This window comes from Athene noctua, chromosome 1, assembly GCF_965140245.1.
Source record: "Athene noctua chromosome 1, bAthNoc1.hap1.1, whole genome shotgun sequence".
NCBI classification, from domain to species: domain Eukaryota; kingdom Metazoa; phylum Chordata; class Aves; order Strigiformes; family Strigidae; genus Athene; species Athene noctua.
The window spans coordinates 226,569,956-226,714,134 of record NC_134037.1 but is presented as its reverse complement, the minus strand read 5'-3'; positions in this window follow the sequence as shown (position 1 = coordinate 226,714,134).

The window sequence follows — 144,179 nt, the reverse complement described above, 5'->3', positions numbered from 1 at the left end:
TGGGCAAACGGTTCTAGTGTCTCACGACTCTCATAGTGAAGAATTTTTCCCTATTATCTAATCTAAATCTACCCTCCTTTAAATCTAAATCAACCCTCTTCTACCACCTACCTTTTCTTTATATTATTTTTTTATTGTTGTATGTTTAATCAGCATTGTTCAGCTAAACACAGGGACAAGGAAAATGAACTTATGTGTAATATCAAAATATACCGCTTGTCTGGACTGGGATGTTAAACAGTTTCAGATTCTTTTACTATTTGCTTTGTAACAGCAATCATCAAAGCTTATCAGGGCATTACATGGGCAATAGGTTTTATTGCTTTGAGATCTTATTTATCACATTATATACATGCACCTCTGTTACATTATTGAATAGATTATATATAATAATTTTTTAAGATATACTTGCTTTATTTCATTAATTTTAAATCAATTGTACTGTTCTATATAAATAACTTTTGCTTTTACTGAGTGGTCAACATTTGCTAGGATTGCATTTCTTTTGTCTCTTTGCATATTATGCCTTTGTCTCTTTTCATCAGTTACAATAGTTCTGAGTTCCAGTTCCTCTTTGTCAGGCTTCTCAAGCCTAAAATCATTTGTCTGTTTTCCACAGTATTTTTGTCATGATTGTTTTGGGGATATCCAAGTGAAATTAATACAAAACAAAAAACCCCATGCTTTTCAAAACTATGAGTGACAAATGTATATTACTGCGCAGCATTCATGGACTCCAGCAGAAATAAAGTCTTGTAAATGAGACGGCTGTTAATAGCCAATAGTATCTGAGAAAATGCAGGGTAATCTTAATGGTCAAATTACTTTTCCAGAATAAACCCATGCAGTTGTAAACGTCATAAATTAGCTCTTTAACAATTGTTCGAAATATCTTAAAATCACATCTCCATCACTCTTTTAGCAACGATCATAAACTGCCAATCCTGTAATAAAAGATTTGTGCTTCCTACACCCAAAATAAAACTTTCAAAATTCTAGAATTCAACCCACTTTCGTGGGCTGAGCCAAGCAAGCAGCTAAAGCACCGCAATCACTTGCTACCTTCTCCAAGCAGACCAATCCCCAGCCGGTCTCTGAGAAACAGCCACCTTGGAAGACAAACATTGTCCTCACACACACCTTTCTTCATTTCCCCTCAATTTTAATTCCTGAGCACAGCATTGTATGGTACAGAATATCCCTTTTACCCTGTTTGGCTCAGGTGTGCTTGTGTTCCCTCTCAACTTCTTGCTCACCCTTAGCCTGTTTGCTTAGGGGACAGTCAAACCTTGATGCTGTGCAAGCCTTGTTCAACAGTAGCTGATACATCAGTGCATTATCAACAGTTTTAGCCACAAATCCAAACACAGAATGACATTTGCTGCTATGAAATGTTAACTCTGTCCCAATCAGGCCCAGTATATCCACATTTCTCAAACATCTCTAAATTTTGGAATATATTTTTGCAGTCAAAAGATGGTTACTTAATACACATCTTGCCACTTACTACACTGTTAATTCACACTAGCTAGTATTCTGCCTTTTGTTGTTTATTTCTGAAATAAACTCAAAAAAACAAATTGCAGGTTCAGTGAGTTGCACTACATTTGTGAAGAGTTTTTGGAAGCAAGAATTCATAGAAAATTAAACAAAGTGTGGGATTCTTGGTTTAGTTTTTCATAAAATTTAGGCTAAAGAAACAAACAACTGGTCAATAACTTCTTGTTGTTATGAAAAATATTCAAACTCGTTTGAATGTTTGGGACTTACTTGAATTCATTTGGATGAAGAATTGAGAAACTCAGTTCTCAATTCACTTAAGGACATCTTATATTTATTGTTGTGAAGGCAGGAAAAATTTAGCAAACAAAAGCCAGGGCTTTTTTCTGCCCTGTGTACTGCATGGACTCTGCATGGACTCTGCATAATCAGTGGGATTATGCAGTGGCTACACTATGAACTACAGCAATTCTGCTCAGTCTGGCTTTGGAAACGTAGGAGGTCACATTGGCTAGAATCAGTTTTGTTTTTCAGTTGTTTTTGGGGCAGTTCAAGTGGTTCTCAACGTGCCTCTGGTGATTGTCACTGAAAGAGAGACAGCTGCTCAGATAGGGGTTATAGGATGTGATTCTGCCAGCTATATCATTAAAGCATTACCCTAGAGTAAAATCACTGAACTCTGCTGTAGACTTTGTGGATACCACAAGTTTCCATCATCTCAAAAGACAATTTAATGCATTGGGACTAGTGCTTATTATAATCCCAGTGAGAAAGGCACTCAGACTTTGTAAGGTATTGTTTAAAATACAATATATTGGAGCTATCTGGAAAAATAAAAAGAGAATAGACTTCAGATGTTGGGAACCCCAGGTTCATCAGATGGACCTCCTAGTGTTATAATCATACAAAGCCAATTTTTATAAAAATATATATAGTTTTATTTGGGTTCAATCGATTTAGGGTGGGAAGCAATAGGCAGAGCAGCGCTGGGTGTGCGGAGAGCCGCAACTCTGCAATACGCACCCCAAGTTCAAAAACCAGCGGTTTTTATACTTCTGTGCCACCGTCTTTAATCAATCCTCTCTCGTCAGATGATTGTCCTTCTTTCTCCATTGGGTCCTTTGAGTTGCTTGGGTCTTTATCCTCCTCCTATTGGGTCTTTTGAAAGTCTCGAAGCCTTGGTCTCTTGGTGCGCTTTTCTCCTATTGGATCTTTTAAAAGCCTCATGATGTCATCTTTTGGCGGGCTTTTCTTCAAACAGCAGTTACTTATCAGCTCTAGGTGATGAGGTTTCCGAGAAGTGGTTACCTATTAGCTGAGAAGAGATCGCATACCAGCTCTAGGTGGGGTTTCTGAGAAGCAATTACATTGTTTCAAGCACATAGCACACTTTATATTTTATCCATATATATTCAAACATTCATCATAATTATAATATAGGTTATAGTCATCACAAATCATTTCAGATCCACACAGGGTACCATATTCTATTTTTACAATATTTTAGACAGCAGGATATTATGGTTTAACATTTACAAATCATTCAAGCATAACGTACCTGCCTTGCTTAACTTAGCAAATTAGTTACAATGGTTTATTACACTAGTAATGCAGGACATGCTATTCAGATCCAATCCATGGAAAATTTGCTGACATTTTGGGTTTTAGAAGTCTTATAGGATTTTCTCAATAGAAAACAATTCTGTCCATTGATTTTTACTGTTGAACAAAAGGATGTTCACATGTGAACTTGATGCTTCAGTTTAAAGGTAAAGAAAAGGCCATTGTAGGTGGCATAATTGCCAGTGCCCATAGGGAACTGCCTCAGAGTCCTCTGTTACGATTAGCTGCTTAAGTTTCCCTTGTGTCCAAAGAATGTGTGCAGCAAACACAGGCCTGAAAACCGAGCTACAGATTAGCCTTGGCTAACAGCCGAATGTCCACCCAGCTGCTTGATTCCCTTCTCCTCTGCTTGTCTGCTGTTTTTCCCTTTCTAAAATACATTTTCCCTGCGCGATGACCCCCGGTGTGAGGGGCCGAGCCGTGCCCTGCGGTGGGTGGGTTGGAGCCGGCTGGAACCGGCTGTGTCCGGCTCGGGGCAGCCCCGGCCTCTCCCTCCGCACAGAGGCCGCCCTGCAGCCCCGCTGCCAGCGCCTTGCTGTGAACACCCCATACTCTTACTCCACAATGTACAATGATCTTCCGTTAGCATCACTACAAATGATTAGAAAAGAAATAATAAAAAATCCACTATTGGGGCAACAATATAACTTCAGGTTCAAGAACGCTTTAGTTGCAACTGACAGGAAGCATATACGGGGGGAGAGATGCAATATCATTTGGACATCAGGTAGCAGCTCCCTCCAGAGGCAGAACACTGATCTGCTCCCGTATCTTTATTGCCAGGCTCTTTTCACCATTGTATTTCCATCGTGCGAAAAAATAGAAGATGAAATGAGGAAGCGTTTGTTGCTTCTGGTTGCCCAGTTTACCTTCTGACATAAGATATGGGTGAATGATTGAACCACACACACATGCACACGTGCACAGAAGAGAGCTTTTTCACAGATAAAAGGAAAGCCACAAAATGCTTCAGTTTGTCACCCGCTATTGCTATTTGAAGACTGCAACTTGACCTTGCAATTTATATGCAGCCGTAGAGGTAGACTAACTATTAGGCTGAACTGAAAAATTTATGAAACTTCTGGTCTATTCACCATTTCATGAAGTCAGCAAAATTCTTAAAGTTTTATGATGTTTTTAGACATGGATTCAGGATTTTACCTCAAGGCTTTCATTGCAACAACAGCTAATCTGATTGAGAGGAGACGGAGATGCAACCCTGCTTTTACTAATTATTTGTATTGAAAGAGGCAGTACATTTGTATTATTTAGATACCATGTTTACTTTAGACACTTCTTAAACAAAACAAGTCTATTGTAGTTCTCGGAATATCTTCAGGTATATACTGAGGTCAGTGAGATTATAGTTCGATGATTAGTTTAAACCAATTTAAAAGTCAAAGCAGTTAGAAAGGGGGCACTTTTGCTGCCAGCCTTCCCCAAAATTACATATCCCATTGTCTTCCTGATGCTAAGAATTATTTTCACACATCTAGGCACACAATCCTTGTGAAGAAAACATATCCTTTTAAAGTTACATTAATGTTTTATTAGTTAACATTTTACTTAGGATTAATAGCATATGATTAAGATTCTATGAAACATAGGAGAGAGAATGATCTCTGTCATTCAAGATTGCAATGCAAATGATATTTTTTACTTACACTTGGTTTTTTTGTTTGTTTTGTGTTTTTTTGTTTGTTTGGGTTTGTTTGTTTGTTTGTTTGTTTGTTTTTAGGAGTTGCAAGAATACCATTATCAACAACATTTAACAGAAGAACAAATCTGGCAATTCACATAACAATAGTGATGGCAGCAATAAATGTCCTCTCATGGATATGAAACACCTCACCTCTGTGGAGTTAAAGCATCAAAAATAAATATTTAAAATTAATCACTGTGGTTTGCCTTTGAAATTATTCCATCCATATCTCCTGTAAAATGACAAAAGTGGAATTGAAGCAATCTAGCTCTATCCATCTTGTTTCCTACTGTTTTTGATAGAAGGAAATAAGCACATACAAAGGGTAATTCTTTCCACATGTCATGCATATTTATTTTCTGATGGGATTCCTCCCTTGAAGGTGCTGATTTTTTTTCAAAAAAAGTTGCCTATACAACTAACACATGTGAAGGGTAGGATTCAATTGCCTAAAGATAAGGAAAAGATCCTATATGGAATGCCCTAAGAGTATCCCACCACACCTCCTGCTGCTACTCCAGAAAAGTCTAGGTCTCCTGTAGACTCTGCATAATCTGTGTGAAGTCCGTTAACCTTTTGTGGGTAACTATGTTTAGGCAACTGAATCTTGATTTAGCTGCCCATATTAAGATGACCAGATTTATTTTTTAGACTCCTAAATCTGTATTGACTACAAGAGACACTGAATGTCCAGTAGCTATAACAGGATCTAATGCATCTGGTTTCATAGTAGATACTTAAAGGTGGACAAACTTAGATAGGTAATTCTGTAGCGGTCTTACCTAAAGTTCTTAAACTTAAATGAAATGAATAGTTTGGTTTTCAAACCAAAAAACCAACAACCAACCAAATTAAAAAAAAACACCACAAAAACAAAAACAAATAAACAAACAGTATAACCCAAAAGAAAAACTAAATCAGAACAAACGAAAAACCCTTCACAAAAAAGGTGAAAAACCCTCAAAAGCCAGGTACTTAAGGTATTTCAAAAGGGAAAAAAAGGGAAAAAAAAGACAAGTCCTGGCTGATTTCTTTGATGTTTGATGAGTTTTTACTAAATGCTGGCATTTATATACACCTTGAACAATATAAAAATGAGAATAATAGTAACACTTTGAACAGCTACAAAGTACAACACAAAAAAATGATACTATTCCATCTTCATTAATTTTTCATAGATCAGAGGAATGAACATAAGAAAAAAAAAGTGATATATGCCTCATATTATCTTTTCCCTGTTCCTGTGAAACACCGCATTTGGGGTCAAAACTGTAATTCTCAAAAGGAGTTTAGGTAACTTGGTTGTCTGTTGGGATCTCTTCAGTTTAGAGAACAATTTTTCTTTGAATCTGCAGTATGTCTACAAGGTTGAGCTCCATCTGAAGCATACGGATGTACCTATGTCTTCAAGAGGGAGGGTAATACAGATAGGTAGAGGGAAGTTCATTTAGGTATGATTGATCAGTTTGGTTTTCCTTCATGCCTTGTACAATGGAAGGTTCTGCTATGTAAGAATCAGAGTACTCAAAACATGCATAACTCTCTGCATGATGCCATGCTACCTTACTAAATGGGAAAAAAAAAAAAAAAAAACAAACCAAACAAAATCCTGTTTCTTTTGAGAACATGTGTGAACAGAGATAGAACGCTTTTGGTTTCTTTTTTTTTTTTTTTTCCCTAGTGAATATGTTTATGATGCATAGAAAACAAAACAGTCACTTAAATTACTTCTTTCACTTGCTGCCTTTTACATCTGATGTGAATCCAACTTTTGATTTACAGCAGGAAAAAGAGCAGAAGAATCAGATCTCAGTCATTTACAGTTCTAGTTATACGACCTTGCTATCTTGGAGCATAGCTGTAAATATCAGAGAAAGCAGCATGTTATTAAACATTTATAAAACACAGTAACAGGTTTTTGTTTTGTGCCACTGTAACATAAACCTCTTAGGGCCATACTCTGTAAGCTCTTTACTGCCATACTGCTTGATGATAGAGAATTTAAACATAAACTCTCAATTATCCTACATGGTCATGAACAATAAAATATTGTTCAGAGACTTGGATGATTAAAGGATTAAAGCTGATTAAATGCAGTTTTGAACAATCACAGACATGATTTTCTGACGTTAGTATTTGCTGCAGGGTACCAGTCCCATAAATAAAATGTTACCAGCAATCTTTATGTCTCTTGAACTCAAGTCATGACCTTACCTGCATGTCCTCTAACATGTCTCTTAAATGCCAGTTTGACTTTCCTAACTGTTTTACAGTTGTATTTAACAAATTAATTGGTTACTTTTTTGCACCGTACCATTTCGATTGCCAAAAATCAGCCATGGAATGTATTTTATTTCCATATGTTTCAATTAGTTTTTTCAGAATAACAAAATCCCACAATATGTAAGTGATCCAGATTGAAAACAGAAGCATAAAATTAAGCTTCTGCAACAACACAGACATAATTGGGTACAGACTGTGACTTGAAGTAGTAGAGAAGCACTGTCTCTCCTCCCACTATATAAGGGTTAGTGGGCTATAGAAATGGCTCCTTGTGACTTATTCCATTTTCGTAACTTGCATGAGGGAACAGGTAAATCTTTCAACTCTGTTGATTGGGATCGTTTGTGCTATCTGAGATGCCTCAAGTTATTCTTTAAAGAATTTCATTGTCTGTCCAAGGTGAGAAAAGTCTTTACAAACAACCTGTGTTACATTGGTCTGTTGTATCTCTGTGGGCTTTGATACAGTAAGTGACTAGGTGACTGAATTGTGTTGTCAGACTTCTGTGAGTGTAGTGACCATACCTCCTACACTTCTTCTCCTACTTCAGAGAGAAGTGTTCTATTCAACATGGTTTTTTTCTCCCTGCTGTCTTCACATATACAGGAGGGAAGAGAAGATTGGACAGAACTTAAATAACCCAGTCTATTAGACTGTGCTGAGAAAAGCCTTCATTCATGTCTTCCCAGACTCCTCGAGGGCTCCCCCAACCCTGCCCATGACCCAGGACCCCATTCCAGCCCCTCGTGACTATCAGCCACTGCCCCAGCGATGCCACGGCAGGGCTGGTCTCCAGCTCCCCACAGCCCTGCCCTGCCTGGACATGGGCCGTGCTGAGGCAGGCCCACCCGTGGACCATGTTCCAGCACAGGCTGGGCCTGTCCCCATCCCCATGGAGGTCCCTGATGCCCAGGGCTGGGTCTGCCCCTGGTGCCCCTGGTTGCCTTGCTCTTGACAACTCCTTGGAAATCCATACTGCTGTTTCCTGAAGTAAGAATGAATTTAGGAGAAAGGTTTGGCAAGCCTCCTATGGCTTCCTGTAGCATTCCTGGAGCTCTGCAGAAGACCCTCTAAGAGGGAAGCAAAAAAGAAAAAAAGATAATTTGCCTCCACTGCATGAGAATTAGGGTTCAGATCTGAAGAAAAGTGGATTTGCAAGAACAACTCAGAAATTTTTCCTAGATGCAGGCCTCATTCCAAATCCATGCAACATTTATAAATTTACTACCCTTAAAAGAAGCTGTATTATTCTGCTTTTATTCCTTTCTATTTCCTTTCTTATTTATGTTAGCCCAAACTGGTTTTATACTTTATTTTTATCAGTTATGATAAATAAGAAGCTCTATATGCTTGTTGTCAGACACTTGTTTCTCAGCTGCTTCAGTGGATCTCATGCTGTGGATGGGTAGACACCAATATGGTAAAAGATCCCTGAATTCTATAAAAAACTGTGCCTTGTGAAGAGGCTTTTTGTGATGATGCAGAGTTTTCAGGTAGCATCCATTTTATCCACTAATTCAAGTGGATGAACTATGAATTATCCAAGAATAGCAATTAACCTGAATCTTTACCTATCTGTGAAATAAATCACTTAGTGAATGTTGAAGATTTCTTAGACAAAGCCAATATTAATCAAATACAGTGGTGTCATCTAATCCAGACATATTTTTTTAAGATGACTTCTTTCTTTTCTGATCTCTAAGAGACAAAGAAAAATAACCCTGACACTAATCCTGGCCAAATAAGAGGACCAAAAATAGCTTTATTTACTGGTTGTGTCAGACCAAATTTAAAGTGTGCAGAATTGATTTATAATTTTCTGCTTGCAGTAAATACTGTTTATGATTGAAAATAATAACATTTTATTGCATATTATTATATATAAATAGATTTTGTATATTAACTCCAGATAATAAATGCGAGAAATAAAATATGGTGTTGCTTTATAATGCAGAAGAAAAAGCCAGAACAGTGAAAAATAGGAAGGAACTCAAGTTCTCCTGACCTCAAATCCCCAGATCAATAGCATCAAGTGTTATGGAAGCTCTCAAAATTAACAAACAACAACCTAAAATAAAAAAATTATTTATTATCAACACAGTTAACCAGCCCTCTGAAATCATTCAACAGCAGGTTTGAATGCCCATGAGAGGAGAACAAAACACCACTTCCTAGGGTTTAATGACAACCTAAAATGCTCTGTCACTCACCTAACAAGTGAGGACTCTCAACCTCAAGAAACTTCTCAGGGCAGCATCCTGACCAAAGTAACCTCAAGGTTTTTGCTTGAGTGGTGTCCTGACCCAAGGAGAGAGTCCTTGACCGCAGGGGGAACTAGCTAGATCCAGGGGGAACTAGCTAAAAAATAGCTGCCCCAAGGGACTCATTTATACCCAGCTGAATCTGATCTGTGGTCAGTAGTGGTTCCCATTAGCCAAAGACTCCAACTACTGTGAATCCCTGACAACAAGGGCATGGAAAAAAGGAAATCAATAGCTGCTACACTTCAGCAGCCAAGGAGTCCTGTTTTCATCAGGTGGGTGCACATGCCACAGCAAGAGCAATAATTATTCTGATGGAAATGCATGGTGGAGTTTTTTGGTCAAAATTAAAGATAAAGAAAAATGCCTGCTATTGAGATGAACATTTTAACAATTGATATCTTATTTAAAAAAAAAAAAAAAAAGAAGAAGAAAAATAAATGGGACTATGAGATAAATGAGCCAATATTGAACATATTCTCCACTGTTCATCATGGACAACATTTAAGTGAATTCTTTATGCAAGACTGAAGAGGGTGATTTTGGCAGTGGTGTTACTTTTGTATGGAGACAAAAATCATATGTATCCTATGTACTTGTTGCAGTGGAGTTTCATTTGAAAGACACAGGATCCAAGAAATAATTTTTTTTGGTGCAAACCATGTTGTTGCAGGTAACAATATTCTAAAAAAACCCCTCAAATAAGTAAGAATTATTGAGTTTATTTTTGTATACTGCCAGTATAGGGAGATAAATGATGTTTCACCATCAATCAAAGCTGTAACTTATTTCCTGTTTCCATTTCTTTTCATTAATCTAAAGCAAAAGTATATGAAGATCCCTCTTTAATGCAACTTGAGGTATACACATCAGGTAGTGGAAAGATGGAGTCAAGTGACTCAGTTCACTTGTTGACACGTAGGACTTCTGTGTCAGTTAAGATGCTATTGATTATCTTGGACATCACATGGGGCTGGCGTATATGTCCCAAACTGTGAAGTGACATATTGAGTCGGCATCTAAGATAACCCCAAGTGCCTGTATGTGGGCAACTGAAACAAGCCCAAAGAGTAGGATTCGTTTCCATATTCCAGACACCTGAAATCAATTTCATCTAAATGGATGCTTCTTTATGTGAATTAGGTGACCTATGGGTTTGCAGTAGTAAGAAATTTGAGATTCAGTTACTCCACACATAGTTATCAGTTGTTGGTTGAAATACTCCACCTCACTTGACTTCCAGCTGGTATTCCTGAGAACTTAGCTCTCCAGCAAGATCAGGCTCATGTCTGTAATTCCTTGGTGTATATGCATCTGAAATGGTACTAGATTTCTACACTGGCTCTGGCCTGAAACACCATTCAGCTCATGTGATATATCTAATGAAAAAGAAATCTGAGAGTCTGTGACTGAACAAAATTTTCCCATTTTATCTTAGTGAATGTATTTTACAATAAGGGAGTTCCTGTTCATTTTACAGTTATCCCTCATCTATATCAACAGCAACCTCTTATCTTTGACTCAATAGTAAATTTCACTTATAAAATCTATTTTTCACATTAAAGAAATGAATAATCTTACAGGATAAGAATAATCCTAAAACCTACCCTTGAAAAATTCCACTAGTAACCTCCCTGTAGAATTATGTTTTCCCTTTCTGCACTGTTCACTGCCTCTCTCCAAAAGTCAGTTATTGTATATCCTTGTGCTCAGGCTGGCTAATAGATTTTCACATAGCATCATATGAAATACTTTAGTCATTAAGTACAGCTAGATTAAGCCAATTCATATTCCTTTTGCCTAGGAAATCAATAGTCCTTCTGAAAACTGATATCAAATTAGTCTATTGCAGTCTAAATGTCACACTTAATTTTTATTCCTATTTTTGCTTGTATCTTTATTTAATCTTTCTTTTAAAGCTTTTGTTGAATATTTTCAAACCACTGACATCACATTACCAACTCTGTAATGACTCTGATCACTCTTCCACCCTGCTAAATTAAGATACTATGTTTGCTCTTCATATGGTTGACTCCACTGTGATTGCTCCATTAACATCAACATTTACTGTGAACAAGGTAAGCAGTCAGCCACTATTTATACAGCAGCAAAGTAAAACTTAATTTCTCCTTCTACTACAAGCAATGACTGGTATACATATAGTTGTAATCTTTTAAGGTTATTACTGGAATAAACCTAGCAACTAACTTCAGATTATGTCCATTAAAATAAGTAGGAACTATGGAGTCCTCTTATAAATTTTAACTTGAAATAAGGTTTTACATAAGGATTCAATGACAGTGAGCGTTATATAAATGCTTTTTTGCACATTCTGCCCTAACAGTTCCCTTTACATATATTAGTTCAAAATACAAGTAGACATAATATATTGCTTTTGATAATTTTAGTTGGGTGTGGTTTTTTTTTTTGTTTTTTGGTTTTTGTGGTTTTTTTTAACAGAAATAGGGCAACACTGTATAATATGTTCTCAAAACCAAGTTCTTTGTACACAGTAATCAATTTCATTCTGTATCTGTGTCTAATCTTCACAGCTGTTGTGTTGAAGCTATTCCAAGTAACTAAAGTTAGGAGAGGTAGATAATTATCTTCATAGATTTGTAGAGGTTAAGGGCAAAAGGGATTATTAGATCACTTTGTCAAGCCTGGAATATACTGTGGGCCATTAAATTTCATCCAGTGTTGATAACTCTTGAAAATGAGCTGTGTTGATCAGTATTTATTATTATTATCAATATTGATCATATTTGTTATAACACTACCCAAAAGCTGAAGAAGAAAAGAACTACTCTGAGATGAACATTGCATAAACATAGATTATTTGACGAATATTTGTCTTCAGCCATTCTGAGTCTACTAGGACGCATATGATTTATGGATCTATGACTAGACAGATCTATGATAGAAATAGATAAACAGGCCAGCATGGACATGTCTATGAAATTTTACACTGAAGAGAGGAGAAAAGAGGAAAGGCAACAGAAAGCTTTTACATCCCTATACTGAGAAAATATCCAAGAGTGTGGATGGGATGAGAAAAAGAAAGACTATTCCAAGGGTCTATCTGGCTACTTGTTTGTCCTCTAAACTCCCACTTCAGCAATAAGAAAACTAAGTTAGGTCAGCAAAAAATATTATGTAAGAGGGCTATTTGGAGAAAACTAAGTGAGAGAAATGGGTTTTGCATTTAAATCTGAAAGCTGTGAAATCTGAGCTTGTTTCACAAGCTTGTATCACTTGTAAAAGAGAGATCCCTGATCTCTGCAAAAGTTCTATCTCCTGTGCTTGCAAGTCTTTCCTTCTTGATAGAAAACTTTATAGTTTCTTGCTATTGTAACAACTGTCAAGGGAGGTCATGATTTCTGGAAAGAAAAGCTTGGTCTTTTTCTATGGAAGGCACAGAATATTAAGATAAACTATAAATTGTATCCTGTATTCAGTAGGAAGGCAGTGCACATAACAGTGCAAGGGGTGATGTGTTCAGAGACCTATGTGTTACTGAGACGATGGGTTGATGCATTTCGAAACTTCTTTTTTAGTGCCTGCTTGGGTTCGTTCCCAGACATAATGAGTTGCAATAATAGAGTCTAGAGGTCAAGAATGTATGGCTTACTGTGGCAAACTTTATTCCTGATATTCCAAAGTTGTTCCATGTTTAAACCAGTATAAATAAGAACAGAATGTGGCCATATTTGATCTTTATTATTATTTTAATAAGTCAAATAGTTTGAGAACTCATAAAATAAGAACCCAAATTTTGATTCTAGCTCTTGGTATAGCATTTTTGTTAAATCTGTTTATAGAAAAAACTTCAAATCTAGTTATATTTAACTCAGCACTTGTAGCTGTAAATGCCATTGAGTTAGAGTGTGAAGACCTTTTAGAGATTTAAAAAAAAAAAAAAAAATCAGTGCTTTTATTACAGTTGGTAATACGCAAAAGGGAATAATAACATAGAGAAATGAATAAATTGTGCACATCAGTGTCTGCCACCTATTAGAAATCTGCAGCACTGACTTGTGCAATGTTGTTATCTCCACAGCAAATACCCATTTGTGTATAGTTATCTATTTGGGTAAAAAAACTGTCTTCAGTTTTCTTGTCCCCATTTATTTTTCCACTCTGAAATCTGACACCTGTGATATGGCTTGTTGTTACTACTATTGCTTTGAAAATTTATGCTACATGCTTATTTTAAAGGACTTATACTGCAACTGGAAACTGATAGGATTTAACTAATAAACAAAGAGAAAAATGTTAGGATACAAAAGAATAGAATATTTCAGTTGGCAGGGACCTACAGCAATCGTCTAAGTCCAACTGCCTGACCAATTCAGGGCTGATCAAAAGTTAAGGCATATTATTAAGGGCATTATCCAAATGCCTCTTAAACACTGACAGGATTGTGGCATCGACCACCTCTTTAGGAAGCCTGTTCCAGTGTTTGACCACCCTCTTGGTAAAGAAATGCTTCTTGATGTCCAGTCTAAACCTCTACTGATGCAGCTTTGAACCTTTCCCACGTGTCCTATAACTGGATACCAAGGTGAAGAGATCAGTGATCAACAGCCGGTTTTGATCAACATCTGGTTTTCCATTTCTCTTGGACAAATTCTATCGTGACTTAAAGTAGTGTGATGGGAAGCAACTTCTTCTGCAAATCCAATTTCATTTAGTTATAACTAGACCCACAGATACCTTCATCTACATTTTCAATGAACTCAAACAGATTTTGATGTTCTGATTAGTGAAATTAGCACTCTCTTTTATATTTCTCAATAAGAAAGTTCACAGAATTGGTGGAAACTGCAGACAAGTTGAGCTTCTAAGTTCAACAGACAAATATGGATGAGTATACAACAGAAAGAATGTATTTTCTCAATGGTATTATGTCTATCATTATCTAGTGTACTATTTAAGATAGCATAATTAATGATTATTGAATAAAATATTTCAGTTATTCAAGTACCCTGAAGGAATCCCTGTTTAGACCCAGATTAGACTAACAGTGTTTTGGAGTCCAACTATGTAGTCCAGGGGCTAAAAAAGAATGCTCCACTGAAATGTCAAAATGAATTACTAGTTCAATCACAAATGTCTTCAGGAAAACTTTCAACATTTTTTGGCCAAAAGTCCAGGAGGACGGTTAGCCTCCCAATTTTTGTTCAAATTTAAAGGAAACTAGAGCTCAACTAATGCTGTAACGTGGGATTTATGTCTGTAGTTTTGGATTGGATAGCAAATGTTTCCATTGCTTTGAAGGTATTTGGACTCAGTTTTATCTTTGCTCATAATAGTAAATGTTAAATAGTACTCTTAGTTTAAAATTACTGCAAAAGCACTACAGTCACTCTATATATTCTTAAACTTATAGTAGAAGAAAATGTACTACATATTAGTCATCACACAATTTAATTGACCTCTACGAAGAGGTATGATTGTTTTAGGGGATACAATGCTTGGGATTCAGTGCTGGTACTACAATGGCATGGGAAGGCATTAAAAAACCAAGTTAGCATTCAAAATACCAAACAGCCATGCTAGAACACTGTGTATTTTAGATTTAGTATGGCAGATTTCCTCTGACATGTTTAGAATTGAGTTTTACAATGAGAATTTAATGGGTATATGGCCTGCTAGTGACATATTCAATAATGAGGGGCACTGCAAGACACTTTATGAACCATTGCTAATGCTCCCTAACCTTCCTTTGATTACTTGTATTTGTACTGCTTCAGGAAGTAAGGAAAACAGAACTCCCACATGGGATTTACCTGTGGCTGTCACAATCATGAAGAGTTACCTACTAAATTGCTTCCAGAAAACTGGCAGAGGGAGCACTTGGGCTGTCTCAAGCTGGCGAAAACTCTATTAGTGAACAATTTTCACATATAATGGCTGCAGGCAAGTCCAACACAGAAATTTACCAGTGCTTTAAAATGGATTATAGCAGTAACATCAAGAGAGCTGACCCTATACTAGGCAAGTCACTGTACCAGTCTTTGCTGCAGTCTACAAATCTGTAAAATGGGGAGGATAATAGTTCTCAGGTTTATAAGGTGCTTAGAAATCTAACATCACAATCTTATAAGATGGGTTATTTACAACAGATATATCCAAAGGGGATCAAACCCATCAATTTTAAATGAACATTAATGACATAAAATTGATTTTCCCTGTTGTAGTCTAACTACATCATCACAATTATTCAGTTAGGATTTTCTAATTTTTAAATTGTGTGTGTGTGTGTGTGTGTGTGTGTGTGTAGATGTGACTATAAAGTAAGCCTGTCTTTTATAAGATTAATGGAGCACTAAAGGAAGTTCCAGCAGCAGCAGCTGTAGCAATACCAGCACAGGCTGAAAGAACTGTGACTTATCCCAGTGCTTTTAAGTGAGGTATCAGTCAAACATAAGACAAGTTCACTTTATCAAAATTGCAAGATTGAAATGTCTATTTCCAGTCATGCTTTCAGAAATGCAGACAAATCAAAGACAAGCATTCTTGATCTGAAGCACATGCAACCTCTGAGCCTGCAGAATACAGTGGAGTGCACTATATACCTCACAGTTTGCAAATGATTATGTTTAATAAATGCTGTACAGGGTGAATATCTAGCTTGAAATAATGTAAACAAATAAAGGAATACATTTTTTCACTTTATGCCTTCTATGAGACAACATAAAAGACAAAGTATGCATATGCCTAGGTATTCTCAGGACGAGAGACTAAAATTATAACAAGGAATAATTAGTTTTCAGCTGCTTTTCCACTTAAGAGAAAGCATGTCTAAAATTCTGACTCCTGTGCCTCATTCCACTGAGATTTACACCATTTATATATCAGTAAGGCCCAAGCTTCAGATGCAAACATTAGATGATATGAATTGAATTATAGTAGTTTCATTACCTGAAAATTTCAAGTTTCATTCATGGATATCTGAAGTCTTCTTGACTTTGAATTTTTGTAGTGTAATTCCAGCGTGAGCCTGGAAAACTTTCCTGAAATACTATCTTTGCGACTCACTTGCACTGGCTTTCTATACCTATCAATAACAACATCCCCTTATGGACAATGGGGTAAATATTTGCTGGAGTAAATGATGTGCTAATGCAATACACGACAATTTCAATTTGATGCTTTTTTGTTTTCATGGGTGTACACAACCTACCCCCTCCCCAATATATTAGTTTTCCGTCTACAAACAGCCTTCACTTTTAGTTATCATGCAAGAGATGTAGTTAACTATGGTATTATCTTGTGGAACCCATAAGAGAAATGCTGCAGTTCCCTGATAGCAAAAAGAAAGAATGAGAAGTTTATACAGAAGTTTACCTGGGACACCTGGAAGAATCTATCTCACTTATCTGCCAGCTCAGAAGAGCAAGGTTAGGATTCAGTTATCTTAATGTAGGTGAGTAGTCATATAAAACAGGGCAGTGTGATATTATGAGACAGGCATTTGCATAGACTACCAAATGTGACACAAGACTTAAGAGAAAACATTAACTTTCTGGAGTGGCCACTAGAGACCAAGTAGGACACTTTGCAATATCTAAAACGACATTAGGAGGCCATGGGGCAATTGAATTTTGCCCCAAGCTTAGAGGACAATTCAGCTCTCCCTAAATGAGTCACCTAGGGTAGGATTCAGTTCCTAAACATAGGTTTTCAGTGTCATTTTAGGTGCCTTACAGCATGGCATTCAGCATCCAGCTGCTGCGGAAGCGGGTTTCCCTTAAGTCCCATGACATGCTTTTCAATCTTCTGCATTTCTAGGAAACTTAGGCAGTCTGACCAGCTGAAGGCTAGACAGGATTCTCTGATACCTAAACTGGCCACCAATGCATATCAGTTACTATAGAAATGAAGAAAATAAATCTGACATTTTTTTTCATGAATTAAGCCAAAAAATAGAGCACTAGTTTATACCACTGTTAATGTTTCTCAGATACACACACAACTCCTTCTAGTTGAGTCTATGGCTGAGGATATGACCCAGTACCCTCTGTATTTCTTTGTTCCATTAGTTCCTAGTATTAGAGATGCTTTGAAGCTCAGTTCTGCTAGAATATATAGTGATTTTGCAAATAAAAGTTTTGAAAAGTAAGAATAAAGATTGTTAATTTCCTTTTTTCTCCAGAACATGTTAGATTCTCAACAAAGGCACGAATATCTCATAGATAAACTGCTAATTAACAAATGTTTTCTTTCTTTCTGCTCAGAAATTTCTTACTAAAGGATACATTCCTATATTTACTCATTAGTCCAAATGTTACCTTCACCTACTAATCTTTGAATGCATTTTCCTTGGAGACATCTTCTTTCATGTTGTACAAGTTAAAGTATATTAGTGAATTCTGTAAATTTTGTTAATGGCTTTCTTATTCCATGACCACAGAATGTAATTCAGCCTGCAGTGACAACTGAATACTTTTAAGCTAAATATAGAACTTGAGATATACATAGAAAAATTGCTCATTTAAGGATATGTGGGAGTTTACTAGGAATAATGTAAGATATTTTTTTCAGCAAGACAATAGATGGCCCTGGTCAAACACATTTCAGAAGGCTAACGTTATCATATTGATCTGATTTAGAATGATAAATGAGATTATTAGGCTTGTGATTAGTCAGTTGACATATATGTCACATGATAAATAACCCCACTATCTCAAGATATCCTATAAATATATATCAAAACATACTGTTGTACCAACCCTTTTGTAGTCAAAATTCTCGGTATTTTTATGTTTTGCTTGACAAACTGAGGCCAATACCTGCATGGCCAAGGACATCAAACATAAAATTGGTTGTGTAAAGTAAAAGGTTATGTGTAAGATCCTTCTCAGCATAGTTTGTTATCATAGAGCGGCAAGGGTGAGTGGGACTGGTTAGACAGTGAAAACTGATCTGTTCAGAAGAGAGTATTAGAAGATCAGTGACAGAAGAAAAGTTCTCTTGGTTTGAAGGAAGATGGATGATGCAGCAAAAAACTTTAAATAAGCATTCAAAATGCACATAGCTTTCAAAAATAAAAGCTACGAACCTTTTGAGTTTGTATATTGCTTTTTTGACACCCTTAAGCCTTATCCTATGATGTGTGAAAGTGCTGTAGACTCTTTACTGTTAATATAAAAAGTCAAACACAAATCAATACCTTCCTCTTTAGCAAGCAGTAATGTTGGACAAGTCCTGTCTGCGCCCTGTTAGTGTATAGTATTGCTTGTTGGCTGAAGATAAGATTGATTTACTTTCCCCTCAAATTCTCCTTATACATTACCTGCTACAGTACATTCATTTTTGAAAGAAGAGTAAGTGAATTGCTGGTTTAGAGATGACATACATATGGTGCAATATAAAAGCTCAACATCCTGGGAGAACAGGCAGATTATTTCCATGAGGCTGTCATCCTTCTCTGTCCCTACCTTGTAATCAAATCCTTTTCTTCTGTTCAAAAGACATGCAGTCACAAATAATGAGCATGGAGCCTACCTCAGGGTTACTCTTATGGAAAGAAGGCCAGGTAGTGAGCTCAAGAATTGAACTTGTCCATGGACTTAAACAGGAGTTTTGGTGCAGCACACAAGCTACGTTTGTCTGACAAAGAAAAGGTTTCTTTAAGAGAACATGCAAGCAATTGGGGCATAATTACCCAGATGATCATTCTATCCATCATTAAAGTACTTCTGTCCTTGTTATTTCTGTCTAGATATTTCTGTCCTTGGGTGAAAGCAAATCATCATATGTTTCCTAGAATCCTTTTTACTGCAATACAGGCAGATCAAATGATTTTGTGTTTCTTAATTTATAAACACTTTTGCACTGCTGAATGCACTTGCTGATACCTTTAGTGATCCAATTGCTTGATTTATAATTTTACCAAACATAATTAATCATAAACTGTGGAAATCTGATCTCTATGTTCTAACATCACATACACACAACAAAAAACCAACCCCTTATTATCACTTATGTCACACAGTAACTGACAAAGCAACATTTAAAGCAGTGTCTCATAGTACATATGTGATATTTTTTTTTCTATGAGCTTTTTATCAGCAGACTTTCAAGGCCAAGACATAAAGTTTATGCTAACTAAACCTCAGACTGGACCTATATCCTGATCTCTCGTACTGCTTAACAGTTGGCTTGCTTCTTAGCTCCAACTGTTGTACTTAAATCTACCACAAATGGGAGCTTTGCTCATGGAAAATGTTTGTGTAATCTAGTCTTAAAAGCCAAGAATAATATTTTTTTTACAACTTCTACAGGCAATATTTTTCAGAACTTTACTATTTTTACTATTAGAAAGGTTTTCCTAATATCGACTGAATCTTCTTGCTGAAATTTATTGTCATTACCTTTTATCCTGTATTGCATCTTGTTCTTGATAAGCATTGTTTTCCTTCATACGAAATTGTGCCAAGACTATCTTTCAAAGCTGACTTTGCTATGGTTAATGTGAATTGAATGAGTCTAAAAATCTGCGAGGAATATTGTTTTTTGAGTATAGAAAAGTGATAAATCTAAAGCACAAATAGAAATACATAACTGCTATTTATCTCAGGAAAAACTATATAAAACCTTTGTGACACCCTGCAAACTCATCTAATTGCAGAAGATATCCTCCTCCTTCTTAATTTCTTTCCCCTGAAGATATACATGGACAGCAGTCATCATCAGTGAGTTGTCAGCAGGGCTAGCTGAAAATCTTCCATCAAAGCTATAACAAAAAAATCAATATTTGACAGAAAATTTTGGTTTTTCTACCATTTTTCTTACTGTAAGTGCTCCATTTTCTTAGCACTTTTTAATTCAAATGTATCTTTTTCTAAAGAAAAGCCTCTTAAAAAAATCTATCAGAACTTTAAATGTTTATTTTCATTCATAATCAATAAGAAATCCCCAAACAATAATATTTTTATAATAAAATTGGACAAGATACAAAAAATTATTCTTTCCAAGCTAAGTATATTTAGATATTTGTGTATATATATATGTTGATGTTAGAAGATCAACTTTTTTAAGGCATAGTAAAAATTTGGATAGTTGTCTATTGATTAAAAAAAATCAATTTAATATAGTCTTCTTCTGGAAAGTAATTAGTTATATGCTTAAGTGACACATAGTAAAGAGATTATTCTCAGAATAATGAATACTACAAAACATTTCTAGGAATAAAATGTCTAATTCTCCCATATTTTGTACAGTAAGCACACAGTGAAAGGAGAAACAAACCTATGTGCATCTTTTATTCCCCTTTTTTTTTAATCCCTCTTTCTCTTAATAAATTGTAGGAGGACATAGAACTACTGGAATCCTTGTGGTGAAACTGTTATTCCTTTATCCTTTTTACAGAAATGGGCATATCAAAATACTGTAAAAATCTGTAAAGTTATGTTATACCAGAATACAAAATAATATACTGAATCTTCTTAGAAAAAACAAACCACCGGGGGAAGAGAGGGGAAAACACCAAACAAGCCACCTCTCCCACCTTCTGGCTGCTGTGTTCTAGGGCAGGTCCTTTTGCATTACTTCTTCTTATACTCCTTTTCATGCTTGTTGCCCCCTGAAGTCAACACGCTTCTCTCAGGACAGTATCACTTCCCTTTCTCTAGAGTGAAGATCTGCTACTGGAGAAACTTGCTCGTATTTCCACCAGAATTGTGACTGCTCTAGTGAATGGACAATTAGTCACTTGGCTGAAAAGAAACATTGTCCCATAGTTTTTTTACATGTTATTTTGATCTGACATCCTTTGCTAAACCTTGCTAACTTTTTTCTCATCTTATCTGTCCCTGTGCTTTGTTGTTCAGTATATGTCAGCATGAGCCACTACTACCTCAGGAAAAAAACCTAAACAATCCTACCCTTCGTCTGCTTCTGTGTATATTACTGTCATCTCATTTGAGTTAGTGCACATATCTATACCAGTGAACTGCCAAGAAGAAATAAAGTGGGTTAAAATCTTTCTTATTGGGGATGGAGTGGTAGAAAAAGAGAGAAAATTTCAATTTAGATCAGTTATACAAGGTGGGCATAGCATGCCTTTTTTTAACTTACATTGATTTCTGTTGCTTTAAACTGAGCATTAGACTGCGACATAGATAGTTTAGTAGTTTTCAGGAAAATAAAGAAGAATAATTTCCTTTTTTTAAAACCTGGAAATAGGCTTAGATGAGACCTTCGAATTTGTATAACAGTATAGACATTCACTTATGAGTGTTTCTAGTTTGAACATTGATTTAATTAGCATCAACAGCCAGTGGAAAACCCTTTTAACGTTAAAATTAGGTGACTTTCTCTACAGAAAAGTCTCTATCCTTGTTCATTTTCTATTGTAAATCCAGGTTTGAAATCAATGCTCAAACCAGCATTCTCTGGTGTAGAATGTGAGAATTAGTAGGCAAAACTAGTGCAAAAATGTTTGGCTGTTGATTAGAAATGAGACTATAGAAAATGCAAATGATGTCTTCATTCTTCAAATAGAAGTTGGAACTTCACTGTGTTGAAAGGAGATAATTCTGGAGAGCTCAAACCATGCAGATGATTTAGAATTTTTCTGGGGACTGTGTTGTTTTGGTGTTTTGTTTTTGTTTTTGTTTTTTTTCCTTCTGTTACCTGGTTTCTCCCTTAGATCTGCTCTTTTCCTTTCTTTACATCTATTTTAGCCAAAAGATTTTACATAGAACATTCTTGCTTGAGGACTAGTGATCTCATGTAGTTGTGTGTTTTACAGGTTTATCTTTAACGTTTGAAGCAGATGTTCCTCATTCTTCTTCAGCACGGTATCTGCTGCCATAGGCCTGCATACAGTACCCAGGAGAAAGAAAAAAGCTTAATCTATAGAATGTTCTGTTGACAGTACTAACTGTAGCTAAACACCTCTTAACGCCACCTACACACGGTTAAAAATACTCCAGGTTAGAAAGTCAAATGTTAAAAATGCAGTTAGAAAAGCATAATTTATGTGAGAAAAGAGCTTTGGAGATAATCTGGTGCAACTCCATGGCTAAAGGGGGCCAGTTTAAAGCAGGCTACTGAGGGCCCTGTCAGCTCAACATCTGAATATCTTCAGGGGTGGAGATTCCACAGCCCCCTCAGGGAACTTTCTTTGATATCTGACACCCCTCACTGTTAACAATATTTTTCTTAATATCTATTTTGAGTTGTTGCTACTCATGTCTGTTGTCTGTTGGTCTTTCACTGTGCATTCCCAGTAGAGTCTTCCTTTGGGTTTTTGTACCATCATGATAGGTAACTGAAGATATCTCTGTATCTGTTTGGCCTTTTTTTGCCAATTCTTTTTCACCTTGCTCTCTTGTAGGTCCTTTTCTGCAAAGCTATATTCTGGCTTGTTGGGGCCAAACTACTACTATTGCTAGCAATACTAGCAATGTAGATATTGCCAGTCGAGGATTCAGTCACTGGTAAGACAGGCTTTATTTACATGGTCATTTGTTTCACACTTATAGAACATCTAAAATGTTCAAATGATAAATGTCGATTATGAATCAGTGTTCTGTTTTAAGCCATTCTGAAAGAGCTCTGCTTCATTTTTGTGTTGCACAGGGAACCACACAGAATTTATGTATTGAGTAGTGAATAAGACAGAAAATAGCAGGAAAATAACGTGCTCTTATCCTTACTGCATTTGATTGCTGTCTTGCTGAACTGGACTCTTTCTTGCCTTTGGACACACTGTCCTTATCATTAGATAATCTCTTCACATTTAATAATCACTTCAAAGAAATTGCTCATAAGTGATTGTTAGCAATGTGCTCCTCGTTTTCCAATTTGATAGTCTAAGTTCTAGTTTGCAGAAGTGTTGAATGTTACCAGCAACACAAACCTCCTTATATCTGTGCTTATCTTTGCCACTGTTCATTGTTTTCTTTCTCATCTCTTCATCTCTCTGCTGCTCTCTCTACACATATCCATATAACCATGACATGCAATTGAATTTGATCCATGTCTAAGAACTGACTGACCAGTATTCATATAATTAAAAAATTGGAGTGACCATCATGAAGATGAAGTATACCTTCCTTTTTGTTCAGTAAGAATAACACATTTGTCACACAGTAAAATTTATTTCGACTTTAATAACTTTCCTTATTTACAAATGCTTGCATTTATTATGGGATTCAGTAAGTAAATAAACTGATGATAGTAACTCTAATTGGTTTTATAGTTAATATTTTAAAATTTTTTGAATAAAAAATATTTTAAATTTATCTGTTAAAACCTTACAAGTCAACAGGATGAGGAAAACTGGCTATCAATATAAGGTTGATGATTCAATAGCCTTGGAACAGTGAATCATTTTCCATGCATTTTTAAAGGGTATTATGATAAAATTGCAGTGCCAACAAAACAGAAATGCCTCTGAGTTCAAAAAGATTTGGAACAGGGGAGGGAAGATTGCTTTGAAGAAAAAAAAAAAAAAGCGCTGCACAGAGCCATAAATAACCACAAATGAGATACTTCGATATTGTTTCTTTGGTGTTTACTGCAATGAATTTAGAGTGAATAATGAGTCTATTTATGTCGTTGTGACCAGGCTCCTTGTTTGGTAGAGAAGTCTGTTTTCTGAAGGAGCTTTTTGGATGGTAAGCCTTATGTAGATAGACTTTTTTAAAATACCAGGATTTTAAAATGTTTTTATTTAATGTTACCAACAAACACAAAATATGAATTTTTCCAAGAAGTTAATTACACCCTTAAAAAAACCACAAACCTAAACCACAAAACCCAATTAAGCTAACAAACAAAGCTTGTTTTGACACAAGTATCATAGTACTTATAACTATTCTTTTCCAGAAAACTCTCAGTTGTCTGCATTTTACAAAAGTTAGATTTATGGTAGTATCTTTGTGAGAAACACAGTGTCAGCCAAATAGAATGGAGTAGCTTCCATCTAAAGCCAAGGGAAGAATAAAATCTTTATAGTTTGGAAAGCTGTAAGAACCTTACTTTAATATGTAGGCAGTGCTTTTTGAAATGCCACAGAGCACTATGAAAGGGCACACTTTATTCTTGAAATAGCTGTGCTAGCCAGAGAATTTCTCAAACAGTTGTGGGAACGGTCTTCATAAGAGGAGTGTATTTAGTGGGCCATCTCATCACTGCCGAAGAGCAGGTAACAATAAATGACATAGTCAAATATGTCAATGAAAGTTTCATCTTAGTGGCAATTCAGATGTGTTATATTAGTTAACTTTCTGAGGTTAGGCAGCAACATCTTTGTGAATGAGCAGCATACCATATGGCTGATCATGTATGTGCAACACAAAACAGAGCAGGAGGGACAAGCTCCATAAGCAAACCTTACCTTGCAACTGAGTTTGTACCGTAATTTTGTTTTAGAGAGTAAACCATTCGGGCTGTGATCTGACTGGATCCTAGTATTTTATCAAATTAAAATTCCAAGTGTAACCTGTGGCAGTTTTGTAGGAAAGGATTAAAGGATTTAAAGGTAGTGTCACAGACATCAAGAGTCTCCAATCTGAGTCACATGCCCTACCTCTTGAGTTCCAGGGGTCTTTAGATTAAGCTTATGGATACTTTATGGACTTAAAAATGATGGATAGTGAAAACAATTCCTAATATTGTCTTTATTTTTGAGAAATAGAAGAGAACTGAGGATTTGGCTTCCTTTTCCTTATAAAAGGTGTTTGTTTGGGGTTTTGTTTGGCTTTTTTTTTTTTTTTTTTTAAATCCAAACATAGAGAAAGAGCAGTCAGGATTTAATACCTGTTTTATAACTTAAGGGGAAAAAAAAAAAAAAAAGGAGAAAAAAACCCATGAAAGCAAGGAGACTCATTGCGAGGCTAACTTCTTCTTTTCCCACTGACACTGGATCATTTTCTTAGTCTCTACTCAGTGTAATGGAAAGTATGACATATTGCACTCAGCAGCTACTCAAAGTCAGAAATAGCTCCTACTGAGCATAGCTTCTTACATCTGGCAAGGAAAAAAACCCACAACTATCCTGTATTTTCCAATATATCTTTAAAATTTCCAAGCCATTTTCGCCTCAGTGTAGAAAGAAGAGCTAATTGGTGCCTAACCTTGCTTTTTAATTATTTATTCTCAATTTGATATATGATTTCCTTTTTTTTCATTTTTCATATTTATGATTCTAAAATAAAACAAATTCTCTAGCAGTGCAGCTGTGGCAACATCTATTCCTTTAAGCCCAAATAGTGAACTCAGATGTTCATATGAAACTCACTGAATGAATACGATCTCCTCTGACATTCACAGCCACAAGCAGTTGGCCCTAGTTGTCAATTCCTTCACCACCACAGATCACAAAAAACCCATTTTGGATCCACTGTATTGTACGTGTCATTCTATGAACTGACATAATAGAATGATGCCAGGTTTATACTTAGTTCGTTTTTTTTTTCAGTTCACTTTCTTCTACTATTGCTAAGTAAATACATTCTCTGGTTCAAGACATATTGTTCCTCTTTCACTCTCTCGTATTTTGCTTTGTACACATTCTTAGTTGAACTCATTTAAACAGAGATTATTTATTTCCGTTAGTCCTTTGTCTTCTTGATGTGGGGGTTAAGCATTTCGGAGTAGGATATTTCCCTCTCCGTAAGCACAGAATCCAGCCAACTGGGTCCTGATATTCCCTGCATCTTGCGCTGTAATACACCTCGTACATTTTGTGGTTCCCATCCCTAGAGAATATGAGCACGTGTTTTCATTGCAAAGGGTCATGTGTTTCAGAGGCATCCAAACAATTATTGTGTGGGCTAGCTTGGCATTGAAGTCTAGGTGAACAGTAGAGGTTAATTTTCTCAATTTCTTGCACAGAGTCTAACCTGCATTAAATTTTTCAGAACTACAGTGGATATCTCCATATTATACTGCTACGTGAAGCATTTATGGCATACCTTTAGCAATATAAAGGAATACACCCTGAGTTAACATACAGAAGGTAAGATATAAAAGTAGGTTCAAAAAATATTTTTTTTCCCCTTATTAAGAAACCTGGAGCTAATTTCCTACCTGCCAAGTCTAGCTTCCAGAGCCAAAAGTTCAGTGGAAAAAAGGACAAATACATGTTAAAGATAAATTTGAGCATTTTATATTCTTCTTCTCTCTCTTTTCCAGTGACATACTACAGATCTTCTATTCTGGTAATTCCACACTGCAAAATTATCTGGAAGGTACAATTTCCCTCTACCTTTCTCTTTCTTCAGCTTTATGCATTTTAAATTGTTGAGTTTCTATCTGACTTCTTATATATACTATGTTAATACTATTGGCTGAGGCTGATGTAATTTAAAATTGCATATATCTCGTATTAAATCTGAAACCTTTGCCTTCTTGAGATGGATTATGTGGGTTTCCTTTTTTTTTCCCCCTTTTATATTTTCCCTTTCCTAATTTTATAGGTCACCTTATTATATTCTGCAACACTCTCACCTTCTTCAAATTGTTCTTCAAATTCTATTGACTTTCTCAGTGCTCCTCTGAACTCTCTGGACAGCATTAAAGACAAAACCATTATTATGCCAAAGTCCTTTAGCAAGTTGTCATGTTTCAACTTTTCAATTAATTTTATTCTTGGGTAATGTTTATTATTTTATTTTCTGCTATAATATTTTTTAATCCATTATCACATTTTAAAACGTTTGTGATTGTAAAAATAAGTTGATACATTCTGATACATTTAAGGTATCAGAATTACTTTCATTATAAAACTTGTAACTGTGGTTTCTACTCACAAGTTTCTGCAAATTCAACATTTAGGGTATGTCATTAGACTAAAGAATAATTTTAAACAGATTTTGAAGACTTTCAGGTTTTTTATATCTTAGAAGGAAAAACTTCAATATAATAATTTAAAAATAAGAGATTTTATCTATAACCAAGTATGGTTTGATTTTGGAATTTCAGATTTCAGAAAGAAGAGCAGTGTATTTGTCTGTTAAGCAACAGTACTCAGTTTGAAAGAAAAAAATCTAGGCCCAAGAGTTTTTTGGGTTGATTTGGTTTTTAAATATAAATTCTCCATTTTAAAATACGTTTAATTAAAGTAAAATTTTCTGAAATACTAAGTTGAAATGCTAGGTACATTCATATGAAAACCCAAAATTAAAATTGTTTGGAAAAGTGTGAGGTTTATTTGTTATTAAAACTGATAACTGATGAAAAAATTGATTTGGCCTTTTGTATTATGTAGAGGGGTGAGATCTCAGTGTCAATCTACTTTGATTGCCAGTGTCAGAACTAGCCAACTAAACAGCAGGTTAGATCAACATAATGTGTTTTTTGAAAATCCAATTTAAGGTGATAAAGTTATTTGGCAAATTTATGGGATTTATAAAAAAATACCTCAGTTGCTCAAGAAATTTATGAGTCCCAGTGATATTGAAAGGAGTCAAAGAAGACTCAGTGTAACTGAAAATAAACTTATCTTTTGATGCTTCATATGTTTCAACCTAGGCTTCACGTTCCTACATATACTAAATAAATAAACAAGGGTAAGTCATCATATTAATTTAAAATTTGTAATATTTCACATTTAGAGTATCAGGGATGTATTCTATTTCCGTTGAATGAATTTTTGGGATATATTTGGTTTTCAGCTTCAGATATGTCTGCAAATATGTGTGGAGAAAAATCTTAGCATTTTTACTTAAATGAATAGAGATATTTTCAGATAAATTTTTATGCTTAGGAGATGACTAACTTCTCATGCCTGAAATAATGGCTAGCTTGAAAGTGATTAAGAATTTCTTAATAAAAACAGAACAGCTAGTGACACAGCTATCAATGGGTTTGCCTAGGACATTCTGTCCAAAATATATATTTTTTTTAACATTAAAGTTGTCCCACTGGCTCCAACATTGTAGAACTACGCAATAAATTACCAGCAAAGACAGAACAAAATGTACTACTTGGTATATCTATTAAGTGTGATGTCTGCAACGCTACTCTAAGCTGTAACTTTCCAAGGTGGGGAATCTGACAGTATTGCCACAGTTGGGTTTTTTTTGGTTTTTTTTGTTTTTTTTTTAATCCCTTGTTTTCTTCCCAAAATAAAAGCCCACCGATATGAATCTCTGTGTCTACTTAGGGATTCTCTCATTTCTGGAAAAGATTAGGAACTGGGTTACACTTGCAGATCTCTCTTGATTTGATTTTTATTTTTGGCCATATATAATCTTGACCGATCTTCTCTAGGGTGCAGGTAGTTCTGAGATATATAAACCTGCATGGAAGTTCAATATATCTTGTTTGCTCTCTGAGCTGCACCTTTATATTGTAAACTGGTTCTGCAAATTACTCATGCTTCTAAGAGAGCCATATCGTAAAAGACTAAAGTGCAAGATTCACAGATATTTCACCCTAGAAATAAATACTTATGATGTCAGGTGATACTTAGCATGAGGAAGAGGACTGAAACTGACAGTAGGAGATTTTAAGCACCAAAAATGAAATAGATTTCCAAGAGCTAGCTCTGGATGTACATCACAAACATTTAGATGTCCCAATCTGGTACAGTTCGGTTTATTCTATCTCTGTCATATTGTCAATACATGCAATAGAATGAGACAGTACATAGCAATTGTGAAATACTCCTTGATATTCCATCACATTCTGATATTCCATCATATTCTGATATTTCAAATAGAGATAAGAAGAAAAATGTGGCCACAGTGGTAAATTATAATTTCAAAGGCTTATTTTCCAGAGAGGACATTTACTCATTAATACAGTAAACAAAATGAAGACATCTCTGATACAGCATTATTACCATCCAGTTTCTGCCCAACTTTCCTGACATACATGATAAATTGCATTTTATATTTGTGTTCTTGTTTTCAAACCAGATTGGTAACTTGTTTCCTTTAGTAATCCAGAAGCTATTAAGCACAGTGGATAGCTAGACATATCTGAATGCATAGTTTCTTTTGCAGAATGGTGTTAAGGAATAAGATTTCACTGTTTGGTAAAGGCATCCTGAGGGCTAAATCAAACAATACAAGATCAGCATAGTGTCTTATTTTATTTACATAACTGTTAGCATTTTTCAATTTTACCTGATAATATAAAAATATTTCTTTCTTTTTACCTCCAAGGCAACATGAAATGATAAAGAGAGTAAATGTTCCCAGGAAATGGGGCTGTTAAATTCCTTGCTTGATGGCAAAAGAAAGGACATATTCATTGAAGCACTAACTTATGTTTCATTGACTTGAAACAAAGAATTAGAACCCACAGGAAACTCTTAAGTATGATCTATATCAGAGATCTGTTATTCTGAATAAAGTAAAATGTATTCCACTTTTGCTAAAGAAAAAAAAAGTTGCTAAGAAAACTCTAGGAGAAAAATTCATCCTGCTTTCTCATTTCACAATTACACGAAGAATGTGATGTTTGTTAGAATGTTTTGAGCTCATTTCCTATCATATGACAACTCTGGATAAATGACTTTTAGATTATTATTTATCTCTACATTAGTTCTGAGGAAAAAAAAAATCTCCAAAATTTTCCTTCTATCTTCAGTGTACATGGTCACCAAGTTGCCAAATGCTGTATTTTCTATCCCTTATCTTTTTATATCTTTAAATTTATGTTTACATTGAGAATTGTCATTAAAAAATGAAGAAATACAAATCTTTCTATAGAACACTGGTTTAATGGTTTCTGAAATCAAACCAGACCATTATGAGAAACTAGTCTGATCTCCACACAGACGTGTGGCATTTCTGCAAGTAAACCCTTTTCCCAGACTCATACTCCTAGATATCCTCCCTACCCTACTGCACATAGTCAGAAGTAGATTCCTGATTTCATGGTAAGATTCAGGGATGGAGAACTACCTGTATCAACCAGGAGTGATATGTCTATAGAGTTTTGCTCTAAAGAAGACATTTAGAAGGGCTGTCACAAAGACCAGCTACAGTCTATTTAGGTCCTTCCCCAGTCACGCTGGAGGTTGCAGCATCTTCTCTACACAAAGCTGTAAGGGATTGTGTCAGCAGTTTTGTCTCAGCGTTGCTGTTGCGCTGTTACCATCTCCTGAGCCATGGGGTGGTGTAAAACTGTCAGACTGTGTCAACTGCCTGTTTCAACACTGCACCACAGCCTAAACTGGGCCTCAACATTCCATTGCTCTGAAGAAGTATGCCCTAACATATATCTGAAAAAACCCCCACAGTATCTGCATAAAACTGGAGCAACTGCATCTTTTGTAACACCTACCAAGCTGCACTTGCACACAAGGCTGGGGAAAGAAGTCAGAACGAGGAGCATGTGTGGAGGCTGAAGGTGTTGCTGGTCGTCGCACCCCCCCCCTCCCCCCATATGACCACCATGAACACCTGGGCATGCGTGTATGGAAGAACACAGGGTGGAGAATATGATAATGATCTCTGTGGAATTGGGCGGACTGATTGTGAGGACTAGGATGATAAAATGACTGTGTACGCTTCTCTCAAGGGATCCCCCATCACCTGCACCAAGACCGAACCAACAGGATGCCGTTGGATTCGTGGTGGTGGCAACTGATCTTGAGTCTCTCTTCCATTTCAGTGCTTAGATGTTCTGACTTTTTTTGCTTCCCTCTGTGCTATCGCTATTTCCTCTTTTCACCGGAATAAATTTTGAGAGGTTATATGCCATTTAACCTCGTTTGTGTCTTAATCTCACTCTTGGGGTCATATCAAGACCTCCCCTGACATTGGATCAGGGCAAAAGCCAAGCAGGGAACTGAATTGACTACCTTCCTTCAGTACTACAATCATAAAATTGAAGAAAAAATGCCAGCTGTCTCCCATGCTGTCCATCTCAGTCATACCAAATGAAAACACTTCATGGGCACATGGCAGTGTAAGTACAGGTTACACCAACGTTTTTCCTCATTGAATTATGTTTAAAACTTATCAGGCCTTCTCCATGGACTGGTTTATGGCTGGGATATGTGATAGTTACTCATATAGCCATGAAAGAGAGATTGCTACTGTCACCAGTATTTGTAGTTTACAGCTTTGGAATATAGATGTGTATTTCTCTAATAATAGACTGTAATTTGCAGATTATAGCTGTGTTGGTCTGCAGGGTGACTGACCTTAATCAAGTTGTAATGTAAACTTGAAAGGAATAAACAAAAGTATTTATATAACTGAAGGTAACTCCTCATTGAAGATGTAACTTGGCCAGCAGACAGTTCACTCCAGCACTCATTCATTGAAATGTCTTTGATTAATTTTAATGCAAAGACAATTGATCTGCTGTCAAGTAAGAAGAAAAATCTCCAGTTAATAGCAGAGCGTCAGGAAAAAGGCACCCTGAATACCTATCCTCAAACTTCTTAGAGCATTTTATGCACACCTCCTTCTGTGTGACAGAAATTAAATACAGCAATTAGATTTCATTAGTTCACAGGGATCCCCTTGTTTTGCACAGAACAGGGCAGATGGTTTCAATTAAAGTATTCAGATTTTCATTTATTAAAACTCTGATGCAGCAGACTGGCTGATGTAAGGTCTCAGGTTTAGAAGGGAGCAGGTAGGGAAAAAACCCCAAAATATCATACTTGGTAAGAGAACACGAGAAAAAATACTACCTTATTTTTTTACTTTTCTATACTGACTTTGAAGAAGATAGTCAAAGGCATAGTGAATTTTAAAGACAAAAAGTATACTTTTTCAAAAATAAATGCAAGTTTTTATCTCTAGAAAGAGTTTTCAAAGGAAATAAGGTAGCAGTACTGCAGCTACAGATTTACCCTATGTTAAGAAAGGCATAATTTTTATCAGACACGCAACTGCTACTACCATCTGGAAGTTTTGCATTACACTACTTAAATATTTGCAAATGAATAAGAGGTCTCTTTTAACACAAATGTCAAAATAAATAGTCAGAATTAAGGTTCCAGATGTATTAATACTCCATGTCCCAAGTTCACTGGTGGTATAAACAATCTCATTGTTGTCTTCTCTCTAGTGCTTGTATTCCGAGCCTTAGGGATACATTGAAATCTATCAAATTGTAACTAACTTAAGGTTTTAATTCTCATATTTATTTCACAGGTGAAAAGGTGAAATTCATTCCTGGGAATAGACTTAGCAAAAGATCTGTACCTTTTTAAGCCCTCTAAAGCTTCAAGCAAAGTAATCAGGTGGATTGAACTTAAAAACAAGGACACATTTTAATGTACTTGTCAGGTCTACACAAGTTATCCAGGAGATGGAAAGAGAAACAGAGACAGAGAGGAAGATGGAAAGAGGAATATCCCTGGGTATTTTCATTTTCTAACCAAATTATTTGTTTAACTTCTTGGTAGGTTGTTTAATAGGAAAATCTATATTTTGTGCACTGCATGAAGTAAAAGCATTTTCTTTAATTATATTTGATAGTTTATTCATCTTCTTATGTGTCTCCTTTAGAGAATAAAAAGATAACTGGATTCTTAAAGCAATAAAGGCAAACTGTGTAAAGTGAATATTGTGTTGAGTTATAATAGCCTCAACAGTTCTAAATTACTTCAATAAAATTCCCAAATTGCTGTAATCAAGAAAAAGATTGAAGAAGCTTTGCAGGTCAAATGGCAACTGTATTAGTGTGTAAAGCTAGCAAAAAGACAAATACAAATAACATTTAAAATACATAAATACATTTAAAAGCAGCAAATACAGAACATACACTGTCATTTTCTACAGTGAGTGGGAATGTCGCGCATATATGAACAAGCAATTCAACTAGTTTTGTTAATATTGAATAGTTCATTATTCACCACTGAAAGGTGTTGTGACTGATAATAATAATAACAAAACCAGCAAAGACAGAAAAATTAACATTCAAAATTTTTAGGAATAATTACTTTTTAAATTACTTTTTTAAAATTACTTTTGTCGGTTTATTACCAAAAGAAAAAATAAAACAACTAAACACATCATTGACAAAATTCTCCCGAAGGAGACTGCATTAAAAATAATTGATTTACCCAGAAGGTTAATTCTGTCAGAAGTTAGAACTGTTTTACCGTAGCCACTAGTGACCATTACTAGACTTGCAGTGCAAGAATGAGGAACTGTTTAACCTACATTGCTCTTGCTCACTCAATTTTTCTGTCTGTATTAGCTGGTCCTGTTCATACAATATAGCCCTTTTTTATCTGACAATGCCTTGTACATCCCCAAGTACTACTGTAAAAAGCTATGCATAGGAAGGTACACTTTTTGCTCTTTGCACTCATATCTTTTTATCAACTCTCTATATTTACTTATTTATGTACTATTTAGCTATTTATTTACTTCCTTATGAGCCTCCACTCTTCAGTGAATATTGCTTCAGCTACATGCTCTATTTTGTTTCAGTGTCTGGGGCTGAAATGTTCTCCTGTGCATATTTAAATGCCACCATGTTTTAGTAAATGACACAATAATTATATCAATATATAATACAATTATGTGAATAAATGGTATAAAAACATATACAAAGAAATAGAGTAAGCAACCATTAATATTCCTATTTTTATTTTTATTAATTTCTTGAAAAAAAATTAATAGAAATAAAGTTAAGTTAGTTCAATTATTTCATTAAAAGATTACTTTCAAATATTGTTCTGTATTTCAAATGCACCAATACCAATAGAAGAGCTGGTACTTTCCATTTTATATCATTGGCTCATCCGTATTTGTTATGCTTTTCTTCATGATGAAATGAATTTGGTCGTCAAGAGAAAAACAGTACAGCATATGGTATTAAACAGATGAGATCAGCTGGAATTTTTTATTTACAAAGTCTTCCTGAAACTTGTAGACACTTTTAAAAAAGTGGTTTGGATGTTGCCAGTGTTACTTAATTAGTTGCTAACCTTCTAAAATAGAATAATTTTTAAATTTTCTTCTATTTTAATGATTGACAGGATTATATTTTTAATTTTTTAAAAAATCCCTTTTAATTGTTATGCTGTATCTAAACTTTGAATGAAGGTTGATCCCTTTTATATTATCTCTGTGTTGCAAATTCAAACATATTTTGTTATACTACAGGCAATACTGTAATGGCAACACACAATCTGTGTTAAAACTCTTCAAAGTATCGATATTTTATAAGAAGCATAAAAGTAAACAACTTACTTTAATATCTATCAACAATAAAGAACACTTTTTCCTTCTTTTTGGAGTCCAAGAACACTACCCTGTCTCTTAAATTGAAATCAGAGCAACCATAGTCTTCAGGTTTTATTCCTCTAGAAAGAGAATGCAGTCAACAACTTATGTCAATCATTTTCATGCGATACAATAAAATTAATTCAATGGTGCTAGTACTGAGTTACAGACAGGTGGATTCAGGTTGGATCCAGTTGCCAAATGCATCATTTTTTCAACTAAAATTCCTTGTAAGACTGAGTAGATAGTTTTAAAAAGGCATCGTTTTGGGAACTTCATCAAAATTAAAATGGAAGTATATTTAGCAATGAATTTCTGAAGTTCTTAAGACTGTCATCTGTTAATAAAAGTATAGATAAAGTATACTATTTTACAAATAGTCTTGAATTAAATAAAAACCTTTTTAAATAGAAAAGATTGGTTTTATACAGAAACAATCTTCTTTTTACGGTGAAAAAATCAAGATGGCAAAATAAAAAAATATGTCAATTCTACTGCTTTAAAAGCCCTGAGAAGGTTTTGTAGCTTTGCAGGTGTCTGAACTTGCTTTGGGCTCACCACTCTCTTAAAATTACTTGAGCAGAATTTGACACTGCATAGTTTTTTGTTCCTGGAAGTTTTATTACAGCTCTTTTTCTTTGGAAAGTACTGTCCCTGGTAAGAACAGAAATTGCAGCAGAGGCCAATTTGAGATGGTTTTTATGCTCCTTTAACTAAGGTTAGCTTCATGAACCAAAATAACCAACAGAGATTGAAAAAAAAGTTGGGATAGGGCGTTTGGGAGATTGGTGGCTTTTTGCCCAGACTGGTTTATGACTTGTTCTTTTTCATTACATATGCTATAGTTATGACTCAGTCGCTGAGTTGGATTCACAGTAGAGAGGATAATAGAAATCAATACCATGGAAAAGAATAAACAATGAAAGCTCTCTATTAGCGACAGCTTTCTTCTGCACAGATGAAAATTGAGCCCTTTAGTCAGATCACAAGAGCCTCCACTTCTCTCCCCATTTTAAACTTAGCACAGCAAAGAAAAAAAAAACAAACCTGAACAGTATAGACATATGCTGTAGGAGTTTTGTTTGATTGATGGAACTACAGGGCTACTCCTCAGCTTTTCCTATCTTTATTTTTATAAATATCTGAATTTGTAAAATAAATACCTACTTTCCCTGATATCAAAATAAGTGGCAATAATATTATTTTTTTATTTCTAACTCTCATGTTGTTGATTGTTTATTCTCTCTATTGATACAGCACTAAACTACCGAAAAAAAAAAAAAAAAAAAAAAAGGATAGAAATCTCATGTAAACCGCTTGAGTCAACATTTAGACAACTTGCAGTCTGCAGAGAAGCTTATGATATGGAGTAGTTTTCAGGATATCTTATTACCTGAACTGAATCACCATAAAAGGTCTCACTTGTCCTGTTATCTACATATTTCCAGAAAAACTGTCTAGTATTGGTCAGTCTCACTTCAGATGAAGCATCTAAGTGTCTTTCTCCCTCTGATAATTTTGTATGCCCTACTCCACACATACATTTTCTTCACCCAGAGCTGCAACAGTAATTAAGACTTCGCAATTAGGGCTACCCAGTATGGCTATATATAGTAGTGTTACATCTGCTGAAGCTCATGCATAAGCAAAAGACATTGCTGAAAATATGTGTTTAGAACAACACCTGCGTTTGGGTTGCCAGCTCTTGTGATTTGTCACAAGTGTCATAATATGGAGTGGGATTCAAGTCTAGATTCAGACATTTAATTTCAGGTAACTACAATATAGATATTCACATGTCAGCTGGGTGTTTAATGTGATAAGGTATCTAATGAAAATAAGATGAGTGATTCAGTGCTTATCAATAAACATGAAATGCATTCTGAAAGCTCTAGGGTATCTCTCCCAGCCTCCAGTTGAACCTCCAGAAAGCCGTGCATGTTCTTTCCCTTGTGTATAATCTATCAGATGTCTCCAGATAGCTTAGAAACTCTCAGGTTGGAATATGTACATGGAAAAGCATTTGTGGACTAAAGCATCAGTCTCGGGAACATCAAAATAAACTGCTGAGAGATAAAAACTATAACATTCATTCTTATAGGCTTCAGATGCACCTTATGATGGTATTGTAAGAGACTGTGTTGGACTGTGTTTGTCTCAACGTTGCTGCTGCACCACAACCATTTCCTGGCCTCAACATCCTGTCGCCATGGAGGAGTACGCTCTGAAGGAGACGAATTGTCCCCAAAGAAACCACCATATCCACCTGAAGCCAGAACAACATCCTTGGCAGTGCCTACCAAGCTGCACTTGTGCACGAGCCAGGTGGATTGGAAATCAAGGTGAGGAAGACATGTGAAAATGCTGCAGTTTGACCCCCTCCCCCTCCAGTACAACCACTGTGAACACCCGGGCATGTGCACATGGAGGAACACGGGATGTAGTATATGACAATGAGTTCCATGGAAATGGTTGGATTCTTCTGAGAAATTGTGGGGACTGGGACAATAAAAGGACTGCATACTCCTCTCAGGGATTTTTGAAATCAGCACTTGTAGCCGAGATTTTGACATCATCTCTCTGAGGAGCCTGAAGCAAAGACCCCATCACCCGCACCGAGACTGAGCCAATGGGATGTTGCTGGATTCGTGGTGATGGTAACTAATCTTGCTGCATCTCTTTTGTTTTCTTGCTTAGGTATTCTGACTTTTTCTTTCTTCTTCTCTCTGTCCTATCACTATTATTGCTTGTCATGGGAAATAAAGCTTACAAGGTTGTACAGCATCTGGCAATCTTTGTGTCTTAATCTCATTCTTGGGATTGTTTAAGAACCCTCCCCAATATTGGATCAGGACAGGTATGGGTCTAAGACTGTAGGAATCTCTTTGCCAATTTCCAGATAAACACACAAATTTTCACAAACTTTGTGGTTTATGAGAAGCTGCTTCTACTATTCTACTGCCAGGCAATAAAAAGGATAAACAAGAGAGAACGGCATAATGTAATTTTTCCCCTTCCAAACTGTGCTGACAAGATGGTTTAGTTCTTTCTTGAATTTAGAAAGATATTTTCTTTCAGAAGGCCAAAAGTTTGGGGGTTTTTTGTTCCAATACTTGTCTGGCTATGCTTGCCTGAATGTCCAGATCCTCAATCTGAGCAAGTTCTCTGGAGAAGATCAAGGCGTGTTCCTGATTCTCTTTTCCTATAGAGACACAAACCTTCTTTTCCACATGGTACTCACTGATCATTCACAACACAGGATTTTTCTTTATTTGATTCTTTCTTTTTGTGATATTTTATACCACTGGTCATATGACAGCATGTTAAAAGAAGGAAAGATTGTCTGTATTTCCAGAGAACAAAAAAGAATAAACCTTTTTTCCCTACCCAGCTTACTTCAGAACAAGTTTCTCAGACCACTGTATATAGTATTCAGTTCAGTGTTCAATTAGTTCTCCTTCCTAACCCTTCATAGATCTTACCCCTTCATGTGGCCTTCTAGCCACCCTTGAAGATACACCTCACAAGGCACTCTCATCCTATATAAACCAGTTCAAGAAGAAATGGGAAGATGGAGCTCTAAACCTAATATTTCCTTTCATTTAAGTAGTTCTTAAAGCTTCCATGGTAACACTAAGTTTTAATTTTCTATCAGTTTCTAGTGCATTGTTTCCAAATTTGTTTAGATGCCATTTTTATGCAAGCCCTAGTGAATGCAATCAAACTTTTAATGCAGACTGAGTTTGTGGGGAAAGCTCCAATCAGCTTATGAGTTCTGAGCTTGAGTTTTTCAGCCTATTTGCCAGAGTTCATCAGCATAGAGAAGTGTTAACTTCTACTTTTCTCCTGAGATGTGAATTATTCTCTTTTGTAGATGTTTATTTCCATCACTTACACTGAAGTTATTGCTGTACATGAGGGTATATCGGTTTAAAGCCACTTATGTTTTAGTTGGTGAAAGCAGGAAAAAAGGACAAAAATATTCATTCTCTTGCAGCCATGCATGTCTGTACTTAATGAAGTTAGCAGGCCCATTCTCCTGTATATTGTACCCCCTGGTATAATAATTTACACCCATGTAAGTCAGGAGAAAATTGATACTAACTCAGAAAGCCTATGTTTAAAAACAGAATTAAAAATAGAATTCTGAGTCTCTTGAAAAATCAATGTGGAGAAGGGAGAGTTCAGCAGAAAGCTGGTTATTATGCCTTTGTTCTCTGGAGACTATGTGCATACGGTGTTTGAACCTGGTATGTTCTTAAATAGTGGTTGGAAAATGTACAATATGCTCTTTGATACTTCTTCTCTCCCTCTTTCCTGTGGGAATGCAGACATGATGCTGCAGCCAGCTGATGGTGAACTTACTCATGTCTGGTCTTGAACATAAAGGGTATCAACTGATTTTGACCAAAACCTGATATGGTGAGTGCCAGTACACTTAGGCCTTAGAAATTAGGGAAAATACTAAGGTTTTACTCCTAATACTTTTGGGGCAGACATACATAATATCTGTCTCATTTAAATCTTGTTGTCAAGTGTTTAGTTATGAAGCTAAGTCATTCTGCCAAATCAGTAAGTTCATCCATATTTTCTTTTTGTGTGTGTGAGTTTGTATGTATTTATCTATTTTTCCCAAATAAGAAACAGTGATAATAGTTTAGGTGGAAGAAGGAATATGAAATAAAGCGATGTTTTTTCTGGTTAGTGGAACTTGAAGATGGAGAAGAGTACAGCCTCATAAAGCTGATTGAATACAGTGAATTATTGATCAGTGCAGTTCAATTACTGTAAAAAAGTGAAGAATAAAAGTTAACAGACTGTGATGGTTATTTATTATGACAAATTTAGGGATGGATATTACAATGAAGAGGATTTTATTTTCACTACCACAACAAATCACAATGTCATTAATTAAATTTCAGTGAAAGTGATTCTTAAGGCATAATTCTGGGAAGAAAAAAAAAAAAAAACAAAACACAAAACAAAAACCCAACACTAAAATATTCTGTCATTATGAGTTCCAATTTTATTCTATTTTTTCTCCATACTGACCTCAGTGAAAGAGTTTGAGGAAGACATGAATTATGTTAAGTAAGAAGGCAAGTAAGTTTATTATCAGTTTGATACCATATCTTGCGATGAAGACTTCTGCACTGCCCTGTTTCATCCACTTCTTCTCACAGTACAGAAACAGATTAGCATGCGCTAAAGACAGGGAAATAAACCCAGATTCAGAGGCAGTCAGTAGTTAGATTCAATGATAAAAGTGATGAAAGTAATGAAAGTCTCTGGAACCTAGAGAGAGGGAGTAGACAGAGACTATTTTTTCAGTCCAAATGAATATGTGAGGATGAAGCATTTCTAGGGCATTTTAGAAAACTGAAAAGTAGTGAAATGTGTCCTTGAAGGCACATTGTCTCTAACTGTGAGAAGTGGGATATGATAATAGCAAGGAGAAATAATTGTGTAAAGTGCAGAACAGTATAAAACCAGAAGATCACATTAAGTTAATAAGAACAATGAGGCTGACTAGTTTTTCATTTATATATCTGAAAAATTGCTGTAAAATAATATTTGGCCTTTGTTTCTCCTTAAATGAGAGAAGATAATCTGTGAGGACAGAAGTTGGACAATTATTCATCTAATCATTAATTTCTGCAACAGGAGGAGCTTTCCAGGACTTGCACACACTGGTCTAGGCCAATCTGCAGCATATTCTCCTGATATGCCATTTTCTGTTCAATGCTTTTAATGTTAGCACTTGCACATAGGAAATGTGTTCTTTATCATAGAAGTGTTTCCTTATAATTAGATAGACTTCTATGTTGGATTAAAGACTAATTTTTTTTTTTTTTTTTATGAGGGTGATGCTGCCAGTGATATAATCACTCTTATTTCATTCCTAAATCTGTTCTTTGCCTCTCCATAGTCTATAATTGGTCTATTCCAATTGCATTACTTTTCTATAAACACTTTTTTTCCTTTTTGACTTTAATTAAACTCCACTATAACGTACTAGTGTAACATTTAGCACTTTATTTTTCTGCTTTAGAAATCAACCTTGCTGCCATGTGAGTTTTCCCAAACTCTCACAGCTCTTTGTCTTAAATTTTATTGCTTCCATAATTGCTCACAGGCAATACAATGTCTTTTGCCATAAGTATATCAATTCGATGTTGGTGTGATGTCTTTGAAATGAAAAAGAGTTCCCTGCATGAAGACCAGAACAGCAGCAACAAAAACACTTAAATATTTTGCACAGAGGGCTGTGTAAGAAAATCTTTTGTATGCACAAGGAATATCAAGCACAATGTCAAAACAAAAATCGGTACACTGAATAAAAGCCCTGCCTCAAGTACAGGAAATCTTTAGGGAGAGAGGAACTCTGTGTTTTCATTATGAAATAAGATGACCAGTGAAAGGGCATGTCTGTACAATCCTTCTGGGACTAACAACAAAACAAACCAATTTTTAAAATAGAAAGATCACACAACAGTACATTTGATCATGGACAAGACTCACAGAGCTGCCAGACATTTGGAAGATCTTTTCCAACCTCAGCAGGAAAAATATTTTGTGGGTTCATAGAATAGAAAATAAAATTAGCTCCAAACAGTGCCTAAGGACAGACGGCATGACACACAGCCTCCCGGGACGTAGCTCTGCAATATGCACTGACTGGTTCTTTCAGGTGAGTCCCCGGCACAACATGGCACACAGATCCACTCATGTCAAATCCACAGTGTCTGCGCAAGGAGGCTGTGTGGCAGATCTGCTCTCCCCCCTCTGCAGATCTGCGTGTCTCTCTCTTCTCTAGCCTGTGTCAGAGCAGCTAGAGAAACTGTTGCAGGCCTACTGCACATTACACAGCTCACCTGAGAAACTCCAGTGGGAGAAAGAAAGTGAGACAATATTGCTTCTAGCCTATGCTTCAATAATTAAAAACAAATAATAGGATTCTGGTCCCTTGCATCATTGTGATGACGAAATTTTCCAGTCTGAGTGGAGAAGCCGGAGAGGAAGACAGGGATTTTTAGTTTTAAGAGCAAGTCTGGTGAGTTCACCCTGGGTTGTACTGGGGAATTATTTTATCTATGTGAAACAGAAAGCTGGCCTCTCCTAATACAGAGACCCATTGTGGGATGTGTCAGACTGCTCTGATATGCAATGAACTGAGTAACACACTACAAAGAAACAAACAAACAAACAAAAACCCAACATGAAAACAGGTAATGAAAGTACAGAGTTTGGAATAGGCAGTCCCAAGAGTTCGATGCACTGGCAGGGTATGTGTATAAGAACTATAAGCAATGTATAGTGGCTTGCACAACACATTTTCACCTAACTCATTCCCACCTATACATGGTTTAAGTGCGTGAGCCTTGCTTATAAAGCTGTCATTTAAATGCTGTTATAGAAAGGCAGACATACACAAGAAGATTTTGTCTTTCACACAGACAAGTACAGCACTTCACCAATTCTTCTCATCTCTACATCCAACCGCAGCACACTGCAAAGACTTTGAAACCATCTTTCATCCCCTGTTCTGGCCTGGGGAATTGAAGAAGCACAGTAGGGGTAACCATTTGTTCCATGCTGATGAAGGAAAGGGATTATGTGTCTGTAAAACTGAAGAAAGGGCCTTAGGGATTTTAGGCCTGCAGTGGCAGAAATTTTCTAGAACTGAACATACAACAGGAATAGTGAAGCTGTGGCATGCAAATGGTGTGCAAGCAGAGCTTGAGATATTCGCTTTCTTTTGGCTGCTATAGAGCTTTTGCTCCTCACACTGTCCAGGAACCAGTGGCTGGCTATAGGATGAGTTCAAAGCATCAGCTAAAAGATAAGGATATAGCTTAGAGGCTGTAAGGAGCAGAAGGAGATAAGGTTGAATAAAGAGCAGATGGGAGTAGAGAAATACTGTCACAAAGTGTGAAAAAGGTTCATCAACACATCCTAGTCTCTATAGCACTTTTCACAGAAATGTACAGGATTTAAAAATAATGTATAATGATGATGGATAGAGCCAAACTAGTATTGTTATGGTCTGAACAGTTTATTAGCTTAAGTGATGTCACCTTTTCTCATCTTTTTTTAGTGTTGTTTGTGAACGTTCAGACATCAAATTTCAAGACATGAAAAAATTCAGAAATAATGTATAATAATATTTTAATGTTATAAAAATTTAATAATATATAATATTAATTCATAATAATAGTTTAACTTGTCATCAAATACACTGAATTTATAGCTACATCTATGCATTTTATATATATATATACATAATACCAGTGCATTACATAGAGTAGTTAAAATGTGCGAAACAGTCTTTCAAAGTCACATTAAACATACTCTCACAGCTATCAAACATGTACACGGTAAGGTACATATATCTTCAAAGTGTTGTGAAATATATGAGAAGTGCACCAAGAAGAGAGGGTCATTTCTTTACTGGTAAAAGTAAGAACAGTTCTAGTGAAATGAAAGGTCTTCTGTCTGAACTGTTAAGCCTTGAGACCTGTGGTGATTTTTTTTTCCCCTCATGGGTCTTTTGTCTGTGAAGTTAGTGGTAATGCAGAATGACAGAATAATTACTGTTAAAAAATCTTTTTTCAAATGGAATGTGATTATGTAATGAATCATCTAGACAGAGAATAAAGTATATTAAGGCACTTTAGTCAGTAGGAATCCAATTGAGAGTTTAAAGCATCATAAAGTTTCCTCCTTTTTTTTTTTTTTTTTTTCCCTTCCATTTTTTCCCTTCTTTCTGGGGAAATCTTAATGCCAAGATATATTTTTTCCCTTTTTAGCTCTAAAGGAGCTTATATCTTAAATAATCTCATTAAACAGATAAAAGCAGAAACTCTGCAAAAGCCTGCATTAGAAGAAAGAAAAGTTGCATGACTTGCTGAGAAAGACAACACAGGGTCATTTCCTCTGATCATCAGCTATTCTAATTTCTGTTTCATAGCTGTGACCCAGCTTCATGACTTGTGGGTTTTCGTCAGCTTCACATCATCACCTGCAATTTGCATAATGTAAAACTCCAGGAAAACACGGGGTAGGACAAGCTTAAATTAACCTTGTAAGGTTTGAGCTTCATTCTGGCTCATTAATTTCAAAGCACATGTAGTTCTAATACCGAATGGGTAGAGAATGCTTTCAGCTGTAACAATGAACTGTAATAAAAATATGAAAGATTGTAACTTTAGTACTAAATCTGATAAGAATGAGATTTGATTTTTGTGTTTAGTTGCTGTTTATCATATGAGAAAACTAAATACTGCAATCTAAGCAATTTTCTATACTGAGACATTGTCACAAGCAGTGAAAAATCCTCTGAAGATATCTTTGAATCTTAATGCTAAGCTGAGGAGATATTATAACTTCATTTGCTGAAATCCAGTCCCTACTATCGCAGTCTGATAGCATGCTCAGTATCATGGTTTTATGAAACCACATTAACCACTTTATTTTATCAGATAAGAGTTCTTTTGTGTTCTTTAAGCTTGCTGTGGTCTAGTATTAACCTAAATATATTCCACTGTCTCTAAAATATAGCATATGTACATGATCCATGGAAAATTATCCCGAAACAGTACCTTGGTAAATTAAAAGTATAATTCACTGTTACCATCACCTTTACTGAATTTAAATACTGTCAAGGTTGCTTCAGAGAGGTTTGAAGGAACAATAAATTCCTGTATAATAACACTTAATGTGATAACATTAGCATAGTAACATATAGTGTGTTTAGCTAATCAATCTGCCATATAAAACAACTTCAGGTCACTGTCTATAACAGTCATTGACACCCCAGATTGAGATAATCTGGGTTAAGGATATTTATTGATTTAGATATATGAAATGTTAAAATAGTGCCCACTCATGTGTCCTACTGACAAAGTATTTTATCAGAAGTGTAACTACTTAAAATAGACAATCTCAAACAATTCCATACTCCTGTAATTACAATCTTAACCCATTTTCAGAAAACCCATTAAAAAGGAAACAAACAAACAAATAAAGAAAACCAAAGCAAGCAAGCAAGTGAGCAAACAAACCCAAAAGCATTAAATACATCCAAAAGCATATTTCAGGAAGTAAGAAAAATAAAGCAACAGTTTTCTCAAAAACTCATTTTCTGGGGTCCCAGAAACGTAGGCCTATTTATTCCTAACTTCTCCTCCTGAGCTGTGTGCTTCATCTCATGGTCTTTACATCTGTTTTTTGGTAGAGAGCTTCTCAATGAAATGACTGGAAGAGATTTTTGAAACAATATATTTTGTACTATTTCTGATCCCTTTTGGCACAAATGTTCAAAAAAATTCTCCAGCCTAAGACAATAGTTGGCATGGAAAACTTTAGTACAAAGAATAAAGTTCAGCAAAATTAAAAATAACTGAAAATAGATGTGTATGTTAACTGCCATCTCCACATATTGATAATTACGATGATTACCAAAAATAAAAAAAATCTCCCATTCAAAAGATACTTGAGATTCAAAAATGTCCCTTGAGACAGAATATTCAATATGAATATTAAAATGTAATATTTTAAACTAGGTCTGAAATAGAAAAAAAAACAAAACCAAAAACAAAACAACAAAAAGAGCACAAACATATCTTGTCTTGATAAAATTCTTACTTTTACAATACTAAAAAGAATAGGACAAAATATTCAAAATGCCAATTATGCAAAGTTATTGACCTCTTACTGTGATGAACAAAATTTATTATACTCAGCCTGCAGACACTGTTGTGGATAAAACTTTCTTAACCTTAGGAAAGCGATTAAATAAAAAACATAATTTAAGCACAAAGACAAAAAATCTTAATGTGGCAAAAAAATCCATTTTGCAATTGAACACTCTAAAACAGTGTCTGAGTCTGTTCTGTTTTCAGTACATAAGTTAGTGTTTTCTCAGCTAGAAGTTGTTAGTTTGCATGGAATTTGTTTATGCTCAGTGGAGAAAGAAAAAGCTCTTCTAGAAAGGGTTTCAGCAAATCTTAAAATACACCTCTTCTGATTAATTGAACTGCTTATTTCCACCTATTGACAATAAAGCATTTTGAGGGTGGATAATTCCAGAGAAGATGCCTGCTTTGAAGGCATTAATTCAGATAGATCTCCAAAAGACGTTTTGGCTTTCCAGGTATGCTTGTCCCAGTGCACCCTGAACAGTATGAAGATCCAACATTGCCAATGTAAAGATCTGACCTGCTCCTGAGAAGTGAATGTCTTGAGATGTGAAATATAATAGGTGTTTGGCTCTGCTACGACATTAGCTAAAAAACCTATTTCGTGCTCTTCAAAATACATTATATTGCTCAGGGAGTCACTCCGTGGATTTGAGGCCATGAAGTACAAAAGACCCAAGTCCATTTATCAGGACTAGCTCCCTGGAGTCTAGATAGCCTATATGCACACTGAGTAGTGGTTTTCAGTTCAAAATATCTGAAGTAATATACCTGCAGCATAACCCATGGTTCACAGGGGTGTATAGAGTAAAATTTAGTGTATTAGAAGGTCTGGTACTAGGATGTGGCATAAGAGCATGGAGTAGCATTTGTTGGAGCAAATGCTTCTGGGATGTGTTGTAGGACCCTATATATACAGGGATCCAAACCTGATACATCTTTGTTCTTTTGTTTTCTAAGGAAGTTCTTGAGTGAAACATGTCACAAAATTTGCCCTATTCTCCTGGATAGATCTAAGTAGAATGCTACAAAATAATTGTTATTACATAATCAACATTTCTGAAATGCTCAGGAGTCTCTCAGGGCTACACCTCTACTATTAAATAAGAAGGTCAGGAGTCAGCTTGGCCTGTGGATCTTGGTCATACGCATTACTCAGTTGTCATCTCTATTCCTGGCTCTATCATAGAATATTCTGAATAACTCTGTCTAAAACAAGTATGTCATGTAGAGTGGGTTAATAAGTAGTCTATGCTCAGATCTATGTTTGACCATTTGTCAGTGATGTCCTTCCCTCTTTTATTCCGTAACGGATATAATCTTACATAACTCTTTGAAAGATGTCACACACTTCTCTAACTTAAGTCAGGGGTTAAAAAATTCCCTGCCCTAGATTACAAGGAAATCAAATTAAACATAACTTTAAAAAATGTAAAATCAGGCATATTGTCTTTATTTGTTTTTTCTCACTATTAATATATGTAGTAGTATATTCAGTACTAGCCATATCTTTAAGCAACTAGGTTTTAGTACAGATGTTTCTAATAGTTTCATGTAGATTTCTGCTGGAAGTCATAGGAGTTTCCTGTGTGAGATGTCAGTATACAGACTTAAAATCACTTATGAGGTGCTAGTCCACTTAATTAGGCGATTCAATAGGTACTTCATTCTGCCAGTTCTAATGTCGTCTTTACTTTTTGCTCTGATGATCTTTTTTTGCATATTCAATTTGTGAATTACTCAAGTGGGCTTTTGGCTTATAATTACTGGTTAAAAGTCTAGAGTGAGACATTACTACAACGCTTGATCTTTGCCTTGAGTAGAATGAATCATAAAAGCAATTTTCAGTTCAAAAGTATAATGCTTCAGCAGATATGCTTTAGCTTAATTTAAGTGTAAGGAAGTTGTTTGTACTGAAGGTTGTCTTAGGACTTCCTTTCCTGTTAATTACCAAGGGCTAGATGCACTGAAAAATTGTCTGGTTTAAAGGGAAACAGATAAAATAGGCTGAAGGCTCTCAAGAATGTCGAACATGGGTTATAGTGCAGAATAGGCATTCAAGGGGTCTTTTTCAGCTTCCATCAATGTTTATTTTAAGAATAAGGTCTACAGCATATGTGTTGCAAACATGCTGATTTGGGAACTCCCACTGCAAGGTATGTAGAAATGAAAGCAAACACTTCAGAAAGCAGTACATGTGGCTTGTTTTGCTACAGAGTAAAAGGAGCCTATCAGGTTTTAACCAACATGACCAAACAGGCTTCTGTTCTCCTACAGCACTTTTTACAGATATCAGCTTTAACCTCCAAAAGATCTTCTGTATAAAGTGGTTCTACTTTGACCCCACTAGAGTTTCACTTGTAGGAATATTAGCACCCTTAGAATGTAATTCTTAAGAGTTATTCAGTAGTGTAGTTTTAGGCACTGCACATTAGGATATGTAAGGGCTTAGAGCTTAAAGAGAGAAAGAGAACAAATGGTAGGAGAGTAGAAGAAAGAAAAAAACCCTACATTTCTGTCTAAGCTTTGGGTCACATGGCAACTCAGAATGAAAACAAGTGATAAACACTGAAGAACCAATGTATATTTCCCATTTTCCATCTCAGTGTCCTATTTACTACACATAGCACTGCTAGAGGATAACTTTTCCTCTCCTGATATCAGAAATTTACTCCTACTGTTGATTATGGACTGTGTGGCTTCTCATATATTCAGTGAGCCACATTCCTGATATCAGCATCATTTCAAAGTGTCAGGAAGAGAGTGACAGAAACACATCACATTTCTTCCAAGTCCTCACAAAAGGAAGAAAAATTGCATCTTCTGTAAGATGCTGATGTCTGAAACTGTCCTCTTGACAGCAATAATGTGTGTGGTACAGGAGGATACTTGCAGCAAACAACTTTTGCAGTTGATTAAATGCTCCACAAAGGCCATTTATTGCTTTGTCTACTTCAGCACCATAGACATTCTCCTTTAAATAGAACAAATGTCAGTTCTGGAAAATGTGATGCTCAAACCTTCAGTTATAAAGTAGAAAACCTTGACGGGAGATTTTTTTTTTTTTTTTTTTTCTGGGATGGCAGATTCCGATAATTTGCCTCAATATTTTAGATTATCCCCATTTCAAAACTAAGAAGATATATCTGGACAGAGAAAGTTGAGGGATAGATACAATGTATTTTCACCTATTCAATTTTCCAATCCATTTGGATTTTTGCAGCCTTGGAGACAGCCTATGCTTTTGTTGTGCAGGAAAGGATTTAAATATTATTGAAAACCCATTAGTAACAGTTAGAAAGACTTTTCAGAGCTATGAAAAGTTGAATGGATTTATATGGAATACATTTTCAGTGCAGTGTGTGTGTGGACTTAAATCCAAATTGGGTAATTTTAATAAATAATGTTAATAGCTGCTGTAGAATGTAGGCATATGCTGCACAGACTGTTGTCAACAGGAAAAAAAAAAAAAAAAAAAAGGTGTTTTAGTCATAAAAATGTGTATAAACTTAGAAAAATACAAGGAATGTGTGCTAGATTTTGTTTTGCTGATTTGGTTGTTTTTCTTTTCCTATACCAAGTTCAAATACCCTTTTCTCAAGGTTATTCTGTTTCTGAATTGTGTTATCACTAGAATGTGGAGTATAAATGGCATTTGCTGTCCTAGGGTGGATGCCTATGAGTGTATATGACACGTCCATGTTTTTTTGTGTTAATGTAACTGTAGTCAAAGATCTAGTTCGAATCTCAATTACAACGGCAGATCTTTTATAGCTACCTTACGTACCTACTTTCTACAAGTGTTCTGAATGGAAGTACATCTGAGTTAGGAATATACCAGTGGAACACTAGACTCCCTAATTTGGGAAAAAGCTCAACATCTGAAGGAACAGTTTATGACTTTCATTGTCCCTGCAGTTCTCAAAGATTCCATGCAACTACTATTAGTCATATTTACTTTTTAGTGAAGACATTTCAATACAGAAATAAGCAACTGGACACAGGTAAACATAATCAAATATCTTTAATGACAGAAGGCACAAAACACTAGAAGATGAAGCTCAAAGTCTAGCAGCGCTAAATAATTTTTCTTGCTTACTCTGTGCTATAAATGCCTTGAATTTAAAACTTGATACTATAATATTTATTGACACCATGACAGCAGACTGTGAAAATAACATAATCCTTGTTTTCAGCTTTTATAACTATGCATTGTGGTCTACTGGGACAGTCAGAATTTTATTTCAATTTGTATGGGAGAAAAGATTGGAGAAGTAAAAAATCCTGTCCTAAAACCTGAAGTTATCATCTTTAGTTCCATGTCTAAGAAAGTAAATGGTCTGATTAGTTTCCAGCATATTTCAGGAAAGGTGTTTGATTCAAATATCTGTTACAAACTTCAGGGTGCCACAGTGATGATGATGATTATTTATTTTCACTACAATTATTTATATGATCTAAACAGGAGGATTTCATGTCATAAAAGTAAGCCAGATAAGCAAATATTTCACATCAAAAGGGCAAGTTTGAAAGAGGTTTAACCTACATTCACATTTTAAGAAACAGAGAAGTACTTACGCAACTTTTTATAGTTACATTTATTTATTCAATACTATCCTTTAAAGTAGCAGTATGTGTCTGCAGAATGAAAGACGAAGCCACAAGACTCTTTTGCAGAGTCTGTTATTCGTGTTTGCTTTTCAAGAATAAAGTCATTCAGGTTAGAATGTGTGTTTTTTCTTTGTGCAGGAAGATGTTGAACACATCGTATGAAGAAGATAACCCACATGTTTGTATTCCAAGGACTTGTTGACCTGCCAAATAAAAGAACCAGTTGGACTGTAACAGAGAGGACAGAATGTTCTTCAAGATGGCTTTAATTGTCAGATGGTAGTGTCCTGGGCTTTTTTTTTTAACCAGTTCCTACATTTATACCATGTCCTGTAAATCTGAACGAGACAAAAGTAAAGAAACAGCTTCACCATGTGTTCTCACACTACTTACTCATATAGCCTGATAAATCCTATTCCTGTCAGACACGTGAGACTAGGTCAGGAGCAAAGGGTAGGTAGGTAATGTTCAGTAAACATCAGACATGAATGGAACTTCCTGATAAAATATCAGATGTTGAGGGTATGACTTCTGGGCAGAAATGTGCAAACTCAAAGAAACTATCATCGATACATTGATCATCTTAGCTATTAGAAAAAACTTAACTCTCCCCTTAACAATTAAGCAGATAAAGTGTCATAGATTTCACTTGAAATACAGAAAAAATGTGTTCAGAATCTTTCTTTTATAGTACATACAAAAGCTTTCAGTTGCATGCTACTGTAAGTGTGAATTTATCATCTTTGTTGGTATAGTTTCACTTTGTCTAACTAATTAAATATTTATAGGAACAGAGAGTGCAAAAATAACTCTATGTGACAGAGGTTGTGACATTTATGTGGGAGAAAAAAACCTCAGGATAAGTTCTTTAACTTAGAATGAAGCAGATTTGGAACAGGTCACTCACATGATTAACAAGTGCTCTAAATTTGAGTTATAAGATATACTCCTTTGGAGCTGTCTCATTCTAAATTACTCTAAGGTTGATATTTTTTTCAGTTCAGAAAGAAAGAACTTCAGGCATTTCTTTAACTTTTACATGAAGTGGGACAACTCTTCTCATATGAATTTTATGCAATGTGTTAAATTTCCACTAGATTATTTCACTGTAGTTAAAAAAAAGGGATATAGAAGGTTTCTGGATAGTTGTATCTCTATCAACATTTCTATTTGGTTATTAGATAATAAGGAATTGTAAAAATAGAAAGAAAGTTCAAGAATAAGACTTCAGGTAATACACAGCATACAGAACTGTGTAGAATTCTAATGCTGAAGAAGAGTGAAAAAAACCATTGACAGCCTGTGTAATTACAGTGTTTGTAAGGATACTTCTTTCAGTTACCGAACTGGTTTGAATATAATGATACTTTTCAGTTCTCAGAACCGGAAAACTGAGGATGAATCAGCAGAGCAAACAGTAGCTTACATTAAATGTCCCAAAATAAAAATAAAAATAAAAAAAAAAAAAAAAAAAGGAAATGGTATTTAGAAAGAGAAGATATAGCACCAGAAACAACAGAGTCACTGTAGCACCACCAATAAGGATGGAAAAATTTCAAAAGATTCTATACTGAGGTTCATTTGTTAACTATCAACCCCCTCTATGATGTGTAACCTTCTGCTGGAAATCTTGTGTGAACAGATTTTGGTTTGATATTTCAGAATTTCCATTTCTTGTCTAAGCAGAGCCCAAAGCTGCAGAGATGTATGAAAAGAGAGAAAAAGGTGTTGGAAAATAGGATATGTAAATAATTTTCAAACATAAAAAAAAAAAAGTTTGATTCAGGTTTGACTTAAAAATGTTTGATTCAGGTTTGACTTAAAATGAGGAGTGATTTTTTTAAAAATTATTTTATTTTTATTTTCTTTTAGGAAAAAAAAAAAAAAGATTGGTTCTCTTTTCCATTTTCAAAGAGGAAGCTGAAGATGAAGACGAAAATTTCAGGTCTGTCTGCCTTGCCATATAGAATATGACATCTGTGTTAACTAAAACAATGTGGATATTAACAGTAAAGTATCTGCAGTAACATACAGGTTAACTTACTTCATCCAACTTACTTTGTCAAGGTTCTTCACAGTACCACAGGTGGAATGATTCCAAAACCTGATGTCCGGGTTCAGCTAGGATAAGGTTAAGCTTCCCAACAGAGAGAGAGGGGGAAGGGATCTCCAGCCGGGTTATTCATACCATGCTGGTGTCAGGTCCAGGGGCGGAACCTTTTTCACCTTGCTCTTTGGCGGGCTCGGTGGCGGGAATCCTTTGTCCGTAAACCAGCTACCGGTATTTCTCTGTATATCTTTTATCTTGCTCACTGTTATTGCTGTTTATTGTTATTATCACTGTTACTGTTGTTGTTCAGATTGTTCTATCACTCTGTTGTATTAAACTCCTTGTTACTTTAGCCGGGGTCTGTGCCTAACTTCCAGCCTGACCGGCCGCGGGTGGGGGAGGGGCAACGGCAACGTGCTCTCAGATCCCGGCAGGAATTAAACCTACACACCCGAGTTAACTTATTGATACCTTGAAGGATGTATCTCTGCATCACCTCTCAGGTTTCAAAACAGTATTTCAGGATTACAACTAGTTTGACTATATTCTTTAATTTAGGATTAGATGTATATGCAAGTAGTGCCTTTTCTAGATCAACCTGTCTACACCAGAACAAAAGGTGTAAAATGAAATAAGGTTCTATTAAAAAAGAGTAGAATTTTTTCATCACAGAGGCAATGGATTCTGCCCTCTTAGTGCACATCTGGGCTTAAAAGATCTATAAGGAAAGGACCTGTGAGTACAAGATGCACATTAACACACAGTGTTCAGCTCTAGTCCATTGGGCTGACTAACATACTGCCATATTCTGTAGAATAATGTTAGTTTTACCACAAGGTTTCTAAACCAAAGTAGCACTGTATTATACAGTACCAGAATTTCTAAGTGGGATCTTTCTGAGAAAAGAGACGATATTCAATTAATGCTACAAATGCTGCTATTTGTAACATATACAACAATCCCAGCCAAGACAGAGGTATTATTTTGCAAACACTTTGTAAAAAGGTAGTGGAAAACAGGATCTGCTTGAAAGAATTTGTATTCTTATTTAAAAAAAAAAAAAAAAAAGGTGGGAAGAGGTGCAAAGAGATTGACTAATTTTCTATTGTCATTACCAAGTGTTTTGATGAAATAATTTTTGAGATGATGCACAGTACTCTAGCTTCTGGTGATGGTACAATACCATCAGGAAAGGACTTAATTTTATACATGTATATAGATGCACACTACAGACTCATTCAGAAGAGGGTTTTCTCAGTGGGATTATGAAATAAAGATTTCCAGGGATCCCAAAAGTCTGTCATGTCAAGGTGAGACTGGAACCTGTTGTTTGCTCAAGCTATTTTTACAGTCATAGGTTCTTTAGTCAGGATGGGAACTCTTCAACCATAGATTTATGTTGGTTTTGTTCTCAGGTGTAACCTTACACGTATTTTAGTAAACGGAAAATAGATACCTAAGCATTTACTTCCTCAGAAGGAGAACAGATATTTAGGGCTGTGGCAGTGCTGTTCTCCCCTGACTCCTTGCTGGGCTGTTGGGTGCTTGGTGTGATTCCAGCACCACTCTTGGGCCATGTACCAACGAAGGGTGGTATGGACTGCAAATGGCAGTAAACCAGAGTGTTAAGGCACCCCCTTGACATGCCTGTCTCCTGCTGTCTCTATTGTTTGGGAGCAGTAATAACAATCCATCACTTCCTGACAGCCTGGTACATCTGTACCTGGGATGTGGCCGAGGGAGAGCTATAACAGAACTGTGCATCCAGCAAGTTCTTGGCCTGTGCAACTGGTGGAAGACACCAGAATATTTCATCACTCAAGTTGGGCCAGAGTGGAAAAGTACCTGATGAAAGTCAGTTATCTTGGACCCTATAAATAGTGACCCTAAGTGAGACCCTTTGAGCAATCCTGGATCGCAGGGGGCCTGTGACCAGCATCTCCCCTGAGTTGGGATGTCTCCTAGGTATCAACAACTTGAGGTACCATCTGCCGCCAAAGCTGACGAAGGGCCAGGGGAAAGTCGACTACCTTGAATCTCAATTATTGCCCATTGAGGAATGCCAATGCATTGTGAATATTTAAACTTGAGAAGAGGGAAATTTTAACTGCAGGCTAAATTCTCTTTCATCCACCTCTCTACCTATCTATGTGTTTGGATATGCAGTTATTTTCACGTGGGTACATATGTGGGTACACACACGTGGGTATCTATGTGGGTACATAGATATTTCACTGGATACAGATACTTGTATCTGTCTGTGTGTTTGTACATCTTGTGTTTATAAATATACCTATTTATGATATATAGTAAGTTAGTGTGAAACTTGTCATTTTCGATTCTGTAGTAAACTCACTATTTTAATCATAATGTATGTTTACTGAATTATTTTATAAATGCTTAAACTGGTTAATGATTAAGTGCTGCTAGTCATTAATAAATCTTGATTTGCTACTAAATCATTACCATGTTAATATTTTCCATCTGTGATAAGAGCTTAAAGAGTGACTCTATTTTTTAGTACATGTCTGATGAAATTGCACCTCAGACTTTGGGAATGTTCTAAACCAGAGGAGCATGGGCAAGGAAACAGTATTGCTGTTAAGTTGGGCCATGTATAGAGGACAGACCCACTTAGCATTGCAGAAGGAGCATTTGGGAAATATTAGTTTGGCATGACTATAGGGAACATAACAGAATCTGATTCTTTAAACTGTCTGGTTAAGGGTCATTTAGTACAAAAGAAATAAAAAGAAGCAAGGAAAGGGGTAAATTAAACACACAGATATACAGATCTGAGCAGATGGTGATAACTGAGCTGTGTGCATGTGTGTGCATGCAGAATTCACAGCAGACTAACAGGTGAGCAGGAGAAGACCTGCATCTGGGAGACTCATGATCTGAGACGGTGGTGGGTATGGAGCCCAGGGTCTGGTTGTGGATATTAGCCAGGCTGAAAAACCTGTGTTATGATTCAAGGGATCTGTGAGTGTGGGGTGACTGTGAAGCGGGTGGGTGGTTGCATGCACCTATTTGCTAGTAAACATCAAGCTGAACAAGTCAGTGAGTAGGAGGAGATCCATTTAGAGGGTAAGGGGGCCTGAGATCCAGGCTAGAATGTTAAATGGATATTCAGGGGACCTGAAATATGGGTGTACTTGTCAATCTGGAGAGGGAGGGCATGCATGTTTTCACTAGCGAGCTTCAATCATGATCAATCAGAGAGGAGAAACAAGTCTTGGCCATCTGTACTTATATTTTATGAGAGTCCTGGTTTATGTGTCATATGCGGGTGTTGTTAAAGGCGGTGCCCTGAACCTCCAAACAAGAAAGTAGCAATGGCATCCATCATCCTGGTATGGAGACACCTGGGTCGTGATGTCTTACACTGTGCTTACTCTGATCTGTAGATACTATTGATAAGATGTGAGTAGCTAAACTAAACTAAACAAGTTGTAAAATAATTCTATAATTACATTTTAATTAGAACTTTTGGTTTTAATGCATAGAATTCAGTCACAATGTACCATCATTTCTAAAGATGTTATATTTTTAGAAAGTTTTGTGTACTTATTCCCATTTGTGAGTATTTTTTCTAAACTCATTTCTGTTTGCTTGCCCTCCTTGCAAAATTCTATATTTTTAGGGGAACATTTTTTTCCTGTATAATTTAATATATTATTTAGATATATTCAACTGTTAAATTAGAAGTTAGATAAACAAGTGTTGAGTTTGCAAAGTGTTGAGCTGAAAAATCATTTAATAACTTTTGCTGGTTAATTTTCTTCTTCTGAAAATATATATTTTTTTTTCCTCTTTAGGAGGACTGATTGGTTTTGTTTATATTTTTTTCTTCTTTTGTAGTATCATTGTACTGGGTCTGGCTGAGCCGGAATTGTTTTTCCCCTGTAGCAGCCCTCACGGTGCTGTGTTTTATGTTGGAGCTGGCAGGGTGTTGGTAGCACCCTGGTGTGGTGGCTGCTGCTGAGCAGTGCTTACACAGCACCAAGGCTCCTTCCGACATTTCCCCCTCAGTGGGACGGGGTGGGCGAGACCTTGGGAGGGGACACAGCCAGGACAGCTGACCCGAACTGACCAAAGGGATATTCCAGACCGTGTGACGTCTGCTCAGGATAAAGCTGGGAGAAAGGAGGAAGGGGGTGGGGTCACCCTTGCATCATCACCTCTTCATGGGAAGTAGAGAATGAATCTGTTTTCTTTTTTTTGCTTTCATGTGCAGACCTTTGCTTTGCTTTGCTTATATTAAAACTGCTTTTTTTTTTTTTTTTTTTTACCCACAAGGGTTGGTCTATCTTATTATCTTTCCCCTCTTTGCCTTGTTGAGAAAGGGAAATGGGGGGAATTGATAGAGCAACGTGGTGGATACCTGGCATTTAGCCAAAGTGAAACCACCACAGTATCTTAGATAGGATCTTAAAGTATAAATCAGAATTTTGCCTATGTTTTTAATAAAACCCATCAGGTATTCTTCAATTTATAAGTAAATTAGGAGGAAAGTAAAATAAAACTAAAATCTCAGAAAAAATCTCAACCCATTTCTCAGAATAGAAGAGCATCCACAGAAATTTTAGGTTTTTCTTTATGAATTATAAATAGATTGATATCTACATTTTTTAGTGTATAACTTACCAAACCTGCTGTATTCATTAGCACTCTATCGCTTTTGTGAATATTTGCTATTTTTTGTGATAAATAAAACATCTCTTATTTTCGACTAAGAGAAAATAACTTGCAGTGAAAGATGGATACAAAAAAATCTACCTTTCTTAACCAAACCAAGCATATCAGCTATAATGTGAGAAAAAAAGGGGAAAGATCTATTAAAGGGACCTAATGATTTAAAATATATCAGGCATAAAGACTGGCAAAAAGCTGGTGATAAACAGATACATATATACTGTTTTGATAAACTAACCATTCACTCTGCCTATAAAGATAATTTTGTGTAATCTGCAAACAAGAAATATGGCTCATAGCATGAGATTAAAGTGAGAATTAAATATCATATTTCATATGCTTTTCACCTAGATTTTGGAAAACCATTTCACATGCTGTTTGGTAAGTTACTAGCATCTATAATCCCACTGAGTCTGTTTACCGCCTAGCCTGCAGTGTAGTGAGGAGACAACTGAACCAGCACAAGTGACAGAAGCAATGAAGTCCCAACAGCACTGAGTTCAGCATGAGTTTATTCCTTCTACTGATGTAATCACAATACTGTCAACTCTCCATTATGGATGTTAATTGGAGCTTGACAGATTTTTTAAACCAGAGGTAATGCTATGGTTTCTACACTGATTTATCTTGGTCAGGATCAGCCCCGTGCACAGCCCGTTTGTCTACATGAAAGATGCTATGCTGTCCAAATACATGGAGCCACCTTGGGTCTAAAGCTGTGTTCCTGGTGTACAGCATCTAAACCAGTGAGGCCTCCAGATATGCCAGAGTGCATGGTGTGAAGACAGCTGGGACAATTCGTGATCACTGGCAAGGGCTCAGCACAGCATGGAAGCAGTGATAAAACTTCAGGGCAAAAGATGGATGTCATTGCACTCACGTGGCTCTATGCTCAGTGCAGCAATCTGTGCAGCATTTGAACTGGCCTGCCTAAATCAGCTGGGATCTTTTTGCACCTCTGGCATGATTTAGCTACAGCATGGATAGCTACTTCCCAGATGATGCAAAAGTTACTAAATTTGAGCTGTCTCTGACTAGCTGTAGATGTTAATAATGTATGCATCTGAGCTAGTCAGCCCAACTCCCTGTGTGGTAAAATGAGAAAAATAACAGCTTTCAAGTTGTGATCTGTTTCTTTATAATCCTGATCAGAATTACTCTTCAGTATGCCTAAGTCTTAAGCATACTGAAGCCTGAAAAAGAAGCTTCAAATATCTGTCTCAAATGTGGATATATATGGCTGATGTCTAGAGATACCTGGCATCACCCTTGGTATCTACCAGGGGTTCCATGTTTTACTATTTCAAAATGTGTTATTAAACCTTTATTGCAGAAAGAACGCAACAAATTCTCTTCTCCCTCTGTATTTACAAACTGACATAGGAGGCACACGTTTTGCATGATCGGAGTTCACAGAAGCTATCAAGAACTGATGTCATTTGACCCTGCGAGACATCCATTTTCACCATGGATTTAGGAGTAAGTAATAAGATCACTTTCTATGGCACTGATATAAAATGCAACAGTGGCTTCAGGACAGTGATCCTGCCTATAGTTAAGGTCAGAACACCAAAGGAAAACCACTTATTTTGTGAGTTTCTTAGGCATTTGTGACACTGGTTTAAAATGTTAGATCATTCTGCTGTTCAGATAACTATGGATGTAGAGGGAAAGACATAAACTATCAGTTAATCAAGTGGTTAAAAAGTTAGTACTTACATCCAAAGGACAGCTTTGGATGAATGAACCTTAGCTAAAGAGACCATACGATGTGTTTGTAAATAAGTGCATGTACTATATTCATCTGGAGAGTTGCAAAGTACTCAGCCCTGAAGACTGTAGTAAGAGACATGTTGTGTACAGTGCTTCAGACATTTTTGACACACCTTTTTTTTGTTGAAAACAAAAATTAAGAAAAATTGTTTTTTGAGGGAAGGGACTAAAGGGAGGAAGGGAAAAGGCCACTTTCAATTCCTCTTCTGTTTTGAAAGACAAAATATCAGGCTGTTGAAACGTACTGTTTTGACACTTTCAAAATTACAAATTAGTAACAGAAATTTCTTTTAAGAGTAGAAAAACATTTCTTGCCCACATCAACTACTATTGTAAATATTATGCTTACTATTTGAGCTGGAGACAGCCTGAGAACAATGTTCAATTAAAAACATGATTTACAGCTGAAGGATTTGGGAGTTTTCAGATACCTACAAAATGTGAGCAACTGGCTATCATGTATTAGTACCACAGCAGTGGAAATTGTTTGGCAAAATATTAAATGAATGTTTAAATAAAACAATTCTAAATTTGTACACTACTAAAGTACACGATAATCATATTAATTATTATGTAGTTTGTAAACACTGTATTATTGTAGTTTACATGTGTACCGATTTATAAAACTCACTAACCTGCTGTAATGCAATGTCAAAATATTTTTGAAATAAATGCCAGGTCAGAGTTAGACAACTGTCAGGATAAGGGTTAGATACAATGAAAGGACTACATGTTCTTATTATGATTTTTTTTTTTCAGACAGCAGTACATCACTGAAACACTGTGCTTCAGCATCAACTTTCTGTGACTAATAAAAATGATGCAGATTGTACAAAGTAATTGTGATGGGGTGACACCAGCCAGCAGCTAAGCTGGCCCAGTCACTCTCTCACTCCTCTCTAGCAAGATGAGGAGGAATCAGAAAAGCAGAAGTGAAATAACTCATGGACCAAGATAAATACAGTTTAAAAAATGATGCAAAGCTGCATGCACAAGCAAAGTAAGGAATTCCTTCAATACTTCCCATCCACAGGCAGATGTTTAACCATCTCCTGGAAAGCAGGACCTCAGCACATGTAACTGCTATTTGGGAAGATGAATATCATAACTGTGAACATCCTCCCTTCCTTTCTCCCAGACTTTTATTGCTGAGCATGACATGATATGGTATATAATATCTCATTAGTCTGTTGGGGTCAGCTATCCTGTCTCCTCCCAACTTCTTGTGCACCCCCAAGCTACTCACTGCTAGGGCAGAGTTGGGAAAATAAAAACACTGTGTGAGTAATGCTTATCAATAGCCAAAATGATGGTATGTTATCAACACTGGTTTAGTCACAAATTTAAAACACAGCACAGTATAAGCTGATATGAAGAAAATGAACTCTCTTTTCCATATCCAGTACAGTAAATGAGGAAATTTTTGTCAAAAAATGATGACAAATTAAAAAATATTTTAGGGCTATGTTTTCGCAAATGTTACACATTACTCTATATAAATAATAGAACATGTCAATATAGTTGTATAAGTTGTGCATGCTCGGCAAATATTTTTTTTTTGTCAGTTTAACAAGAGGAAAGTCATAAAACTGTTTTACTTTTGAACTTCTAACAGGTGATTGTGGTTTAAAAGCTGTGTGTAAAAGGAGACCATGTCCATTAAAAGTAATGTATACCAGGCTGTCTATAATTCTGTGCATGGCTGCCTGGAAAATAGCCCTCAAGGGGCTTGAATGAAGTCTAAAGAAAGCAAACAACTAGAATTACAGCTGGTTCACAGTTGTCCTTAATTCACCCTACTGACAGTGCAGAATAGTCTTTTGCATCTAACAGCAGTCACAGGGAAGGAATCCCATTCTAGAAGGCAGGTTAAAAGTTGACACAGACTCGTTTCACACCTCTCTTTTATGGGAGTCTCTAAAAACAAATCACACTTATGTAATACTTTCTATTCAAGGACAAAAGAGCTTTCTGCAAAATGTTAATCCTCAACACATATCTATGAGTGAAGTATTTATTATTGCCTTAGAAACGAAGACCCCAACACTGTCACTAAAATTAGGTATCTGTTAGCCAGATTTATTCCTTACACGTCATGTTCAATTTAAATTTACTTGGAACACTTAATACCTCTTGAACCTTCATTTGTTGCATTTTTCTTGCCTCTGTTCTGATGTGTGTTCTGTGTATATTCAAGTATGATACATTGTGGCCTTCACGTGGTTTCTTGGTATTTAACCTAAGTCCATCAGTCACTACCATATATGAGTTAGTGACTGATGAAGGGAAAAATCAGTTTTCCTGACTTCAGACCTGTGCTTACAGAGAAGAACTTAGGAGTCTGGACTTCTTTCTTCAAGATCATATTTTTTAACTACATCGTTTGATTTTGTGGTCCAAATTAGGTCTTCCAGTGTTTTATGAGTATTTAAACTTCAGTTATCAAAAATGTATCTCTCTCAATGGCAAATTATTTTCTTGTGGGCTATGTATTCTTAGCATGTGCTCCGCTGACTATGAAGTAAATTTAGACCAAGATTCTCTGGCTAAGTTTAGGCCATCATGTACATTCTGAATGATTTGATAGAATTATCTTCCAAAGATAATTCCTTTAACTAAGGCCTAACAGTTAGGCAGGAATGAATATTTGAGCTTCAAAGTTCCAGGACATGAATTTCAAAGGGTCAAAACACACAAGACCAACAGCAGACTTGGGTCCCACTTACTAGGAATTAACAAAATGTTCCTGCTAAAGAGCTTTTTCTTTCCATTCTATTCCTAAGGCTTTAGATTCTGGCATGTGGAGCTAAACTACTTCCAGCTGTTAAAATAAACAATGTACAGTAATTGCTATGCTTAATAGCACCCCACCAAATCAATATTTTATTTCCCCAGTGTTACAAAGAAAGGGAAAAAAAAATCTTCAAAGCATCTAGTGCCCCATGTTAATTATATCATGCAAGAAGCATATTTTACCAACTTGCTTTATTCTCATCTGGGTAAAAGAAGCCTTATGGTTTAGAAGCAGGACCAGCTTAGCAATTTCCTTAAGAGAGTCTTTAGAGGAAATTTTATTTGTGAAAATAGCCTCTCAAACAAAATATTTGTGAACCTGGCGTTAACTGTAGCGTTCCACTGCAGTCTCCCTACAGAGAGAAGTGTGTTACCTAGTTATCTCCACAGAGCTTTTCCATGGAGATCAAGGAAGAATACTCACCCAAAGGCATGCAGACCCCCACCAAAGCTGTCACATTTGCTGCATGCAGTCATGGGTTTGTCTGCTTCACTCCGCTTTGTAGCAACAACAACAGGTTATGCAAAAGGCTTCATGCTTTTTTCTGCAAGAAGACTGCCTACTGTCTAGACTTGTATTATTAATGATTAAATCCATTTTCTATGGCATTTTCTGAAACAGTTACAATAGCACATTGCCTCTTAACTATTGGGCATTATTTCAGAGTTGGCATGTTGAAGTGGTGTCGTTAAAAGACAATTTGGGCTGGATCTAGTGTTCCTATTCAGAAAGACAGCTCTGATCTTATCCTTGAATTTTCAAATGAAACCAGCTTTCTTAGATGTGGGGAAAATTTCCTAATTTGGTCCTGATGCTAAATTTCAGCCTTGAGCAAGTTTTTATAAGACTTGCCTATGAAAAAATGAGAATCAGTGATAGGCTGATAATTATAGCAATGTTAGGATGTACTGTTGTGACATGCCTTTGTAGTGAAGTTAGTGAAGTATCCCCTACAGTAAATTGCATTTTTCATAAATACCAAACATTTGGGGATAATTACTGCAAAGAATTTGGATGCCTGAAGGCTTACTGCTTTGTGAATGGAACCAACAGTGAGAAACAGACATGGAACAACTATGCACTTCTTATGAGTCTCTGTCTTTCCCAAATGCATTCATTCTAACTTGTTATTAAAAACCACTTTAAAAGGCTTTTTTACCCTTTATGAATTCAAAACATCATTAAACAATCACCACTTTTCTTGTTTGAACAACATATTCCTTTCAGCTCCACATTTAGTAATAAAGTTTAAAATTTCTGAGTCAAGACACTTTCTAAATGAGCAATCTACCTTGACTGGGAAGATTTTGTACTATGGTTTTCAACTTTTTTTTTTTTTTTTTTTTTTTTCCTGTGGACAGATGAGTCAAGTAAAGATTATTGAGTACCAGAGTGTTGATTTTGCGTAGTATCGTTAATATAGCAGAATATATGAATCATGAAATGTTCATGATTTACCTTTCAAAAGTATAATTGAACAACCTTTGTAGGAACTGACAGCTTGTATGCAAACCTTCCCCACACAAACACCCCCTCTTTCAGCTGCAAATAGTTTTAAGCCTTTATTTTTGTACTTTACCTCTTTCTAAATTCTTGTTAGACGTCTTTGTTTAGCTCTTCATTTCATTAGGTATTCTCTCTGTCTAATGATGCTTTCATATATTTTAACTCCTTTTTCATAATTGTTTATTCTGGATTGGTATTCACTGAAAATCCCCCTATGAAAGGTGGTTCTTTCAACAGGGACCACAGACCAGCAATTTTATTTTTGCCTGTCTTTTGCCTGTGTTAACTAGTGGGGACAGGTCCTGTCTTGGACAGTTTGTTTTCCTATGAATTATCTGTTGCTGGACATGTTGTCTTCCAAAACTGTTAATTCCAAAGATGTCAGATTCCCCCTATGGAAGGAATAAAAGATAATTTATCCTGGGCAGCTACCAATTTCAGCATTTCTTTAGTTTCATTTTTGCAGTTACCTTACTTCTGTTTCCTGTTTTTATTAATTGTTTTAGAATAATTCCCCAAAATTCAGGCTTTGAGAAACACAACTGTATGAGTTAATAATTTATGTTTTGTGATTGATGTGGGATTCATGTTCAAGTTCAGACACCTACATACCCAGGTGTCTATATCCAGCATAGACACCTATGGTCTCTCTCCAGTCAGTGGAGCTCAATTAAATGGCTTAATTTATGCATCCAGTTCATTTGAGATGCCCTGTTATAATTCACCTGGCTTTTAACCACTTCTACGGCAGTCTACAAGCTATATAGGTCTATGAAGATGTCTCTCATACTCAGTGGCGCTTCCAACATCACTGTGTTTGTCCAGACGAAAAAAGCCCTGAGTTAATGTATTAAGTGAAGCATAAAGAGATGACCTGCCACTAGGAGTTTGATTCAGTTGCCTGAATAACTGTTATAAGATTCTGTAGGACATCTGATATATCTACATTAAGTCTGGCAGATATAATACTGGACTTAAAGGCAATACATGCATTTCTGGTTTAGCAGTTACAGAATGTGCAAAATGGCAATACACAGCAAATTTCTTATATATAAGATAGATTTATTTTTTTTTTAATGTTGTCACTTAAGATATTAATGCCCAAAAATTCAGAAGGTGTGCAACAGTCAACATTTAACAAATAAAATAATTTATTTATTAACATTGGTAATTTTGTATGGAAGGATTGAAAATTATTGTAATGGTTGAGTATTTAAGAAAATCAGGTAAAGAAAAAAACACATCACATAAATGTTTTGGATAACAAAGAGTGACACAATACCTTTTAATTGGCATACAGTGTGAAATCCAGAACCATGTCTTGGGTGTTTAGGCTCTATAGAAACAGGAGGAATTAAGTAATACATCAAGTTACAGAATGAATCGGCATGTTAACATTACAACATGAAGGAAGTCATAAGATGCTGGCCAATACAGAAAGACTGGATAAAGATGGGCATCAAAAATCTCATACTGAAGATAAATCCAGGCTTAGAGAAAAAAATTATGTTTAAAGGTGTACATACCTGAACCATTGGAAGTTTCATCCTTTCCTTTAGAGATCTGAAAAGTCTTACTTTTTCAAAACATAGATGAAAGATGAGCTTTATTTTAATAAAGTTCTCTGGTGATTGCAACACACTCTTCTTTCTACTTCACACACAGATGTGGATTCAATTTCCACCTTTGCTTCAAAGAACTCGAATTCATTACTTCAATTTCTAGTTGCATGTTATGGAGAAAGAAGTAAAGGAATGCGATAAGGAAAAGGGAGGTGTAGTCTATTTTTTCATGCATTGGACAGAAAGAAATGTCAAAACCAATTTTACTGGAAGGGCAATCTTGAAGTTCATTACCTAGATATTTCACTTGGACCAGAGGGCCATTTAAGGAAGAGAATTATTGAAAAAATATTGTGAATATAGTTAATTTTAGCTTCCACAGTATTCTGAACACTTGAAGTTTCTCATGCTTAAGGCATTCCACCTTAATAAATATAACATTATTTGCACTACATAAAATACTGAAATATGTTATGCACAGTACAGTGTCAAAGAACTAAAGTAACAAAACGCAAACCAAAAAATACTAATATACGTACCACAGGGAGAGACTAGAGCATGAGATACCCACTGTAATTGGACAAGAATATAGCTACCATTCTGAGTACATTATCATTATTTCCCATTAACAAGTTGTTGTTAGTTCACTGATTTATATAATTTTTGAAAGTGCACTTTCAAAAGTACACTTTTTACATGAAAGTGCTCTTTACAGACAAGGTCTAACCAGAATAAAACAGTGCCACATAATGCAATATGAAGACCACAATTAGTAGAAACTGTAACTTTTACAGGTGACTGCCCATTTTGCTTTAGAATAAAAAAAAATCAAGATAAAATTTTAAGATACTTATCTAAAATCAATTGAGTATAGTTTTCATGTCTAAGTGCTGAGCTTGTTACTAAGCAACACAAAAATAACCAATACAGAGGTACTATTCTAAGGGGAGATTACAGGAAACAATAATTTTTGTTTCATATTAAGTTGATACCTATTCCAAGATTTCATCAAAGCTACTGTCAGTCCTTGCTGTCACCACATACATAATATATTATCTCCCCTCAGGATAATTATTATTCTATACTTTACTAGCTATTCAAACTGTGTGAAATCAGATTGAGCTCTTAGATTTGTCATCTTATGGTATGATGCAAAATTTATCTGAAATCAGTGCAATACTCCCACTGAGAAAATAGCTTCAGATCAAGACTTGTCACCTTAGTGATGCATCTCAGGTTATCTTAAATATGTGATGAAAAAGAAACTTGTTACCCGTGTGTGTAACCACAGTGATAATATGGAAAGGAAAAGTGTGTGGTGGCACAGCTTCTGCTCACCACATGAGGTTGTGTGCCATGCAGGTTAAGGATGGGAAAGGGGAGGGTACCAACAAGAATTGGCTGTTATTTAAGAGGAAAAGATGAATAAAGATACATTATTATTTACTACAAAGTGTGGTGTTTCATTTATGTCTGAAGTGTGGATTAGATTCAACAGTTTATAGCAGCTCAGTATTTGTCTCATAACACCTAATCCTGACCTTCATTTACAGCAGTAACTATATGGTTGTGAAGATTTGCCTGCTTGCAAGAACATGAATTAGTTCAGAATCAGAGCCATGATCTTTACAACTACACTATCAAAGCAGAGAAGTAAAAGAAACACTGTTTCTCCTACAAATTATTTTTATGGTTCCCAACTCTTTAGATGCTGAGCTTCTCATATATATTAATAAATTTATAGTCACAACGTTCATTTGAGAAAAGGGAATATTTTTAGGTTCTTTGAACAATTCTGGCTGTGAAAAAGAATCTATTAAATGTCAAGCATCAATAATTTTACTCCTGATATTACTAAAAATTCATAGTCCAGCGAAAAAAGAAATGAAAGGCTAAATTCAATAATGGTCGCTCAATGTCAGTTCAGTGCTGTGTGAGCCAGTGCCACACAGAATGTTATTTGCAGATTTTTTAGAGCATTATCCTTTTTCAAGTTACCTTCAGGAAAACGATCTTATTATCCACATGCCTCTTCTCTCAGACACTTTAGTAAGGGCTCTATCATCATTCCCTTCCCATTTAGCAGGGTACAGTTCTTTGGCAGCAAATCAGTGGAATAAATGGAACCATGTTAGTGCATTCACTGAGGCAGTTTAGCTAATCCTATTTTTTCCAATTCCCTGGACAGAAAAGATGCTACGGAGTGCATTGGCCTATATCTTGAGCTGCACTGTTTGTTTCTGTGCTCTGACATGACAGAATAGATGCCAATAGTTATATTCAGCATGGTGAAGCAATGAAGAGAGCTGATGCACCATGCCAGTGGTGCAGGCTTGAATACCCAGTTTTGGGACAAATGCTGTCCCATGTTCCAGATATATTGAAAATCCACAGGCAGTAAGAGGGCAAAGGATGAGAAAATCGAAGCTATAAGCGAATGGAGAAGGGTAATCTGATGACAGATTCCAATACATGACGGTCATCCTTTCTAGGGATTAATCTTACTCTTATCTATAATTTTCAGTGAGGGTGGAGACACTCCTGGCTGCGCCTAGTGCTGGGTCTTCCTCCTCTACATTTGAAAATGTTCTACTTCCTTATATTCTTTCTAAGTTAGTGAAGACCAAAATGGTTAGTTCTCTATATGAAAAGTGAATCCTGACACAGGTGAAAGTGTATGAACAACTCAGATGCCTGAACTGGGGAACAAGTGGCAGCTGGATAATTGTAGATTTAACTTCGATATCGTAATTGAAAGGCTTTTCACCATTTTTTGTCAATATTTCTTAAGTTACTGCAGACTGGCCAAAAGCATATCTATGTAGAAGACACTAATTACTTCTACATTGGGTTCTCACCCCAGGGCAGACATTTTTAACTGGGGTCAGTCATCCACATATAGGTATCTCACACCATTTGAGATGATCTTGTCTAACATATCATCCCCACAAGGTTGGCAGACATAGTAGATAACTACAAGAGATGTGTGCTCTTCTGCAGTATCAGTTGAAATACAGCAGAAGCATCCTAATACATCTCACGTTAAACTATTGTTCTGTGTCTGGGCAACTGGACCAGGCTCCTTATTTCTTCATTTACTTAAGCACAGAGAAACATTATACTCAGCTTAGTCTTTGATCAGATTGTAGGCCACTCACTACACTTCACTACAATGAAACAGTGCTTTCAGGGAAGATGAAAATCAACTTGATCATATTTGCCCTCCAGAGCTCCAGGCTTTTCTATACAATCTCACTTCTTCATCCTATCTGCCACTACTGCCTTCTACAAATTACCTTGAAGATATATGGGGAAATTGAAAAGGTGTTCTGTGTTCACTCCCAGAGTCTCCATGAAATTTGCCAAGATCTTGGACTCAGGCCAGTGCTAGTTACTGTCAGGCTGTGTGCTGGATTGATCAAGCAAAGATCACAGCAAATATCCCTTCTAATGCTTATACAGACGGGCATATGTTTTGCTGATTAGGGATACCAATTAAACTCAGACACCAGAGTGAAAAGAGCAGGAGTATTTTACTTAAAATAACTAAATAATATTACAGAATAATACAGAAAACATAGAGTAAGAAAAGCCAGAATAGTGCACTTAAATAGGAAAATACAGGGTAATGCATCAAATCATTACTACCTGAGAGAGAGAGAATAGTGATTAAGAAAGATCCATCACCACTTGCATACGTTCCCATCACCCAGACCCGCAGTGACTGGGCAGCCCCGGTTACAGCGAGGGTTTGGGGAGCCTGTCCCGGCAAGGGGGAAATCCTACGCGGTGCGTCCACCCGTAGGTGAGGCTTCCAAAGTCGCTGTGAGCGGGTCCAGCCTTATATACACAAAAATCAGCAAGCCAGAATAGCGGGCACCTTTGTTTTAAGCAGAAATACCTGGTTTCAATCTCTCATTAGGTTCCCCCAGAGCCTGGCCAGGGCTCAAGGAAGAAGCTAAGGGAGTTTCCGTCCTTATCTGATGGAATTATGTGCAAGGTCTCACATCAGGTCTTGGGGACAGACACCTGCCTCCATGACTCTGTTTGTTCTATTCACATACAAAGGAAGGGAAAGATACATTCAAAGTAGCTACATCCTCCATGCATATTTCAATAATGATTACACACTGAGTTAGCAGTTTTGGTTCAGGGCCTGTTGCTCAGGCTTCAACACTTCCACCTTTTACACTAGAATAGGTGGTTTGTTATAACTTAGTAGAGTACCTGTTAGCACAATGGTTATCAGTTATAAAGTATACAGGATTCATCTATAGGTCATCTCTGGCTTAAGCCTATTTTCGAAGCCTTAGCACTTCAGCATACAGCTGGCAAAGTGGATTCTTCGTGTGTTGATGATGGCTATGACTCTGTAAATAGGCATTCTCTCTGTCTAGAATGAGTAGATGAATCATGTAACAGGAAGAGGCATAGGTTGTTGTGACTATATCCACAGTGCATATGTGAGAGACATAAGGCTGAGTTCCTGTGTGTGGACACCTAGGTACAGCTGCTTAGCAGCTGTCAGTTTCATGTGTTTTCTGTCAGGAAGACAGGCAAGATGCTAGCAAAGGAATGGCAAAAGAGTAAAGAAAAATCACAGATGAAAACTCATATGTCTAGACTTTGACTTTTAGCCTGATAAATCACACTCGGTGTTACACTTCAGCACATTTTCAGGATACGTTTTTGGCTTTAAGAATTCTTTGTGACTGAAATATTCTTTCATGTAAATGTAGAAGATCCTACCATTTTAGATAATTCATAGTAGACTTTTTAAATTAAAAAACGATGTTAAATTTTATTGGTCATTGAAAAGTCACTGCTTGTTCTTAATTAACCTTGGAAAAATGTTCTTTATCTTTCCAAATTTACCTAGTTCCTGAGAACAACCAGAAACCTAATGAATTTCTTAGTTAATTTAGATTACATTCAAGTGGTTGTTTATTTTACTATCCAACAATATCTTTTTATTCTGTATTGGTACATGAAATCATGCAGTTTATATTAAAACCCCACAAATACTTGCATCGTTAGACAGAAGAATATCTAGCCATAAGTTAGCAATGGAGATAAATTGAGTTCATTTAGAAAGAGATTTAGATTTTATCTGTGCTTTGTTATCTTCTAGAGTACTTACTCATTTTTACTAATTATTTAGGAAGCCAAGGGCAACTTAAGTATCTCAAGAATACAATTAAAGATGGGAATCAATCCATAAGCCAACACACTATTTCCCTGTAAGACTCCAGAATAATGATTTATACATACTCTATATATTTCTAATGATTGATTACTTTCCTAGCAAGCTGATTTGAAGTTTATAGTAATTACATACAAGTCACAATGAAAACTGCTGCCAAACACATTACAGAGATTTCATACAGAAAAAAATAAGACTGATTTAAATACTCTAAGCACTGCAAATACTAAAAGAACTAACATTCTGTCATAGTTTTCAAACTAAGCATAAATTATAATAAGATGGTTGAGCAAAAACAGTTCTCAAGATCTGTGACCTTACCTGTGGAGCAAGAGATGGAGGTGTTTAGTACAGATTTATTCATGAAAGAGAGAGATTATTTCTGAAGAATTTCAGGTTTGTCACGAGAAAGTAAAAATAAAGGTTTCTTCAACATTTCCTTAATTAGCTAGGACTGCTTATTTAATTAAAAAAGCAATCAAATCCAACTGCACATGATTATCAATGTGTAAGTATCTTCACAGAAACACAGAATCATCTAAGTTGGAAAGACCTTGAAGATCATTCAGTCCAACCGTTAACCTAACATTAACAGTTCCAAATTTTGTATATGAATGCTTATTACCGAGTATCTCTTAAAGAGGTACAGAAGTGAGATGCAAATTCTAAGGTATTAAAATTATAACATAATAATATTTGTATATCAAAATATATAGATCTAGGATTTAAAACAAACTAACAAACAAACAAAAACCCCAAACAAAAACAACATCTTCACATCACTCATTTTCTGAACTAATCTTATGGCATGAGTTCATATTTGTTTTCCAAGATAAAAGATGATCCACAATTGTCATTTGACTCAAGAGTCCCAGAGTTCGAAACACAGAGTCTAAACAGAAGGTCTCTCTCTGTTCTTATCTTCAAGAATAACTTATATTTAAAAAAAAAAATCTAACTTAACCTAGTCAACTACTAGTGTCCAGTTTTCTGAACATTTCTGTATTTTTTCCTATTAAAAGTGGCTGTCAGTCAGATATGACTAGAAAAGATTTATCTAGGGCATTGCAGACCCTAACATCTCATTATCTACAAGAAGACACTTGGACTGAGAATTGAGTTAATTCACATTGTAATTACTGGTTTTCTGACTGTCCTTCCACAAATTTTATCATTGTGTACCTGTCTTCAAAAAGAACTGCTGAACAACCCATTCTTTTAGTCACACGGTCAGTAGTTTAAAAGTTTTAAAGGATAACATAGTAATAAAATTCCTGACATTAATTTCTACAAATGTGCAAGCAAGTTCTGAACTGTTTTTTAAAAATTAACCCCAAGTTTTTGAACTGTAATTTTTATATATTCTACTGAAAAATCAAAGATGTTAATGACTGTGATGAGGGTTTATTTATAAATTGAATTTTCTTTGAAAAGGACCAGTCCATGCTCTTTTAGCGTGACATTAAGTAATTTTTACTTACTTTTATATAAAGGAAATTTTCTCTTTCTTTGTCTACAAATTGGACAATAAATGCTTTTTATTACTAATGTTATCTGAGCTTCTAATTGGTATATAAATAGACTTGTTTAGAAAAACTTGTTAAAATTTCTAATTTGTTAAACGTTTAGACAAAAAGAAGCAATACTTGCTTGTTTGTATATATAAAAATGATATAAAAATATAAATAGGAGTTTGTAACAGGCAAAATTTTAAAAGGCTCAAGAGCTTGATTTAAATTCATGTACATACAAAACACTTTGCTGAGCTACCTGAACTGTCTAAATCCCTGAGGTCTGTAAAAACTGAGTTTGGAAAACTTAAGAGAACAGACTTTTATCCTGGTGCCAGCTGGTTTTGAAAGTAGTAAAAATATCTTTTCTTATCTTATTTTGGCACTAGTTCTCCTGGACAGATTAAAAGGTGTAGAGGAAAGCAAAATGAATAATAACAGCAACAAACCAAATGTTATGGAGCTTGTAAAAAGATTTAGCTTGAGTCAAAGACTTTTTTATCTTGCAGTCCTTGATATATCCAGCTACAGTCACATACGTCCCTTCTAAGCGTATCTACAATTATTTAAAACGTATCAGAATTTCCAGTAACTCTTGTTAATCCGATGTTATTGAAAACTCTGCCATTGACTTCAATGCAGACAGATTGAGTCGTTACTTACTAATGTCATTCCAGGGACATCACTTCAGGTTGGTGACATTTCAAGGATGATCTAATTCTGTGAAGCAATCAAGATTTCAATCCACAGATATTATTGCATATAAAAGTTATATATCCAGGATGCATTCTCTGCTAAAACACTTAAGAAAGGTAACTGCCCCTTTTCAGCTGCTCCATTGATTTCCTGTGTAAATAGGGAAAATCACTAAACATCAGAGTTATTTCATTTAATGTTAAGTACCTTACCCTTGGTAGTTGCTTAGTCAATGGTAAGGTATAGATACCTCTAAAGCTAATTACCTTCTTCTTTAGATAACTAAAATAGTAAGGACAAAATCACCATCTGGAGCTGCTTGCATTTCCCCAATGATAACTGACAAATTTAAGTTTTGATTGAAATGAATCCCAGTTTTACTTTCTCCATATCTCAATATCCTTTTCTTTAAGGTCCAGACAGTGGCCTTTTCTTCAGAAGTTTCTGTTGAAAATTTTAAATCTCTTCAGGATTCTAGTTTTACCATGACAGTTGCCATCTAATAATCACCATTACTACTGGTGATTCATTCTAGCTTTTGAATTATACAGCTTTCCTACATATTTTAAAAATATAAATGTTTGATACACTAACAGATAAAGGTTTAAGAAGATACTGCATACCACAGTAATAGGAGAGAGAATAAACCCTGAGGATAACAGCTAAGAAATCTACTGTATTTCTTTGTGCTGAATTCAGCAAGATTATGTGTCTTATTAATGCAATCTTCTTTGGGTTCAAAAAGCATCCACATCTTTTCTGGTAAGTTTGACAAGTTGTCATTATTAACTTACACCCTGCTAGATATCACTTTATTTTTCCAAATGGAAATACTTCAGATTTCTCTTACTATTCTTTCCTTTCTCCTTTTAATTCTGAATATGTTCCAGTTTTGACTTCATGCAAAGCTACTTTAAACAGTTTTACCACTCCATGTCAGTACAAATAAATTAAATTTTTCTTACGAAAATTTCTTTCCTCCCTCTGTTGTATTTGTGATAGTGTCAGTAAAGGGAGCCCAGACCACAAAGATATCTTCTTTCTGAAAAAAAAAACCAAACCAAACCCAACATCCATAATCCCCCAGTCTATCTAGTTTTTCCTCCAAAATGATAGGCAAGAAGCCCATTTGTTATGTACGCTTTTGAGAGAGAACATACTGAATGCTTGTTGAAGCAGTTCACAGTACAAGGCTGCAAACAGGCAGCTTTTGGGTGCTTCCATGTCAAGATCTAATTTATACTGAGTGCCTTGAAACATTTTCCTTTTTACAAGGCTCTGATCTAACTTAGTCATTTACATTATTTCATGTCATATAGAAAAGTTGTTATATTTGCTGAAAAAAATTAAAGATTTTTAATACTAATAAACCACTGCTTTCTTCATTTTTACTGAAGGAATCACTTTATCTAAATATTGCCAAACATATGAACTTGCCTTTATCTATATTTTCTACTGCAGAAATCTTTATTCAATGAAATTTTTATGAAGGCTTGTGAGCAAAAATTTTGGATTCTAGTCACAATGATAAGAATTATGGATAAGGAGAAAGTACACACCTGGTTAAAAAACGTCTACACTTTTAACTCCCATTTAATGATTTTAAAAACTCCCTTGATCAGTTAAAGCTGATCAGTTACCTCAGTCCTCTGAATTTTCAAAGATCTTTTAAAAGAACTTTATCTTTTTCTATACAAAATAAATTGTGCTTATCTAGAACCTATGAGATTAGTCTTACAACCAGGCAGAGAGAAGATTAAGTGAAACATTTACTTTATGTTTTATTCAGAATTTCCTGGATGCTTTATTCCAGGGAGATCATAGAATATGATTATAATTGCTGATTTACCTAAAATCCATTTCTATAGGTTTTATCGTTTTATCAAATGTAATAAGCATAGAGCTGATCAGATGTATTTTAACCTTCTTTTTTTTTTCTTTCTTTTTTTTTTTTTTTTCTGTGGAATAAGGGGATTCATAATGGTGTTATGCATGGCTGGTGAACAGTAATGATGCTTTTGACTTTCTCTGCTAGTTCAGGGGTCTTCTGCCTTCAGATTCTAGCATTTATGGAGTAGTATCAAACAAGTATCAGGCTTGTCATCATGATGTATTAGCATTTTCAGGGTGATGTGAGGGCTCTGATTGCAATAATAAGCCTTGATGGACCTGACCAGCCTCACCTGAAGATTCCAACCACACCTACAGGCCCGAAGGCCATGAGCCCCTTCCTGATCTATGTTAGAAGAGTGATGATCTTCTGCTTAGCCACAGCAATTCCCCTACCTGGCTATGGAGCTCCACCATCGGAACCCCAGCCCATAAACTGAATTTCTGGTCTTATCTTGCCCTGGTGTCATCATAAGGGATCTGACCTGGACCAGAGTCTAACTCTGACCTTTTGACTGACTTCCGAGCTTGACCTTGGCCCTATCTTATCCCCATGATATGTCTCTGTGACCAGACTTCTGGCTGGACCTTGTCATTATCTCCAGATCTACCTTCTCTCTCACTGTGTTCTATGGGGTGGGCTCTGGCTGATGAGGACCTGTTCAGTCAGCCCCACTTGGGCATCACCCTCAGCTCCTGGTGCTCTTAAGGAGCAGCTGGCCCTTGATGCTCCCTAGCAACTGATTTTGGATTAAATATGTATTATTTCTGCACTAAGACATATCTGAATGTACATAATATTGAACTATTGCAACAAGGATGCAGGTGTAGCTTCAGACAATAAAGCAAATATTGCTTTCTAGAAATAACATGTCTGAATTAAAAGTTTCTGCTAATCTCTGCTTGAAAATAATACCCCTTCTTCTTTGGCCTAAACGTACTTGAAATGTAGTACTCTGGTGAATCTAAAACCTGTAAAAATCCCCAAACAATGCTGAAAGTTTGAACATGTGAGCTAATTTTAACCTTATTTCACAGGTTAATGAAATCAAAACCTCTTGGTATTCAGGAAAATATTATTTTAAAAATTACATATATTGTGCACTTTTTGAAATAAATTTAAAAAAAAAAAAGTTATTGTTTGCTTCCACAGTGAATTACTCAGCTTTGCAAATTAATTAATTTTGGTCTTGACATTGGAAAACATTTTTTCCCCATTCTTGTTTTTTGCAGTGATAATTTTTATGTATAACTTTTAATATATGCAGACCAAAAGGGGTCTATATTTTATACAATCAAAATAATTTTTCAGATTCATGTCTATGTATTCAAATAATATAGTAAAATTTCGTTAGAAATGGATGAATTGATATTTGTTATTTTTTACCAATGTTATTGAACCTGTTCTGAGCTGTGAGATGTCAAAAAAGGAATTAATATTTAACCAGCTCGCAAATACAGTCAGTATAACAGACACAGCCAAGATGAAAATGTTTATCATTACAGGTAAACTCTGCTAATTCAAAATACTGTATTTATTTAAATGCTAATGCATATTTCTGTAATCACCCCTCACAAGTCTTTCATTTCATTCTCAAGCAATAATAGTGTATAGGAAATTCTTAGCACTTTTTCTTGGGGAAAAAAAAAAAGGTATCTTTTCAACTGAAATCAATGCTCTACTTTCCCAATATTCCCTCCCTTCTTTCCATAAAATAAGAACTCAACTCATTGAGGTTAATATTTTCTTATACTCATTCATGTCATGTCATATCTAAAGTAACAAGCCATGCTTATTTCTGACAGATGACTCTAAACTAAAAGTTCAGGAATGAAATAGCTCTGGAAAAAAAAGTCATACATATGAAAAAAGAAAATAATAAAATCACAGTTGTGGCTTAGATAGGCATATTTGGAAAGTGTCTGAAGTCTGAAGTAGGATGTTAAAAAAAAAAAAAAAAAATGAAGATTATGGCTCTGCCAACCTCCCAAGAAAAGATATTCTGTGAGTAAATATTACAGCTGACGGGACTAAAGAGATAGATAGGGTTACAGGCAACATGCAAAGGATAATAGATAAGTGGAGAGGGGAATTACTTCAGTCCTTCACAGTTAAAGTTGGAACTCTGTTATTGACTAGATTAGTGACAGATTGACACTGAGAAATTGCAAATGCAATAAATGAAAATACCTTTGAAATAAAAATAATTTATTAGATCAGAATAGAGGAAATACACTGCTTATAGGCAGTAAACCTGTGGCATAACTGGAAGTCTGTCTAACGTGATTAGCTATGTTCATTAACCCATCAAAAAACCCTGCTACTCATTCGAGATAATATCTAGAAAGAACAAGTGGGTCCAGGCACTTTCTTTGATAGTCTTACAGTGTTAAGGAGAAAAAATTTTCAAACAAAAAATACAAATGCATCGTTGTTCAAGATCCACTTTGACTGAAAGATGTATATGGTAAGAATTGCCACAATATTCGTGAAAAAACAATGCAATGAAAGGAAAACCCAACCTATGTCACTAAAATGCTCATGCTGACAGTCTGAATCTGAATGAGTGGTTAGCAGTTTCATTATCTTTGTGCAGCTATTTGTGTTTTAAAAATCATTTACAAAGAAATCAACGACACAAAGACTTTAGAAATGTTTAAAACATCAAATCAACAGTTGTACTTGGCCTTTCGGATAATTTGTTTGTTAATCAAAATGGAATATAGTGAATTCTGATTAGATTCAGTCATCAGTTTTTCAATAAAATATTTTTTTCCCTAGAAAATATAGATTTGTCAACATTAAATATTTCCTCAGTAATGTTAAAAGCTTATATCTTAGCAAACAAACACACAAACAAAAAATAACCCAAGAAAATGATTCCTTCACTCCTGTGTGTTGTTGTATTACAGTGATTAAACATATGCTGGGATGGATCCAACTTCTGGTACTCCTCTTGTAATCCTGCATAGTATGATGAGAGAAAAAAAAAAAAGTAGCTGGAACATGGGAAATACTGATTAGATATTGAGAAAAAAAATATCATGAGGATGTTCAAATACTGAATCAGTGCTCAGAGAGGTTGTAGGAAGTCTGTCCTTAAAGGTGTTTATGACTCAACTATCACAGGCCTCAGAATCTTGATCTAATTAGATGTGTTTTGAGCAGAGTGGGCTAAGTAGCCTCCAGAAGTCTTTTCCTAACCTAAATTGTTCTATGATTTTATGATTCTGAGAGTGGTGTAATTTCTGGTCAAAACTAGGGGGGTTTATCAATTACAGTAGAGTTATCAGCCCTGTGTTTTTAGGACTAACATCTGGAATACCTGTACAGAAGTCTCTTTTCTGACTGGTTGGGTTTTTTTTAAAAAAAAAGTCTTGATCTACAATACTTTCTATCTTAATGCTGTTCAGTACTGGAGTCTAGCTTTCAAAAGATACTACTTTTTGTTTCATACAATAAATCTGTTTCCCAGAGTATTTTTAAATAATCCAATTCTACTGTTTCTCCCCCTTCTTATATGGCTGGATTAAATTTATTCATCCTAATGTTCGTTCCATACGCTTTAACTTTATAAAATTTATGCTTTATTGTTCTTTCTTCAAGTACATTTTTACCCTGACTTCAATGCTATTTTTCTAATACCCTTCCTCCTTTTCTGATGCACAATCTGGATTTCTACCTTTTTCAAGCCTTTAATCTTTTAGCTAGCTTTCAATTTAATTTGCTTTTTACCTTCCTAGTAAATCTAATGGATCTATGAAACTATGGATATTTCTGGACATCAGAGGCTGTCTCTCAATGGCCAGATGTTTGTCAGAATATGTTCACCAGAAGGAACATCTCTTTAATATCTATAGCAAATATTATCAGCTCTCTGAAGCAAAATAAGGCTTGGTAGCAAATATAACTCAGTTTTCTTGATTTTCAGGTACCCAAGATACATTTATTATATGAAATTTTGTTTATTTTGACATCCTCAATGGATGTAAAAAAGACATCAAAGTTATTAGTTACCTCTGTGTTCACTTTAAAAAACAGATGAATCTAAAAAGAAATACGTATATATATTTAGCTGTACAATAGAATATGTTCACTTATTGATTATAACATTGGAAATAAGGTTAAAAAGAAATCAGAAAATACCGTCTAAATCCAGTAAAATCAGAAAATGACACTGAGACTTAAGTTATCTCTTTATTACTTGTGATTTTAGAGTGCCCTGAGATAGCCCACCTTCAGGAGCTGCTCAGCTGCATCTTGTCCTGACAGCACTGTTTTCCAAAGAGAGCACTTCTCTCTGTCACTCCTATTCTAGTTATATTGAAATCCTAGCTGTATTATCAGAATGCGATTATTTTCAGCATATCTCCTAGGACCTCCAGTTTTTGTTTCTTCTCATTAATCAGTTTAGATGCGTTTGTAGTTTTGATTATTCATGATCTTTTCTGAGAATACAGGAGAAGGTCTGCCAAAACTTGTCTGAAGCTGAAAGATGTATATACCAATGTATTATTATAATTACTCTTGCTAGGTTCACCTTCCTGATTATGAAATCAGTATGTGTTGGATCTTTCTGACTGCTTTTCCCACAGACAGCAAGATATATCATAGGAAATTTTTCACTTCTTTAAAGAAGTTCATAACCTTTTATTTATTTATTTATTTATTTATAGGAAAGATAATTTACCTAACGTCGTATTTTCACAAGTTGGATTACTATGTTGCATTTCCACATACATAGTCTATTAACACAGATGACCATATTTTCTTCTGAAGTGACTACCCAGCCATCCTGAGGTCACTACTTGTGATCAGTTTAGCAGTTCAATCTGTGTGCAGTTTACAGATTCTTCTGATTCTCACATCTTCTACTAAAAGGACAGTTTTAAAGATAATGGCTCCATAGGCAAATGATACAGAGACCTAAAGCCTCTGTCAGATATGTGTTAGGGGGCACAAAATCAGTGTCCACTAGTATAGAAGTTATTGGGGGACATTTATTTTTCGTAGCATAATAATTTAAAATTTGACTTTAAGATCTTGAGTCAATTCATCTTTACTTAATGAAAAGAACATTCCTAGATGACAATACATTTTATCCTAAAATATGTGCTGAGGAAATGTCAGAAGAATTTCTGTTTTGTTCTTCTTTCAACTTTTAAAATAAATTATACATGTTTAATTTTGCAGATACCTAAATTTAAGTGATTCCCCCTTACCTATGTGAGTCTATGATTGCTCTTTATCATACAAAGTAAAAGAACATAGAAATAAGTCACTATGTCTGGCTGTAGATAAAGAAAAAAGTCTCCTCTAAAAAAGGATGGGGGCAAATAATCTCTTGGATTAGCTCTTTATTCCTTTTTCACTGAAGATCTCTCAGGTAAGGGTCTATGGATGTTACACTGCTATTCAAATCACTGGAAGATCCGAACTGTGGCATCATTGGAGGTTTCATAATAAATTTAGCACAATCTAAAGGAAATTGCTATGGCACTATTTGCTTTTACAGACTAAAACACTCCTTAGCCACTGCAAGAAAATATTCAGTATTTTGCAATCTGTTCAATTTCAACTGTAGACATAACCTGAGGCATATATCATCATAACCTGTGGTATACAGATTGCCATAGGGAGTCTTGTCTAATGAACTGAAATGTATTTCAGAACTATATTTTTGAACTAGAAATACACACACACACTTACTGTTGGACAAAAGACTGAAAATAGGAATTATTTATTATTGCAAAGCAAAATTGGACAAGCTATCACGCATTTTGATACAGTCTTTTGAGACTTAAAGAATCGTGAAATGAAATGCATTGCCTACTGTTACACAGAGAAGTAAATGTTAGATATTCTGCCAAATATATCCCAACAAATGTGATTTTCAATCCAGAATGCCTTCTCCAAGTTGTCACTCAATCTGTTTACCCAAGCATCCCACTACAGTTGGCATACCGTCGTCTCCTTTTGGCCAAGTAAGCAACTTTTCATTCCAATCTCTCTTTAAAGCACAGTTTTATCAGCTGGCATTCCAACATTCATCTAGGGTTCTGTGTTTACTTGCCCAGCAATCATCTGGCATGTGAACAAAATATTAACTACAAAACAAACACTTCTAAAACTTTTACTTTTTTTAAGTCACAAAAATACTCCAAGGATTCCAAGATAAGCTTCAAACAAGCAACTGAAAATACTTTCCTCCCTGTGGACAATTATTTGTCTTTTGTTACTATGGGCAAATTGAGTCACTTTCATGAAAAGGTATCTTCAGGCCCTTAGATGAAGTACTTAAGAACCTAGTCAACCTAAGATCTTTCTAAAAATGAATTGGGGAACGAAAGAGAACTCTCTAATCTCTCTCTCTGTTTTCATCAACTATCCAGGAAGCTGTATGGGTTTTTGCTATAGTTAAATAAAATTAAGCTTAATGTGTTTTAAATAGATTTTTGAATTCCTGCGATAAAATCCTGGCACATTTGAAATATATTAAAAACACTTACTAACTCCACTGCAACACAATTTTCAGTCCTTGAGTTTCTTAGAAAGAAAATATTTGCTAAAATCCGTATTTGCCTGTGATGTTTTAAAACTAATACTTGCCTTGCTCCCTCAGAAAAATCAACAACCAACCAAACAGAAAAAAACCCAAACCAATCCAACCCCAAAACCTTAAGACTGTAATTCTTTGGGACTCCAAAAGAAGTTGTTGTTTTCATTGCTTGAGCAAATTTTGGAGATTACTTGGAAGTAACTGCGGAACTATGATGGTTCACACTAAACAAACAAACAAAAAAATGATCCACAGCTTTGACACCATCTCAACATTTGCAATACTTGAAGATGAAGCATGAAGATGAAACAATGTGCAAAAGTCCTTAAAAATATTTTCAAGTTTCTGCTCTTCATTGTTTTTCAGTGCTATCAGTGTACATAAGACATCTCCACCTTAGAAAATTAAGGTAGCCTGAAATTTGAGCTCTAAGATAGATCAATCAAAACCTGACCTGTTTCAGATCATTTAATATGCAAATATTACAAAATGTCTTTAGAATTGTCTACATCATAAATTCTTGACTGGGTTCTTTTAATTTTAACCCTTGAGTAAGACTAAAACTGCGCAACTGAAATTATAAAGCTGGGACAAATCATTGACAGAGACTGCAAAACTCTAGGTCAGCTGCACTCATTAATTATATTAAAGCTAGTTGGAAACTACCAAGTCCACACATATTTCAAATTTTTGTATGTCCCAGCCTGTACAGCTATGTGATTTTGAATGCACAAGCATTCAATTCATGATGGTCTCCATTTGTATCAATGTGACTGGTCTTTTACTAGTGCTCTTATATCCTTTGGATTTGTTTGGTGGTCACAGTTGACAGGTCACAATTTCCTACTCTCAGAAGTGTTGCTTGACCACTCAAATCAAATATTACCAAGGTGCTAAGGGCTATATCACATGGTTAGGAGGCAATCCATACAGTGCTACTAGCTTACTTTGTGGTTTCAGGCAAGTTCTTTCATTTTTTCATCTGTAAAATGAGAATAGCAGGTGTTCATCTCCTTTGCTGGGGTGCCAGAAAAAGAATAAAAAGATCTGTTGTAGGTGAAGAATTAATGGTGAGGCAATGTTTTCTAAAAAGAGAAGATAAATAGTGGAAAAAAAAAATTAAATAATTTCTATATAAACCACAAGAGAGGAGAGAAAAGATGAACTTGCAAGTTGAGATAATCAACTGCATCAATATGAGTATGTTGTTGGGTATTATGTATGAAACTCATGAGACACAAGATATTGTGGTCACATCTCACTTCTTAAATTTTAGTCGCTAGTTTTGGGAAGGAAGTCAATATACTTAAGCTATGAAAGAAGATAGATCAACGATGGAGAAAAACATTCCAAAAAATCTGCATTCTGTTCATATCTCTGTTTAAATGAGTGAAGAGGACATAGTAAACCAATAGATGTGTTTGAATATCCACTTAATTTCCAAAACTGAAGGATTCCTTTGCAGCCTTGAATAAGTTAATAATTTGAGACTTAAATCTATGATAGCTTTCAGTTTAAGCAGCAAAATCATCTGTAATGATGAGGATGAAAAGTTGTATTATTAAATACATGGAGTGATGTTAATGATGTCCAACTTCTTGCAAAAAAAATAAAAATTAGAGAAGCCATCAGGATGAAGACAACCCGGGTTCAACATAGTTCGTGACTCTCAGGTGATAAAACCTCACCTTCTAGAGTTCTCTGAAATTTTGTAACAAATCTTAAAAAACTAAACTTCACTGTTATGGAGGCAAGAATGCAGGTCTCATGTCCAAAGAGAAAATATTGGTCAGTGCAGCAATAAAGGAGGATTTTTGTAGCCTAGTGATTTCAGTCTTCACTTGCAAGTGAATTCTTGGTTCTTCTTTCAATACCTGTTTTGTCTATAGCACTTCAGTGTTTGAAAAACATTTCTGCTGTATAGACAGAAGCCTCTCCTCAATCAGAAGAATGCTTCACTGTAGATTAGGGAGGCCTATACACCCTGTTTTTCTTTCTCCTCTTGTGAATCTTCTGTCTTGGCTGTACGAAGGTGTGAGTGGTTATAAGGGTGGTAAAGAAAATATTTCCTTCCTTCTCTCTGCTTTAACCTCTGATGGGACACTTTGGTGTGAAATAAAACAGAAACCTGTATGTTCAAGGAAGCATAAACCCTACATCTCTATATACTGGGTAAAGTGGGGTAATATCAGTAACACATAAAATTCTGTCCTTCCTTGGATGTAGACTCAAGTTGCTTTAGAGTGAAGACTATGGGCAAGAAGGAGAGTGCACATCTGGATCTCATCCCAGTGTGATTTCAGGATGGGTTTGTCTTTCATTAACACACTGTGCAAACTATGGTCATTTTAGGGTTATTATGTAAACTACTTAGGTGTATTTTTTCTGAATTGGATTCAAGGTAGTTCATATTGTAATTCTGTTTTATGAAAGTCAGTGTTAAAGCTATTAAATTTCTTTCATAAATTTTTGATATTATGCTGAAGATCCAGAATATTTTAATTCAATATAAATTTGCTTTTCAAACAGGCAGAAATTGGTATTTTGCTTCCAGAAGCTGGTATTTACAAAGAATCATTAAGTATGCTCATATCCTGCAAGTAGAAAGAGGTAATAAATGTTTAATGGAGGAAAAAAGGTCATTTTGACCAAACCACTTTTTGATTTTTTATATTTTAATGGATGTAAATGTGGAGAATCCTTCCAGAGAAAATGTTTTGTAATGTTGTGTTTTTATGTCATAAGTTCATAACTTGATTCTTTTCCGTCAGTTTTGTGTCTGGATAATACAGTGGAGTCACAGTGATGCTTTCTGATGATAGAAATGGAGAACTAGGCCATGAAAATGTATTTATTCTTTACTTTAAATATTTTAAAGGCTCAACTACATGTTTAAGAGCTTCCCTGTCTTGACACGTTTGATAATTGCAGGTGTTCCTAAAGGCTATATTACAAATAATGGCCTAAACATGGACAAATCCTATCAGGTTTTGTGGCAAAATATAAATATTTAAATTATTTACAGTGCTCCTGTGAATGCATCTGAAAAATACATGTCAGTAGATCTCTGTGTGAAACATAAATCTGTATGGATTGCTTTAAAACAGAAATAAGAGATCACAAAGACTTTTTTTGTTTTTTTTTTTTTTTGAGTAAAAAAAAGCTAGTTATATTCTGCTTTGATTCTGTCATGGATGAACCTGTCTTGGAATCCTTCTTGATAGGCAGAAGGGTTGAAACTGCCCAGCTCTGGCACTCTCTATCCTCTAGTCTTGTAATAGGCCAGCACCCATTCAAAAAAAAGGACCTGCACATTCCCTCATACCAAGTCCTAGAGTATGTAATATGTGCTTTAAGTTTTATGATATAAACCCACTATCATTCTGGGCTATTATACAGTCTTTGCATTACTCCAGATACTCTGACTTGAGTATGAAGGAGGAAAATAACATCTCTTCAAATAACTATGATGTTTTAAAGCTTCAAGAACATCACACGATGTCAGAGGAGACCAGGTAAAAGCATATTGCAGATAAAATAGTCAGACTGTTTTAGAATCCCTAGGAAGCGTGGGTGAAAGCCACAGTACTCCTTTTGGCTGGGGATGACTCTGTCTCAGGTACATTTAGCAATTTATTCTTGAAAGCAAATCAATTCTTATTCACAAAAATTCCAGTCTTGAGGATACAGGCTACATTTAAAAAATAGAAAGCTGTTGAAATTGGGGTGACTATTATGAATTAGAGCATAATTTTAACAGTGGCTTGTAATCGATGTTAATTCTCTCCACAAAGAAGCAAAGACTATGTTATGTACAGCCTTTGTTGCTGTTAAACCATTTTTTAATGGAAATCTCTCAAACACAAACAAATTAGGTGGTAATAAAAACCTTAGGTAACTGGTAATCTAGATACATGGGTGCATTTATATGCTTTAAAGGTAAGCAATATTAAATGAGTTTTGCAATCAAATATTTTACTTTGTTTACTTTTATTCTTTCCCTGAGTTTAAAATATTTTTCTGAGTGCTTTAAATTTTGTATTCTCTCTTGGGCGCATTAAAAATATGGGGGTTTTGCTGTAGTGCCTGCATCATGATTCAGAGGTACCTGTCTGATGATTTGTCTTGCAGAGTAATAAGATTTTAAATTAGAGTTTGTTGGAAATTAAATCAAGCCAGTTGTGTGATGTAAATGCAGTGAAACATAACAAAAGCTTGATATATTCCATTTGGTATATTCCAGTTCCTAAGTCTCATACAAATATATGAATTGTGTTTTTTCTTAGATGATGTTAATTTATGGGTATTATATTTAACGTATCTGCTTATAACCCAGTAGACTTTACTTAGAGATGTTTTCTCATCCAACATGTCAAGTCTGATTTTTGTATGTTACTAGGTATTTTAATTTAATAAATTTTATGACTGAATTTCACATAGCCCTCAGAGCCAGTAAATATAATACTTTGCTTTGTAAAGTATTGTAGTTAAAATGTAAAAAATTTATTTTTTGGTATTTAGTATAAATTACATCCCTCCATATCACGGTATTGTTAGGTGCCAAAGTCTATGCTATAGAGTTATAATTTCTTTTATGGATAAGACAAGCTATCTGACAATTTGTAATTTGGTTCCTACTTTTGGAAAGTTGTTTTAAATCCTAGTTTTCTTTTAAAATCCAGTGTTTTAAACCCAATAGGTATCATGAAAGGTTTGAGGCTGTTTAAAAGTGCAGTCAATGCAGATGTTCCACACTATCAAATTAACAACTTTTATTGAGTCATTGAAAGTCAGGCACTTGTATCAATTTACGATCAATGATAACACCACTTCTCTAATTTTTCAGCACCGGTAGAACAACTAGAGTATCAATTATATCCTTGCCTTGTCTCACAAGAAAAAAAAAAAAAAACACAACCAAAATTTTTGCTTCTTTCCTCATATAGTAGTCTTGTTAGGGACTCTGAGGCTGATGCTGACAAGTTTATATGAAGTGATCTCTGTTCTACTAAACACTGATGTTTACAATGATTTCAGTAAGGTTTTTGGAAATCAGCTCTCATTTTAATTTGTTTAAGTTCAACAGCAAGAAAATAGATATCTTTTCATTACAGAAGCACCAAGTAACATGATAAAGCCTCACATCAGTTTATTTATTATAAAATAAGAGTAAGTTTTATTGTCAACTTGGTCAAAAATACATTGTCCTTTGAATCACAATACTTAAGACCTTACCAACATAGCCATATTTAAACTAAAGGGGTTTACATAATTATTTGGCTATTTTTATAACTGTCATAAAAATATTGTACAAAATAAAATAATAAAATGAATAAAAAAAATATTTTCCACCTTTTCTGCTTTCCCTTGCTGCAGCTGATAATGAAATGTTTCAAACTGAGTCAGGATGCTCCTGTCATAGTCCTAAATCAATGGAATTGAAGAAAATTAAGCATAGAACCCTGAATTAAGATCTTGACTGAGAAACATGTTAAATTTTGGGGTTAGTTCTTATGTCACATTACCTATTACCCTATCAAAGTCTATAATATCATATTCTGCTCCTAGGAAACACTGAAATACATTATAATACAAAGCTATGGGTATTTTCTAGTTGCTGTAGTAAGGGTTTAAGGGAAAGGTTATGGTTAATATTTACAAAATTGGGGTTGTAAAGTCAGGCATTTAAATCTGTACTGAAAAACAAAGCAGGCATTTTGTAGTGTTTTTATTAAATTGGGACTTGTTCTCTCAAAGCCCGTCTACAGAAAACCAGCACAAACTTGAACATGTAATTGAGGTACATGTTTTTATGCTTTTCTCCTGAAACCTTGAACTTTGTATTTCTTTCTGTTCAGGGCACCAACCTCAATGGAATCAGTAGAAAGTACTCCATAGTTAGATTAATTGGTAACCTTACAGAAGGTGTAGCTGCTGTGATAGACAATGTAGAAGTGCAGGAGTTGAAGCTGGTTCCTCAATTCATGAATGAACAATTTTCCACAATTATTTTGAGTGCCGTTATCTGCAGTAGTTACAGATGGTGTGCATAGTTACATTTCTTGTATCAGATCCATTGGAGAATGTAGGTATTGCTTTTTCAATTTCTAGAAGTAATGGTTTCATTGGACTAGTTCTGAGCATGCATAGAAGGCCCATGGATATCTTGTAAACTCCCACACTGAACTAGGAAGCTTCTGCTACTCACATGCTGAATTGATGTTATACATTTTAGACTGAGATTTTGTTACAGTCCAAAAAACTCCTAGTTTATGGGATTTTGTATCTTCTGTTAACTATCGGTATGATTTAATATGAAATATTTTCTGATTCTGACAGCCCTAAATTTAAAAAAATAGATTAAATGGATTAAAAATATATTTTATTTTAAATTAAACATCACCTAAAATCCAGCTTATTTCCCCAGGAATACATGACAACAGAAGTGAAATCCTGGCTTTTTGCTATGCAGGATTGTTTTATTGCTTCCTATGTGACATTGCCATAGATAGCATTGTTTCTGAAACATGACCACATACAAATTTAAAAAAGATACAAATCACTTTATCTGATAAATGTGAAATAATGAGTTATATACATCCATTTCAGGTAACAAAGTATGTCAATTGATGAAAGAAAATAGATATTTCCTCTTTGCCCACATTCCAGTTCTTTACCATGAACAGATATCCAACAGACAGATGCTCTAGCTTATTTTCAGTGCTAAGCTACAAGTGTTATGTTAGGCTTATTGCAAACTCCTTGTCAGAATACAGAATCGAGTTCAAAGTTTCTGAATTGAGTTGAAGTAAGTCTGTCATGATCAAAATTCTTGTTATTATATGCCTGATGTGAAACTGTATCTTAAACTTGTGATTATATGTTAAGGGTTAAATTCTCACTCCCACACCTTGTTGCTCCTTAGTAGAGCCTGGAGTGAAGCCTTGCAATAGGCAAAAAGATTCCCTGAGGACAGCATCCCTTCCAGAAAACAGCTGGAGACCTAGTACTTGCTAAATCTCCTGTCTCCAAACCTTGACGCGGGGGTGAAGATGCAGTGTGTAGTTTGACAGATAATCTGATTGGTGTATGGCAGCTCGAAGAAACAGCTCTATATTCAGCAGAAATACTCTGTCCCTCTCTGTCGCCTCTGTATGAAATACCTAAGAGCAACTGGGTTTAAAAAGAAACAGTGGCCTTTAGTTCTTCGCTCTCCTTACAATGACTTTTGTACTGCACTGCTCTGTCTCCACAGGACCTCTGCAGAGGAAAGGACATGCTATTCTTCTCTTAACTACACTGAAGAAAAACGTGCCTGCATGGAGGGATGGCCCCATCCCTGTAACAGCCTGTGGCTGGAGCATTGCATGTTGAATTACGAGTACATTTCATTACATGATTGTTGTTCATCTTTCTTCAGATTCTTCATCTGGGACATGAGGAGTCAGAGTTTAACCTTTCTACCTTCACATAAAGCCTAGATAGCCTACAAGTTGTGATGGAGAAAGGGATAGTAAGTAGCAGTAGTAGTCACATACAGTGTTCCCAGGGACAGAATCTTGGTCTTGGAGGAAGAGAAGCCTCTTTTGACCAAACATATGGAAGTTCTCTGTGCAAAGCCAATGTCATGGACTAATTTTTTTGTAATACATATTTGAAAAGACATTGCTCCTGAATTGAAAAGCTTTTGTTAGCGATCCTTGTATTACACAAACAATATATTTTTGTTTCCCAAATCTAGGAAAGAATAATTTTCTCTTCCTTGAGGGAAGAAAGGGAAAAAAAAAAAAAAACCAAACAATATTTTAAAGCCAAGTCACACTAGTTTATTTGTCATATTTTATTAATATTTTCTTCTCATACAGGTTGATCTGAACTTGACTGAAATGTAGCTTTGAGTTGGCAGGCCTGAAGCCTGAATAACAAATCCAGCCCTTTAAAACCACAAATAATGCCAGAAAGTTGATTTAATGTTTCTGCAGTAGACTGGCATTAGGAAATATCTAAGATAGGTTCTTGGATCCATTATTTCTTGACAAAGCCTTCACTGAACTCAGAGGTCACTGAAATTTTGTTCTTCTGTTTCTCATATTACACCAACACATTACCTGTATGATATCACTTTTATAATTTTGTAACATAATAAATGAAAAAAAGTCGTTGTAATGGTGTTATTGGTTCTGAAGCTGAGATGAGGCATAGTATTACTGTCTTCAGGATACAGAGATGAACTTGTGTTTTGAGAGATGATTCTTGATTATTAAAAGGCCTGTCCCCACTGTATTTTAGAAATTAAGTGGGAACAAGCTTGCTTGAGTGCTGATCTACATTAACATATTTAGATCTCAAGAGGAAACTGAGGGATCTGTAGTATTGTGCTCAAACCTGAAGAGAAGTCCAAACATTTTCTCAGAAAACCTTTACATGTGATCCCAAGGAAACAAATTACCCTGATGCTTAAGAAATCTGCATACAAAGCAACAAACTTTCCTCCCTCCCTGCCCAGAAATACCAAGAAAGTGTAGCAGATGGTAGCCTTAACTTAAGCAAAATTAATACAGGAACAGACTCACATAGATAATTGTAAGATAAGATTTAGATCACTAAATCAACATAGTATTTCTCTCTTTATGAAGTGATAACAATATTTTAAATTTTATTTACATACATGAGTAACACTTTATTTTGTAACTTTTTTCAAATAAAAGTCATACATTTTAGTTACTGTGCATAACATTTATTTTTGTGTTACTTGTAGGAGAAAAACATTGGGGTTTGCATCCTATTTAGTTTTCCAGAGGATTTGACTCACTATACTGACCTACGGGGCTAAAATTAGCCCAGGAGTTCAGGTGGCCAAGGAGCAGTGCAAAACCTTCTAAGCTTCAAGGAAATAAGCTGTCAAGTAGACTGAAAGCTATGTAAAGGAAGAACGTCTTGTACATCGTGAAATCCATGTCCATCACATGATTTTCATGGTACAGTTCAAAATCTGTCTGCACTGGGAATAATGCCGAGGATTAGCATTTCATTATGACTCTTTATGGAGTACAAAGAAATGTCAGAGGAAGGAAATTTGATGTGGAATTTATCTAGGCAAGCATTAACTCTGTCACTGTGGGATTCAACCAATGATGTGTATGCACATCTGTGTCACAGATCCCAGTAATGACATATAGCAAGAGAGCTGGAGACTCTCTCAGTGAAGAGCAAGAAAATATCTTAAATTATGATTATGTCTGTGGTGTGATGTCAGCTTGGGTTTGAATCCAAACTTGAGTTGAAACCTTTCACTATTCATGTGTTGATTTGTACTCTGGTCTAATGTTGAACAAGCCATCTGGTTCCCAGGCAGGGAAAGTCAGATCTGAGGCAAGGGAAGGAGCTGGGTTTTGTCTGAGTTCCATTCTTCTAAACAGAATGAATGTGACTCCAGTTCTTATTCTCAGATTTTGAGATTAGTTTTCCAGACTCTTAGATTTACTGAGTTTAACAAGATTTAGATAAGAGCCTGAATACAGTCCTCAAGATCACTTAATGTGATACATGACTCTGTGACCCTTCCTTTGCTGAGTTACTTCTGTCTATACATTTGTCCTATAATCTTTCTGGGGATCAAGATTAAGCTAACTGACCTACAGTTACCTGGATCTTCCTCCTTGCCATTTTATTTAACATATGTGGGTTTTGCCTTTTTTCAGTCATCAGAAACACTTCTCAATAACTATGACCTTTTGAATATAGAAAACAGTCTTGTAATATTGACTAGCTCCCTCAGTACAAGCAGATGCTTCCCACACTTGTGTATGTCCAACTTGTTTCGATGATTTCTAACTCAGTCTTCCTCTACTGTGGGCATGGTTTCACCCCCACAGACTGCTGCCAGGATGAGTGGCCTGGTAAGCCTGAGAGTAGACCTTGTCAGTAAAACTGAGACAGAAGTGGCTCTAAGTCTTTTCTACATCATTTATCACTAGATCCCTTACCCATTAAAAAGTGAGATTACATTTTTCTCTGTCTGCCTTTTTCTGCCTGTGTGCTTACAGAAAACCTGCTCTTCGCCTTTCACACTCTTTTAGATTGTGTCCGTGACTTCCGAGTCAACACTTTTCTAGTTTCAACTTGTTTCAACTCCTGGCTTTTATTTCAAACCTGTATGCTTGAGCAATGTCTCTGTGTTTCCCCCAGGTAGCTGCTCTCCACTTCCACTTTCTGTGTACTTCATTTTATTCAGTTGAGCTCAGTCACGTGTTCCACCAAGTTCATCTATGTTGGCCATCTCACACGATTACTGTACTGTCTGCACACTGGAAATGACTGTTGTCCTTGAAGATCAGATAGCTTTCCCGAGTTATATAGCATGTCTTCCATATGCCCCCACAAGTCAGTGTGAGAGACGAGAAACCAGGCCTGTGAGAAACTAAGACAAACAACCTGGAAAAGCAAAAGTTGAGGCTGATTGAAGAAATGCCTCAAACACTCGCAAGACAAAACTCTGAGTCACAGGGTGCATGCTGTGGAGGCCGAAGCTGATAACGCTGCCCGATGTAGCTGGGGGAGCGAGCCCTGTGGAGACAGGATGGCTCTGCCCTGGGGCACCTGGGCAAATTTCAAGGGCCATGTGTCCGGTGAATGAACTTTGCTTCATTATCCACAAAATGCATATTAAAGTTGACACCCCTCAATATGCTAACGAGGGCTGTCATGATCATGCTAATGACATTATCCCATGAAACACCTTACCCCTCCCTGTACATGGGATACGTAGCTATGTGGGTCGATCTAGGGGACGGACCCAAGGAAAATGGGTATTAATCAAAGGGGGGAAGAAAGGGCTCTCTCTCTCTCTCTGCCCCTCTCCCTGCCCCCCCCCCGACCGTCTGGAGAAAGCAGTGAAGCGAAGAAGACGAATGCCAGCGAAGTAGACGGCCGCCTCCTGGAACCCTCGCCGGCGGGATCAGCGCAGGAACCCAGACCGGTGATCTGTATTCCCCCATTCCCTCTATCTCCCTCTTTTCCTTTTTTCTATTAAGAAGTGCAAAGCATATTATATTGCTCGCCACAACTTGCTCTGTACTTGGCCAATTATCATGTGTTCAATTAGTGCATTGTAGGTAGTTAATAAATGCTTGAACTGGGAGACTTGTTGTCCGCTCCAATTGGGGATTTGCGAATCTGAGTCACTTGTCCCCCTCATCGGAGCGGGACGTGACAGTCAGATTCCTTAAAAATCTAAAATGATATTTTTGAAGCCTGGATCTGTAGTTCTGTTATGCATCTCACTTTTACTTTTTAAAAGAAGGCTTCATGAGGCTTTAGAAGGCTTGTTGATCAGGTGGTCTCTGTTTTTGACCAGCTTGTTTTTTGCTCCAGGTCAAAGTTCCATGCACGTTAAATGTTCCATTGCACAAAGCTCAATTCCTCCTACTTGCTTTCCTGTCCCATCCTTGCTAAACAGCCTGCATCCATCTGTTATAGCACTCCAATTGTGAGTCATACCCCATTATATATCTGTGATCCTATTAAGACCACAGCTCTGGAACGGTTCATACACAGTTTCTAATTTCTCTGGTTTATTTCCCATGTTGTGTAAAGACACCTGAGACGAGCCCCTAGTCATGCAGCTTCCATAAGGGTAATTAGAGTGTCTCCAACATCATGTATTCCTCTGGGTGGATCTTCATTTTCCCTCAGGCCTCCATTTCTTTTTAGGTATTTTCAGTATTTCCCACCAGCCTTGTTTAAAGACCTCCTCACTGAATTAGGAAACATCTTTGCCAAGATGCACTTCCCATGCTTTGTCAGATGTTGCCTGTCTCTCCTCAGGCAGTCCTCATTCCTTAAAAAGAGTCCTGTAGTCAGAAACAACAAAGACAAATGCCAAGGATATTTTAGATAAGAGGTCACTCATGTTCTAGCTACTCTGTTTTCCTGATACTTTTAATGGGTGTACGTGAGGTAGCTTCTAATACATAGGATGCAAGTAAAACTACTGATTAATAGTAAAGAAATCAGGGAAATCAGTGAAAATGTTGTAACTTATTTCTCTGGGACTATGATTTAACCCTGAAATGCTGAATTGTTGAACTTTGTTAATATTTTCTAGGTACCACTGTTAAAGTAAAAATAAAATAATTAATTCTCATGTCATTCTAAGTGGAAACGCAGTTATGCTGAAGCATTCTTTTGTCTCTGTAGATTATTCCCTCCCACCAGCAAAGTAAATATTAATATGTTTCGGTTCATTAACTCATCACAGTGTATATCACATTTCTGAAGCCTATGTGTTTGGAATCTCAACTGAATTTCTTTTTTTTTCTTTTCTAAGGTAAGTGCTTTACTGTTTTCTAACTTGGAAAGAGGTAAACAATGGAAACATTGCCCGATACGGTCTATTTTAGAATCACATAATTTAATAAATGCATCTCAGGCAATGTCTATACTTCATTTAGTAAGCATGATGGACATATCTGAAATAATGTAACTGTTTAGAGTAGCAATAGAGTGGAGATGGGGCAACACTAACTTCCAAGCAAGCCATAAAACTCTAACTTGGACTGTAGGTATTCATCAGCTATGATACTTATGCTGACTTCCATTCCACTGAGTCTTCATTGTTCAGCACTGCTCTCCAAACTTGCTTTAGTCAAGCTAATTCAAGTTAACAAATGTACTATTTTTGTTTCTCCCAAATGAGCTCTCAATGCAGTCCTACTTTGATGTTACAAGAAGAGAAAGAAACACTTTGTGCTTTTATGAAACTGGAGGTCAGGGTTCTGAATTCAGTGCAGTCTGGCAGTCTCTGTCTTGCAGAAGCAAGATGCTAGTTTGGTCTCTGTGCAAGAGAGATTCTCTGTGTAAGAAAATTCAACCCCATCTCTTGCTAGGAAAACTGAGTATCAATAACAGTTGTCTCCTGATGAGTTTAAAATTTGGTGAATGCTAAGGGAATATAGTTCCTTACTGAAAGTGTATGGTTCTATAAAAGTTAGCAGCTCCCAAGTAATTGTGCTAGCTCATGTCTTCTCTGTCATGACCAGTGACAGCACAAGAGGCAAGGGCACAAGGGGTGCAATTTGAAACAAAGGAAATTCTATCTGAACATCAGAAAACATGTTTTTACTGTAAGGGTGGTTAAAGACTGGAACAGGTTGCCTGGAGAGGTTTCAAAGTTCCTGTCTTTGGTGACAGTCAAAGACCAACTGTACATGGCCTTGAACAACCTGCTGTGGCCGACTCTGCTTTGAGCAGGTGGGTTGGACTAGACAATGTCCATAGGCTGCCCCCAACTTCAATCCTTCTGTGATAGTCATTAATATCAGTGGATAACTTTTATTTGTACAAGATGGTGAATCTTCCTGAGTTCTCGCATGCATTCCAGCCATTCAACTTAAGAAGTGTTGTTATGGTAATTTTGGAAAGCATAGATAAATGAAATGTAATGACAAATCCCACGTCACTTAGAGAACTGACTGTAAAGAGGATCTGTCCTGTCTTTCACTAAATACATTGGTGAAACCACCAGTCAAAATTTAAATACACTTATCAGTTGATTGAGGTTGTTATATTTATTTATTTATCTATTTCCTTTATCCAAGCCCTGGATTAAGATCAAAAGTAGAAATTATTACTAAGGAGAATCTAACTTCAAGTCATCAATGATTATATGATGTTGCCATTCTTGATATTTTAGAGATGAGCATCAATATCAGTGTGCAAAATGCCTCTGTTCTTAATACAGAGTCAGTTTTTAAAGTAAGTATTTATTTTGTGATATTTCCATCATTAAAACCCTATGGACCATTTAAAAAAAAAACCCCAACAGCATTATGATTATATTTTTCTTAACCCATGTTTTCTTAAAATCCTGCTTTATCTGATGACTTCTATTTTCCAGCATTTTTGAGTAAAGCATTCCTATGTAGGAGGAAAGAATAATCTTCCCTTGAAGTACTCCCCCACTTCCTTTTTTACATCAGACATATTTGCATTTTAAACACACACTTCATGAAAGTTAATGATTGAAAAAAATAATTCTATTTTTATATTCTTGCTCTTTAACATTTTTTATATTGACTACAATACCGATATTGTTCTCCTGCCTGAAGTCAGTTCTTCTGAAGTCTTTGCATTATACAAGACTAACAACTTTGTCATGTCCATTTATACTTGCCTTCAGACATCTTAGTACATTAACTTTATCCTCTTCTTAATCATCATTATCATTATATTACCATCCAATGGGTAGTTGCAAATAATTACTACCATTCTTCCTCTCCTCCTTCCCTTTTTCTGTGTAAGGCACTAGAAATAAAGATGATACCACTACAAAAACATAAATTGAATAGACAAGTAGTATGTCAGACAAATGAATACAGTATGCAACAGAGCAAGTATATTGATAGTTTGTTAGAATCATGGTAGCACCATCATTTTCCCCTCTTGATTTCTACTGAGTGGGTGTGGAGGTGGTTGCTCAGTTTCTATTGCCTATAACAAAATGAAAAAGCCAATATTAATTCTTGTGAGGGGGGGAATTACTGTATGATGGTGGTGCTTTTGAGAAGGGAATAAAGCAGAAGTAAGGTGGTAAACATGGTAACATCTGTGAAATAGCTGAAGTGAAGATTATGAGAAAGGTCACAGAGCAGAGCTGAAGGTCAATGACAAAAGGAGGGGAAAAAATGGTCGGTAGAAAGCAGTTGACTCATTAATTTCTGATATTCCTGGCTGAACCCACTTCTTGTTTTTGTTTCTGTAAGGCTGAGTTTTTCAGCATTGATCCAGTACAAAAAGTCAACAATGAGTCTGTTGAATCCTCAGTCTGTTGTTTTTTTTTTTTCTCTTCTTTGGGTGTTTTCATCTCCTTTTTTATCATTGTTGAAATGTGTTTCCTTTTAGTTTGTCAGTGCAGATAGGTTATCACTGTATATTGTCTTCTGGCTTTGTGGGAAAGTAAATCTTGGCATATTAACATGGGAGTTTTGTTAAAACACTCAGAGTCATTAAGTCATCTCACCAAAATCCACTGGCTGTGATACAACGTTGAATAACTGTGTAGGCTTATGTAAAGAGGAGCAAATATTTATAAGTTTTCAATTCACTTAAGCAATGAATTAGAAGTGATCTCATATCTGTCAGACTTCCTTTCCAGTAGTAGTTAAAACCAAAGAATACCCACAGAAATTTTACTCAGCTCCCTTTACAATGAAAGTTGTCAGTTATGACAAGAGTTATAGATGCCAGTGATGTGATACTGGAACAGGGTCTCTTATGAAACTGATCCCTTTAGGTTTACAATCCTCTGAAGAACTGCAGTGCTATTTGTTTGATATACATCTGGAAGACTTTATTTTACACTGTTAGATTACTGGCTTTGGAAATAAGTCACAAGTCCACCAGTTCAGTTCAAGCTCATAATATGTATCTTACAAAAAAAAAAAAAAACAACCAACAAACAACAACTTAAAAATTAAAAGTTCTCCAAGAAATAAGCAGCCAACTTTAAATATTTATTTTGATCAACATTCTATTTAACAAAATTACAATTTCTTTATATACCTTATTAATTACTACAGTAATTAATTGAAGTAATTGTTGCAGAAAGGACTCAAGGTTATTAGTACAAGATGTTTCCTTGTCATACAGTTCCCCGGGAAACAAGCTAACCGAAATCAAGTACATGGCATTATGAAATCAGAATTTATTTATGTGGAGAAGACAATCACAACCGAGGTGCATTAAATACTTAAACTGCACAGACTGAAGAAATTCCCTTTAAGGACCTTAAATTCTCTGGGAAAATCAAGGCCCAAAGCAAAGCCTGCAGAGGGGGTATCTTGCCTGCACAACACTTGTTTAAACTTGAGTGGATGAAACCTGGTCTCCAAAGTGCCCTCCCCCTTCTTATATAGGGAGTACAGTAGTTTAGTGCTTTTTCCCTGTTGGAGAACGGCTTGCAGAGAGCAAGGCCATGGGTCTCTGCAGAAGCTGATTGCAGCCATCTGAGGTAAACAAAGGAAAAAACCCAGGGTACAGTTATGCCAAACAACAGACTGTTATGTTAACAAAGAGAGAAACTGAGGTACACAATGGCCTTGATGGTAAAAACAACCTTGGGAAAGGAGGCAGGCCAGAAGAGGGAAGATGTTGTGACATGTCTGAAATGCCACAAGGGACTGGGACATTATAATGTAGCTTTTTACATGTATCCAATAGATTTGTGAGTAGTATGCATGATTATTGTAGAGTGCTTATATAAGGGGTGATTTCTTTCAATAAAGTTGAAGCTTGCTCTATCATTCATACTGAATCGACTGCTTGCTTCCTCCGCCCGCCGCATTTCCCTGTGTGCCTAAGTTTAAATTTGTTGCCTATCAGTACCCTTATTTAAAGAAAAAAATAATTGCTTGTAATTCCCATAACATAACTTTAAGTAATTATTGGTAAAAAAACCCTTTTAAATGTTGAGTCTTAATTTTTGTGTTCCAGGCTTTATGTTGCCATGAATATTAAGCCATCTCTTCAAGTGACATGGTTAAGCCGATAAAATTATGTGAGAGTCCTAGAATAATTCAAACTGGAAACAACCTCTGGATTTATTCTGGTTCAACTCCCACCTCAAAGCAGGACTAACTTTAAAATTGCACTAGCTTTCTCAGAGCCTTGTCTAGTCACATTTTAAATGTCTTTAAAGACAGAGGTTCTTAGAATCCCTGGGCAACCTGTTTCAATGCTTTACCATCCTTATTTTGAAAACTTCTGCTTTATATTTAGTTGAGATTTCTTTTGCTGCAACTCATGGCTGTTTGCCTCTTGTCCTTTTGTTGTGCACCTCTGAGCAGTGTCTGACTGTTCTCAGTAACTACCCATGAGGTAGCTGAAGACATCCACAGCTGATTTATACATCATCTAAGAATCTGACTCAGTATTCTTGCTGCTGTACATAGCAGATTTTTAAAAATATCTATACTTAACAATCAAGCGTGGGCATACTTCATCATTCCTGAGGTAATGCGGCTAGAAAGCTTTATTTACAGCTCTCATGAACCAAAGAAAAAACTTCTATTGCTGTTATGAATTTACATTTTAAAGACATAATTGGATTTTGGGTTAGTACTGGATTTTTACATATTCTGTGTTTTCTTTCCTTTCTCGAATTCTCATCTTTCCCTGACTAGTTTTTGAGACTTGAGAAATATAAGCAAAAGTGCTAAAATTAAATTTGAGTCAGAAGCACAAATATCTATACTAACAGAAGCAAAGTTAAATTTTTGAAATGATTACTGAATTGCAAGGAAATATAGCATAACCAGAACTGATGCCTCTAAATTGCAGTGTTTAAATTTGGATGACATAGAACCTTCTTAATTTTTCTACCTACTGACCTATGTATGACATAGCTATTTATTTCCATTCAAACCTGATATGGACACTGGAAGTGAACAAGGCAGTGAAGTAGAGGCAATCTACTGTATCCTGAGAACAAAGTCAGAAATCTCTGCAATTGCAAGAAGTGTCAGTTTAGCTTAGATGACTGCATTTTCCAATAATTCTGGATTAATAAAGGGTGCAAACTTAATAAAGGTTGTGAGCTGTAACAACCAATTAGAATTCAGCACAAAACCACTCTTAAATTGTCAGTATAGTACTGCACTGTGCTACACTGAATAAAACACTATGGTTGTTCTGCAAATGAGGCATTTTTCATCTCATATTTATTGTTTATGAACAGTACTTTCTGACAGTCTTGGAAAAGCCTCCAAGATTTTTGTAATGTCCCGATTGTATATTCCTTCCTCTAATGGATAAACTGGCAAGGATATAAGCATCAACAAAGGCATGTTGCTAAATGAATATCAGCAGACATGTTCCTCTGCATATTATCACTGCACTTTGTGAATATAATTCATCCTTATAGTAAAATATTATCTCACAGTAAGCAATAGTGGGGCTGGAACACCATACACTAATCAGACCATGGTGATTGCTCATACCAGCCTGAGCCCGCTTGTTCCACAGCAGGGACAACAAATCTTATATCATCTCTTCGGCAATTGTGGTTTATGATTGCAATTATACGTACTAGGAAATAACTGTATTACTATAAATAAAAGCAATAAGTTTAAACAAATCTATGCAATAGGAAGTTTATTTACTCGGCTGAATAAAAAAATAAATATGTTAACCTGTTAGTAGTACTGTGAGCTAAGAACAATGTCATTGCTCTTGGTATTTTTTTTCCTATTTGTTTTCCTAAGAACCATCAATTAGCAGAATGTCAAGTAATGTTACACACATGGCAACTTGTTACACACAATTTATTTTCTGTGAAGACACATGGGCTTACCTGTGTGAATTAGAGGTAATCGTCATAATGTTAAGCTCCTCCTCTCAGCAGATATCTTACGTGCATTTACACGGCACCATGTTGAAACAACCGAGATGTGCCATCTCTCCTGGCTTATGCCAAGTCATTTTGGTGACAACATCACAGGATGGCTACCAGGGTGAGCACATCCAGAAGTCACTGAGACTGATGGTGCAACTGGGCAAGTGTGACAAATTTCATCCAGTCATACCCTGCCTTTTGGAGGAAAAGGCACACTGCTCATACAGTCGTACAATCATAGAATCATTTATGTTGGAAAAGACCTTTAAGATCAAGTCCAACCACAAACTTAACACAGCCAATTCTAGGACTAAAACATGACCTTAAGTGCCACATCTGTTTTTTAAATACTTCCAGGGATTCTGACTCCACCACTTCCCTGGGCAGCCTGTTTCAATGCTTGATAACCCTTTCAGTGAAAATTTTTTTACTAATACCCCATCTAAACCTTCCCTGGCACAACTGAAGGCTGTCTCCTCTCATCCTATCTCTTGCTACTTGGGATGCTGACCTTTGAGCTGTAGTGTGCTGGACTTACTTGACAGGGTGACTTTTTTAAGTTGTGTTGTCTACTTCCAAAAACTACTTAATTGTGCAGTATCTCCAGTTACATTTAGGAATTGCAAGTTTGTATTGAATTAGATGATAAAAATTCAGCACTGTACCCTTGACTAATTCATTTGTTGTATATAAAATTAATTCAATTTTTTGATCTTTCTATAGCTTCAGTTTTCTGAGTGAGTTTTCACATTCAGTAATACACTAGCCTACATTACATTGCTCATGTTTCTTTGACAAGTTTTTTTCAGAGTAACAGCGTGCTCTGGCAGATATGTACACACTCAGTCTACTATCTTTCTTGTTTGTATCAGTATTTCAGATTTATCTCCATGTACTTCAAACTATCATTTTAATGTGAGCATCCTAGAGCACAGCTCTGTGACAAAAGGGAAATTTAAAAGCAAATTCTTTAACCACAGACTTACAGAGTCTCCCTACAGAGCTCTGTGTAGAATATATCAGAGATTTAATCTTTTTGTTTTGTAAGATTATGTCTGGTGAAAGGTTCCTCAGGCCTTTGACTGTACTTCCCAGAGCATTAAAACCAGTGTTACTTCTGCCTTTCAATGCAAATTCTCTTGGGAATATACAAGGCAAATATCTCAAAAAGATCACCTACAGCAACATGTAACTTTGTTCTGGACATCGGAGGTTAAGAAGGAAAACATTAAAAACAGATGAAGTAGACACACACACATCTTTCTTCATCACGATATGAAATATTTCTACTTCCTTTAATAATCAGCTTTGGGAAGGATGAAAGCCTACTTTAATGCAGCAAATGGGACAACATCAGGGATGGTTTTAGGATACTTACTGCCTTTGTAAACATTATTATTTGATCAAAGTCACATCTCATTCACAAAAAGGAAAAACCCAGTCTTTTCTTCCCTTTTCTTTACATTAAATTATACTGTTTACAGATAAAACTATATGCTTCACAGGCTGTGCAAAGATTGACAGAAAAAATTCATCACATTCTTTGTCAGCTGCTTGCCTATCTTTAAATGTAGCTCAGCAAACATGAATTATAGTCTGTAAAAATAGTTGTAGCTTCTTGCAGAAAAATGCTGGTAGGAAAAATGTGACACCATTCACTCTGGAAAACAATCATGGAAGAGACAGTGCTTCCATTTCCTCTTGGACAGATAAGTGATGCAATTCAGTTTAACTTAATCTCCAGTCACTGAGAACACTTGAAAACTACAACAGCATACAAATAATATTATTAATTTAATATTTGAAGACTCATTCACTTTCACCTGTGGTTAGATCACATATCAACTGGTATTTTCATGCCTTTGAAGAAAACACTGAGGAAGACATAGGGTTCATTTCAGGAAAATCAACAATATTTTGTACTATTAAAGCCATTCAAGAGCTAAGTTTATTTTCAAACACTCCACTGAAAATATCTAAACTCCAGAATTTCAAATTTTAGAATTTTTAGCCAAAGCATCGTACAGCTTGTTAGTGTCACTTCTGCAAGCATGAATGAGCTGAAAGCAGTTAACAGCTGAAGCAATTTGTGCAGCAGTTCATGCAGAGGGGTACAAAGATGAGGCCAGCAATCCCTCTCAGAGCACATCCTATGGTGGTCACATGCCATAAGACTTGATCCCCAGCAGCCACTGGTGCAACTGTTTCTGCAATGTTGGAGGCCTTGATCCAGTTGGAGCTTCAGAAGGAGGATGAAGCCCTGCAAGTCTCAGGCGGCAGGAAGATGTGAGATCTCTCTCTGAGGCCAGGAAAGATTAATCTCCTGTCCTGCAGAAGGTATGCACCTGTTGAGGAGTTGTGCTGCCAAGTGAAGGAGATGCAGGTGGAGGTCAGCAGACTGTATCATCAATGAAGATGACACAGAGATTGACCAGTTCTTCTCTGAGACCCCACTGCCTCAAGACCCCAAATTGCCAACTGTTGCAGAAGAGCCTGTGCCTCTCATGTTGAAAAGTGGAAATTCCTTTGATGGCAAAAGCTAGAAACTGGTGACTTCAGACACCAGGATGAAGGCTCCTGTTACAGCCTAAAATTTGCAGTTACACAATAGATTGACTGCCCTCAAAGCTGACAAGGAGCAGGGACTGTTGATCAGTGAAACATCCAAGCTATCTGGCCCTGAGCACACAGCAGAACCAAGACAAAACAATGAATGACATTAGTGGGAGACTTCCTGGGGAGAACAAAAGAGTCTGTCATCTAGGGAGGCTTACTGCTGTCCATAGATCACTTTCAGAAAGTTGTAGACATGCTGCAGAGGTTTATCTGGCACTCAGACTATCACCCCTTGCTGCTCTTTTGTATAGGCACCAATGATACTACCTAAGGAGACCTGGATAGTATTGAGCATGACTACATGGCTCTGGACAAGGTGACTGAGGACATAAGGGACTAGGTAGCCTTTTTCTTGATCCTTTTAGTGGGGGGAAAGGGACCATCTTTGAGGTCTGATGGCTGCTTGGAGGACATAAATACCAAGTTTTGCACCTGGGAAAGAATAATAAGTATAGGCCAGGGGCTGACCAGATTGAAAATAGCTTTTCCAGGAAAGAATTTAGTGGCTTGCCAGACAACAAGCTGACCATGAGACAGCAATGCACCCTTGCAACAAAGAAGGTCAATGGCATCCTGGGAATGCACTGGGAAGAGTATTGCCAGCAGGACAAGGTACATGATCCTTCCTCTCTACTCAGCACTGGTGAGGCCACCTCTGGAGTGCTGTGTCCAGTTCTGGGCTCCCCATCATAAAAAAGATAAGGAGTTACTGGAGTGAGTCCAGTGAAAGGCAACAACGATTATTAAAGAATTGGAGCATCTGTCATATGGCGAGAGGCAGAAAGAGCTTGGACTGTTCAGCCTGGAGAAAAGCAGGGGCAGGGTAATCGCATCAATGTGTAAACACCTGATGGAAGGAAATAGAAAAAAAGAAAAAGATGGATACTTCTCACTAATTCTCAGCATGAGGAGGCAATGGACACAAATTAAATGCAGGAAATTCCATTTAAACATAAGAAAAAGACATTTTTACTGTTAAAAATGGTTAAAATTACATATTTATTGGAAAAAGGGAAAAATAATCCAACTTTCACTGGAATCAGATTCTCGGATAGAACAGACGTAATATCAAGAGACAATTTAATAAAAAAAAAGATCTTAAAACCAGAAAAAATGTCCTTTCAACAACTAAATTTGGGCTCCTTTCTCCTAGTGGCACCAGTGTATATCTGGATGGAGCATACTGAAGCCAATGACATTATTTCAAATTGATACTTTAGTAAGGGAGAATGCAATGCTGCCAGGACTGACAGTGTTTGATTCTGGCTGTTGTTTACTTGGTTGCAGAGTGCAGTGTGGATTTGAAGAGCCTTCTGCCCCCAGTTTGTATATCTTCTCTAAGCAGAACTTTTAACCTTTCATCCTTTTATTTATGACACTTTATGGAAAACAAAACAAAACAAAAAAAAAAAAAAGGAAAAAAAGGAAATTAGGAGTGTAAATGACAACTCAGAAAGGAGTGTAAATATTGATGTAATCCTTGGCATATAAAGGCACTTCAGGGATGCAGAATTTTTTATGCTTTCTCACACAGTTCTTGTTCACATGGGCCATGTCTGGAAGAATTCTAGTGGGAAACTATCTTAGTATAAGGGCTACAGGATCTAGCTCATCATATCTTATGGAATTTCCTTCACATTTTGATTATTAAGACTTCATAGAGTCCACTAAAAAGTTTTAGAATTTTTGTCTGCTAGTAATGATAGATGGGATCACCAATGGCACTTTCAACTTATTCAGCCATGGCTGATTTTAATAACCCTAAATAAAAAACCAGATATGGTTTGGTTTTCCTACTTAGGCATATTGGACTGTCTACTCTAGCAGTATTCACAGACAAGTATATAAGACAATGGTCTATCGAGATGTAAGAAACCTTCCAGGAAAATAACAGATGTTGAGTCACTGACTCATTATTCAGTCACCATATATGTCTCCCTTATGGAAAACTGCAATTCTCTGGCTCGATTTCTCATTGTACGACCCTCATGTTCCTAGATGAGCTGCAGTGTTTCTTCCTGGGAGATGGCTCTGCTGGACATTTACGCAGATTTACGTTCACACTCTAGGATGAACTATACAGTAACAGTGGAGCAAATTCATTCCATCAATGTTCAAAGAAGACAGTAGAATTCTGATAGTAAAAGCTATAGAATCTGTGATTATTGCAGGTTGACTGGTAATATAGTCCCTTGGTTCCCTGAGGGCTTCCAAAAATCCAACAACATACAACCATAAGTAAAATAGTAATTTGGTTTGCTCACACACATATATGAATCAACTTTAATTTGCTTCTCTTCTGTTGCCCTCAATGAAGACGACTTCAGACTGTCAACCTAACAACATGAAGGGCAAGTCAGCGAATGGGAAAACAAATAATAATTCGGGCAAAAATTGAATATGAGTAGAAAAGGTTAAGATGAACAAATTAGAGCTAATATGGCAAGGTAAAGATGAGTACAATGGAGGGAAGTAGCTATCCTCTGATCAGTCATAATTGGAAATATTTGGAAAAACTGGAAGTTGCTGAACACTGTTAGAATATTCCATTGAAGATGTCCCTCAACAAAGCAGAGAAGTCTTAGGAATTCATTTCAGCTGAGGATGTTGATGAAATATCTGATAACCTATTTCCTGTTATTCATCTAATTTCTCATTGTATTACAAACACGTAGATACTGAAAACTACACACATGCATATGTATCTATATTTTGAGATATTTAGACACAGACACACACACTAGCAGTGACTTTCAAACAAGCAAATGTAATGGCAATTAGATGTCGAACTTCTTTAAGCTCCTTTGAATAAATCCCATCTAGCATTATCATGTTGGAAAAATATAAAATATTTTTGATGTCTCTTGGTATAAAGCTGTTTATTACTGGTTTATAATTATTTTGTTTTTCTTCCACAGAAAAGATATAAATATTTAAGCAATTAAAAAAAAAAAAAATCAGCAATTTACTAGTCCACTTAACTCCCAAAATTTTTCCGTAAGAAATGCGTAACATGAAATTTAGTTTTTTAAAGGAAGCAGTCAGTATATTTTCCCCCATATTCTGTTAAGTGTCATTACTTTAAGTAAAAACTCATCTATTACTTCTGAAAGGTACAACATAATGCATATGACTCAATTTAAAATATAGAGTTGGAAGTTATTGTTACATTGACACAGGATGGTGTACCTGAGACGAGGACATGTTCTTTTATTATTTATGACCAATCCTACTGCATGAGAACAGCTTTTTGCAGATGGTGTTCCTAATTTGTCATAACTTATGAGTAGCCTGACAAGACAGCACATGCCAGGGACAGGATGATGGGCTTAATCATAAATCTCACAAACATCTAGACAATTATTCTTTTTCAGCTGGATTCTCTGTGTAGTTCATTGACAGAAGATTAATAGAATTTGCTGTTTATGCAGTAATTTTCTCTTCCACGCCTGCTCTGCAGCTACTGTTAGAAGGATCCTTGAAGTTGGGTTGTGAAGGCTGTATTATGCAAAAGAACATCTAACAGTGGAATGTTGTAAAGACTGTTCTTGTCAGACTGCATTATGAACTGCTGCCTCCAGAGTAGGTAGATAGTTGTTAAATGACAGCGGTAAATGAATGGAGTAAAATGCATTACATGAATAAGTGTTTACCAGGTATTAGAAGTATGATCAGTTTGTTACTACTGGAGAATCCAAACAAGTATTTGACACATCATTTCATGAGAAAGAACATTCTAGAATGTGTTTTGGTTTTTTGTGGGGTTTTTTGTGTGGTTTTTGTTGTTGTTGTTGTTGTTGTTGTTGTTTGCTTGTTTTATCAAAGGTTGAAGGTCTTTCAGAATTTTCTTGAATATAATGAATATACTGAATGCATATTGAATATTGGCTGTGCAATTCTAGATGAGATTCTCTAGTTTTATATTCATATGTATAAAACTTAGGTATCTGAGGTGAGATGGTCACCTAAGAATCCCTCTATTCTCAAATGGTGAGGCACAAATATTCCTAAGCAAGAATTCATTTAACTTGAATCCTTGCCCTCCTCAGGAAGAGTTAAGCCATACTCTAGAGGGGATTTCTAACCATTAGCTGAAAGGGAGAGTAGGATGAGAAGTTCAGACTTTCAAACATCTAGAGTAAGGGCAGACAAATACCACACACATTGTTTCCAAACCTGGATGTTTTAAAAGACCAATTCTTATAAGTATTGTGTGTGAGTCAACAATAGAGGTAATTTATTCTGGAATTCTGTAACTTCTGGACAAATAAATAAGTTTCAATATAAGAATATTTTAAAAGGTTTTTTTTGGGGTTTTTTTTAAGCTTAAAAAAATGTTTATTAACCAAATAAATTAATATTGAAGGATTGTACAAAGAGAGTGAATGAGCACCAGAACTTACTTTTGTTATCTTCAAATATAAACCCAGAATTTTTACTGAAAACAAAACCAGCAATTTTAAAAATCCATTTAAAAAAAGCTATTTTCATAGTTTACACTTAACAGCCTTTGCAAATCCTTGCTGTAAAATATAAAGAGATTAAGAATTTAGAATATTAATAGTAACTTCTTTTACCCAACTAAAATAGGATCAGGCAGGCATTGTTGCTAAATAGATTTCAACTGAGAAAGACTGTGTGATATATTTTCCCCAGATCATTCAAGATAAATAATTAAAATGATGGGGTACTCCCAGGCCGCAGGTTCTATTGACATGAGTATTGTTTCAAGAGAAGATGTTTAGTAAGTTTAAATCCTAAGGCTATTTGGTCAAGATTCAAGTTAGGGAGGTTTCTACATTCATTTTTGCAGCTATGGACATGATGCATTCGTGCATACAGATCTCAGAATCTTCATATTCTTTCTTTTTCCATAGAGAGGGAACATTTTGTGTAATAGGAGCTGAAGTTTATTCATGGTAATTTGTCTTTTGCAGTAGGAAATATTTTGAAAGAAAGGAGGAGGTTTTGGGCTCCTCGAACAGAAGTCCGTTTCTTCTATTTGTCCTTATGTCAATCTTTTTCTCCTTTTTCCTTCTTCCTTTTTTTTTTTTTTTGTTTGTTTGACCTTTTTTTTTTTTTTATTTATTTTTTCCCCTCTCCTTTGTCATCTCTTGTTCAATGTCAGAAAAAGGAACTGGACAATTCAGTGAGGCATAGCACAACTGAATACCTGCAGGGACAAGAAGGAGTGGAAGCACTGATGAGGATGTTTAGGGAGCATCTTTGAAACCATTAGACTACAAAACCTTAATCTCAAACCTGAGAAACTGGAACTTCAAAGCAAGAACTTTCATTATCTATTTGCTAGCTCCATAACTGTCAAGATTAGTTGTATCACATCAAGACAGCATTCTTAAGCTAAATTTTCCTTTACTATATAAGGTGTTTCAAATATTTCTGATCTCAGTGGAATTAGACTTTACATCTATAGTCAGCTATGATTTTGCTTATGGACCTAAAAGCCTCAGAGCTTTGTATCTATTTTGCAAGAAATGTTTTTAAGAAGGTTGTGTTAATAGTGTCTTGAGGACTGAGAAGCAGATGTGTCTTACACTGCAGTTAATTAAAAGAATTTTGCATTCCCACCCAATTTTGCTGGGTTCTTATTCAAGTGAAATTATTGAGAGAGCAAGTTGCAATTCATACTTCTTTTCAAGAAAAACTTTCTTCTAGATTTTATAATAGATAAGAATAAGAAAATACTCAGCAATTCAAACTGGAACTGGGCAAAATTTTTGACAAAATCTCTCTGAAATATCTCATTAAAATATTTATGAAAATAACATAAGTTTGGATTAATTGAGGTGGTTAATACATTCATTAAACTGTTTCAAATCAGAAAACATCTTTTTATTATTTCCTAGATGAATATTTTCATTTTTGGCTGAACTATATCACTGTTAATTTAATTTTCATCTTGAAATATTTGTTTCCATTAAATTTATTTTTTTAATGTGTATTTTGATGTTTTTCCAAAAGGATATTTTTATTTAAATATTTAATAAACTACTTACAAAAATACTAATAATTTTAAAAAGAGGTTTAAAGTACTTTCTTTTGATTTCCAGCGCATTCTAGTATAAATAAATGACCTTCGCTATGAAACCTAACAACTTTTCCTCCAGAATTTGGGAACTACAGGTAAATCCAAAACCCTAGTTACACAGGATACTAAGTACCAACAATTTTCTGAGAACAGCTTCCTTAAAAAATGAAGGCTTTCCTACTGGGCTTCCTTAAAAAATGAGCCCTGTAGATGGTGCATAAATCAGGAGAGTGTACGATGGGTGAGATGAGCACAACAGCTTGGCAAGCATCCAAACCAAAAGGAAGTTCAACCACACCATAATATAATGTAGCCAAGGCTATTTCATATAGAAACCTCAAATTTGGGAGCACACTTAAGGTCACACATGATCAAAAGTAAAGACATCATGAGATTTATTCCACATTTATATGAAAATATTTCATAGAATCATACAATAGCTTGTGTTGGAAGGGACCTTTAAAGGTCATATAGTCCATCTCCCTGCAATGGGCAGGGACATCTTCAACTCAGTCAGGTTTCTCAAAGCCCAGTCCAGGCTGACCTTGAATGTTTCCAGGGATGGGGCATCTACAGCCTCTCTGAGCAACCTGTTTTACCACCCTCATCATAAAAAATTTCTTTCTTATGTCTAGTCTAAATCTACCCTCTTTTAGTTTAAAATCATTACCCCTTGCCACGTTGCTACAGGCCCTATTAAAATGTCTGTCTCCACCTTTCTTATATGCCTCCTTTAAGTATTACAAGGCTGCAATAAGATCTCCTAGGAGCCTTCTTTTCTTCAGGCTGAACATACCCAACAAGTCTGTCCTCTTAGGAGAGGTATTTCATCCTTCTCATTGTTTTTGTGACCCTCCTCTGCACCTGCTCCAACAGGGCCATGTCTTTTCTGTGCTGAGGACCCCAAACTGGATGCAGTACTTCAGGTAGGGTATCACCAGCATGGAATAGAGGGGCAGACTCAGCTTCCTCAAACTACTGGTCATGTTTCTTTTTATGCAGACTGGGATACAGTTGGCTTTCTGGGCTGAGAGCACATATTGCCAGCTCATGTCCAGCTTTTCATTCACCATTACCCCCAAATCCTTCTCTACAGGGCTGCTCTCAATCCACTTATCCCCCAGCATGTGTTGATACCAGGTGTTGCCCCAATCCATGTGCAGGATCTTGCACTTGGCCTTGTTGAACCTCATGAGGTTCACATGATCACACTTCTCAAGCTTAACCAGGTTCCTCTGAAAGGCATCCCGTCCCTCAGGTGTGTCAACCACACCACTCAGCTTGGTGTCATCTGCAAATTTGTTGGAAGTGCACTCAATCCCACTGTCTATATCACTGATGAAGATATTGAACAGTACTGGTCCCATTACAGACTCCTGAAGGACAGCAGCCATCACAGATCTCCATCTGGACATTGACCACTACTCCCTGGATGTGACTATCCAGCCTATTCTTTATCCACCAAATAGTCCATCCATCAAATCTATATCAAATACAATCTAGAGAGAAGGATGTTTTGGGGGACTCTGTCAAAAGCCTTACAGAAGTCCAGGTCGATGACATCATAGCTCTTCCCTTGTCCACTGATGTAGTCATTCATTCATAGAAGGCCACTAGGTTGGTCAGGCAAAACTTGTTCTTGGTAAAGCCATGCTGACTGTTTCAAACCACCTCCCTGTCCTCCACATGCCTTAGCATAGCTTCTAGGAGGATCTGTGCCATGATCTTTCCGGGCTCAGCAGTGAGGCTGACAGGTCAGTAGTTCCCAGTTGGCCTAAGTATATGGAAAAAAGTAATTTCAATTTCATCTATGTCTTTCTAGCTTTCCTTTCCTTTGATATAAACCCTGTAAAAGTTCGTTGTCAGATGATTATTCCGTGTTTAGTAGTTTTGTCAATTAGTTTGACAGTAAATGCTTTATTATTTGTGTTTATTTTCACTTTATAAAGCACAGTCAGGTTAAGTTAATTTGTAGTAATATATTGTCCTTTCCTTCACTTATACAGCTGAAGTAGAGACTGAATGTAATGATTTCACTTGACTGTAGTACTTGAACTACTTTATGCTCCTGTGCTTAATACAGCTCTTGGCTTGTATGATACCTTTCAGAATTTTGTGGCAGCTTGACTTTGAATGTGGCTGAGAAGTCAGATTTATTTTCACTGCAACAATCTGACACAGCTTTTTGTGTATGTTTTTCTTCCTCCAAGTACACAGCTTTCATGTTTCTCCCCACCCCCCTTAAAGGAACGGCTTTGAAAACAACTGACAGTTTGCAGTCCTGAAGTTCAATGTTCCAGTTCAGAATATTTAAGCTGGTTATATTTCACCATATTCTCTTTTATGTTTAGAACTACTGCCCAGATCTAAACATAAGCTGTAGCAGTCAGTGAGTTCCATTTTCAGGAGATATAAAATAAAACCAAACAGACCAGAAGCAGTAAGGGAGAAATTTAAATATCCAGTTTCCCCTATCACTTGTACTAATTTTCACTGTACTGAATTAGGTCTCTTAGTTGACTATAGTGATCTTTAAGATTTGAAAAAACCCCAAACTACTAATTTTTTGTTTGTTTGTTTGTTTTTAATTCTGAAATCTGATTGTGTGTACTGTGGCCAGACCCAGTACATTGATTATAAGGGAATTAGACTATTAATGTAAAAGCAGAGAAGCAGTAGCATGTAGCAAGCATTTTTTGCAATGGTTTTGAAGATGCTTCTTGCTTATACATGATTTTTCTTAAGCATCTAGAAGATAAGAGTCGTTCATTACCGTGCAAGCATGTGATAGCAGTCATAGAGAAGAAAGTATTCCCTATTCTGTTCTATCACACTGACAGACCTGGAGATCCTTTCCCTTTTTTCTTTTCCTTTTTTTTTTTTTTTTTTTCCCCTCAGTAAGTATTTTATTCACACCTGGTTTTACACTGAATCTATGTCAGTGTCAATATTCCTATATAGTTAAAAAAGCATATAATTTTCAAGTCAGCATTTACAGGCCATTTATGTGTCAACAGCTAAACATGCTTACTAATAATTCTGTGAAAATTTTTACCATTAATTGAGTCTGGCTTTGTGTGCTTCAAGATCTTCCCACCTCTCTTTTCAGCAGCAGTGTGATTAGCCTTCAACTGCAAAAGTGTTAACTGAGGCTGTAGCTCAAGGAAGACCTCAGCTCTTGGGAAGTTCCTTTTGGATAAATATCTGAATGTTTTTGTGATAAAACCAAAAGGAAAATACAGACAATTCAGATATGTAAGTCATCAGTTTCAGTTCTAGCATGGCTAGTTTTGAAGTCTCAGTCCTTTTTATCATCTAAATTCTGGAGCTATTAAGGTAGGAGTAGGAGTGTGACCCTAATTTCCAGTCTCTTTCATTTGTTTTATGAAAATGTGCATAGATCGGTGGAACTAGATGATGATGACAGCTGTAAAATAGTATCAGTCATCTGATCCTTCAAGTGTACTGTCAGGAAAGGAAGACAAAATAAATATTCTTCTTTCAGAGTGCATGAAATACAGTTTGATGAGCCATGCTGTTGAAAACATAGAGGAGATGATATAAAATACGCTTACTTCATGGAGTAAGGGTAATCCTTATCAACCCAGTTCAGAGGATTAAAGATTCATCATTCCACATTAGAATGAGAGGAGCTTTGATTTCCCTCTCACTTTACTCTTAGCTTTCCAAAGTGTTTTAGTGTTAACAAAACCAAATAATACATGTAATCTAGACTATAATTCCTTTTTCTTCCACATATCATAATTAAAGTTGGCATAAAAGAAAATAAAATGCAAATAATGAAATACTCAAAAACCTAATGAAATAAGAATAAAGGACAAGGTTTTGCTTTTGGTTTTGTCTTCGTTGTTGTTTGTGGTGTTTTGCTCTTTTTTTAAGAAAAACATCCAAAACTGATTGTGAATTTGCATTTTTCTTTGAGTTTTAAAGAACATTAATCTTAGTAAATATGGATATGTGCTTTAGAAACAAAATATGGACTGAAATATATGTTTAATTTTTCCATTAGTAAAATGTATTAACTTCCTTATGATTCAATTGTAGACAGTAATAGCTAGGTTCCATTTCTATTTTTTTTAACAACTTGCTTCAAATGCTGGATTTGAAGCTTATTCTCACTTGACTCTTTCAAAAGATGTCTCAGTTAAAAAATAAAATAAAATTAAAAAAAGACTAATTAATAAATACTTTGTTTCAAGGGACTTTGGCTCCACCTTGTGTCCATTGTGCTTTCCTAAAGAATCTAGCATGTCACATAAAAACAGAAAGAAAAATACAGAATGAAATTTACTGCTTAAACTTAGAGGGAAGTTTTAGCTTGGCATCTGTGATATTGGATTTCACCTCATTGTACACTAAGGAGTGATGAAACTCAGAAACTCTGTTATTTTCAATTTTTTTTAATAAATAAAAAATTGAAAATACAATAGCATTTCAAATTGAGAGACACATGATAAAGTAGTCAGAAATGTTTTCTATGTCTACTTATAAAGACATTACTTACTGGAATAAATATTCTATTTAAGTGAATCCTGAAGTTGTATCAGAGTTTCACAATGAAGCCAAGAAAAGTAACATGCAGCAAATGTCCGTGCAGTCTTGTTCATATACTGTATATTGTGTATAAACTTTGAAGGAATCAGATACTGATATCACCATTTCAGATTCAGCTAGGTGGAATCTCAAGTCACTTTTATGAAAACTAATATCTCTGTTTTAGGTTTTACTGTACTAGAAGTGTTTCTCCACAAAAGGCCTATGTCATCTTGTGAAGAAGTGTCTGGCTCAAAGTTAGACAGATGCATTTCAGATGAAGTTACATGTAGAACTGAATTTCCTGACTTGTCGTGCCTTTTTGTTCCTCTTCAAAGTTATGCTGACAACAATGTGTGGTAAAGCTGAGTCAAGTATAACTGGGTGGTAAGTGTAATGAATGGAATATTTTTCCCTTGACTTATCAATATCTCATAGGGTTATCTACCTAAAATCAGTCAGTGTTTTCCTCTTTCCTTTTAAGTATCCACACTGATAAGAAGTTGTTTGTGGTTTGGTGGTTTGTTTGTTGGGTTTTTTTACCCACTTGCAAGTGAATGCTATGCCTTGTTGTTTCATGTATGTGCCTTATCTTGTGGTAGATCATGCAAGCACCTTCAATGAAACCCAAGATAACAACCCTGAGTTTGGGTTTTTGGAAATTCCTCTCATGAAATTGTCAAGAAGCTGATTTTTGGAGCCTCACTATATGAAGTGGGTGCCTTAAGACAGCCAGTAGCCACCTCAGAAATCAGGAGTATCTCAGTCCTTCTAATTTACCCAATAAAAGAATATTAGTTTCCAAAGAAAAAGAAAGGGATATTTTAGATTACACCCTAGGAGGAAATGGAATATGTTCACAATAAACAAAATCGTCTCTGTGTTTTCTCAGTTTTGTCTATGAATTTCATTCCTTGCTGTATCTGCTCAGGTATTTCCACTTATTATTTTTTCCTCAGTCAGTTCTAAGACATTATTAACCTCCCTCCCCATTTTCTTCTTTCTCTCTCACACTTCTGTGAGATTTTTTTCTTGAACAAGAGATGCCACCAAGAGTCTATATCAGCTTTTCTTCCTAAAATGTATGAGACAACAAATTTACTTCCATGATTTGTGTAAATAACTATTTGTCTTATCTAGCTGTTTTGTTTGTTTTGGAATTTTAATGCATGGTTGCGGAGGACGGAGGAAGCAAGCAGTCGATTCAGTATGAATGATAGAGCAAGCTTCAACTTCATTGAAAGAAATCACAACTTATATAAGCACTCTACAATAATCATGCATACTACTCACAAATCTATTGGATACATGTAAAAGGCTACATTATAATATCCCAGCCCCTTGTGGCATTTCAGGTATGTCACAACATCTTCCCTCTTCTGGCCTGCCTTTTTTCCCCAAGGTTTTTTTTACCATCACACTCAAGGCCATTGTGTACCTCAGTTTCTCTCTTTGTTAACATAACAGTCCGTTGTTAGCATAACTGTACCCTGGGTTTTTTCCTTTGTTTACCTCAGATAGCTGCAATCAGCTCCTGCAGAGACCCATGGCCTTGCGCTCTGCAAGCCATTCTCCAACACATGGCTATTGGTCTACCTCAATGAAGAGAATAATTTACCAGTCTGAACTTTTATCAGCCAGACTATGTTAGAATTTTGACAAAGATCACATTTTTTTTCCCCCTTGTTAATGAAGGACACATTGAAAGCAATTGCATAGTCCCGAGTTCTACATGGCAGTTACAAAATGAAGCTCAACCAGAGAAAAAATAGGAAAGTCCTTTGTGGGGCAAGAAAGGAAAGGAAAAAACCTGTGCTCATTTTTCTGTATTGTTCTCCAAATTACACATTTTTCTTTCCCTACATGTCTTCCTCTATTGTCTCTGGGATAATAACAACTATTTTCTTCTCTGAAGCAGAGGAGAGCAAAAGAATGAGTAAACCACTGTGCACTCCAGAACTCAAGAACTCATTACAGACATTACTGCTCACTCTGGCTTCTCTTAGAGAGCTGTAATTTCCTGATATACAATCCACAGATTGAATGCTGATCACCATGGTAGCTAGAGACAGATCTCTATGAGAATAAATCAGTCTGGTGTAACCTTCAGGGGCTCATATGTTTAATATTGCTGGTTTAGGGCCAGTGGAATTTGCCCTACCAGTTTTCCTTCATTTCTTCTAGTCACACAGATTCTTTTCTAGTCTAAAAGCTTCATTAAAAAAAAAAAAAAAAAAAAAATCAGAATCTCTCAGTCAAAAGAAAGAAAGTTATGAGTTATGGCTTGGAAGGCATTTTGAGCTTGATTTTATTAAAGATCTGATTACTACCACAAGGTACTTTAGTAAAAAGTCTTTGGCACAAATGTTAAGTGCTACCATTTTTCATGAGCATACTGAAACAACCAACACTCTACGCCTCCTGTCTAGAAGGATGCACACACACCTTCAATTCAACAATTCCCAAGTCCATCATTTTAGTATATGTCAGGGAATAAATAATCAGAATATGTAGTCCTCTCTTTTAGATAACTCTCTAGAGTACAAGTTGCAGCTGTATGGCAGGGGTCATTTTTCCCTGTGCCAAAATTCTCAACTATTGGATAAACTCCCATGACAAAAAGAGAATAATGCGTGAGCTAAGGCTTCTATGCAGAGGATTGTTCTAAAAAATGAATGTGGCAATCAAAACCAAGTTGTGGTGACGTTATGGATGGTTATGGAAAAAAAATCAGGAAAAAGTGAGGAGAACTCAGAGCAAAGACCCCAAAAACCTCATAGAATGTGAAGGTCTACATTATCAAAGAGGAAAACAGTAACCAGTCTGGTAGTAAGACTCAATATTCTAGATAAGGTTACATCAGATATAAAGTGTTGATAAATTACTGAAGGTAAACCCCACATGTTACCTTAGCTGTTTGTATTTTGAGTTTGCACTTCTGAAACCAGACTAAGCTTTGTATCTAGGTAGTGCTCTATTCCCCGTCTTCTGTTTTGTAGTTGCAAAAGCGTATAGCAAATATCCATAGAACTCTTGGTTTTTCCTTTGCACAAGTATATCACCCACTCCAAAAATCTAAAGATACTCCTTTTGTTATCTGGAATAAAAACTTCAGTCATAACATATATAAGCACAAATTCAATTATATAATGGCAGGTTCAAATGGGAACAAATGGCTATTCAGTTTTTTTGTGTGTTGATGAAACTAAAACCATCTTGACTTTTTTAGTTGGACAGATGTATTTTGAAATTAGTTCTCTTACGTGCCTTATTATTATTCATGGTCCAAGTAAGGTTATTCTTATTGTATTTTTTTCATTATATTATTTAAACATATTTCATCTCCAAGATAATTTCTGTAAAAAAAGGAAAATATGCAGATTCTAAAGTACATGGTGTAAATTATGTATAAACATCTCATTTTCTCTCACAGAAAAGTAAACGAAGTTCTATCTATTTATCTGGTCTACTAAGAATTGAAATAAAGTTCTTTAAGCCAAAGAACAAAGAGTTGTACTCTTCTAGTCTTTAATGATTTTGTAAAGAGGATATTTAGAACTTTTTAAAGTACTAAATACAGCGTCATTTGATTTGCTTTCAATCGATATGCCTTGACCTTTCAAAGACAAATGGTTGTTGGTATTTGCATTCTTTTAATCTATGAGTTCTAATAAACGTTAGAGCTCTCCTTCCTTTAAGAAAACACCACTTTAGGCATTAATGTAGGGTATATCCTCTAAAGAATTGAGTTATAAACTTAACACATTCTTGATTCTTTTACCCCATGCAGAGGAAAAAACAACTGTTTCTCGTTACCATTCAAGTGTCATATTTTTATTGCTGGATGAAATTGAGTTACAATGAAGAGTGGGTCAGCACTAAGTCATGGGAGGAGATGACATCAGGAATGTTTCCAGTGTAATTCTGATGGACTTTTTCTTACCTGTAAGGAACTCTTGAGACTGACAGAATAAGATTTTTTTTTTTTTTTGAAAACTACAAATTCCTATTCCCATTGCTGGGCTCTCTTCTTTAGAAGAATCTTGTTCCTGTAGCAGCTTGTGGTGGGTTGACCCTTGTTGGGATTCTAGAGGGCTTTCTGTGAGAGAATGGACATGTGAGCAATCCTGCATGAAAACAAGACTGATAAGAGCCTCAGCCGAGCAAGAACGTGATAAGGACGTAACCCTCAATGAGGGGGGAGAAACTCAACGAGACAAACAACCCCCAGAAGGGTTGGACGGAAGAGCAAGTTCCACAAGGCAGGAAGCCTGGCAAGGCTGATGTGGCACCTTTTATCCAGTCATAAGAAGGTTTAAAGCGCGGGCTAAGTTAACTGTCCAATCTTGAGGACTTGTACTGCATGTTACTCACGTGTGCGGGAGAACATTATAAAAGGGCTTTCTTAGTTGTAATAAACGGGCATTGCTTGATCACATTGTTCATGTGCGTGCTCAGCTCTCCCGCAGACCCCGACTGGTTTCTAGGTGCCCAGCAAATCCACTTTATCACTTTTCCTCCTCAACTGAACAGGGAAAAGAAAATATAATGAAAGGCTCATGGGCTGAGGTAAAGACAGTTTAACAAAACAAAAAGAAAAGTCATGCAAAAGCAAAGGAAAACAAATTATTTATTATGTATTTCCCATTAAGAGGCAGTGTCCGGCCACTTCCCAGGAATCACAGCTTCAGTACACATAGCAGTTGCTACAGAAGACAGGAATAAAAAAATTAATGCCCCCCCCCCCCATTCCTCCTCCTTTCTCTTAGCTTTTGTTGCTGAGCAGATCTCATACGGTATGTAATATCCCTTTGGTCAGATTGGGTCAGCTGTCCTGGCTATGTACCCTCCCAAGATTTTGCCTACCTTCAGCCTAATGGTGAGGGGGCAATGTTGGAGAGACAGCCCTGGTGCTGTGTGAGCACTGCTCAACAGTAACCAAAACACAGGTGTGTTATTAACACCTTTCTAGCTACCAATACTAAGCACAGCACTATGAGGGCTGCTGTGGGGAATATTAACTCCATCTCAGCCAGATGCAATACACAGCTTTAATAGAATCCTGTGTTCTACTTCTTCTCTGGGATCCATATCAGCAATTATTTGCTCTGTGTTTCCAAAAAACTGAGGGAACTGTTCTTGTCTCTCTCATATTAATTTCATGGCCACAACAGTGTCTAGGCTTATAATAATTCTTATGAAGATCTTGTTCCTTAAAGGAAACATTGTTTTAATAGTTTTCCTCCTTTTTTTTTTCTTTTTTTTTTTTTTAACAGCAGTAACACACTTTTCAACTCTAAATCTCATTTATACATCCTAAGCTGTCAAATCACTTTTTTTTTTTTTTTTTTTTCTTTTCACTGATTCTCATTATTTGATAGTCTTCCATTTAGGTGGCTGAATTGCTGAAAATCTTCCCTAAAGTTTGTCTGTTTCTGAATAACATCCCAGGAGAGAACAGCAGGCAGAAAAAGGGCTGCTTTCTAATGTGAAAAACATTGTATAGCTTCCCTGAAATGTTTGACATAATTTATAGGATTCATCTCATTTAGATGAATTTAGATGTTTTTATATTCTTGAATGACATGTCTCTCCTCTGTTTTATTTAATATGTTGATCAGAATAGTCACCCTGTGTTGCCGGTGGAGAGAGAACCATCCCTAAAGTGACTATTTCTTTCTAATTATTATTAATGGTATCTAGGATGACTAGCCCAAAATCTATGTCTACATTTGGTCAGATTAATAATTAAATTACTGAATTAATGATGAACTTTTAGGTGTTGATTTTTTTTAGGAACCTGTAAGGGTAACATTTCAAATAAGTAAGATTCTGGGCTTGTAATTTTGGATTTAAGTTTATAAATTAATCTTAATATTTCACCTAGGTAGTCACTGCATCCTTTTTCCAGGTAAATCTAGAGGTACCTTTTGAAAATCCCATTTATCTACTCCTTAGGCACCTAAAAACATTTAATAATCTGCCTCTAAACTTTGCTGCTGTAATGACATGCTCACTGAAAGTTGCTGACTTCCCTCATCAAGTCCCAGTTCTGTATTGCATTTAACGCTGAAGCATGAGTAGTCCCATCCAAATCAATTCAGATTCACACATGCTTAAATGCTTTGTTCATTCAGAGAATGTGAACGTTTCTGTGTCTTTCTTATCGTTATGATAGCACTATTTATAGCTTCATTTTTCCAGACTCACTCAGGTGTACAAAACTGAGCTCTTACACTTTCAGCTAACTGATTAATCACCTTATTTATGGTTACACTTGCATATATGCTCATAAAATATTATTAATATAAAATAGTCTTGGAGTAACTGTATTTAAACTGTAGCTATTATAATACTATATATTACTCTGTTATCTTAAGTTTTAAAAAAATATTTTAAAAAAGGATTAATCAATATAGAATGCTTCTTTAGAGCTTTCCAAACTGGGAAAAATTTGTATGCATTTCTTGCTTAGAACAATTATGTGAATCCATCTAGTTCTCATTTGAACACATGGAGTTTCTGAGGTACCCCATACCCCCATCATCATACTCACAGATTAGTCAAACAGGTTGTCACAACAGCAGCTGGCTTTAAAGAACTCAAGCCAATAGAAGGCAAGGGACCTTAAAAGGAAAAAAAAAAAAAACAAAACACCCAACTAACCAACCAAAAAAAGGTATTTCTGTAATAGCAACTTCATTTCTGCAATAGCTTCAGGAAACACACAAACAATTGATTAAAAAGCCTAAACAAAACAATAACTTTCAACTTGAAAACTCGAGTTTGCAGAAAAATATTTATTCTGGTTGACATATGAAACAAATCAATCCAGGCTTGAAGTCCATCTAATTTGAGTTAGGTTATTTGCAACATTTGAAGGCAACATTTAACTGCTCAGTATAATTCACTGAAACAGTTTTATTGGGAATGATGGCCGTTCTTTTAGGAAAATAAATGAATCTCAATTGTAATCAGTTAAGGATCAAGCTGAGTTATGATCAAAGATCATCAATTACCTTACATATATTCAAGAAAACCATTAGGGTTTGCTTCTATGTCTCTTCTAATAAGGTATAGCAAAATTAGAAAGTGTCAATTAATTAATGATGCAATATTCACATTCTTCTATTGTGAAATAAAAGCAAAGCTCCAGGCAATGATTTCTAACTGTATGAATACTATAATTGCAAATATCTCATTCAAGATTGTCACTGGTTCTCATATTTTCAGATTTTTTCAGACTTTTCAGATCCTGTTGAAATGATTAACAGTATACATGGCTGTCACAGTTCCTTGAGTCTCCCAGGGGCCTGAAACAGATAATTTCCTCCCTTAGTCTTAAAGTTCTCTGAAGGACAGTGACAACTTACAGTCTCTAAAGTTGTCCTATTAGTGCACACACACATATACACAGACACACACAAATCTAGAGCACTGCAACTCTAAATAAAGGAATCCTGGGTGAAATAGCTGAAATACAAGTCTTTAGAATAACCCTTTTGCCCACTGTGTTGTCGTGTCCTCTCAAATCCTTCGTTCCAGTCCAGTCACTTTCAGAGGTTTCTGTGGCTGATGCAACTTAAGTGCAGACATCTAAGGCTTGGTTTCTAGCCTTGCCGGCAGGTCTCTGTCTTCTTTGTCAAATTCCATGTTGCTGAACTGCAGAGTCCTGATTAGTTCCTATGTGCAGGTATATCCCCCAACAATATCCTACTGATGGAAGAGCTAGATGTGCACAACACTCATTTATTTCTTAAGGTCTGCAGGAAAAAAAGCCAGCCATAAGCAGCAAAAGAGTATCATGACATGCTACAGTCATGCCCCCCCTCAGCAGAAGTCTCCCAGAGTACACTAATGCTTCAAATTTCTCCATTTTGCTGCTTGTCCTGTCTGTTCCAATCTGTACTTCAAAAATGTTTTAAAGGTGAAAATATTTCAAGGTTCAAAGGCTCTTAAAAATGCTAATCAGTCATAGGTTATAAGGAAAGGTCCTCAAAATAAGGGAAAACTTTTGAGAAGAGAATGAATAAGAAGTGGAAATAAATCCTTATTTTTCACAGGGTGGGAAGTCAGAGCAACAGAGGGCTGTGGCCAGGAACTGTGTTGTGACCTGTCCTCCTTAAGCTGTTTGCATGTGATACTGTAAGGAGACTGAGCAAGACAACAAAATTTCTTGACTACTACCTTATTCAAGGCAATAAAGGCAAGTACTGTCTGAAGAACCACAGAAGAACCTTTCAGACATTCTTCAGGAAAATGGCATACCAAGTTCAGCTTACATAAAAGTAATATGTCATGCACTTGAAATTGAAAGATCCAAAATTTACATACATAATGATGTGCTTTGAACTAACCATTAGAACACAGGAATGAGATCTTGGGTTTGTAATTGATAGTTCATTGAAAACATTAATTCTTGATAGCAGTCAGAAAAATAAATAAGCAAACACAAAGTATTCATATCCTAAGAAAGATATATTGGAACCAGAAAAAAATATGGGGAAGAAGAACAAAGATGATCAAAACTGTGACATGTCTTTATATTATGAGACAATAAGACTTTTCGATCTCGAAAAAGTAAAATGAGGGAGTGTGACAGAAATTCATCAAAATGTGAATGAAGTTGGAAAGGTGAAAATGGATAAGGGAATGTCTTAATATCTGGAGCACTAAATGAAACAAGTGTCCAGCTAACAAAAAAAAAAAAAAAAAAAAAAAAAAGGTCTTTCTTTACATAATGCATACTTAAACTGCAAAAGAAGTTGTTAATAAAAACTTCAGTGTGTTCAGTCAGTGACTGAACAAGTTACTGGAGCAAAAATTCACCAATGATTATTACACTGAACATCTGATCCTCTTACCTCCAAAGTCTAGGAGTTTATTTATTGTCATTACATGTGTGATATTGGTGTGATTACTTATATCACTGTCTTGGTGAGCTTATATTTGTCTATAAGCATCATCTGCCTGTCATTGTAGAGACATGAGACCAGGCTAGACTGGCATAGTTGTCTGGCACAGTATGGCTGATCATCTGTTCCAACTGACTGACTGTCTGATTGCTTTATTACGACTATAATTGTAAACCCAGAGAAGAACACTTAATATTGCAAAATACTGAGCCAGCTAAATGAATAACAAGACAGTGCTGTCAACAGCTAGAAAGTACTGCAACAATTAATGTTTTCTTCTGTGCTGGTTTTGTCTAGGATAGACAATTTTCTTCATTGTAACTAGTAAGGGGCTGTGTTTTGGATTTGTGCTGAAAACAGTGTCGATAATGCAGAGATGTTTTTGTTGTTGCTGAGCAGTGCTTACACAGTCAAGGCTTTTTCTGCTCCTCACACCAACCCACCAGCAAGTAGGCTGCGGTGCACAAGAACCAAGACCTTGGGAGCTTGGACAGCTGTCCCCAACTGACCAAAGGGATATTCCATACCGTGCTCGCCATATAAAGCTGTGAGAAGAAGGAAGAGGGGAGCATTTAGAATTATGGTGTTCTGTCTTCCCAAGCAGCTGTTATGTGTGATGGATCCCTGTTTTCCTGGAGATGGTTGAACACCTGCCTGCCAATGGGAAGTGGTGAATGAATTGTAGCCTCAGGACCATTTCTTGCACTACTTCCAGGTGTTTATTCTGGAAAGAATGAATTCACTGTCCCAGCCCAGAACAGATGCTAGCAGCTGTACCAAATGGATGCAAGCTGAACTATCCAGGGCACAGGACACTGGAGAGAAACAGGGAACAATCCCAGCTCTTTATAGGAATGGCTCCCTTTCTTTCTGAATTCCTGTCACTGAAGCACTTTTTTAAAAACCATCAGTTTGACATGCTTTGAACTGCCTGAAACCAAGTACTTGACTGCGACTAAAAAGTGGAAAGGCCAGAAAAAAACCCCCCACAAATTCAAACTGATCCTTATATTCATTGTTTTCAGCAGTATGTCTTAGATGTCCTACTGCTCAATGGTGATATCTTTCAATCTCTCTTTTTCCTTCTCCTATTACACAGGTATCTTAGGCACATAAGAGCATTGTAAATTTCATTTAAGGAGCTAAACACCTTGTTGTGAATGAAAATATTAACACGGTAATGATTTAGCAGCAAATCAAGATTTATTAATGACTAGCAGCACTTAATCATTAACCAATTTAAGCATTTACAAAGTCCAATAAAATATGACTAAAATTGCGGCTTAACTACAGATTCAAAAATTCAAAGACTCACACTAACTTACTATAAAATATCCTAAATATATATATGCGTGTATATTCACAAACATAAGAAAAAGAAACACAGAGAAAGTATTTGGATCCAGTGAAATATGTATGTGAAAATAATTGTGTATACTCAAACACATCAGTAAGTAGAGAGAGGTGAGTGAAAGAGAATCTAGCCTGCAGTTAAAATTTCCTTCTTCTCAAGTTTAGAGTAAATATTCATAATGCATTAGCATTCCTCAAGAGGCAATAACTGAGACTTGAGGGGATTGACTTTCCCCTGGCCCTTCATCAGCTTTGGCAGCAGATGGTACCTCAAGTTGTTGATACCTAGGAGACATCCCAACTCAGGGGAGATGCTGGTCACAGGCCCCCTGCGATCCAGGATTGCTCAAAGGGTCTCACTTAGGGTCACTATTTATAGGGTCCAAGATAACTGATTTTCATCAGGTACTTTTCCACTCTGGCCCAACTTGAGTGATGAAATATTCTGGTGTCTTCCACCAGTTGCACAGGCCAAGAACTTGCTGGATGCACAGTTCTGTTATAGCTCTCCCTCGGCCACATCCCAGGTACAGATGTACCAGGCTGTCAGGAAGTGATGGATTGTTATTACTGCTCCCAAACGATAGAGACATCAGGAGCAGGCATGTCAAGGGGGTGCCTTAACACTCTGGTTTACTGCCATTTGCAGTCCATACCACCCTTGGTTGGTACATGGCCCAAGAGTGGTGCTGGAATCACACCAAGCACCCAACAGCCCAGCAAGGAGAAGGGTGGAGGAATTTCACCACCACATACACACATATGTAAGTGGAAATATTCAGGATTAGATTTCTAAACTTTGTTTGTGGATCTACCCCTAGAATTTATTCATGCAATATTCAGAATACTTGTGTATTAATTACGTGCACATTCTTTTGCTAACACTGGATAAACTAATTTTTTTTTTTTGCTTCATTTTTGGTTTTCCTAGACAAAATATGAAAGTTGGGGTCTCACTGTTCCTCTTGAAAATGGTTTCAGTGTGATTTTGTCACTGCTCTACTTACTGGGAAAATGCCAAAAGCTTATGTTACCTTCTGTTAATCAAAGAATTCATGTGAAAAGAAACATTTCGATCCCTTAGGAAGTTGTGGTGTGGTTTTTTTTTGTTTTTTTTTTCCGGTAGTGCTTCAGATCCACAATTCTAATTATTCCCCACCTCTGATTATATTTTGAGTGAACAGTTAGCTTTAGAATGTTAATATCATGTAGGCTACTTGCCAGCCAGTGGCAAGAAAAGCTTAGCTATCTTTTGTTCAAGCTCATTTAACTTCTTTGAGACTAAGGTTTCACTCAGAAATCTGCAAAATAAGCAGTGGCAGCCAATTACTCAAGTTAAGTGGGGAGTGAGAATGCATCATTTACTTTTTAGCTTTCACTAAGCCTGGCCCTGCTGTCTCTCAGAGGTGGTACAAAGGGTGATACTTGGCAAAGGATAACAAGCAAGAAAAGAAAGGTAAAGACAGATCCAGTCACCCTGTGGCCAGCTTGGGAGCAGAACCTATTTGCATATGGGAAGATTTTCAAAATACAGAGAATTATTGAGTAATCAATTACTGTTGACTTACTTTCAGTTCAGGGTAACATAATTTCTAAGGATGAACATAGCATCATTGCCAAGAGCTTTTGAATTTATCTTACATGAACTGCTCTATTGCAAGGTACTGGGCAAATAATAAAAAAGGAACTCCTTAAGCCAATTTATGTAATTTTGTAAATATCTTTATAATTTTAAAAAACCCTCATTTTTGTAATGAAAATAATTTTGGCAAAAAAATGTAACCAAATTTTATCCACCCAGGATTTCACCTTATGAAATGCTGCATACAAAGCACATTCATGCACAGGAATTTTAACAAAACTATATAATAGATTTTTAAAAACTATATAATAGATTTTAAAAACGAAAATATTTTTCAAAAATTATTTTTTCAAAAATTATGTTAAAGGCTCAAAAATTCTAAAAAAATCGTAATATGCTGTTATAAGGAATGAAAAAAACAAACTGTATTTTAATCAAACATATACAAAGGGTAAAATTAATGTTTTCTGTCTAAATATGTTTCAGTGTGTGAAAGTTTTTTTGACTGGTTAACAGTGTAAGTTCAAAGTTCAATTTCAGAGAAGGCTCTGTCCTCTGAGATCTCCATGAGTGGTATTTGGGACTTCTGCTAGTTTACGTGATCACAAAACTGGAATAAAATCTAGAAATTTATGACAAAGTAAATAAAAATCTATATAAATTGTCTTATTGTTTGGCTGACACCAAAATGTTCATCTCTTTTGCTCCTTACTCCATAATCAAACAATACTTTGTTACAATCCAGTTACTTTATGAGAATAGTCACAGTGGTCACTAATAGGGGGTGCCAAATATGTGGATCTTTTTTCTTGGGCCTGTAAATGTCCTCCCAACTGCTTATAACAGGAAAAAATATAAAATAGAGAGTAATGTAATTAAAGAGCAAAACAGATGGTATCTGTAGTGAGAAAGTTATCCTTAGTTGTGGAGTCCTAGAGCATCAATTAACTTTTGTTCATGCAGGGCACCATTCCAGTAAACTTGTATACAGAAAACGAAATACTGCACATGTTGACTCAGCTGGACAGCCAGAAGCAGGGGCGAAATCTATCTAATAAAACCTGGTCCTGGTGAGAACATATTGGCAAGAATAATTTCTAAGCAGTTCAGGCAAGAACGTGAGTTTGAGACTTCTTTTTGGAGATCTCTGGGACTACCCAGAATTACTGTCATTCAGTATTATGATCTCTTTGTTCTTTTGCAGGTCCATAAAATTTTTAGGTTGTTGCAGCTATGTCTCCAGCCTGTGGAGGCTGGTGACTGTCTGGGTCCCACTATGAGAGGGGAGGTTTGGCACATTCTAGTTGTCTTCAGGACAAAGTCTGCCACTGGAAGCTATGCTGGAAGATATAAGCATTTTGTTTATTTATTTGCAATATAACCTGGGTACTGTACGGTATGTTTTCTTACAAAAATCCCTACTTGCTTTTGTTTGGGGTTTTGAGCTCTGTGTCAGGTGGATTGCAGACACTGACCCTTCCTTTTTCCTGCAACTGAAGATGTTCAAAAAGAGGCGCTTAGGTAGTACAATGTAGGGTAGCTGGCAAGTGTGACAAAGCCAGAAAAGAGTCATCATGCAACATAAGTGAAGAAATAGTGCAGACAGAAACACCTGAGGGGCTTTGCTGATCCATGATGCTTTTGCAGGGGCACAAGAATATGGCCCACAGCTTTCCCTGTCCCTCTACTGCTGCTTTTTGTTGAAACAAAGAGTAGCTCCTCCTGCATCCTCTGTGTACAAAATAATTTCAGTTAATCTGTCCCTATTTCTAGGAAATTAAATTTGTAAAGTACCTAGGGGAACTGTGTGCTTGGCCTCTTGCAGACTCATTTGATTTGTCCCCAAACTCAAGTGGAAGTTGTACAGCTGTGAGTAGAGCGGATCTGAACCTAAAATATCCTGACAAAATGCACCAGTGTGATGTCAAGAGAGCTTGGAGTACAAAGCATCTGTGGCCAAAATTAACTTGTGTTTGCCTGCCAAGGTAATCATGAACAGTATAATACCTCAGAAAGGAAGAAACAGCTTAGTTTTGGCATTAAATCACCAGAACAAACCAAAACACTTAACAGAACTATTACAGCTTATTTTGGACATGATGTTTTTCATGCCAGTGATTCCTGTCTTTCTATTGGAAATACAGGCTCAGTAGCTAATGGGTCAGGGGCTGCAGTTAGTCTCTGCATTCTCTAGTAGCCATGCTTGACAGTCATCTATTAGTGCTATCAAAGCCATGCCATGAGACTATTAAAAATCCTGTTATTGAACCACACACTTACAAGGAAATGGGTTTCTCCCTGGCTTCCTTGTGATTAATGAAGAACATGCTGCTGAGGTGGAGGGCAGCTCTTTTCTGATATATAGATGTTTTGTACAATTAACATCCTGTCCTGATAGTTCTGGAAAGGGCACCATCTGAATCATTCATGTTACGAAGAAACAAGAACTTCATTTTCTCTCTTGTCATCATGTGTAGTGGTGAGAGCCAACTGACACAAATAGCACTGAATTACTTTTTGCCATGTATATATAAACTAATCCTTCACTGGACACCTGTCTCCAATTCAGAAGGAATGAATCAAAGTATGACCATTTCTACACTGCACTGATGCCCCTTGGTCTGTCTTGTCATCTTATCTGCTCTTGTGATGGACCATATGCTGCCAACTCTCATTCATTTTAATCAGAGAGAATAATTCCACACAGTCAAGATCCCACACATCTCCTTTTCTGTGTTACCCACCTTCTGCTTTAGAGGAAGTTTTTCCCACAACATGTTTCAGTCATATTCTGTGATGACATACAGAATTTGTGCACAAACACTATAACTATTCTGTTTGATACTAGGGATTCTGTGAGACAAAAAATTCTGTTACGAACCTGAGGCTTGATTACTTCCTCTACTCTTTTTTTTTCCTGTTTATTTTCAGCTTCAGCTGAAGTTGCATGGAACAGACACACATGACCCATAAGGCAGCCTGGCTGAACTTCGGCAAAGTTCTTCTAGAAAATAAATGCTTTGGGCAAAGAATGTGATCAAACAAGACAAAAAGCCCATCCAGGCAGCCTGCCAGTGAACTGTATCATTGTGGACGTTGGTTATCTGCTGAGACTTATAAGGACTATTAGCTAACAAAGCAGTCTAAACACTGAATAGGAGGAAAACTCTATCAATCATTTTCAAGCAGAAGGAGAACATTCATGTTCCAAGGAAGAAGATAGATGAAAGGAGAAAGAGGAAATATTCAAGACCAAAAAGAAAAGTAAGGCAAGAAACATATGAGAGTCATATTATTGTGGCTGGATATGGGTATTTCTTGGGCTATATAGCAGAATAAGTTTCTCTTGTAAACCCTGTAAACTGTAATGAAATCTGTGTATTGTCTCTGATTCTGCAGAAAAAAATCATAGTACCCACTGATTTAGATGTTTAAAATTGTGAATGAGCACATCAGTGTGTCAACAAGGATATGGGTAGTTAGGAGATCTAAATGGCCCATCTTTCATGTGAAGATATTTTATGTTTAATACAACATACTGTTCTCCAAAAGATTTATCAAAAGGAAGAGACACTACTGCAAACTACTTGTATTAAGACATCTTTAAAAGCATGCAAGTCCACATGAGAGATCAAAATGCTGCAGCCAAAATAGAGCACACAATGGAGCCCTGAGCCAGGGCTCTGAGAGCTGCCAGTCTGGAAGCTGAAACAGGAAAACTTGAATATCAGAAGTATTGAATGTTCACAATTCCTATTAACATGAATAGGAGTTAAGATAGCTGTCCACAATCTTTTAAAACCCTGAATTGTTAAAAAGGTTCTTCAGAAGGTGCTACAGAAGCATGAGTAAATGGAAAAAGTAATTATTAAAACTATGAGAAAGCTTTTTATAAAGTGCTAGGTATAGTTCATCCATCAATCTGTCACCTCTGGTGTTAGATTATTTTGATGATCACAGTGAAGCTCAACTCACCCTACAGTATATATCATGTAAGGAAGCAGTCCAATCTTGGATTCAGTGGTTTTTATTTAATCTATGTGGACCTTTAAATATAACATCTCTCTGCTCATGTTTGTGTTTTCCTTTGAGGAGAGAAATGATGATCTGTATCTGAAAGACAATTATTCTGCTCTGGTGAATTCCTTCCTTTCATCAACATCCTCCCAAAGCACTTACTTTGTGGATGTGAAAACATTCCCCTACCCCGTTTCTTAGCACTGAATGAGGAAACAAATGTGAATACACTGTGGTTCTGTTCTGAAATAGCATGCATGGTCTAAAGTGTCAGTTAACATTAGTGTTGGATGGAGTTTTGCACTAACTTTCAACAGAAAATAGGAAGCACTTCCAATCAGTGATTCCCTTAGAGAGGAGAAGGTGGAAAATTGGTTTTATAAGCATACAACAAATTGAAATGAGTCTTTCAATGTTTTCCCTGTTAATTCAGTATGTGAAGAGCCTGTAGCTGATGGAAAATTTTCCCATTATTTTTTAATTACTCATATTCTCTTTATAGGTCACCTTCCATGAAGTCTGAAAATGACTACCAGTAATTTATTGGCATGTAGGCAATATTAATCAAATGTCCACAATGTGTTCTGGTGTTTTAAGTGTGCTTCTTCCAGAAAGGTGTAGAACTGCATGCATATCCACTTACATTCCAACTTTAAATGTGAGATATTCACAGGTCTTAAGGGAGAGAAGTGGCTTGCAAAAACAAGATAAGAATTTTGAGAAGGGCTTTCAGAGATAATAGTATTTCCCTAGACTATTGCCAGTGCTCTTCAAGTGGTTGTTTTGATTTTAGGATGAAGTTTGTTTGATTTACTCCCTGGAAATAACAAAAAAGAAACAAAATCTTCAGTAAAGAAGATAAGCAGATGAAGCCACTCCAGTTCTGTTAAATATTTTAAAATAAAACACTACCAGTTATAGGCAAATGGGGCTGTTGAGCAAGAAGGAGAAAAAAACCCACCACAAAACCATCAATGGTGAGTGGCTGTTGCCAGAGAATTCTCACATAGCAAACTAAATTGTAGTTTATCATGATAATAGTATAAAGATTTGTTCCAAGGTTGGCAGGTTGATGTAACCCACTGCTAAGTAGGCCAGGATCACTAGTTATTGAATTTCGAAAAAATTGAGTAGATTCGGTCTTCTCTTGACAGCTAGCGTTGCACTCATTATCAGGATTAGCATTTTAGCTGGCAACTTGATAATGGCTCCATCAAGTGGTAAACTGCTTCATTGCAGTGTTTTGATACCACTCGTTAAGAAAAACTTGGCTTCTTAATTTTGGCCTAGAAATGTATTTGGCTTCTCTTGTGAACAATGAACTCTGCCAACAGCTTTCACAAGATAGTTGTTCAGAAACAAAAGATTCATTACCACTAAAAATGCCAACATTCTTGGTGCGAAATCAAGTGATCTAGAAGAGTGTGAGATGCCTCAGAGAAAAAGAACAGAGTTTAGATAAGGGATAGAAGTTCATTGCCTTTCTCTTATTCCATTATTTTGTCCTGAAATCTGGATTATGTTAGCATTGGATATTGAATGTTCTATTGTCTCATGCAACAGATTAACTTCAAAAGGTCTCTTTAGCTGAAAAGTGGGGAAACAATGAAATATGAGGTATTTTAGGGGGAAAAAAATGTATTTATGTTGCTTAGGAAGTGACCTTAAAGGCTTTTCCCTTTTTTTCTTCTGCAGCTATAAAAACTGTATATAACTGAATAGAGTGGATATGTTATTTGGTTAGATTGTACAGTGTTTTTATAATACTTTATTAATCAAATGCCTGCCCTGCCAAGAATATGTTGTTCTGCATCTGATGAGGAGATACAGTCAAATATAACACATGGGAAACTAGGATTTGCAGACCTCAGGTTACAAAGCTTCAAGGCAAATAAGATGAGGGGTGTGAACTATCTCTAAACCAGGAAGAAAGTTCAATTTAGGGTATAACCCATCTGCTTAGATTTAGGGTATACCTGAAGTGCTAAGGCTTAGACAATAAGGCCCAAGCCAGAGTTGACCTATAGATGAATCCTGTATATTTTATGACTGATAACCATTGTGCTAACAGGTATTTTACTAAGTTATTTTAAACCACCTATTCTAGTGTAAAAGGTGGAAGTATTTAAGCTTGAGCAACAGACCCTGAAATGAAACTGCTAACTCAGTGTGTAATCATTAGTGAAATATGTATGGAATTTGTAGGTATCTTGAATGTATATTTATCTTTCTTTGTGTGTGGATAAAATAACAGGGTCGTGGAGACCATAGTCTGGCACTGTGGCCTGATGTGAGACCTTGCACATAATTCCATCAGATAAGGACGGAAACTCCCTTAGCTTCTTCCTTGAGCCCTGGCCAGGCTCTGGGGGAATCTAATGTGAGATTGAAACCAGATATTTCCGCTCAAAACAAAGGTGCCAGCTATTCTGGCTTGTCGATCTCTGGTATATAAGGCTGGATCTGCTCACAGTGACTTTGGCAGCCTCACCTACGGGTGGACGCACCGCGTAGGATTTCCCCCTTGCCGGGACAGGCTCCCCAAACCCTCGCTGTAACCGGGGCTACCCAGCCACTGCGGGTCTGGGTGATGGTAACGTATGCAAGTGGTGATGGATCTTTCTTAATCACTATTCTCTCTCTCATGTAGTAATGATTTGATGCATTACACGGTATTTTCCTATTTGTTTAAGCGTGCTGCTCTGTCTTTTCTTACTCTATGTTTTCTATATTATTCTGTTACATTATTTAGTTATTTTAAGTAAAATACGCCTGCTCTTTTCACTCTGGTGTGTGAGTTTAATTGGTATCCCTGATTAGCAAAACAATATCTTACCTTGTTTGAGGGGAAAAAAAACCCAACAAAACAAACAAAACCAACCAAACTTTCATAACAATAAAAGGATTATCTTGTAAAAAAAATCTTCTTGGTATTTATTACCCATATCTGATGATATGCACAATGAGAAATTCTTGATTTTGCATTATTTTTACTTACAGTCATCTGCAGTTTCACACTTTATCACCAATTTCTGTCCATACTTGATCATACTCATATTAGTGGTAACAGTGAATTTTAACCTCTGGGTTTTTTCCGATTTTTTTTTTCTTGGCATTATGTGAATGACTGCAGACCAGGATTTTTGGATTGGCTACACCTGCAGTTGTAAATAGGCTTGACTTAAAAATCTTTCTTCTTCTTAAAGAAGGAAGTTTTTTACTTTACTCAGTCTGCTATAACAGGCAACAGGCATACACATGTCCCCAAGCACTGCTTTAATGTTTTCCGGGAGTCTGAGATTTGAAGGGGTTAAAACCAGGCTAGGCAGTGTTTTAGCAATGAGCTAATATCAGGACTGGGTTTAAGTGAAAGAGTCCTTCTTCTACCCTTGTTTTATTTACTGCATTAGGTATAGATACTGACTCTTGTGTTTGCTTCTAAATCTCTACCCTTTATGCAGCACCTTTACATCTCCCATAGGTGTGGGAGGGAACCTTAGCTCCCTTGCTCTGTATCCAGAAAGAACCATGATGGTTGCAGTTTGTTCTACTCTTAGTAGGACATGCAGGAGCAATCTAGTTTGGTCTAATGTTTGAGAGAGTGCAGCTATAAGGCAGTTCTGAGAATATCAACAGTAATAAAACAGACAATGTTGTCTCTGAAATAAAGAAGCAATTTTTTATGATAAGGATGGTGAAACACTGGAACGGGTTGCCCAAAGAGGTCATAGATACTCCATCTCTGGAAACATCCAAGGTCAGGTTGGGTGAGGCTCTGAGCAATCTGATCTAGTTGAAGATGTCTCTCATTGGAGAGGGGCTGTACTAGATGACCTTTAAAGATCCCTTCCAACACAAACCATTCTATGATTCTATAATCAATCTATGATAAAAAATTCAGGCAAATTTCTGTGCTCTTTATCACTGCTAGCACTTTTGATTCAAATTTTACCATCGTTTTATATGTAAAGCTACCTACATCTCATATGCCTGTTTGGCTGGTTGTCAGTCTTTATCAGTATTGGAGAGTTCCTGTTGCAGTTGATAAGAACGAATTATATATGTAAATTCCATGCCCCATATAATTATTTTATATACTTTTAGAAACTGTAGACTACAGTCTGTTTGTGTGACAATTTTTCACTAAATTCTGTAAGGCATGTCTTTAGTAGCTAACAAAACTTCACTCAGAAACATAAAAGGGATAAAACATTCTTCAAAACATATAATCACTGCAACAGCAAAAGAGAAATCCATTCTAGGCTACCTCATAGTTTAAATAACAACTCTGAAAAGTAGAAATAATCCATACACTCAGTTTCTAGTGGCAGTTTTAAGGAATTAAGCACTAAAAATAGCATGTCATGATGGAGTGATACAGAAAGCTAGTTTGATGGGGATCATCTGGTTCAACCCTTACTCATATATCAACTTCTCTAGTGCTTTAAAATCAAACCATCTGATCTACAGATTTGTCCTCTGGTCTATAGCTAATCTCTGATGGAGACGAAGCTGATCTTCTATGTGGAGTACAATCCCTCCTCTTCTACTTTTTCTGTCTTTCTTGAATAACCTGCTATAGTCCATTGCAGTACTCAAGTCATATGAGCTATTTCCCCAATTTTCTGTACTTTCAAAAATACCATAATTCTGAGACTGCACATGGAGACTGCAGTTCTTGTTTGTTTCCCAGAATATGAGTGTTGACATATGAGCACTTGTGATTATATGACATCTGTCTCTTGTTTTTGAGGGGAGTGTGGAACTCACCCCACGGCACTTTCAGCTTGTCCCCTGGGTCATTACTTGTCTCCAAGCTTTGGACACCACTCCCAAAATAGTCTAGCTGAAAGCCACTTCAATAAATTAGTTAGTCTATAAACAAACATTGCCCCTCTTTGACAAGTGGATCCCATCTCTCTTCAGTAACTCACAGTCTTTGTAGAATATCTCAATTATCCTGGAGGCCAAAACCCTGCTGGCAACACCAGTTATGCAGCCAGATGCTGATATGTGTGACATGCCTGCTTCTGCTTGCCCTTCCTTCTAAATGGCAGCATGGAGTAGGAAGCAACCTTAGGGACTGTCCCCTTTACTTAAGCTCCTAGGTCTCTGCAGTCCGGTTTGATTATTTATATTTTTTGTTTGATAGGTACCTGGATCCAATGTAATTATATTGAAGAACATGTATTTATTACACAAAGTTCAAGTAAATAATTTGATTATTTTATTTTTATTCTTGTGAACTAACCCACAACCATATTCTTAAATTATTATTTAACTGAACTAATGTTTTCCAATGGTAATCTGTTCTGTCAGAATTTTTGAACAGACATTCATGTTTTAAATATAGAATAAAATTGTTAGAATCAAACAACCCTTTCTTTGAAAAAAACCCCAGAAAGATTTCTCATCATTGTTGCACTGCATTATTATTGTGACTGCATCAAAGGCAGGAACCTGAGACATTACCTTTGTGAATCACATGGGTCTTTTGCTATTTAATATTTTTAAAGAAGAAAAAATAGCTTTTATTATTTTTTTCAGTCATTAATGATCAAAGGCAACTAGGTGTCTGTGAAATTGGCTTTGAATATGGTAACAAGGGTTTCAGTATCCTAAACATATGTTTTTGTTGTCATTTTAGGCATGGGATGCCTGGCCTCCAGCTGCAGCTCCAGAAGGATAAAGGTGTCCCATAAATCTTGTGTTGTACCTGCCAGCTTCATTTAGAGGTCTTGGATAACTGGGTTATGATCACACTCAAGTGATGAAACTTCTGTGCTTCAAGACTTCCAACTTTAGATAAATTGATGGGAAATAAAGAATATAGAGGAATTAAATTAAGAAGACAAGATAGGGGGTGAAAGTATGTCCTGTTCCTGATTTTGACCTCTATTCATTGTTAAAAAGAAATCAGAGATTTTGCCTTAATCCCTTGACTCCAATATCTAGATGATGAACAGCATCAGGTGTCATAGATGGTAACAGTAGCAGCATATGGTTGATTTCCTGAAACTTGATCCTCTCAATCTAGTTAAGTTCTTTTTAATTATGTTTTACTAATTGTTCTATGATTATGATACTTTAAAAGCAGTGAAATTTGTCACTAAGGATGTAAAAGCTATACTAATATTTGTGTTTTAGTACATGTGGCAGCATCAGATGTTTTTCTTTATTGACTCCATCATTATCACTACACGAGTCTGCTATAAAGTTACAAAATAGTGTATTCCAGAAGGTGTCAGCAGAGTATTAGAAAATAAAAATGAGGATGCTATCTAAGGTCCATGGTATTAACGAGTTTTAATGGTAGAAATGGGTGTTTTCGATGGTGATTTGTACAAAGAAAATATTGTCTACAACTATTGCTTACTACTCATTGTAAAGAAGGCCTGTATTCCTGCACTTTTAATTAGTAAGTTAGTTAGAAGATACTGAAAAATATTTTGCTGAGAAAAAGGTCTCAGATCTAAGAGTTAGTGTGAAACAAGGAAACAAGGAAATCCTCTGCAAAGATGGCAACACTTCCACTGGGATGAGAGTAACCTGACAAGTTTAGGGCTAGTGATTGAGAAAGTTCTTGCACAGTTATATGCCACTGATGAGGTCTTTTATTGATCCTAGAGCGATAGCACAGCTTGAAAATCAGTACAGAAATGTGGAGCATTTGATGTATATTCCTCTGTCTCTCCTTCTCTGTTAGTAGCCTGATCCTGTTTTGTCTCATCTCAGTGAAAGTACTTATGGATTCACACATATGAAGTACCTCACATAACATAATGCTACATTTATACATATTAATAAATAAGATTACAACACAGATAACAAGAATGTTCAATAATTACAGAATCACAGAATCATCTAGGTTGCAAAAGACCTTGAGAGATCATCTAGTCCAAACTAAGACTGACCGTTCTCAGCTACACCATATCCCTAAGCTCTATGTCAACCCTGATTAACATCTTTATTGATGATCTAGACGAGGGGATCGAGTGCACCCTCAGTCAGTTTGCAGATGACCCCAAGTTGGGTGGGACTGTTGATCTGCTCGAGGGTAGGGAGGCTCTGCAGAGAGAGACCTGGACAGGCTGGAGCCATGGGCTGAGGCCAACTGGAGGAGTTTCCATAAGGCCAAATGCCGGGGGCTGCCCTTGGGCCACAACAGCCCCCAGCAGCGCTACAGGCTTTGGGAGGAGTGGCTGGAAAGCTGCCAGTCAGAGAGGGACCTGGGGGTGCTGATTGACAGCCGGCTGAACAGGAGCCAGCAGTGTGCCCAGGTGGCCAAGAAGGCCAATGGCATCCTGGCTTGTGTCAGCAATAGCGTGGCCAGCAGGGACAGGGAAGGGATCGTACCCCTGTCCTCGGCACTGGTGAGGCTGCACCTCGATTCCTGTGTTCAGTTTTGGGCCCCTCAATACAAACGGTTGCAGAGAGGTGGGTATGAGTCTCTTTAACCAAGTAACCAAGTAACAAGTGATAGGATAAGAGGTAATAGCGTTGAGTTGCACCAGGGAAGGTTTATACTGGATATTAGGAAGTAATTCTCTACAGAACAGGTTGACATAATGCTTATGGATACGGTGTAGTTGAGAATGGTCCATGTTAGGTTAATGGTTGGACTAGATGATCTTCAAGGTCTTTTCCAACCTAGAAGATTCTGTGATTCTGATTCTGTGAACCCGACTCTTAAACAGTATGCCCATCCAAGCCACGAGCAGCCAGTTTTGCCAGGAGAATGCTGTGGGAAATGGTGTCAAAGGCCTTACTGAAGTCAGGGTAAAGAACATCCACAGCCTTTCCCTCATCCAATAAGCAGGTCGCCCTGTCATAGAAGGAGATCAGGTTTGTCAGGCAGGACCTGCCTTTCATAAACCCATGCTGACTGGGCCTGACCATCTGGTTGTCCCACATGTGTTGTGTGATGGTACTCAGGATGAGCTGCTCCATCAGCTTTCTGGGTACCAAAGTCAAGCTGACAGGCCTGTAATTACCTGGATTATCCTTCCAACCCTTCTTATAGATGGGCATCACACCGCCCAATTTCTGATCTCTTGGGACCTCGCTGGTCAGCCATCACTGCTGGTAAATGATGGAAAGCGGCTTGGCGAGCACCCCAGCCGGCTCCTTCAGCACCCTCGGGTGTATCCCATCTGGTCCCCTAGACTTGTGTGTGTCTGTGTGATGCAGCAGGTCACTGACTGTCTCCTCCTGGATTGCAGGGGGGTTGTTCTCCCAGTCTCTGTCTTCTGGCTGAGGAGGCTGGATTCCCTCAGTACAACTAGTCTTGCTATTAAAGACTGAGGCAAAGAAGACATTAAGCACCTCAGCCTTTTCCTCATCACTCGTTGCCATGTTTTCTCCTGCATCTAGCAGGGAAAGGAGGCTCTCCCTGGTCTTTCTTTTGATGTTGATACAGAAACATTTCTTGTTATCTTTGCTGAATCCAGATTAGTTTCCAGCTGGGCTTTAGGCCTCCTGATTTCTGCCCTGCATAGCCTCACAGGGACTTTGTAATCATTGTGATTGGCTAGCCCCTTCTTCCAAAAGCTGTAAACTATTCTTTTTTGCCTGAGTTGCAGCCAAAGCTCCCTGTTTAGCCAGGGTGGTCTTCTCTGTCGCCAACTTCTCCTATAGCACCTGAGGACCACCTGCTCCTGAGCCATTAACAATTCCTTCTTAAAGAGTGTCCAGCCTTCCTGGACACTTCAGGACCATCTCCAAGGGATTCTGTCAAGCAGGTGCCTAAACAAGACAAAGTCAGCCCTTTGGAAGTCCAGGATGGCAGTTCTGCTGCCCCCTCTCCTGGCCTCTCTAAGAATAGAGAACTCAATTATTTCATGGTCACTGTGCCCTGGTCGCCCTCCAACTGCCACATCATCCGCCAGTCCTTCTCTGTTCACAAAGAGGAGATCCAGCAGGGCACCTTCTCTGGTTGGTTCACTCACCAGCTGTGTCAGGAAGTTATCTCCCACACATTGCAGGAATCTTCGGGACCGGTCCTGCTCTGCTGTGTTGTATTTTCAGCAGATGTCTGGGAAGTTAAAGTCTTTCACAAGAACAAGGGAAAGCAATCGAGAGATTTCTCCTAAGTGCCTATCAATTGGTATCAATTGTAAATTATATCAATTTAGGAGTGGAATGAGAATTTATCACTAGGCAATACAACAAATAATACAGCAACTCTGTTAAAAATGAGAGCTAGAAAAAGATAAAGACATATTAGGGTGACCTTGCAAATTTTTTGGAGGAGCTTCCAAATTAAGTTGTTGTGAAAGAAATGAGAATAAACAGAAGATGGGATGTAGCTGTATGTCACAATCATGGATTGCACTCTGGCAAAACTAGTCTTTTTTTTAATGTTCTTAGTCAAGAATCTGACTTGAACTCAGTCTCTAATGATCGATAACACTAATAAGAACTAATAAGAACTAATTGTACTTTCCTTAAGAAGGAGCGCTTGCACTGAAGTTTTTAAGGATAAATTATAGAAAATATACATATACTGGAATTACATTATTATACATTACTAAGTTTGTATAATATAACATTAAACAATATTAACTTCAAGAAAATTAGACCTTCAATTGTACACTGGGGAAAAAGTAGGTTACAATGCCCTTTAAAAGGCTGCAGCATACTCACCCCATTGGAAATCACTTGTTCTGCAAACTAAGTTCTCACAAGATCTGCAAGAGAATAGACAATGATAACAAATAAACAAATTTCCAGGTATGATGTATGCTGTATCCCTTCCCAGACTCTTTGACACTATTTGAAGAAAGGTGGGAAGAAGTGTCTTCCAGGCAGCCTCCTCACTCCTCAAGGCTGGTGATGGCAGCTATCCCTTAGGTAGGACACACAAGAAAGGAGTGTTCTTATTGTCTTCCAACATCACTAAGAAGCTGTTTGATGGTGATGGTCATTAGGAACTAGCTCACTGCTATTACAGTAGCAGTCCCAGTTAAGAGCCTTCTAATTGGTATCATTTTTTTACTCTTTTTAGACTACGGCAAATTTTAGTTTTTAAGGTTCCAATTTTCAAGCTTTTCTTGGTTATGAAGAAGGGTTACGAATCACTTAAAAGGCAATGAAAATGAGATTCTCATCTTTATGTGATTTCAGAAACTCTCAGTTAATCACAAAAATTTAGTTTTGTTTTTTTTTAATATCATCATGTGAATTTTCTTTTTTGCTGGTTATAAGGGAAAGTGACTGAAAAAAGGATTAGCATGGAAATATAAAATAAAGAAAGAAGTTTAAAAGATGTGAGAAATAAGATATGTAAGAGAGAGAGGCTACGCAATTAGATTTTTTTTTTTTTTTTTTTTTTTAATTTCAGGATTAAGCCAAAAAGGATCCATCCGGGCATGATGAACCATGTCACGGTTTTGCATTTCATTGTGTTTGTGTGAATTTGGATACGGGAAACTGTGTTTGTATATGACCATGCTGAAAAAAATCACAATATTCAAGTATAGTCAACATGATAAGTATCTGCTTATAAGGATGAAATAAAAAAGTGATCAGAGTATTTCCTTGTTTAAGGTTGTGCTGACTTTGGCTGGGATAATTTTCTTCATAGTAGCTAGTATGGGGCTATGATTTTGATTTGTGATGAAAACAGTGTTGATAATACAGAGATGTTTTAGCTACTGCTGAGCAGTGCTTACACAGAGTCAAGGCCTTTTCTGCTTCTCACACCACCCCACCAGCGAGGAGGCTGGGAGTGCACCAGAGTACGGGAGAGGATACAGCCAGGACAGCTGACCCCAACTGACCAAAGGGATATCCCACACCATATGACATCATGCTCAGCACATAAACCTGGGGAAGGAAGAAGGGATGTTTGGAGTTACAGCATTTTGTCTTCCCATGTAACTGTTACATGTGATGGAGCCCTGCTTTCCTGGAGATGGCTGAACACCTGCCTGCTGATGGGAAGAGGTGGATGAATTCCTTGGTTTGCCTTGCTTACATGGGTGGCTTTTGCTTTACCTATTAAACTTTCTTTATCTCAACCCACAAGTTTTTGCATTTCTACTATTCTGATTTTATCCCCCATCCCACCAGGGCAGGGAGTGAGCCAGCAGCTCTGTGGTGCTTAGTTGCCAGCTGAGATTAAACTGCAGGAAAGGTGTATCTTTCTTTCTCATAAAATTAGTCTTCACATTACTCTCTTCTTTCAGCTATTGCAGGTTTCCTCCATCATTCCTATCTAGGAAATTTCACAACATGGAAAGATCACATTATGACAAGTTTTACTGGTTGTCATGTATATTGTACAACTTCAGAGCCCTTGTTTAAATGATTTGAATGGGTCAAGACTTTGAAGTTTAAATAAGATCTGAAGTGATGAAAGGATCAAGGATGAATTGCAGTTAATGTTTTCAAATTCCCTCTTTAAGTGACTTTTATGAAGAAAAAGAACTACAGAGATTTGCCTTTGAATGAGTAGTTTCAAGGTCTGTAATTGAAAACAAATGTACAAAACACTGTAGTGTTAAATTAGGCATGCATCAGAATATATTGAAATACAAATTTTGGAAAAAAACTATCTGTACTTACCGGGTACACCTAAACTGTAAGTAAATAAATATTTCTATTCCATTACCATTTATTAGTCATATTCTTTAGGTGAACCAAGGGGCAATTTTCTTAGATGCAAAGCATATTGCTTGACTTGCCATTGAGTAGGGAGTTCATTCCTGGCACCTGCTAGTGAAGAAAAGCAGATCCTTTCCTCAAGGACTCCCTAACAAGCCTCCTCTCAGGGTGTTTGCAGGGTAAGTCAGCTGAACTAACTAAATGTTGCCTGCATGTCAGTTACATAACATTTTTTAGATAAACTAGAAGTTTATAAATTTTAAGATTACACACTCATATTTGGAACTGTAGTAAAAAGAGAAAAAAAAAAGATCACATGGTCAGTGAGTCAACTTCATGTAGACACATAGACAGTCCTCAGACTAGGGTAAAGGAGGCTTACTTAGGGACATTGCTAAAAAGATTTTTATTACCTTCAGCGGCAGAGTTGCAGAGTCCTTCATAATACAATCTCTTTTCCAAAGGGGCGACAGCGTGTTAAGCACTGTTGCACAATATGGTCTGCCAGAAGAGGATCTGTGAAGTAGAAGACCAGTAGTGACAATGGGTGAAAAGTGACCTGTGAAATGAAGCAAATACTGAAATACTGACAGGCTTTGAGAACCTTCCTTCTGGCTACTGAATCATCATCACTTCAGCCAGGATACCTAATAAAGCACAACATTATATATGCCTTACTTTGAAGCCAAAATTTCTCATGAATTAAAAATTTCTAGCTCTGACAATGACTTGTGAATGAGAAGGTAGGGACTAGCTTGCTCTTCAGTAACGAGGATAAAATTTCCATTTTATATCGTGACGGTTGTGGGAATTCACCATTTGTCAGTGTGCAATTACATTTAACTCATTATTGAGTGATGAAATGGCATGAGTAAGCTTGCCATATTGGAAAGCTTGCCATAAGTGGAAACTTGAGCTAATGTGATCAGAAGTTCTTTGACTCTTGTCATTTTGTTCTAAGTATGAACTTTTAGGAATCTAATCGGGCTTTTGTTGTTAACTCAAAGTACTGAGCAGAAGGGTTAATTACTGGTATGTATACAGAGCTTTCTTAATCATTGATGTAATTTTGCTGTGCAGAGAAACATGTGATAGGCTGGATGCACAGTATTAGATTAAAAAATTGGAGAGCACAGGGTTTAGTTTGATCAGTTTTAAGAAGCTGCAGCTGTAAGGCTGACATTCTTAGTTGGCTATTTTAGTAACAGATCATTAAGAATTTTCAGAAAGAATATTACAGCTCTGTGATTTACATTCCTGAATGATGAAATTGACTTATTTTCTAAATCTTCTGCATTCTGTCCCCCCTTATCTTGTAACAGATTACATCTTACTAGCAAGATGGGCAATTTTGCCATCTGCTCTAAACTTCAGATAGACTTAAAATGAGCAGTTATTTTAAAGTTAAGTCAGATGAAGGACAACACAAAGCAGAACTTAGATATCAAACCTTGAGCATTTTATATGCCATTATGATGCATATATTTTAAAAATTACTCCTCAGACATGTACATGAACTGGAAGAGGAAGTTCAGAAGTTCACCTGAGCACAAGAAATCTATAGTACTTGTGCGGACCAATATATATCTAATGACATATAGGTTTTGGCTACTTCCCTGTTCTACTACCTGGATCCTTGACCGAAATGGTTGAGTCAGCTGGAAGTGGCTTTGAAATTAAACCCCTCAGATATAAAAGCTCAGTTTTTTAATAAGTTTGTAAACCTAGTAAGGTTGGAAAGATCAGGAAAAGCAGAAAATAGTACTCCTGACTGGTTGGATAAAAAAAACTCTAGTCTTTTGACACATATATCTGCACTCTATCTAAACTCCCAGATCACCCACTGTGCACACCCCAAGATGGAATATTTAACTTTTCAGAGCACAAACTCTAATGGCCTTAGCAGGCCATTATAAACTAACTACATAAACAAACTAGGCTTAAAAACCATCTTTCAATACTGTTTGTTTTCTGGAACCATTTTCTGAAATGGTTTTGCTGCATGTCTGCAGTCAATGCTGGGCATGGGTATAGGTCATGACAGAAGATATTTCCAGTTGGCAGTATGAGAGAAGCTACCTTATTTTAAGTAGGTGGTAGAGTTTAATGACATGGTGGGGAGAGACATATTATGCCAGATAATTTGCCCTCAGAGCCACAGGATAGAAACTGGGCCATCTTCCTTGTTGGTAAAGATATTGGCTGTGTAGCTATGTGAAACAATAAAACAAGCTCATGACCAAGCAACACAGACCAGCTCACACAAGCGTTGTTTTAAGTCCGCTCCCTCCATGTCAGAATTTTCTTGGGAAGAACTTGCTGGAGTGATCCAAAATCGTGATACTGAAGCAATAGTTAAGTAGTGTGGGAATAAAGCTCCTTGCTTGGTTTATCTTTATTTAAAGAAAGAACACTTTATAGAGATATAGCCCATGACACAAGTGAAGAACACCATCTGTGTTACACCTATCATTAAACCAAGTTAAGACATTCTGCATAAATCTTTTGAGAGCTTAGAATCCCACTGGCACTCAAAAATCATTTGTAAGGGAAGTATTATCCATTGTATTAAAACATGGGAGGCTTGTCAGAAAAATTGATTTTTTTCCTTCTTCTTGTAAACAACATCTGACAACAACTTTTTTTTTTTTTTTCTTTTTTTCTGTGAAAGCAACCAAAAAGACAGATTAATTTTCTCCCTTTTCCTGGAGGAGATTGCTGTTCTAAGTGTAAGCAATCAGACCATAAACACTATGAAAAATTAGTAGTTGGATTGCTAATAGTTGCAGGTGGAGGGGGGAATAGTCTTGTTCTGCTCTACAGTGCTCTTATCATTCTTATCTTGGCCATATTTAAACATCAAAAACCCCATAGAACTAACTAATGGGCTAGAAATTGGTCAAGCTTTTTGCCATGTTATATTTGTTTACTTTCTCTGTTGTTTGTTTCTACAGATTTTGGCTAACTTTCTCTCCACATGTTTTAGTAAAAGCTGAGAGACTATGTTCATCTTCAATTACTCTCGTTATGTTCTTTTGTAAAGTTCTTGGACCAGCTAAAAATCTTGCTTCTACTTATGTAATTCAATAAACATTGCAGTCTGCAGGCTTAATTTAGCATCTGTCAAAACAGATGCACAGAGGTACACATGGGCCAGCAACTAGGTACTTTGGACCTGAGTCTTATACAAAGGAGATTAATACAGAATTTCTTCCTGCTCTTTACCTTGCTAGTTGCAGATTACCAGAGAAAAATCATGTAAGCATTTAAGTAAATTATATTTACATGCAAACTGTAGGTATAAAAACCAGATGACTGGGTGACTAACATTCTAGAACTAAAAGGATCTCTTATAGTTAGGTACTGGCTCTCTCCAAGATCATCCTTGGAACACAGCAATACGAAGGAAATTTTTAGCTCTTATATAGCCTTTTAAATTTTGTTAAGGGATGTTAGAAGCTGCCACCTCCTCCAGCTGCCCCAGTCCAAGACCCTCCTGCCTGATTGCTGGAGCCCAGCCCAGTGCCCTGAGGACCCAGGGTCTCTGCACAGGCTGAGAGACGTGGCTGCTGCTGTCCCCTTTGCAGGTTCCCCTGGGCATACCATCACAGACCCTCTGCCCTCCCTATACCTCTGCCCAGGCCTGGAGCCTCCTACTCACTGGTTAATCCAGGTTGGAATTTGCAAGTGAATCCCCATGCACGCCCCATGCACACATGGTTTGGGGAAGGTACAGATGCTTGCCCCTACCAACCGGCACCCAGCACAAGATCTGTGACATGTGGTCCCGATCCAACACTGAGCTTCTCACTCAACTCATTCACTCTCATTGCCCCATTAGATAGTTTTCGAGACACACACTGTTCCCGCCCCAGTGACTGGAGGATAAAGACCCTGCTGGCTCCAGTAGCTGACACCTGGCTGCGGCCAGGGATGCCCACAGTCCCAGTCTGACTCCAAATGCTGACATCAGATCCCCCTTTTCCCTAGTATCCCATTTGACAAGGTTCTTGATCAGATAATCTTAATGAAATTCCACATTCCACATACCCTTATCAATTAGTGTCACTGACCCCGTCTGTTTCTGCTTAGTGCCTCCCTTATCACTCGTTCATCAAGTACGCAATTATGTAGGTTCTTGTTCATGGCTTTATTACCCTTCTGCACAGACAAGGCCCCTGAGCAGATACCCTTTATGGAGCAGATGCTCTCTTCTTCCGTGTATCTTTTGATATTTCATTTTGATTCATCGTTTATGTAAAGTTATCTGCAGACATAAGTATATTGATGAATTATTCTGTTGGAAAGGTAATATAATTAATGAAGTGTGGTAGAATTACAATATATATTTATTTAACTGTTTTCACAGATTTTAGTGCTAGAATCACAGTGAAAACTATGTTTTCCAAGTTTGGGTTTGGTGTCTTTTTTTTTTTTTTTAGATTAGGTAGTATTTTTCTTTATTAGCATTTTTTTAGAGCATCCAATAAAAAGGAGACAATTAAGGACAGCGCTAGAGGAGTAAATTGGTAGTAACACCTTTTTTAAAATATGAAACTGCTTTCTTTGGTAGTTCAAATATAAAAAGGGAGGCACTTCAGTCATAAACATTGCACTATTTAAAATCAATCTGTAGCTCAAAATAATCTGATAATTATCCCACTTTCAAGCAAAACTTCCTACAGAAAAGTGGATTAAATCTTCAGCTTTTAATGGCTTGTTGATTAGTGGCATGTGTTATTGGTCAGCATGGTTGATTGAGCATGCAAAACCACTAAGTACTGTTGTGCAAGTGAAACAGTGTTATAAAGGTCCATTGCTCTTACACTGACTTCTAGTATATAAAGACCTCTTTATGTATTTGCTGAAAGCTAAGATACTGTCATATTTAACATGATATTCACTAACTGATTTTAAATATGCTAGAAAGATCTTTCTAAAGCAGAAGTAAGTTTCATATTTGCAAGAGAAAACAGTTACTGCAAAAACAGTAAGTG